Source organism: Aotus nancymaae, unplaced genomic scaffold (assembly GCF_030222135.1).
Source record: "Aotus nancymaae isolate 86718 unplaced genomic scaffold, 86718_ANA_hifiasm-v0.15.2.pri h1tg000053l, whole genome shotgun sequence".
Lineage (NCBI taxonomy): Eukaryota > Metazoa > Chordata > Mammalia > Primates > Aotidae > Aotus > Aotus nancymaae.
In genome coordinates, this window is record NW_026988467.1 from 29532555 (window position 1) to 29675278 (window position 142724).

The following is a 142724-nucleotide window of genomic DNA, read 5'->3' on the forward strand; positions in this document are numbered from 1 at the left end:
CGGTGGCTCAAGCCTGTAATCCCAGCACTTTGGGAGGCTGAGGCGGGTGGATCACGAGGTCAAGAGATCGAGACCATCCTGGTCAATATGGTGAAACCCCGTCTCTACTAATACAAAAAATTAGCTGGGCATGGTGGCGTGTGCCTGTAATCCCAGCTACTCAGGAGGCTGAGGCAGGAGAATTGCCTGAACCCAGGAGGCGGAGGTTGCGGTGAGCCGAGACCGTGCCATTGCACTCCAGCCTGGGTAACAAGAGCGAAACTCCATCTCAAAAAAAAAAAAAGAAAAAAAAAGAATTTGAGACTAGCCTGGGCAACATGGTGAAACCCCTTTCTACAAGAAACTAAAATTAGTCAGGCATGGTGATGTGGACCTGTATGTCAGCTACTCGGGAGGCTGCAGTGGGAGGATTGCTTGAGCCTGGGAGGTTGAGGCTGCAGTGAGCCATGATTGTGCCACTGCCCTCCATCCTGGGTGACAGAAAGAGACCTTGTCTTGAAAAGAAAAAAATAATTATACATTAGGCACAGTAAGAGATTAATAACAATAACTAATAATAAAATTTAAAAATTACAGGAATACACCATAATTATGTGAATGTAATCCCTTTCCCTCTCTCTCAAAATATCTTATTGTACTCTACTCACCCTTCTTGTGATCTGCTGATCTGATAACTAGGACAGCTACTAAGCTACTAACTGGTGGGTGGTGTATACAGCATGGATACACTAGACAAAGGGATGATTCACATCCTGGGTGAGATGGCTCCAGATGTCATCACGCTGCTCATAAATGGGTGCAATTTACAGCTTGTGAATTGTTTATTTCTGGAATTTCCCATGTAATATTTTCAGACCACATTTGTCCCTGAGTAGGTGAAACTGCAGAAAGAGAAACTATGGCTAAGAGGGAAGTCCTGTGGTTAGGAAAGAGGCTCAGCTACTATAACAGAGACTCCACAATAACAGTGGCTTAGACAAGATAGGCGTTTACTTCTGGTTTATGTCAAAACCCTGGCAGGCAAATGGGAGTGGATATGGTGACTCTACCGTCAGGGACCCTGGCTTTTTCTGTCTCCTTGCTTTGACATCAACATGCGGCTTCCTTCCTGTGGTCCAAAAGGGCAGCTCCAGCTCTACCATCACTTTCGCATTTCAGCCAGCAGGAAGGCATAATGGGGCCGTGGGGACACCCGCATTCCCTCTAAAGGCATAACCTGGAATTGCACCCATTACTTTCATTCTCATTGCACTGGCCAGAACTTAGTCACAACGCCAGGACTAGCAGTCAGGGTGCTGGGAAATGTCGCTTTTATTCTGGACAGACATGTGACTAACCAACAGGTAGAGGCTCTATTACTAAAGGAAGAATAGATGCTGGGGAACAATTAGCTGTGTGCCGAAGAGGGTTTACCTTTTGGAAAGATCTCTTGGGGGAAGGGTGGAGAAAGAGCTGGATGGTAAGAGTTCAGAGCCAAGGAAATAACCCAAATGAGAGACACCGACCGAGGTCTGAACCAAGGCAGAGACATCTGGGATGGAGAGAAGCGGCAGAGGCTTAGGAGACATAGAAGTTGAATAGAGGGTTAGGAGATATGGAAGTTGAATGCATAAGATATATGACTAAGAGGCTATACTTATAATTAACTGTACTTATCATAGTCTCTATTTTTGCCATTGGCTATTCAATATCTCCCTCACAGGCCAGGCGTGGTGGCTCATGCCTATAACCCAGAACTTTGGAAGCCTGAGGCAGGGAGATCACGAGGTCAGGAGATCGAGACCATCCTGGCCAAGATAGTGAAATCCCATTTCTACTAAAAATACAAAAATTAGCTGGATGTGGGAGGCATGCGCCTGTAATTCCAGCCACTCAGGAGGCTGAGGCGTGAGAATCTCTTGAACCCAGGAGGCAGAGGTTGCAGTGAGCTGAGATTGCACCACTGCACTCCTGCCTGGGTGACGGAGTGAGGCTCCGTCTCAAAAGAAAAAAAAAAGGCTGAGTGCAGGGGCCCATGCCTGTAATCCCAATTTTGGGGGGCTGAGGTGGGTGGATCACGAAGTCAGGAGTTTGAGACCAGCCTGGCTAACATAGTGAAACCTCGTCTCTACTAAAAAAAATACAAAAAAATTATCTGGGTGTGGTGGTGGGTGTCTCTAATCCCAGCTACTTGGGAGACTGAGGCAAGGAGAATCGCTTGAACCTGGGAGGTGGAGGTTGCAGTGAGCCAAGATCATGCCACTGCACTCCAGCTTGGGTGACAGTTCGAGACTCTGTCTCAAAAAAAAAAAAAAAATCTCCCTTTCCTAGAGGATTATAAGCTCCACTAGGACACAGACTGAGTCTGTTTTGCTTATCACAGAATCCCAGGGCCAGTGCCAAGCACAGTGCCTGGCATACAATAAGTGCTTACGGGTGAGCAAATGAATGAGGTAAAAGAGGAGCAGCCAAGGACAATAACAACAATGACTCTGGTGACAAGTTTGATTGAGAAAAATCAAAATCTTAAAGTAAACATCAAACAGTTTTTTTTTTGAGACAGGGTCTTACTCTATTGACCAGGCTAGAGTGCAGTGGCACCATGACTGCTCATTTCAGCCTTGACCTATCCAAGTAACTGGCACTACACTACAGGTGGGTGACACCCCCTCTTGCTGATTTTTGTATTTTTATTTTTCTTTCTTTCTGGTTTTTTTTTTTTTTTTGAGATGAAGTTTTGCTCTGTCACCAGGCTGGAGTGTAGTGGCAGGATCAGCTCACTGCAACCTCTGCCTCCCGGTTTCAAGCTGTTCTCCTGCCTCAACCACTTGAGTAGCTGGGATTACAGGTGCACACCACCATGCCTGATTAATTTTTGTATTTTTAGTAGAGATGGGGTTTCGCCATGTTGGCCAAGCTGGTCTTGAACTTCTGACCTCAGGTGACCCACCCACCTTGACCTCCTAAAGTATTGGGGTAACAGGCGTGAGCCACTGCACCTGGCCTCAATTTTTGTATTTTTCTTTACAGTCTGGGTTTGCCATGTTGTCCAGGCTGGCCTCAAATGATCCTCTTGCCTTGGCCTCCTAAAGTTCTGGGATTACAGCCACGAGCCACTGTGCCCCGCCCAGAGTTTTTTTTGTTTTGTTGTTTTGAGGAGTCTAGGCTCTGTCGCCAAGCTGGGTGCAGTGGCATGATCTCGGCTCACTGCAACCTCCACCTCCCGGTACAGGCAATTCTTATGCCTCAGCCTCCCAAGTAGCTGGCATTACAAGTGTGTGCCACCACACTCAGGTAATTTTTTTTTTTAAAGACGGAATCTTGCTCTGTCACCCAGGCTGGAGTGCAATGGTGTGATCTTGGCTCACTGCAACCTCTGCCTCCCGGGTTCAAGCTATTCTCTCACCTTAGCCTCCCGAGTAGCTGGGATTACAGGCTCCCGCTATCATGCCTGGCTAATTTTTGTATTTTTGAAGAGACGGGATTTCACCATGTTGGCCAGGCTGATCTTGAACTCCTGACCTCAGGTGATCTGCCCACTTCAGCCTCCCAAAATGCTGGGATTACAGGTGTGAGCCACCAAGCCAGGCTAATTTTTCTATTTTTAGTAGAGACGGGGTTTCATCATGTTGGTCAGCCTGGTTTTGAACTCTGGACCTCAAGTGATCTGCCTACCTCAGCCTCTCAAAGTACTGGGATTACAGGCATGAGCCATTCACTACTTCTGTCCCAAACAGTTATTTTTATTTATTTATTTATTTTTTTTTTGAGATAGAGTTTTGCTCTTGTTGTCCAGGCTGGAGTGTAATGGCGTGATCTCAGCTCACTGCAACCTCTGTTTCCCGAGTTCAAGCAATTCTCCTGCTTCAGCCTCCCAAGTAGCTGGGATTACAAGCGCCTGACACCATGCCTTACAAGCGCCCAGCACCATGCCTGACTAATTTTTTGTATTTTTTATTTTTGAGACGGAGTCTTGCACTGTTGTTCAGGCTGGAGTGAATGGTGCGTTCTGGGCTCACTGCAACCTCCATTTCCTGGGTTCACATGATTCTCCTGCCTCAGCCTCCTGAGTAGCTGGGATTACAGGTGCACACCACCATGCCAGACTAATTTTTTGTCTTTTTAGTAGAGATGGGGTTTCACCATGTTGGCCAGGCTGGTCTTGAACTCCTGACCTTGTGATACACCTGACTCGGCCTCCTAAAGTGCTGGGATTACAGGTGTGAGCCCCCACACCTAGCCTTTTTGTATTTTTAGTAGAGATGGGGTTTCACTGTGTTGGCCAGGCTGGTCTCAAACTCCTGACCTCAGGTGATCCACCCACCTCCGCCTTCCAAAGTGCTGGGATTAGAGGCATGAGCCACCATGCCTGGCCAAACAGTTATTTTTAAAAGTAATTTTTACCAACTGTAATCTGTCATCCCCTTTCCTGATGGGCATTTGGCCTCATTGATGACATCTCCAGCTGGTTCGAAAATTTTCAGTCGTTTTTAGTTATTAATGCAGTCTCTTGCTTCGGCCATTAACTGGTCTTTCCATTTTCAAAGGTCAGTCTCCTTTGGGACTCACAGTCCAGCAGGCAGGCCTTGTGTCTTGGAGAAGAGATGGGTCTGTTCTTTCTTCTCTGCCCTCTGGTGGAGAGAAACACGATGGAAAAAAAAAGGACTTACTTCCTTAGGTGTCCCTCTGCTGGCCCCTGGCTGACCTCTTCTTTGCTTTATGCGAGGTGTCTGTGTTCCTGTCCTCTCAGACATCACAGCTGCTCAGCTCCTTATCTGTAGACATGGGGTGACGGAGTAGCACTCTGTGAAAGGGCTTGGTGCCAAGTAGCTCTCCTCTGCTGGCGGCCTCTGGCTCACTCTTCACAGTGCACCTCTTTGCCCCCAGCAGGCCTGCTGCCCCATCACATGTACCCTTGCAGCCCCAACTCTGGGGCCTGTGGACACGGGTAGAGTCCATCTTTCTGCCACTCCTTGCCACCTGATCAAATCCTTGGCCTTCCCTCTCCAAGCCCTTTCCTCTATTTCCGTAGTACCAGGGCAGGTTGGCAAGTGTAGACGCTCAGCAGACATCATCAGGGGAGGGAAAGTCAGACGCCCCCTGGTGGCACCCCACACCTGATGAATGATTCTTTTGGCTCTATTCCAGTTAGCTACTGTCCTAGTTAGCTCTGTCCCAGTTAGCTTGTGTAACTGTAACGGATCAGCCACAGCTTCGAGGTATATAACACAATCACCATTTCATCATGGTCATGGAATCTATGGGTCAGGAGTTTCACAAGGAACAGTGTGACACAGAGACAAAGCTGGTCTCCACTTACAGTAGGTGGCCTCCAAGATGACTCCCAATGATCCCTGCCCGCTGGTATTCACCCCCTTGTGCAATCCTCTCCCACACCGTATCAGGTTTGGTCTGTGTGACCAATAGAATATGGCAGAAGTGATAGTATGTCACTTTTAAGGCTAGGTTGTGAAAGATATTGTGAGGCTGGGTGCACTGGCTTATGCTTGTAATCCCAGCACTTGGGGTGGCCAAGGTAGGAGGATCACTTGTAGCTAAGAGTTTGAGACCAGCCTGGGCAACATAGGGAGACCCTGTCTCTACAATTTTTTTTTTTCGAGACAGAGTCTCTGTCGCCCAGGCTGGAGTGCAGTGGCGTGATCTCTGCCCACTTTAACCTCTGCCTCCCGGGTTCAAGCAATTCTCTGCCTCAATCTCCTGAGTAACTGGGTTTACAGGTACCTGCCACCATGCCCAGCTAATTTTTTGTATTTTTAGTAGAGATGGGATTTCACCATCTTGGCCAGGCTGGTCTTCAACTCCTGACCTCATGATCCATCCGCCTCAGCCTCCCAAAGTGCTGTGATTACAGGCATGAGCCACCATGCCTGACCTACAGCACATTTTTAAAAACTTAGCCAGTGCAATGACTCACATCTGCAGTCCCAGCTACTTGGGAGGCCAAGGCGGGAGGATTGCTTGAGCACAGGAGGTAGACGCTATAGTGATCTGTGATGGTGCCACTCTGCACTCTAGCCTGGTGACCGAGCAAGACCCTGTCTCAGAAAAAAAAAAAAAAAGACATTGTGGCTTCTGCTTCTCTCTCTTGGATCACTCCCTGGGGGAAGCCAGCTGCCAGGTTGTGAGACCAGCTGCCTCTGTGGAGAGGCCACATGGAGAGGAACTGAGGCTTCTTGCTAATGGCCACATGAATGAGCTTGGAAATGGATCCTCTGGCCCCAGAGAAAGTAGATGACTGCAGCCCCAACAGCTTAACTGCAACTTCATGAGAGACCTTGAATCAGAATCACCCAGATGTGCTGCTCTTGGATTCCTGATGGTCAGAAACTATGTGAGATGATAAATATTTGTTGTTTTAAGTTGTTGCATTCTGGGGTAACTTGCCATGCAACAATACATAACTAATACACTGCTCCATGATGTCTGGGATTTTAGCTGGAAGACTCAAATGGCTGGGGGCTGGAATCACCTGGAGGTTGCTTCACTCACATGACCGGTGCCTGAGCTGAGACTGTCACCTGGAGAAAAACGGGGCCTCCCCATGTGGCTTGACTTCTCACAGCATATCACCTGGGTTCCAAGAAGGAGTGCCTATAGACTAAGCTTTCTAAGGGAATAAGGAAAAAGTTATAAAGTTTCTTTTAGTCTAGCCTGAGAAATGTGCATTGCAACTTCTGCTGCATTCTCTGGGTTAGCAGCAGTCACCAAGGCCGGCCCATATTCAAGGGGAGAAGAATTTGACTGGTCCTCTTGGTGAGGTGATATGGTCATATTGCAGAACCTGTCTTGGGGAAATTGCCTGCTCTGCTCTAAGGGACAAGTGGCTTCTTTTCACAAGCCCGGCATAGCTCCAGCACTGTAAGTAGTGCTAGTTCTGCTGAAATAGCACCTCCTACTGAGCCTCTGAGCATGGAAGGTGGAGCATTTCTCAGCTTTTGTTCTCAGTTATGGACTCTGGGGCTAATTCTTTTTTTTTTTTTTTTTTTTTTTTGAGACAGAGTCTTGCTTTGTCACCCAGGCTGGAGTGCAGTGGTGGTGTGATCTCAGCTCACTGCAGCCTCTACCTCCCATGTTCCAGCAATTCTCCTGCCTCAGCCTGCCAGGTAGCTGGGATTACAGCCATGTGCCACCAAGCCCAGCTAATTTTTGTATTTTTAGTAGAGACAGGGTTTCACCATGTTGGCCAGGATGGTCTTAAACACCTGACCTCAGGTGATCTGCCCGCCTTGGCCTCCCAAAGTGCTGAGATTACAGGCCTGAGCCACCACACCTGATCCTCTGGTGCTAATTCTACCTTTCTGGAAAAACAGGGAAGGTCTCACTGGCTCCTCTCACTACCAAGTCACCTCATCCTTTCTCTGGCAGCGCCTGCACTTAGCCCTCTACCTCTGTCAGGTACGTAACTCTTTACCTACCCTACTAGGTGGAATTATGACCGCATTTTACAGAGGAGGACGTAATCTGGCCAAGGCCACATAGCTAGAGGATGGTAGAGCAGGAACTCAGTGCCAGCTCTGACTCCTAGGGCTATGCTTTAGGGCTTCTGGGATTCCAGAAAGCTGGCAGGTGTTGGAGCCTCAACCCTCATCTCATGGCTCTGCTGAGGGTGGCACCATTGTGAGCAGCATGGGAGGGTGGGGCCGGAGGGGGCAGGGGTTTCAAAGGGTTGGGGCTAGCTGTCAGGTGCACTCTCTGGGTGAAAGGGGAGGAGAAGCAAGTGAGAGAAAATAGATTTTTACTTTCTTTACAGGCCTGTCCCCCATTGGTGAGTTTTCCAGTGGCTAGAAGGCTAAGCCCTAGAGTAATAGCTGTGGACTCACTGCCCACTCTGTGTTTATTGGGCTGGAACCCTCTCTCTGTCCTGGGATTTCTGGTTGGAGAGTGCTCTGAGCTCATGGGGCCTGTGGATGGTGGGTCTTGGAGTGATTTCCAGCCCCAGTGATCAGGTCTCCTGTCAGTGCCCCTTCACTCCCTACTGTCCCCTACTTTCCATCATGCCAACTCCCAAGTTTCAGGATGTGACAGTTCCCAGGTCTACTGCCTTCCAGGCACTGAGCTCATGTTGGGGACCCAGAAATAAATGAGATACATACAACCTCTGTCCTTGAGTGGGTCACAGACTAGAAGGTCACAGTCTAGTAGGTCACAGTCCAGTAGAAGTAAAAATGAAGAGTGACTGCCAGATGTCATGTTACAGGGCACATTTAATAAGGGTGAGAACCACACAAAGGTGGGAGTGCCTAACTCAACAATAAAAAGGAATGAACCATTGATACACAACCACATAGATGAATCTTAAGTCAGTATGCAGAACAAAAGAAGCCAACACAAAAGAGTATATACTGTATGATTCCAACGTAATCACATTCTAGAACAGGCAAAACCGTGGGTTACACAGAGATGGCAATAAGGTCAGTAGTTACTTGGGGTGAGGGGGGATTGACTGAGAAGGGGAAGAGAGAATGTTCTGATGTAACGAAAATGTTCCAAACCTTGGTAGGAGTGTGATTTATATTAGAATATTCTATTGTTAAGACCAATAAAACTGTACACCTAAGATCTGTGAATTTCACCAAGTGTGAATTATGTCCATGGCAGGTGGCATTCAAAAGAGCCTCCAGGCTGGGCATGGTGGTTCACACCCATAATCCCAGCACTTTGGGAGGCCAAGGTGGGCGGATCACTTGAGGTCGGGAGTTTGAAACCAGCTCGGCCAACATGGTGAAACCCCATCTCTACCTCTACTAAAAATACAAAAAAGTTGTTCGGGTGTGGTGGCTCATGCTTGTAATCCCAGCACTTTGGGAGGCTGAGGCGGGCGGATCACAAGGTCAGGCGATCGAGACCATTCTGGCCAACATCATCTCTACCAAAAATACAAAAATTAGGTGGGTGTGGTGGTGTGGGTCTCTAATCCTAGCTACTTGGGAGGCTGAGGCAGGAGAATCGCTTGAACCCAGGAGGCAGAGGTAGCAGTGAGCCAAGATTGTGCACTGCACTCTGGCCTGGTGACAGAGAAAGATTCAGTCTCAAAAAAAAAAAAAAAAGTTAGCTGGGCGTGATGGCATGTGCCTGTGGTCCCAGCTACTTCGGAGGCTGAGGCAGGAGAATTGTTTGAACCTAGGTTGCAGTGAGCTGAGATCACACCAGTGCACTCCAGCCTGGGTGAAAAAGCGAGACTCTGTCTCAAAACAAACAAACAGAAAAACCTCAAAAAGCCCCCAGAGAGTCCTGCCTACTGGTGTGCATGCCCTTGTGTTACCCTCTCCCACATTGTATCAGGTTGGTTTATTTGGCAGAAGTAATGGGGTGTCGCTTCTGAGATTAGTTATAAAAGACACTGCAGGCCAGGTGCAGTGGCTCATGCCTATAATCCCAGCACTTTGGGAGCCCAAGGTGGGTGGATCACCTGAGGTCAGGAGTTCAAGACCAGCCTTGCCAACCTGGCAAAACCCTGTCTCTACTAAAAATACAAAAAAATTAGCTTAGCGTGGTGGCAGGTGCCAGTAATCCCAGCTACTCACGAGGCTAAGGCAGGAAAATTGTTTGAACCTGGGAGGTGGAGTGTTGGAAATAGATATTTGGTGCCACAAAAGAAAAATTAGCACTGAGACAAAGGATTTTTTTTTAGCAACTCAACTTTTATTTCCTGGATTGCAGAAAGGGTACCCTTGCTAGCCATTGTGCCATGAGTGTACAATGAACAAAAGAAAACCGACAAATTTATCTCTTATGCATTTGGGGTCATCTTTACTGCTGTGTCTGATCTCCGTTGGCTGGAGCCAGACCTCACAATTTAAACTAAAACCCGATTGTCTAATAACATGAAACTTTTCTAAATAGGTAAAAGCAATGGAGAGCTGGGACATGCCTGTGAGCATGCCCAGAACAAATGTCTTAGTTAAAGTACAAGGACATAGAATATACTATGTGCCTGTAAGCATGGCATGTTTAATAACTACATAGAATAGGGCTTAACAAAGGTATTAACACACATCTTCTTTAACAAGAAAGGAAACTTTAAAAAGTTCCTTTTCTGCTTCCCACATGGAGGTTGCAGTGAGCTGAGATCACACCATTGCACTCTAGCCTAGGAGACAAAGCGAAACTCCATCACTCCCCCTCCCCCCAAAAAAAAGACACTGCAGTTTTGTCTTGGTCTCAATCTCTCTTTCTCTTAGGTCACTTATTCTGGAGGAACCCACGTGTTGAGCATCTCTATGAAAAATTCCAGCCGGGCGCAGTGGTTCACGCCTGTAATCCCAGCACTTTGGGAGGCCGAGGCGGGTGGATCATGAAGTCAACAGATCGAGACCATCCTGGTCAACATGGTGAAACCCCGTCTCTACTAAAAATACAAAAAATTAGCTGGGCATGGTGGCACATGCCTGTAATCCCAGCTACTCAGGAGGCTGAGGCAGGAGAATTGCCTGAACCTGGGAGGTGGAGGTTGTGGTGAGCCGAGATCGTGCCATTGCACTCCAGCCTGGGTAACAAGAACGAAACTCCATCTCAAAAAAAAAAAAAAAAAAAGAAAAGGAAAGAAAAGAAAAATTCCAGGGGGCAAGAAACTAAAGTCTCCTGCCAACAGCTATGTAAGTGAGCTTGCAAGTGGGTCCTTCAGCCCCAGTTCAAGCCTTCAGATGTTGGCAGCCCTAACTGACTGCTTGACCACAAACTCATGGGAGACCCTGAGCCAGGCTACCTGGCTAAGCTGCCTCCTGATTCCTGACCCTCAGAAACTGGATGAGGTAATCAATGTTTGTTGTTTTAAGCTACTAAGTTTTGGGGTTATGCAGCAATAAATGATGAATATAATATTTCTATGGAAGAAACATGTAGGAAAAAATATTCTAAGTGCTCTTGGCCCAGATGGCTTTCCTAGGGGCTTTCAAGTGCTTTCTATGACTCAGACTTCTGAGCTCAACTTCTGTGATGGGGAGATGATGGCCTTGGGGAACTCTGTCTAGACAATAGGAACTGGTGTCTCCTAAATAGCCACAGACTCCACCCACCAAACCAGCCCCGCAGTAGCTGCACACAGGGCTCAGACCCACACTTGCTATGCAGAGAGGACTCCAGAAATGCTCCCTGACCGTGTGTCCACAGCTGCAGCAGGAATCCACTCAGGGCTCAGATGCTGCCATGGTTTGAATGTTTGTCCTCTCCAAAACTCATGTTGAAGGTTAATCCCCAGTGTGGCAGTGTTGAGAGGTCAGACCTTTGAGAGGTGATTGGGTTATGAGGCCTCTGCCCTAATCAATGGATTAATAATGGATTGATGGAGTAATGGGTTACCAGGAAATGGAACTGGTGGCTTCATAAGAAGAGGAAGAGAGACTCGAGCTGGCTTGCTCAGCCCCCTCGCCATATGATACCTTGTACCACCTTGGGACTCTGCAGAGAGTCCCCAGCAGCAGAAAGGTCCTCACCAGATGCATCTCCTCCACCTTGGATTTAACAGCCTCTGTAACTATAAGAAATAAATTCCTTTTCTTTATAAATTACCTGTGTTCAGGGATTCTGTTACAAGCAACAGAAAATGGATTAAGACAGATGCTAATAACAGCTGCTGTTTTTGGAATCTTTCTGTGTCCCAGGTAATAGGCAAAGTACTTTGCATGCATCTTTTTATTTACTCCTCTCAACAACCATCTGAAGAAGATATTATTAAACCTATTTTACAGTGGAGAAAACTGAGATTCAGAAAGCTGAGGCAAATTGCCAGGGTCATAGAGCTACTAAGTGATATGGTAGCTTTAGATAGAAATTCAGATTTCCCTAGTTTTCAAACCCAGAGTCAGGGAAGCAGCAACCACAGACTTGAAAACATTTTTCTCATCTATTCCCTGTGATGCTTTCTGTGGGAGAATGAGCCACTCATTCTGCTATCAAAGAAAAGTACTCAAATCTCAACCCAGACTCCCTAGGTCAATATATAAAGAGACTGGCAGATGCTACCAGAGTTCCTGAGTCTCAGAGATCATGGGAGTCTCAGAGTGGGGAACTGAGACCCAGAGAAGGAAGTGACTCCCTTCTAAGGACTCCCTGCCAGTGTCTTTGCACCACTTTGGCCTGCCTCTTGCCATACAAGAGGGAAATAGTTGCCATGTGGGAGAAACATTAGGGCAAAGAGTAGTTTTGAAGTGGGGAAAGCAGTGAAAAAGGGATGTCAGGCTGGGTGTGGTGACTCACGCCTATAATACCAGCCCTTTGGGTGGCTGAGGCAGGCCGATCACAAGGTCAGAAGTTCAAAATCAGCCTGACCAACTTGGTGAAACCATGTCTCTACTAAAAAAATTCAAAAATTAGCCAGGCATGGTGGCGTGTATCTGTAATCTCAGCTACTTGGGAGGCTGAGGCAGGAGAATTGCTTGGACTCCGGAGGCAGAGGTTGCAGTGAGCTGAAATCATGCCACTACACTCCAGCCTGGGCAACAGAGCAAGACTCTGTCTCAAAAAAAAAGGAAAAAAAAGGGAAAGAAAAAGGGACGTCAGAGGTGGCAAAATTGAGAGCTCATAATTTTGTTTTGGGTCGACCCCACAATGGCTAGAGACTACATAAAGCAGTGTCATAGATGGGCCCATTGAGAGCCTAGGCAGCCCCAGAGAATATCACAGCAGAGCTCTGAGAGTAGTGGCTGACCCATGATAGGGTCTGATGGAAGCACTGTGCCACTCACTTGCTATGACCTTGGGTTACCCATTTATTCATTTAATAGGTATTTATGGACCATCTGCTGTGTGCCAAGCACTGCTTTAGGAGCTTGGGTTATGTCAGTAAACAAAAAGTTCAAAGATTCCTGTCCTTAGGGAGCTTAAAGCATATGCAGATTTAACCTATAAATTCTAAAGTATCCTAGAAAGTGAAAGGTGTTGTTGAAGAAGAAAAAGTAGAGAGCAGTAAAAGCATAGAGAGTGACAACCGTGCAGAGAAAGACAGGTTGAAATTTTAAAGGGGTGATTGGGTAGGCTTTCTTGAGAAGGTGACATTTGAACAAAGACTTGCAGGAAGTGAGGGTGTGCTGTGTGCAGTGAGCCACGGGAATATCTGGAGGAAACACGTTCTAGACAAAATATACATGGACGTATTTAGGTGTAAAGTGGCATATGTCTGCAACTTACTCTCCAACAGTTCAGAAAAAATAAATCATTTATATCTCTATCTATTGTCTGTCTATCCATCCATGTATTCACACACACAAATATATATATGTTTATGTACATATATGAATGAAAAAGCAAAATTGTTAAAATGTTAACATTTGAGGAATCTGGGTGAAAGATATGTACTATTTTTGGAAAATTTCTATATGAATTTCAAGATTAAACATTTTTTAAAAAAAAGGATTTATAGGCCAGGTGCAGTGGCTCATGCCTGTAATCCCAGCATTTTGGGAGACTGAGGTGGGCAGATCACTTGAAGTCAGGAGTTCAAGACCAACCTGGTCAACATGGTGAAAATGCTAGCCTAGCATGGTGGTGGTGCATACCTGTAATCCCAGCTACTCGGGAGGCTGAGGCATGAGAATCACTTCAACTGGAGACACGAAGATTGCAGTGAGCAGAGTTCTAGCCACTGCACTCCAGCCTGGGCGACAGAGCAAGATTCCGTCTCAAAAAAAAAAAAAAAAAAAAAAAAGAATGGGGCTGATCTTATCTTGGGCAAGGGGCTCAAGCCCCAGATCTGGCCAATCAGAGATGTGCACATCAAGGAACCAGGCCTAGGAGGCAGTGGCTGGGGTCCAGGGTGGAGTGGAGGATAGGAGTGTGTGGGGGGGGGCACGGCGCTAAGAGCCTGCCTGAGGTGAAGCCCACCCTAAGGAAGGCAGCACTGAGACCTGAAGCAAAACAGATCCCCAGTGACATTTTTGAGCTCTTGGATTTAGTCTTTGTCTCAACTTTCATCCCTCAGTGACTTTGTCACATGAGGCAATGAATGCCCTTTTTGCTTGAGACAATTATTTGGGTTTTGCCCTACTCAAAATAAAGAAATGCTTCAGTGCTCCAAAGCGTCAGGGACAGCCTCTCTGAAGAAAGGACACTTCAGCCAAGAGCTAAAGGATGAGCAGCAGTTGGTCAGGTGGAAAAAATGTTCCAGAGGAACAGCAAGTGCAGAGGTCCCAAGACAGGAAGGAGCACGGCAGGTTCAGTAAATTGAAAGTGCTGAGTGCGGTGGCTCACACCTGTAGTCCCAGCTACTTGGGATGCTGAATGGGGAGGATCGCTGGAGCCCAGGAGTTCGAGACCAGCCTGGGCAACATAGTTAGACCCTAATCACTAAAAAAAAAAAAACAATTAGCCAGGCATGTTGGCACATGCCTATAGTCCCAACTACTTGGAGGCTGAGGCGGGAGGATCCTTGAGCCCAGGAGTTTGAGGCTGCGATAGGTTGTGGTTGTTCCTCTGCCCTCCAGCTTAGGTGTAGGTGAGAGAGAGAGCCAATCTCAGAAGAAGAAGGAGGAGGAGCAGGAGGAGGAATAGGAGGAGGAGGGGGAGGAGGAGGAGGAGGAGGGGGAGGAGGAGGAGGAGGAGGGGGAGGAGGAGGAGGAGGAGGGGGAGGAGGAGGAGGAGGAGGGGGAGGAGGAGGAGGAGGAGGCAGTGGCGGCAGAGGAGGGCAGCGGCAGCAGCTGTGAGAAGCAGCAGCAGCAAGAACAAGAGGAAGAGGAAGAAGAGGAAGAATGAAGAAGAAGAAAAAGAAGAAGAAGAAGAAGCGGCGGTGGCGGCAGCAGTGGCAGCTGGAGGAAGGCTAGGAAAAGGGTGGCCAGAAGAGTGTCCAGGGGAGGTGGGGCTGGGGCGAGGTCCCTGACGAAGGGCCCTGTAGGCATTGTTAAAAATCTGAGACTTTGTCCTAAGAGCAAAGGGAGGTCATTGCAGGGTTTTTAATAGGCAAAACCTTTGCTGAATTTGCATTTTGATATCACCTTCATAAGAACACCCTGGCTGCAGTGTCGGGGCTAGATGGGTGGAAGGTTAAGAGAAGTACAGGGAAATTATTTAGAAAATGATTGCAGACCTCCAGGCTAGGGATGATGACTTTGACAGGGTAGGGACAGTGGACACATAGACATTGGATGGATTTTATGGCAGCTACTCTCCAAAAATAAACCACGCCTCCCAATATATGTGCCTTGTGTAGTACCATCTCACATTGAATCTGGGACAACTCTCTGACCCACTTTAACCAGTAGAATGCAGAGAAAGTGATGCTGTGCCAGTTCTGAACCTGAGTTTTTCAAGAGACTGACAAGTTCTGCCTTTGCGCTCTTAGGAGTTCTGTTCCACGAGGTAAGCGGTCCAGCTCCCCTGCTGTGAGACCAAGTGAAAACCCCACAGTGGGCCCTGACACACACAAAGAGGGAGAAAGGCCCAGCTATCCCAGTGTCCCAGTGGAACCTCTGGGTGACTCTAGTTCCAGCTGCCATCTGATTACAACCATATAAGAGTCCTGTCTTAGTCCATTTGTGCTGCTATAACAAAATGCCTGAGGCTGGGTCATTTACAGACAGCAGAAATGTATTACTCACAGCTCTGGAGGCTGGGCAGTCCAAGATCAACATGCCAGCAGATTTTTTTTTTTGAGGCAGGGTCTCATTCGGTTGCCCAGGCTGAAGTGCAGTAGCACGATCATGACTCACTGCAACCTTGGCTTCCTGGGCTCAGGTGATCCACCCACCTCAGCCTCCCAAGTAGCTGGGACTACAGGCACACGATACCACAGCCAGCTAATTTTTTTTTGTATTTTTTGTAGAGACAAGGTTTTGCAATGTTGCCCAGGATGGTCTTAAACTTCTGGGCTCAAGTGATCCACCCACCTCTGCCTCCCAAAGTTCTGGGATTACACATATGAACCACTGTGCCCAGCCTGTGCCAGCAGGTTTGATGTCTGGTGAATCTGCTTCAAAGATGACACCTTCTGCTGTATCCTCACATGGTGAAAGATTCAATGGCCTCCCTTAATGATTTAATCACCTCTCAAAGGCCCCACCTCTTAATACTATCAAATTGGGTATTAGATTCCAATGTATGAATTTTGGGAGGACACCAACATTCAGACTAGAGCACATGGTTACCTCTTTGCTTACCATAACAACCCTGTGAAGTAGGCAGTTTTATTATCTCCATTCTACAGATGAGGACAATGAGGCACAGAGAGGCTAGGTAACTTCCCCAGGGTCACACTATTGGGTAAATGGTGGAGCCCAGGTTCAAGGATAGGGAGCATGACCCCTTGTATCCTTGTGGTTGAGGACTCTGCTGTGCTGCCTCTGTGAGGAGGGCTTGCTGAAAGGACTCAGAGTCTCTCAGGGACACCAGGCATGGCTGGAATCCTTAGAGACAGAAGCAAACACTGGCTCTCTCTAGAGTGGATTCCACTGACCTTAGATCTCACTCTAGCACCCGGCTGCAGTCACTGTGTCTCTGATTGGTCAGCTAACTGGAGGCATAGGGATGTGGTGCCCAAGTGTGAGTCCATCAGTAGTGGGGGAGGAGAGCAGAGCATCCTGAGGTGTAGACATGGTTGCCTGGGTCTGCTCTTTCTTGGCGTGAATGAACAGCTTTTGGAGAAAATATGACTTCTGTAGCAATTTAGAAGGAGGCCCAGCTTGGGTCAGGCTTGCATGACTCAGTGCTCTGCACATCAACCTCTGCCCCTGTGAAAATCCAAGGGGAATGGAATGGAATTCCACCTCCCACCCTCATACTGTGCTGCCCCACTTCCTGAGTATCTGGGCCCTGCTGGGTGTTCCTCAGCTCACCTCCTAAACCTCCCTGTGGGACTGCTTCTCCCATCCTGCCCCAGCTGTATCCTCTGATACAGTTCTGAATTTTCTCCTCTGGTCCCATGCACTCTGGCTCAGGCTAATAATGAGAATAGCTACTGCTTTGAATGCGTTTGGTAGGAAGCCAAGGTGGGTGAATCACTTGAGGACAGGAGTTCAAGACCAGCCTGGCCAACATGGTGACACCCCATGTCTACTAAAAATACAAAATCAGCCAGGTGTGGTGGCGCGCCTGTAATGCCAGCTACTCAGGAGGCAGAGGTTGCAGTGAGCCGGCATGCCACTGCACTCCAGCCTGGGCAACTGAGTGAGACTCTGTCAAAAAAAAAAAAAGCATTGCTAATGTATATGCCAGGTACTAGGCAAGAGATTTTACATGTTCACAAATTTCTTACAGCAGCCCTGGGAAGCAGGCAGTCTTATTATGCCCATTTTACAGATGAATAAAGTGAAGCTCACAGAAGATAAGTAACTTTGCCAAAGTCACACAGTAAATGAGGGTTGCCCCAGGAGATGAAGTCAAGCTTATATACCCTTGAAGTGTGTACTCCTATTTAAAATTTTTTGTTGTTGTTTTAAGTTTTGTGGGTACATAGTAGGTGTGCATATTTATGGATGTGCTCCTATTGTCTAGGGATACCACAGCCTTCCAGCCCAGGTTGGTTATTGGCCCACCCTACCTCCTTGCCAGAGAGGGGCTGGGGCAAGGGCTTGATGCCTTCTTTCAAAGGCACATAGCTTTGATCTCTTTGCCTGCTGTGCTTCAGGTCTATTTAGGCTAGGGGCTCTCAAAGTGTGGTTCCTGGACTGGTAGTATCAGCATCACCTGGGAACTTGTCAGAAATACATATTCTTGGCCAGACATGGTGGCTCACACCTGTAATCCCAGCACTTTGGGAGGCTGAGGCAGGTGGATAACCTGAGGTCAGGAGTGCGAGACCAGCCTGGCCAAGATGGTGAAACCTTGTCTCTACCAAAAATACAAAAATTAGCCGGGTGTGTTGGTGGGTGCCTATAATCCCAGCTACTTGGGAGGCTGAGGCAGGAGAATCGCTTGAACCTGGGAGGCAGAGGTTGCAGTGAGCCGAGACCACACCATTGCACTCCAACCTGGGCAACAAGGTTGACATCTAAAAAACAAAATGTGTGTGTGTGTATATATATATATATATATATATATATTCTCAGGGCTACCCCAAACCTTTTGAACTGGAAACTCTGGAAAACGGCCGGCAGTGGGTGTTTTAACAAGCCTTCCAGGTGATTCTGATGCAGGCCCAAGTCTGAGAACCATCGGAGAATGCGGAACAGAGTTGCAGTCAGCAGCCTTGTTTATTCCTCTCCCAGGTGGCTCTGAAGACAGCAGCTGAAGAAAGTGAGAAATTTCAGCTGAGTATTCTTTTTGTAAGTAGTTTTTGTTTTCCCATCCCATTTGTTAGAAATGACTCAGGTCTGGCTTCAGAGAAAGTGTATGAATTCCTTAATTGTTACACTCTATTATTATTTTTTTCACATTTTTGTGTAGCCTAAAAGAGAATGAAAATAAACACAAAGAAATCCAAATTACCACATTCAGCCTCTTAGCATCTTGTCTGCCTAGGGAAGGGTTGTGAGTATAATCCCGGATTCAGTCAACACACTTGAGCTTTGTCTTCTCAGTGCTAGGTCCTAGGCTGAGTTCCAAGGTGCAGCAGGGCCTCTGCCTGCCTGCCCCTGTATCAAGAGAACACAGACAGCTCTAACTATTAGAATTTGGAGTTTGAAGAGCTAGGGCCCCAGGGTTTGCTCTAACATGATCCTGGGCCTCTCCATTTCAAATTTCTCACCAGTGCACAGCCCTGAGTTTGAGTCCAGGCTCTGCCATTTACCTGCTGCGTGACCTTAGGCAAATCACTTGGCCTCTCTGGGCCTCAGATTCCTCCACTGCAGACTTGTTGTGAAGATGGGGAAAGCATATATAGTGCAGTGAGGCCCCTTATTTTCGGTGTGACCTTGAGCAATTTAGTTAGCCTCTCTATGTGTGTTTCCTCCTTTGCAACATGGGGTTACTGAACAGCACATACCTCATAGGGTTATTGAGTTAAAAATTATATAAATCTTTTTTTTTTTTTGAGATGTATCACTCTGTCACCCAGGCTGGAGTGCAGTGGCACAATCTCAGCCCATCGCAACCTTCGCTTCCTGGGTTCAAACGATTCTTCTGCCTCAGTTTCCCGAGTAGCTGGGATTACAGCCATGTGCCACAACACCCTGCTAATTCTTTTTGTATTTTAGTAGAGGTGGGGTTTCACCATGCTGGCCAGGCTGGTCTCGATCTCCCGATCTCAAGTAGTCTGCTCACCTCAGCCTCCCAAAGTGCTGGGATTACAGGTGTGAGCCACTGCACCCAGACAAAGTTATATAAACATTTTTTTGTTTTTTGAGACAGAGTCTTGCTCTGTTGCCAGGCAAGTGGTGTGATCTCGGCTCACTGCAACCTTTGTCTCCCGGGTTCAAGCAATTCTCCTGCCTCAGCCTCCCAAGTAGCTGGGACTACAGGCGTGTGCCACCATGCCTGGCTAATTTTTTGTATTTTAGTAGAGATGGGGTTTCACCATGTTGGTCAGGATGGTCTCGATCTCCTGACCTCGTGATCTGCCCACCTTAGCCTCCCAAAGTGCTGGGATTACAGGCGTGAGTCACTGTCCCCGGCCCAAAGTTACATAAATCTTAATACAAGGCTGCAGGATAGTAAGCTTTCTTAGGGATCTTAGCTATTAGTGCCTAGAGCACAGTAGATGCACAATAGATGGTGGCCACTGTTATGATTGGTTTCCATCCTTAATTTGCAAATAGCTCTGTTTCTGCAAAGTCCTAAGGGTGCTTTTTTGTTTCTGGTTTCGAGTTACTTCAGGGTCTTCATTTCACTGATGCCTTCAAAGAGTTTGCAGTGCTGACTCTGGATTGGTGCCCTTTCTGTCAATTCATCTGATGTCTGAATCTGGGTTCCAGCTACTGCTCACATCTCCTGCTGTTTGCTCTTGGCCTGGTGTTGGCATTCTTTGTTCTGAGCTTCATGCCTTATTCTCAGATCCCATCTCACTGGAATAGTCAGACAGACCAGAGTGACGTTCCCACTCTGATATTCACTAGCTGGGAAACCTTAGACAAAGGATTCAATCCCAATTTTCTCACCTGTAAAATGAGGGTAATAATGCCTGTCTTACAGGGTTATCTGTAAGATTAAATACAATCATGTGTTTGTAAACATTCAGCATGATGCCTGTCACACAATAGGTGCTCAAATAATGTTTGTTTACTTCTCTGTCTACTTGTCCCTATGGAAAAAATTCCATAATCATTCTGAACTGGTGTCTTAGTCCATTTTGTGCTGCTGAACCAGAATACCTGAGACTATGTAATTTATAATGAACAGAATGGTTCATGGTTCTGGAGGCTGGGAAGTCCAAGACCGAGGTGCTGCATCTAGTGGAGGCCTTCTTGCTGCATAATTTCATGGTGGAAGGTGGCGGAGAGGGCAGGAGAGGGCAAGAGAGAACAAGAGGTTGAACTCACAGACTCAAGCCCTTTTATAATTGGCATTAATCCATTTATGATGGTGGAGCCCTCATGACCTAAACAACTCCCATTAGGCCCCACCTCCCAACACTGTTGCATTGGGTGTTAAATTACAACCCAAGCTTTTTGAGAGACACATTCAAACCATAGCAACTGGTATACTGATCTTTTTTTCTTTTTTTTAAGATGGATCTCACTCTGTTGCCCAGGCTGGAGTACAGTGACCTCTGCCTCCCGTGACCTCTGCCTCCCAGGTTCAAGTGATCCTCCTGCCTCAGCCTCCCGAGTAGCTGGGACTACAGGCACGTGGCACCATGCCCAGCTAATTTTTGAATTTTTAGTAGAGAAAGGGGTTTCACTATGTTGGCCAGGATGGTCTCTATCTTTTGAGCTTGTGATCCTCCTGCCTCAGCCTCCCAAAGTGCTGAGATTACAGGTGTGAGCCACTGTGCCTGGCTATTTATTTGTTTATTTTTTTAGAGGTGGAGTCTTACTCTGTTGCCCAGGCTGGAGTGCAATGGTGCAATCTCCTCACACTGCAACCTCCGCATTCTGGGTTCAAGTGATTCTCCCGCCTCAGCCTCCCCAGTACCTGGGATTACAGGCATCCAACACCATGCTTGACTAATTTTTTGTATTTTTAGTAGAGATGGGGTTTCACCATGTTGGCCAGGCTGGTCTCGAACTCCTGACCTCAAGTAATTCACCTGCCTGGGCCTCCCAAAGTGTTGGCAATTACAGGCATGAGCTGCCATACTGGCGGTATACTGATCTCTAAAAGGGAGAAATAATCTTCCCTACTAGTTACTACAAAATATGCACTCTCCCTGTCTTCTTTAGTATTTTGACTTTATTGGGGAGTAAGAGGAACAGCAACGTACCCAATTAAAGACTATGTCTTCCCACCTCCTTCACAACTAGGTGTCATCATGGATCTATATATTGGTCAATCATATAAAAAGAAGTGTTTGGTGGTGTTATGGGTTGAATTGTGTCCCTGTAAAAAGTCATTTTTGAGTCCTAACCCCAGTTCCACAGAATGTGACCTTATTTGGAAACGACTTTATAGAGGTTATCAAGTTAAAATGAGGTCATTAGGGTGGGCCCTAATCCAATATGATAAGCGTGCTTATTAAAAGGGGAAATTTGGACCCAGAGACAAATACATATAGAGGGAAGATCATATGAGGACACACAGGGAGAAGACAACCATGTGACTGGAGTGACGCATTATGAGCCAAGAATACCAAGGATTGCCAGCTGACACCACAGGCTAGAAGAAGCAAGGAGGGATTCTCTCCTAGAGCCATCAGAGAGAGCATGGCCCTGCCAACTTCTTGACTCCTGATTCCTAGCCTTCATAACTAGGAGACAATACATTTCTGTTATTTTAAGCCACTCGGTTTTGGAGGTTTGTTATGGCATCCCTAAGAAATTAATACTGGTGGAATTTTGGGAAGCCTGAATAAAATGATGAACAGGAAAGTATTTTTCAAACTCTCCAGTTCTATGTACTAATAAGGCATTTTTATTATCGCAATGTTTGTGACTATGATTCCTCTTGTTTTATAATAGATTGAATTGGCTGACATGATTCTGACTACAGATCAGAAGCTTTTTATCCTGCTTCAGGGCTCAGCACAGAAATCATAGATGCTAAGACAGCAGTAGCAAGAGAGACCAGCAGAAGAGAAGCCACCGGCCTTTGGGTTGGATGCTGGCAGGTTGTGTGTAACTTTTGTTGAGCTGGGGACAGAATTCTCAGCCACTGATTAGCAGTCAAGCATAAAGGTCAGGATTGGCTTGGATTTACACCTTTACTTGCTTTGTGATCCTGGCAAGTTAATGAACTTTTCTGAGCTTCATATTCCTCATTTGTAAAATGAGAACAATTGTAGCTCCTGTGACATAGGGTTGTCATGGAGTTTCAATGACATCACATAACAAGCATGGAAAAAGAAAAAGCCACGGACTATCTGTACCCAGTCCAGGATGCAGATTTTTCTGGTCTGATTACTTACTCTTGATAGATTCCAAATGCACAGACTGGATTCTGGTTCGTTTTTTCACACCTCTATTGATTCATTCAGTAAGCATAACGTGTCTACTAGGTGATGAAAAAAGCTGGCGGGGCAGACCCAGATCATGACATCCAAATGCAGCCAGCTCAAAGAATGATTAAAGTAAAAGTAGAGCCAAAGTTATTCGGGTGCTCTTCCCTCCTCTCAGTCTAATATTTTCAGGTTCCTGCCATGGCCATCCTGATCTACCCTTTCCTGATTGGTAGATACTTGTTCTCATACTATGTTGCAAATGACTACTAATCTCAAAGAATGGGCCTGCAAATGACAGACCTATAAAGCTGCCTCCTGAAATGCTACTCCTCTGCATGGAAAACAAGAAGATTCCAGGCAGAAGGGCCCAGAAAAATCAGTTTGAAACCTCTCGGTTCACAGGGGGAAATCAAGCAAGACAGAAGTGACCCAGATCCAGTTGGGGTGACGCAGTCAAGGACACCCAGCAATTATATGTCCCAGTAGGGTAGGGAGCAGAAAATGGTTCTCCTTGCCTCTGGTCCCTGCCCTGCACCATCTGTGTACTGAGCATGTTTTAACTAGGTTGTACAGAGTGTCCTAGGGAGATACTAAGGCAAGACAAGAAGTATCTCTGATTTAAAAAAAAGTCTACAGCCTGCTGGGTGTGGTGGCTCACGCCTGTAATCCCAGCACTTTGGGAGGCTGAGGCGGGCAAATCATTAGAGTTCAGGAGTTTGAGACCAGCCTGGGCAACAGAAACTCTGTCTCTACAAAAAATACAAAAATTAGCAAGGCATGGTGGCATGTACCTGTAGTCTCAGCTACTTGGGAGGCTGAAGTTGGAGGATCACTTGAGCCTGGGAGGCAGAAGTTACAGTCAAGGTCATGCCACTGCACTCCAGCCTGGGTGACAGAGCCAGACCCTGTCTCAAAAGAAAAAAAGAAAAGCCTGCAGCTTAGCAGGGGACATGAAGACATATGGTAGACCAAAAGCCCTCTGGCTTCATTGATTTGAAATGCTGCCTTCATTGTGTACCAGTCTCCAATGTGTATGGAACTGTTCTAGACTGTTCTGTTCTATCACTGTCTCTTCCTGCTCCAGCACCACAGTTTAAGACTATAGCTTTATTTAAAAATTTTGATATGATAGAGGAAGTCCTCTTTCTTTTTTTCCAGCAATTTCTTGACTGTTCTTTTCCAGATGAACTTTGAATCAGCTTTTGAGTAACATAGCTATTGAATAAAAAAAGACAGAGTCTCCCTCTGTTGCCCAGGCTGTAGTGCAGTGGTGTGATCTCGGCTCATTGCAACCTCCATCTCCCGGGTTAAAGTGATTCTCCTACCTCAGCCTCCCAAGTAGCTGGGATTACAGGTGTGTGCCACCACATCTGGCTAATTTTTGTATTTTTGTGGAGGTGGGGTTTTGCCATGTTGGCCAGGCTGGTCTCGAACTCCTGACCTCAGGTAATCTGCCCATCTCTGCCTCCCAAAGTGCTGGGATTACACTGAATTTTCTTGCACACTCTTGTCTGTGCCAGGCACCAGGCACTTGAACAGGGTATTCAGTCCCTACCCTTGGGAAATCACAAACTAGCTGCAAAGTGTAACCAAAGAAGAAGTGTAAAATAACAGGAATCTCACGCTATGGGTAACAAGAACCAAATAAGTGAGGAGTCCAGACAGACATAAGTGCTGTGTTCCTTGGGGCCAGGCAAGTCATTGAAGGTTCAACGGAGGAGGTGACATTATACTGGACTTTGATGGGTGAGCAGCAGCTTGTTGGTATGGAAGAAATGCTTTGAGTTGAGGAAGTCAGAGAAAGCTTCTTGGAGAAGGAGACACATTTCCCTGGGTTTGCTGGGTTCAGAGGATGGGATAAAGGGAGGGATTGCCCTGAACTGGGAAAGTCACAAAAACGCTGTCTGAAGACATTTTAGCTGCGTTTTGTGTTGGAGTCGGAGATGCCTGGAAGAGGCAATTAAATTAAAAGAATTTCATTACAAAAGTAATACAAGGACATAACATTTGAACTGGGTTTCGAGAGATGAGTGAGCAGTTCCTGCAGGAGAGAAGAGTGGTACCACGAAGTAAGTTGAGGCAGTGGCAGAAAAGGCTTCCCGTCCACTTTCTAAGACCTAAGACGCAGGGTCTAAGTGTCCCACCTGTGTGGTGGCGGCAGCCCTGTAATTCGATTTCTCAGCGTGGGGTAGCCACCGCTAGGCCTCCGGTGGGGGAAGACTGCAGCACGGCTGGGCAGAGCTGAGTGCTTTATGTCGGAATCGACCAATGGGATGGCGGCACCTGGTTGCCAGGGCTACGGCGGGGCCTGGACCACGTGGGCGGGGCCTGGGCGGGGCTATATAAGTGAGCGGCGGGTGGAAGGCGGGGCGTGGGGTCGGTGTCTGCTGGGCGGGCGGGGCGCAGGCCGCGGGGCCCGAGCCCGGGGGAGCGAGAGAGCGGAGGCGCGGAGGATCCGATTCACTCGCTGGGGAGACCTATGGGCCGAAGCCGTGTAAATGCGTTTTAAGGCGAGTGCGGGGAGTGGCCTGGGGAGCCTCGGGGAGCGGACGCCCTCCGCTCTGGTGCTAACCTGCCCCCTGGCCCCTTCTGCCTCCTCTCAGCAGGGGCCTCGGCTCCGCAACTGCCACTCCTCCTCGGAGTGTTGCACAAGTTTCGAGGTCACCGGCGACCCCCCCTAGCAGCGCGCCTGGCTCTGGCCCCCGCGAAGGAGGACGGAGCTTGGTAAGGGGCCCTGGGGGATGGGGTGGACCTCGTCCCTACACTTGGGAGGAGTCACTCGGACAGAAAGAACCTTGGCCCCCTGTTCTCTCCCGGGAGCTTGCGGCCCCCATCCACCACGTGGTGCCTCCAGGTACCCTTAGAATTCTGGCATGTCAGGATTAGTCCAGCCCCCATTTACAAGTGGGGAAACTGAGGCTCCGAGAAGGATCAGAGCGTACCCAAGGTCTAGCAGTAGAGAGTGGATTCGAACTTAAGCTCTTGTTCTCAGGTTGAGACTCCCTGGGATGGCCACCGGCTACCTTCTAGGTGGACGTGGTCAGGACTGGGGTGCCCTGGAAACTTTCCCACCCAAGCTTCTCAGATTTCCTGTTCCCCCTCTCACTCTTTCACTCTTTCCTGAAATCCAGAATTTCAGAACTGGAAAGGCTCTTCAAAACAATTCATCCATTTTACAGATGGGGCAACTGACTCAGAGAGGCAGTGACGTTTGGGCATACGGTGCCTTGTCTCGGTCTGAAATCCAGGATTCTTGACTTTCTCCACCCTTGCCTAGTGAACCCCAGGCTTGTGCTGGGTGCGGGTTGTGACGGGGTTGGGATCCCTGGCCTGGCGGGGGGGGGGCAGCGGAGCCGGCCCCCCCAGCGGTTCCCTCCATCTCCCCCCTCCCGCAGTGTGTTGCATACTTTTTAAGGCGGCGGCTGCAGCAGCGGCTCCATCCAACCCGTCAGCTCCTCCTGCCAAGGCATGGCTGGCTACCTGAGTGAATCGGACTTTGTGATGGTGGAGGAGGGCTTCAGTACCCAAGACCTGCTGGAGGAACTCACTCTGGGGGCCTCACAGGCCACCACGGTGAGGGACTGGGAACGGGGGTGGGTCCCCGGTTCCCTATACAGATCAGCTGCCTCCTTTGGAAGGGTCCCTAGGGCTCTTATCTTATCCTTTTACTTATTTGGTACCCAATCCTTGCTATTTGCAAGAGAACATCTCAATTTATCCCCAATTCCTGGTCCTTGCCCCCAAAACTGCCCCTCCTATGTTGCCTTTCTACCCAGCCTCCAAGGTCAGAAGCAGGGGATTCTTCTCCAGCTGCCCTCTCTCCCTCACTGCCCACATCTAGGCATTACCAAGCTCTGTGAATTCTGCCTCCTTAAATAACCCTCCAGTGTGGTTATGTGGAACCTCACTTACTAATTCAGTCTTCATCTCTCCAAAGGCCCCCCAATCTCCTCCCTGTCTCATGCCACCCCCTCCAAATGTATCATAGTTCTGTTCAAAATCAGAATTCTTTGGCAATTCCCCACTGCCTACAGGATCAAGTCAGAATTTCCCTGCCTCCATAGCCCCATTCCCAGCTTTCCCCAAAGTATATATTATGCTCCATCAGAGCAGAATGACTCTATTCACATTTCCCAATGATGCCATGCACCCTATTACCATGCCTTTGCCCAGGCTGTTTCTTCTACCTGCAGCATCCTTCTCCCAGCCTCTCCCGTCTTTACCCCTTTCTAGTTATTCCTTGCTTCTCATCAGTGCTTCCTTTTCCTGCTCACCCCAGGTAGATTTTGTATTTTCTTTCTCCATATCCCCGCACTGCACCTTGTAGAAACTTCCATCTAGCATCTACTGAACGGACTTGTAAGTACTTAAGGGCTTCCTTTTCTTCCAGACCCAAGCTCCTTCAGAGCAACAGTACTGTTTGGTCATCTCTGTCCCTTAGCACAATGTTTGGCACCAAGTGGACATCAGTAAAAAAGTGTTGCATGAAAGGGAAACTGAGTCCCAGGGAAGGGACTTTGGAAGGATCCCTTCCACATTTAAGTAATGTGGTCTCACCCACGGCCTCATATGTGTTCGGCCTTTAGCACTGCTGCAATGAACACTTGTCCATAGGCATAGGTTGCAGTGTCAGTGGGACTAGCTTAAGGCTTCATCGAGCACCTGTGTTTGGAAGGCAGTGAGCTGTAGGTCATAACTTCTGCCTTTAGGGAGTTTACCCTTTTCTAGAATGGACGGATGCATATACAGTTCTGATACCTTGGAAGCACATCCAAAATGCCGTGGAAGCATTTAAAAGCAGAGTTGCCTTGTTGGTTTGGAGAAGGTGGCATTTGAGCTGAAACTTTAAGGATTTTGCCAGACACAGGAGGGGGATGGGTATTCTGCAGAGGGCATGGTGGGGACAAAGGTTCAAAGGTGAAAAAATGATCCAGCCTAGAGCTGAAGTTTTAGCTGCATTGAGGGGAGGGGCTGGGGCTAGATCACAGAGCCTTGAATGCCAGGCTGAGGAGTTTGCCTTCTGTCCTGTAGGCTTGGGGAGGCCCAGAAAACTTTACAGCAGGGTAGCTCTGTGGCCAGTACTGAACCTGGGACAGGTACTTGGAAGGATCATGGATGGCATGCAGGGGTAGGAGCTGGATGGGGTCTCACATTCATCCACTTCTTGTTGTTCAGGACAAGGCCACTGCCTTCTTCGTGGCTGACCTGGGTGCCATCGTGAGGAAGCACTTCTGCTTTCTGAAGTGCCTGCCACGAGTCCGGCCTTTTTACGCTGTCAAGTGCAACAGCAGCCCAGGTGTGCTGAAGGTCCTGGCCCAGCTAGGGCTGGGTTTCAGCTGTGCCAACAAGGTGAGCCCCACTCCCACGGTGCACTGACCCTCCACGCCCACTGAACACACACATGACCAGGCTAGTGCAGGTGGGCTCCGGGGAGCAGGCAGTACCTGCAGTTGGCCCTTGCCCTCTGGGAAGACTACCCACTCAGGAGGGGTGTCAAGGAATAAGGGAGGGAGAAAGGAGCACGGAATTTGTCAGCCTTGAAGTTCCAAATTAGAATCTTCTGTGTCCTGGTAGAAGACTTATCTTTTTAATGGAGATTTGCAAATTTGTTTGGCACAAAGCTACACATGGTGTTCTTCTAATTAAAACAAAACAAAAACATCTCCATACTGTTGGTTTCTTTTCTTTTTCCTTTTGTAATAACAATGTGTGACGGTTTATTTTCTTAACCAGTCCTTGTAGTTTTGTTGTTGCCACCAATTCTGTCTTTGTAATTTGATTTCTGCTGTTGTCTTCATTCCCTCCTGCTCTCTTTAGATTTCTTTCTTTTGAGGCGGAGTCTTGCCTTGTTGCCCAGGCTGGAGTATAGTGGCGTGATCTTGGCTCACTGCAACCTCTGCCTCCTGGGTTCAAGCAATTGTCCTGCCCTCAGCTTCCCAAGCAGCTGGGATTACAGGTAATCCAGCTGAGGAGGATTTTGTGTGTGTTTTTAGTAGAGACGGGGTTTCACCATGTTGGCCAGGCTGGTCTCGAACTCCTGACCTCAAGTGATCTGCCCACCTCAGCTTCCCAAAGTGCTGGGATTATAGGCGTGAGGCACTGCTCATGGCCATTTTAGATGAACTTTGCTTATGTACTGTCATTCAGTATCCATTGAACTCCTACAATGTGGTAGTTAGTGACTGTGCTGGGCAGAACTGTCTTTGAGTTGAATGCTTAGTTTATCTATTTCCACTCTGTCCTTGCTAGATAAGTCTTTTTTTTTTTTTGAGACGGAGTTTCGCTCTTGTTACCCAGGCTGGAGTGTAATGGTGTGATCTCGGCTCACCGCAACCTCCGCCTCCTGGGTTCAAGCAATTCTCCTGCCTCAGCCTCCTGAGTAGCTGGGATTACAGGCACGCGCCACCATGCCTAGCTAATTTTTTTGTATTTTTAGTAGAGACGGGGTTTCACCATGTTGACCAGGATGGTCTCAATCTCTTGACCTCATGATCTACCCGCCTCGGCCTCCCAAAGTGCTGGGATTACAGGTGTGAGCCACCATGCATGGCCCGATAAAAGCCTTTAAGCTATAAAATTTCAACTAAGTAGAGCTTTGAAACTATCTCGTTTATTGATTCAGCAAATATTAATTGGGTATCTCCTCTGAGGCCAAGTGCTATTCTAGGTGGGTACTTGGCAGTGAACAAAATGAAACAACCAAAGCCCTTCCCTCATGGAGCTTGTTAACAAAAAAATAAACAGATGAAATAATGAAAATATTTAGTATTTTAGATGGAAAGTGCTGTGGAGAAAAAGCAGGAAAGGGAAATAAGGAATGCTGGAGAGAGGATTGCACTTTTAGATGGTTTGGCCAGGGAACACTTCACTGAGACTTGAATACAGACCCGAAAGAGCCAAGGGATCAAGCCAGGTGGATAACCAGGGGAAGGGCATTTCAGGCAGCAGGAACAGCAAGTGCAAAGGCCCTGAGGTGGGAGCAAGTCTGGTGGGCACTGGTTTGTGATGTTGTCGTTAGCACCATTTTCTTGGTGGTTAATAATGGTTGTGTCATATGCCTGGATGTTGTGAGGAGAGTTCTAGAAAGGACTCTTGGAGTCCTGGGCAGGATGACAGTGTAAGAGCAACTCCAGGTTGGGGAGAAGTGTGCACCCAGCTGGGATGGTCAGAATGAGCACGTTAACCTGTAGCAGGGACTGAATGTTAATGCCTTTCGTGGTAGACGAGGTGCTTCCCCTTGTCTTTGGGTTAGTTCGTGCTTTGCACACCTCGTTTCATGCACATGAAGCCCTGTGAGGTACACAGGGGAAGAGACGGCTGTTCTACAGTTGAGGACGCTGTGGGGTTGGCTGTCTGTGGGTAGCAGAAGCACTTCCCGCTTCTTCCTGCAGTGTCCCCGGCCTCCACGTGGGGTGAGAAGGAACAGGATCCTCTCAGTCCCCGAGTTCTAGGTGAAGAACAGGACCAAACCCCACTGCCTAAAGTTTTCTGCTTCAGAAACCCCTGGGGGAGGCACTTGGTTCTCTGGCAGAAAGGGCAGAGTTGTGGGGTGTTAAGGCTTAGAGAGACCTTGATGACAGCGGGAACTGGAGAAGCATCTGCCCTTTGCTGAGTGTGTCTGTTATGCCAGGCACTTTGCCAAGTGTTTTCTGTACATGATCTCATTTTATTCTCGCAACAGCCTCGTGAGGTAATTATTTTTTTTAATGGAGATTCTGACTATACCCTGCTGAGGACATATTTAACGTATAAGGAAAGGAGGGATGGAGCTTGAGTCCTGCTGAGTCGCCTCAGACTCTATCTTTTCCAAGGTCCTTGGGGAGAGGATAGCGGAGCTGGGATTCAGCCAGTGATGGATGCCCACAGCCAACTGCAGGGGCTAGGGGAGGCCTAAGCCCCCTCCCTGCGATGGGATCATGCAGACCCTTTGGTACGCTTCTGGAGGTAGCTCCTGGGACTTACAGCTTTTCTTGGAAGAGCAAGGCTGCCCTCTTCTGGTCGGCCATAGCGGGTGGCCTTGCTTAACAGCGTTGTGCCCTAGTGGACACTGACCGAGGGCTTGGGGTGAACTAAGGCTGGATGTGCAGACAAACATCCTTTGGACAGGTGCCAGGGCCATGGCTTGCTCAGGGACTCTGGTCCACACAGCAACCTGCCCAAGGACCATTGTGTCATCTCTCCTGCCCCTGTCCTTGCCCTCTCTTCCTGTCTCCCTCAGTATCCTCCCATCTTAAAAAGACTTTGCTGGACACCACATCCTCCTCCAGCCCAATCCCTTGCTCCCTTTTTGTGACCAAACTCAACAGTTGTCTGCACTCGTCTGTCCACCCCCATTTTTTCTTTTCCTCATCACTCCTTCCTTAAGCCATTGCTTCCCAGCCTCCACTGTCAGTACGCCAAAGGATTTTCTCTTCCTAACGTCTGCAGTGATCTGCAGGATCCAGTGAGCACTTTAAACATGAACTGTGAACTAATAATTCATATCAAATAACAGGTTGATTCATTGACCCAAAAAGAAAGTAGGCCATCAGCTTTATGTCTTCACAGATAATCACTAGGATGGTTTTGGTGGATATATAGTATTTTAAAAATATGTAAATGATCTACAAAATACATATCAAATATTTTGTGATTTTGTAACAATATATAAAAGGTGTTCTTGTGGCATGTGGTGTGTACTATTCTACAATCTCTTTAAACTCAGTGGGGTTTTTTTTTTTTTAAGATGGAGTCTCGCTCTGTTGCCCAGCCTGAAGTGCAGTGGCACAATCTCGGCTCACTGCAACCTCCACCTCCCGGGTTCAAGTGATTCTCCCACCTCAGCCGCCTAAGTAGCTGGGATTACAGGCACATACCACCATGCCCAGCCTATTTTTGTATTTTTAGTAGAAAGGGGTTTCATCATGTTGACCAGGCTGGTCTTGAACTCCTGACATTGTGATTCATCTGCCTCGGCCTCCCAAAGTGCTGTGATTACAGGCATGAGCCACTACCTCTGGCCCAGCCTCAGTGGCTTTTGAAGAGCTGTCCATGTTGATGCATTTAGACCTGGTCTTGGGGGACACTCCTTAGTCCTTTTGGACCTCTCAACAGCATTCAACACAGCAACGCATTCTTAAAAAAAAAAAAAAAAGACTCAACAGTAACATATGGTCCTACTTTCAAAGGCTTCAGAAATGTGTAAGATGAAAGCACACTGCTTGACCCCACCTCATCAGGAACTTCTGACAGACAGCTGAGACAGTTCCTTCTCATCCAGACACAAGCTATTAGACTAAGATTTGCATTTATAGGAATAACATTCTAATGTGTGTATTGTTCTCCATCCCCTGGAAACGTTCTCCATCCTTACCTCTGCAGGTCCTGGGAGCCATCTCTTCCAGTCTTCTGCCACTCTCTAAATGGTAGCATTCTTCTGAATTCTCAGGCCTCCCTGTCTTGTAAATCCTCCTCCTTCTCAGGGAATTTCATCTCTTCCCTGGATTTAAATACCATCAATATGCCACCTCTTCCCACATTTTAATCTCCAGCTCAGACCTATGTATCCAGTTGACTTGATACAAGGAGATGCCTGGAACCCAGCATGTTCAAAGGGACTCCTGATGTCCCCCTTCGCCCTTATGAAGGGCTCCCTCAGTCTGCTGGGTGTGGGAGTTCCCTCTGATGTCCTCCCACTCATCCCCACGTGCAATCTATCACCCAGCTTGCCAGCCCCGCCTCCAGAACACATCTCCCTGCTTTTCTGGAGCTGGCTCTGTCATCTCCCCCACTGACTATCACAGTCTATAGCCACTACAGCCACTGACTAGCACAATCTATTCCCCCAGAATCCCCTTGGGCCGTTCCTCAGGTAGCCAGAGTGATAGGCATGTAGACCTTATATTTAAAATGCAAATCTGACCATGTCTTTCCCTTCCTAACCCTTCAGGCTCTTTCCCATCACATGCAGGGTAAAACAGGTTTCCTTGGCAGCTCTGCCCACCTCCCTCTGACCTCATCGTCCCCACTGCACTAACTTACTTTGCTCCAGCCACTCCAGCATTCTCTGTTCCTTGATCAGGCTGAAGTGCTCAGTACTGCTTGCCTCAGAACCTCTGCACAGGCTACTTCCTCTACTGGGAACAGTCTTAGATTCTTTCCTTCGCTCTTGGCCTATCTGAGGCCTCCTGCAGGGCTCAGTTTAAATATCTGACCCTGAGGCTGTCCTTCGCCCTTCACACCCAGGTCTCTGGGAGCTGTACTTTTTCTTCCCAGCTCTTAACTGCTTGTAATTCCATCGTTATTCAGTGCTCATCTGGGACTGCCTGCCTGTCTTCCCCATCAACCTGAAAGCTCCATGGTCTCAGAGACCCGATGTGCTTTTTTTACCACTTGTTTTGTTAACACCTATCATGGAGCCTGACCATTCAGTAGACGCTCAAAAGATACCTGTCAGTGCGGCATTAAGGTTGCATTCTCTGTTACAGCAGTGAGGTTGAGTTGGCGTGCTAAGGTCTGATGGTTAGAATCCCATCTGTGCCACTTAGAAGCTGTGTGACTTTGGACAAATCACGTAGCCTCTCTGAACCTCTGTTCCCTACCTTATAAGATTCTTAGTAAGGTTAAATGAGAATATATATAAAATACTTCATGCAATGACTGGCATAGGATATGCCTTCAGTGAATGACAACACTTATTTAAATATGTATAATTAGGCTGAGTGCCATGGCTCACACCTGTAATCCCAGCATTTTGGGAGGCCAAGGCAGGAGGACTGCTTGAGCCCAGGAGTTCGAAACCAGCCTGGGCAACATAGTGAGACCCATCTCCATTTAGAAAAAATTGTGTATATATATATATTTAAAATAAAAAAAATTTATAATTGAAGCTCAATCATAGGTCCCCAAAATGCTAACACTGATTCCTCCTCTCACTTCATGTGCTGAGGCAGGGAACAAAAACACAGGTCTACATCCACTCTGATTCAGGATGGGCCACATCTGCCCCTGGGAAGCCAGCTGTGGTAGCAGCAAGCCCAGCTCTGGAGCTTCACCTTTGTGTCCCACTCTGCTGCTGGTTGGCTGTGTCACCACAGACAGGTGGACCTCGCTGAACTCAATTTTGTCCTTCATAAAATGTAGCCAGTCAATATTTCATAGCATAGTCATTGGGATGATATGAAATAATGCTTATAAATACCCACTGCTGAAAAGTTGCTAAATTAAAATTAGACTCATTACAAAGTCAGGATGGCTAAAAATGGCTCTTATATCTCTCACCACGTTTCAAAACTGGCTTCTCGTTTATTCGGGGAGAGTCAGACTTCAGTTCCAAAGTTTCTTCTGCCACCTACTTGCTGCGTAGCCCTTCTGAGCATCGGTTTCCTTTTATGTAGACTGGAGCTAATACCCATCTGAATGGGTTATTTGCAAGGACTGAATAAAAGGGTGAATCCAAAGTAGGGGTTGGCAAACTACGGATGGAGGGCCAAATCCAGCCCACCAGCTGATTTTATGAAGTTTTATTGGCTCACAGTCACATTCATTCAGTGTTGGCTGTGGCTGTTCTGGTGCTACAAAGGCAGTTGAGAAGTTGCGACAGAGTTGGGTGCGGTGGCTCACACCTATTACCCCAGCACTTTGGGAGGCTGAGGCACGTGGATCACCTGAGGTCAGGAGTTTGAGACCAGCCTGACCAATATGGTGAAACCCTGTCTCTACTAAAATTGCAAAAATTAGCTGGGCATGGTGGCACGTGCCTATAATCCCAGCTACTTGAGAGGCTGAGGCAGGAGAATTGCTTGAACCCAGGAGGCAGAGGTTGCAGTAAGCCAAGATTGTGCCATTGCACTCCAGCCTGGGCAACAAGAGCAAAACTCCATCTCAAAAAAAAAAAAAAAAAAGAGAGAGAGAGAGAGAGAGAAATTGCGACAGAGACTGTGTGGCTCACAAAGCCTAAAATATTTTCTCTGGTTCTTTATAGAAAAAGTTTGCTAACACCTGATGTAAAACATATAATTCAGGGCCTGCTTGTGTCAGGTGCTGAATGAACACAGTTGCTGTCATCATGATCATGATCATCATCATCATTTGTTCGTATTATTAATGCAGCAATCAGGTACCCCATGTTCTGTAAAGGGGATGAGGAGGAGGCCCCAAGAGGAGCAGGGCTGAGCCGGCACATCCTGCACACCCAGCATAGGGCCACACACAGGGTAGGCCTTTGGAGTTGGGTGATCGCTTTCTAATATACCAGCAATATTCTTATTATTTATTAAGTTGACAAATAAAAATTCCATATAGAGTCTGGGCGTGGTGGCTCATGCCTGTAATCCCAGCACTTAGGGAGGCCAAGGTGGGGGGATTAACTGAGGTCAGGAGTTCGAGATCAGCCTGGCCAATGTGGCGAAACCCCATCTCTACTAAAAATGCAAAAATTGGCTGGGCATGGTGGCGGGTACCTGTAATCCCAGCCACTTGGGAGGCCGAGGTAGGAGAATTGCTTGAACCCAGGAGACAGAGGTTGCATTGAGCCAAGATCATGCCACGGCACTCCAGCCTGGGTGACAGAGGGACTCTGTCTCAAAAAAAAAAGTTGTATATATTTATGGCGTACAACATGATGTTTTGATATATGTGTATGTTGTGGAATGGTTAACAAGCTAATTAGGCATTAACTCACATACTTACCTTTTTTTGTGTGTGTGATGAGAACACCTAAGGTCTATTCTCTTAGCAATTTCCGAATATACCATATATTGTTATTAACTATAGTTATCATGATGTACATTAGATTTCTTGATCTTAATTCTCCTGACTAAAACTTTGTATCCTTTGACCAACTTCTTCCCATTGCCCCCTCACCGACCCCAGTCCTTGGCAACCTCCATTCTATGCTGCTTCTCTGAGTTTGACTTTCTTTTTTTGTTTTTGAGACAGAGTCTCGCTCTGTCACCAGGCTGGCATGCAGTGGCGTGATCTTGGCTCACCGCAACCTCTGCCTCCCGGGTTCAAGTGATTCTCCTCAGCCTGCCGAGTAGCTGGAGCTACAGGCACATGCCACCACGCCCAGCTAATTTTTGTAGTTTTAGTAGAGGTGGGGTTTCACCATGTTGGCCAGGATGGTCTCGATCTCATGACCTCGTAATCCACCCACCTTGGCCCCCCAAAGTGCTGGGATTACAGGCGTGAGCCACCATGTCTGGCCCTGGGTTTGACCTTCTTCGATTCCACATTTGCTAAGTGAGACCACGCATGTTTGTCTTTTTGTGCCTGGCTTATTTCATTTAACATGACGTCCTTCAGGTTCATCCTTGTTGTTGTGAATGACAGGATTTCCTGCTTTTTTGAGGCTAAATAATATTCCGCTGTGTATGTGGCTCACACAGTATTCCATTGTGTATGTGGCCCATGTTATCTTTATCTGTTCATCTGCCGATGGACACTTAGGTTGCTTGCATACCTTGGTGATTGTGGATAATGCTGCAGTGAACATGTGAGTGCAGCTGTCTCCTCTACACAGGGATTTCCTTTCCTTTGGATGTATACCCAGTATTGGATTGCTGGATCATATGATAGTTTGTAGTTCTATTTTTTGAGATGGAGTCTGGCTCTGTCGCTCAGGCTGGAGTGCAGTGGCATGATCTCGGCTCACTCCAGCCTCCACCTCCTGGGTTCAAGCAATTCTCCTGCCTCAGCCTCCTGAGTAGCTGGAACTACAGGCACACAACACCGTGCCTGGCTAATTTTTGTATTTTTAGTAGAGACAGGGTTTTGGTATGTTGCCCTGGCTGGACTCAAACTCCTGGTCTCAAGTGATCTGCCTGCCTCGGCCTCCCAAAGTGTTGGGATTACAGGCATGAGCCACTGTGCCCTGTCCTATTTTTAGTTTTTTGAGGAACCTTCATACTGTTTTCCAAGTAATATTTAAACATTTAAATTTTCCAGGAAAATGTGTCAGAAGCCTGTGGTCAGGGGTACCATGAGTCCATATAATGCCTTTATGTAAATTAGAAAAACGTACCCTTTCCTTAAGACACTTAATTGTTATTATAAATATACTGATTTTCTTAGAATGAGGTGCTTTACTGCCAGAAAGTTGTAATAAATATACAAATCTACTCTGTATTCATTCTGAATGGGAACCCCCCACCTCCCAGGATTGTGCAGTGCACCACCTGCATGGCTGTACATGGCAGCCCTGTTTATCAAAGAATGGTGAAACCATGTAAGTCCTGATTTCTATGTATCTGTTGTGTTAGAGCAAGGCCCACCTGTTAGGGGCCTCCTTATGCATAGCCATGACTTTGCCCTTATCTGTGCTTCCTTGGGCTCCGTGGGCCAGCAGGCCCTGGGGCCTCCTTACCACTACCTTTGGGTCCCCACAGGCAGAGATGGAGTTGGTCCAGCATATTGGAATTCCTGCCAGTAAGATCATCTACGCCAACCCCTGTAAGCAAATTGCACAGATCAAGTATGCTGCCAAGCATGGGATCCAGCTGCTGAGCTTTGACAATGAGATGGAGCTGGCAAAGGTGGTAAAGAGCCACCCCAGTGCCAAGTAAGCTGAGAGCCACTCATGGGGAGGCTGGGCTGTGGAGCGAGGGCCAGGGTCGGGTGAGGGAGTGGAGCTGGGGCAGGTCACCTTGTCCTGGACCCAGCCACAGTCACACAGGAGGTTGGGCCAGGTACTCCTGGACTGGACCCAGGATGCTAGGATCTAGCTAGAACCAAAGCAGAAATAACTAGTTAAAGCCCCAGGCAGAGTGAGACCCATGGTATTATGGAGACCAAAGTCACAGGCTTGAGAGAGCTGAGGGGGTGGTCAGGAAAGCTTCATGAAGGAAGTGGCATTTGAAGCGGGCCTTGAGGAATGAAAAGAATTTGGAGAGGGCAAAAAGAGTGAACTGCATAAAGAAATGCATTCAGATTGCAAACAGCATGGGGTGTTCAAGGGTAAGCAGAAACTTGGTGTGGATGCAGCATGCTCTGTGTGGAGGGTGAAGGAGATACTGGTTGGGGGCAGGGACCCAATGCAAATGGACTTCGGAAGGGGTCATGGTGGATGCTTTGCTCTGGCTGTGCCTTTTACATGATTACTGGACAGACTTGGACTTCTCAGAAGGGACCTTGGGGTGAGGGGTGGGGCCAGGTGATGGGCCACTCTAGTCCATCCAAAGCAGCTTCCATCATGATATTAATGGGTTCTCCTTAAGGCTTTGTTTAAAAATGATTCCTCTCATACCTGACAAGTTTGAAAGCTCTGACTGATGTGGAGACTGATTTGGAGGAACTGGAGCTGCCCCAGGAAAGGTTGGTGAGGTCTGGACCAGGGCAGGGGCTGCAGGGATGAGTCCTGGGACATTTAGGGAATGGAATAGACAGGAGTTGCAGGTTGATTGGCTGTGTAGGGAGAGGGAGGGGTCAGGGAGCCTGTGGGGGTGGGTGGCTCTGAGTCATGTAGTTCACAGCCCTTGATTGAGAGATGTGGCTGGGGTGGGGCAACAGGGTTTGTCTAGCAGAGGGGCACTGCGTGTCTCATCAGGATGGTTCTGTGCATTGCTAATGATGACTCCCATTCCCTGAGCCGCCTGAGCCTGAAGTTTGGAGTGCCACTGAAATCCTGCAGACACCTGCTTGAAAGTGCTAAGAAGAGCCATGTGGAGGTGGTGGGTGTGAGGTGAGCACTGGGAAAACTCCTACTGTCCCCACTACTGTCCCCACCCACGCCAGGCTCCTGGCTCTTTCCCAGGAATTTAATTTTATATGAGACCTTCCCCAGGGCCTCCCAGCAGGGCCTGTCCCTGGGCCTGGAATTCTGCCATTTGAGAATTTCCTCTGTTTGAAAAGGAAGTTTGAAATGGCCCCTTCCCCAACCCCAGGGTCCCCAGAAGGTCTCGTCCCAGGAAGTTCCATCCAGGGACCTGGCTTTGAGGGTGGTTTTACCAGCCTGTAGGACAAAGGTCATGCAGCTACACTCTTGAGAGGCCTCTTTTCTTTTCTTTTTGAGACAGGGTCTCAGGCCAGGCACTGTGGCTCATGCCTGTAATCCCAGCACTTTGGGAAGCTGAAGCAGGTGGATCATGAGGTCAGGAGTTCAAGACCAGCCTGGCCAACATGGTGAAACCCCATCTTTACAAAAAATACAAAAAAAGTTAGCTGGGCATGGTGGCATGCCTGTAATCCCAGCTACTCAGGAGGCTGCAGCAGGAGAATTGCTTGAACAGGAACCCAGGAGGAGGAGGTTGCATTGAGCCGAGATCATGCCACTGCACTCCAGCCTGGGCTATAGAGGGAGACTCTAACTCAAAAAAAAAAAAAAAAAGAGAGAGCGATAGGGTCTTACTCTGTCACCTTGGCTGGAGTGCAGTGGCATGATCATGGTTTTCTGCAGCCTTGACCTCCCAGACTCAAGCAATTCTCTCTCCTGCCTCAACCTCCCAAAGTATCTGTGACCACAGTGTGTGTCACCACACCTGATTAATTTTTATTTATTGTAGAGATAGGGTCACGGTCGGGCATGGTGGCTTATGCCTGTAATTCCAGCACTTTGGGAGACTGAGGCAGGCAGATCACCTGAGGTCAGGAGTTTGAGACCAGCCTGGTCAACATGATGAAACCCCGTCTCTACAAAAATACAAAAAAAAAAAAAAAAAAAATTAGCTGGGCATGATGGTGGGTGCCTGTAATCCCAGCTACTCGGGAGGCTGAGGTGAGAGAATTGCTTGAATCTGGGAAGCAAAGGTTGCAGTGAGCTGAGATTGTGCCATGGGCGACAGAGTGAGACTCCATCTAAAAAAAAAAAAAGAGAGAGATGGGATCTCACTCTGTTCCCAGGCTGGTCTCAAACTCCTGGGCTCAAGCAATCCTCTTGCCTTAGCCTCCCAAAATGCTGGGATTACGTGTATGAGCCACTGCACCCAGCTGTGTGCCTCTTTTCTTACAGGGATATGGAAGGAGAAATAATGATCTACCGAATGAACAATGAACTACCCAATATAGGGCTTCGTTTATTCTGTTAGGATGTGCCAGGTGCTGTGCTAAGTGCTTCACGAGCGTTATCTCACAGCCTTGTGTGGTGTGGGTCTTGTGTCCGTATTATAGGTGGGGAAACTAAAACAAAGCTGCCAAGGCCACCCTGCTGACTGGGAGCACAGCCAGATCTGGTTGACTTAGGGGCCCTGGCTCTCATCCCAGAAGGAGGGATGGGAGGAGCACCAAGTGCCAGGAGACCTTAGATCGAGCCTCCTGTTCAGTCCTCCCTTGCCATATGCCCTTGGCAACCCCTTTAACATTTCAGGCCCTCAGTCACCACATCTGCAAAATGGGCACAGTGTCTCATGTGCCTGCCCAACGTCACTCTTGGCTGGGACTCAGGTGGTGGCACTCGGAGCCCTGCATGTCAGCTGAGGCTCTTCCTCCCTTCCCAGTTTTCATGTTGGCAGTGGCTGTCCTGATCCTCAGGCCTACGCTCAGTCCATCGCAGATGCCCGGCTCGTGTTTGAAATGGGCACCGAGCTGGGTCACAGGATGCACGTCCTGGACCTTGGTGGCGGCTTCCCTGGCACAGAAGGGGCCAAAGTGAGATTTGAAGAGGTAACCCTGGAGCTGGTAGTGTCGTGCTGGGTTCTATTTGGGGGGGATAGGGAGGGGAGAGATGATCAGAGGGAGACCACTGTGCGTGGGTCCTATGCACCACATGCAATGCTTGGTGCTTACCTAGGCGATCTCACTGCTTATTAACCCTGTGCTACAGCTGAGCAAGCCGAGGCTCATAGAGGTTATGTCACTTTCTGAGCCCAAAGCAAAAAGCCAGTTCTGCCTGCCATGCACTTCCCCAGCCAGTTTGAGGCATAACCAGGACACATTTACATAAGTCATAAGGCTCTTTAAGGGGCTGGATAGGCCTATTCACACTCAGATGGGCTGATGAGAAATCAGGTGAGAAGGCAGGAAAGGAAAACCAACATTTGGTCCACTCCCTGGCTCTTCTCCATTCCCTTTCACCATGAGGTGAAGTTAAGAAAAATGTGTCCTAGCAGTTCCCACTCCAACCACTAGAGGACGCCTCTTCCTGGAAGGCACCTCCTTCGGGTATACCGACATCTAGGAATTGACCCTGCAGAAATAATTTGCCTCAAAGATGGCTGTTTTAGCTTTGTTCATAACAGAAGTCCAGTGGACTTCCCTGGTCCATCTAATACTCAGGAGTGATTAAATTATGGTACATTCTTTTGATGAAAACATTTACTCAATGTGGGGAGGTCATTCACAGTCTATTAAGTAAAACAGGTTATAAAAACATACAGAGATCTATCATGCTTGTAATAAAAAATAGCATTTGTATAAAAATAGTTAAATACACTACTGCAAAAAGTTAACAATAATTAGATTCATCTAGGTGATAGAATTAGAAGTGACTTTTATCTTCTTTTTCCTTTTCTGTATTTTCTCAATTTTCTGTAATCAAGAGTATAACAATTGACCCTTGAACAACACAGGGCTTAGGGGCACCGATACCCTACACATTTAAAAATCTGCATGTAACTTTTGATTCCCCCAAAGCTTAGCTACTAATAGCCTACTGTTGACAGGAAGCCTTATTAATAACCAACAGTTGATTAACAGATATTTTGTGTGTGACATTTTTATATACTGTATTCTTTTCTTTCTTTTTCTGTTTTTTATTTTTATTTTATTTTATTTTTTTTTATTTAAGATGGAGTCTCGCTCTCTCACCCAGGCTGGAATGCAATGGCATGATCTCGGCTCACTGCAACCTCCGCCTCCTGAGTTCAAGTGATTCTCCTGCCTCAGCCTCCCGAGTAGCTGGGATTATAGGCGCCTGACACCACACCCAGTTAATTTTTGTATTTTTAGTAGAGACAGAGTTTCATCAGGTTGGCCAGGCTGGTCTCAAACTCCTGACCTCAGATGATCTACCTGCCTCAGCCTTCCAAAGTGTTGTGGTTATAGGTGTGAGCCACCGCACCTGGCCAACTGTATTCTTACAATAAAGTAAGCTAGAGGAAATACAATCTCTCTTTTTTTTTTTGAGACAGGTTCTCTGTCTCTATCACCCAGGCAGGAGTGCAGTGGCACGATCTTGGCTCACTGCAACCTCTGCCTTCTGGGTTCAAGTGATTCTCGTGTCTCAGCCTCCCAAGTAGCTGGGATACAGGCACATGCCACCATGCCCAGCTATTTTTTGTATTTTTAGTAGAGACAGGGTTTCACCATCTTGTCCAGGCTGGTCTCAAACTCCTGATCTCAAGTGATCTGCCCACCTCAGCCTCCCAAAGTTCTGGGATTATAGGCGTGAGCCACTATGCCCAGCCAGAAATAAAATGAGATTAAGAAAATCATAAGGAAGGGAAAATGTATTTACTATTCATTAAGTGGAAGTGGATCATCGTAAAGGTCTTTATCCTCATTGCCTTCAAGTTGAGTAAGCTGAGGAAGAGGAGAAGGAAGTGGAAGGCTTGGTCTTGCTATCTCAGGGGTGACAGAGGCAGAAGAAAATCCATGCATAAGTGGACCCACACAGTTCAAACCTGTGTTTGTCAGGGGTCAAATGTGTTTAACAAATGGGTTATTTATGAAAGAAAGATCCACATCAGGGCTTCTGGAATCTGAGTACCAAGTGTGATATGAAGAGTACCCCTTCCCATTGTGGGGCCATGGAGGGGGTGATTTACAGAAGCATGAGGCTCTCTACCCAGCTCTGTCCCCCTCCTACCTTCTTGGCCAGCTGTCCACAGTTACCAGCTGGGGCCTTAGCAGCTGCCAAATCCTTCTTCCGGAAATCAAAGCAGCTTTCAAGAAATAGACTTGGAGCTGTAACAAGTCTTCAGCATAAAGCCTACATTTCAAACACATAATTGTCTCCCTGTTCTCCTACCAGATTGCTTCTGTGATCAACTCTGCCTTGGACCTGTACTTCCCAGAGGGCTGTGGTGTGGACATCCTTGCTGAGCTGGGGCGCTACTATGTAACCTCGGCCTTCACTGTGGCAGTCAGCATCATTGCCAAGAAGGAGGTTCTTCTGGACCAGCCTGGCAGGGAGGGTAGGTGCCAGGAGGGCAGTGGGGCCCTGTTCTCCCCTGAAGGTGGGGACGGTGGTTGGCTGAGCAGGATCTGGTTTTAGATCCAGTGGCAGAGGACGGGGGATCTGGAGAATGGGTTCTTGCTTTAGGGAAACTTACAATCAGGTCACCCCACCTCAAGACATTTATTTAGCATCTTTTTTCCTAGGCATGTTCATATTTTGTGAAGATTGAGAGCAAAACAACCTTAGAGAGAATAGATACTCTATGGGCCCCATTTTACAGATGAGGAAACTGAGAGCCAGAGAGAATACAAGTGAATTGCTTAATAGCTAGTAAGAGCCTGCATTTGACCCCATGTCTGTCTCCTCTCCAAAGTACAGGCTCCTACTCACCTTACTGTTTCTCATAATGTAATGAAAATAATTAATGACAGCTTATATTTGTTTGAGTCCACTTTAGAGATGACAACATAGGCAGGGGGAGGCTGAGTCATTAGCCCAAGGTCACATGGCTGATAACGGGCAGTGCTGGGATTGAAGTTCAGGTTAGGCTGACTCAAAGCTTCTGGGGCCCCCGCATCACCAACATCAGTGCTCTTCCCTGCCCTTCCAGATAAGTCCAGGACAGCCGCCTGTGGGTAACAGCTGTCAGGGACTCTGATCTTGAGACTTTGCCCTCTGCTCTGGGACCCTCAGGCAGGAAATCCTCAGGACTGTGCACTCTTCCCCTGAGAGAATTCATGTGGAAGGGTGGTGGGCTCCAGGTAGAATGTCCTGTTTACATATGTGGCATTCTTCTGGCTTCCTTTATAGACCTGGGGGATTGTCCCATCTAATCCGACCAAGAGACCTGGCTTCCCATTCTGGCTCATCCACTGCCCTATCATGTGCCTCTGAACAAGTGTCTTAACCTTTTGGGGTCTTGAGTTTGGGTGGGCTGTTCTTCCTTTCCTGGAGCATCTAGGGGCTCAGAGGCAGACAGGGGAGTGCATCCTGGGCAGGGTTGCTTGGCTGCAAGGGTGAGTGTTACCAACATGGCAGTGAACCCATGTCATTGGGAGGATGGCCGCTGGTGGCTTTTGTGGCAGGCCCTACCTCATGGTTGAGAAATGGGCGGCCATTTTGCTTCCTTGCGGAACCCACTGCTGTGCCAGCCCCACTACCACCCCCCTCACATTGCTACTTGTGCTGCCCCGACCCCTCCCTTTCTGCAGAGGAAAACGGTTCTGCCCCCAAGACCATCGTGTACCACCTTGATGAGGGCGTGTATGGGATCTTCAACTCAGTCCTGTTTGACAACATCTGCCCTACCCCCATCTTGCAGAAGGTAAGCTTACCCCATGTGGGCGTGTTTTCAATTTTGTGTGTGTATTTCAATAACATTTGTTGTGTTTTTGTCTAATTTTTAAAAAGTCAAACATATTTATTGTCGATAAGAGACAATAAGGATGACAGTTATCACCCATAATCCTACCACACAGAGAACGACTCTTTGAACATTATATATTTAAAAAACTGGGGCCGGGCGCGGTGGCTCACGCCTGTGATCCCAGCACTTTGGGAGGCCGAGGTGGGTGGATCATCTGAGGTCAGGGGTTCGAGACCAGCCTGACCAACATGGTAAACCCCATCTCTGCTAAAAATAGAAAATTAGCCGAGCATGGTGGCACATGCCTGTAATCCCAGCTACTCAGGAGGCTGAGGCAGGAGAACCACTTGAACCTGGGAGGCGGAGGCTGCAGTGAGCTGAGATTGTGCTATTGTACTCTAGCCTGGGCAACAGAGCAAAACTCCCTCTCAAAAGAAAAAAAAAAGAAAAAAAGCCTTATGTTTTTTTCATGACATTGGAATCATATTGTTTTGTAACCTGCTTTTTCCATTTATATGGGGTGTAGTTCTTTCTGTGCCATTAACTGATCTTTGACAATGTGCTTTTTGATGACTGTATAGTATTTTAGCCAATCTAACTCTAGTGATTGGACACTTGGTTTCCTCTTTCTGAGCATTGTGAATATATGTTGAGGTTACAGCTCTGGTTACAGCTCTGGGGTAAATTCCTGGAAGTAGAAACAGTTCATCGACAGTGGGTTTTTCTATATTAACAGGGAAACAGGAATACATAAAACATTCCTCCTAGCCTGTGGAACCCAGCCCAGGGCCTCCAGCACCTTTAATGGGCATCTTTTTTTTTAAATTTTTTTATTTTTTTATTGCATTTTAGGTTTTGGGGTACATGTGGAAAACATGCAAGATTGTTGCATAGGTGCATACGTGGCAGTGTGATTTGCTGCCTTCCTCCCCTTCACCTATATGTGGCATTTCTCCCCATGCTATCTCTCCCCAAAACCCCCCACTGTCCCCCCCCACTCCCCCTCTAATGGGCATCTTTGAGAGGAGAAAGAAAGCCAGATATCATTGTATACTCTCTCCATTGTATCTTCTCATCTCTCTCTCTCTTTTTTTTTGAGACGGAACCTCTCTCTGACACCTGGGCTGGAGTGACACAATCTCAGTTCACTGCAACCTCCGCCTCCTGGGTTCAATTGATTCTCCTGCCTCAGCCTCCAAAGTAGGTGGGACTATAGGAGTCCGCCACCACGTACGGCTAATTTTTGTATTTTTAGTAGAGGTAGGGTTTCACCATGTTGTCCAGGCTGGTCTCGAACTCCTGACTTCAAATCATCCACCCACCTCAGCCTTCCAAAGTGCTGGGATTACAGGCACTAGGCACCGCACCTGGCCTCTTTCTATCTCTTGACTTTTGTGCAGCTCCTCTTCCTGGCAGGAAACTTTCCTTGTATGCCTTGAAGTGCCTAATTAGCACTCAATATGTTTTTCCTTCCCTTCCCATCCTATCCAGCTTTTCAAGAGTCAATTAGAGGGGTCTTCAAAATCAACTCCACTTTGTGGCTCTTCCTGCCCATTATCCCTCTGTCAGCCTAGGGAACACCTCTCTCCCTCCCTCCTTCCTCCAGGTGCCCAGGCACCATGGATGTGCTTGATGGAGCTTCACTCCATGGTTAAATGTGGTTACATCCGCTGGTTGGAGTAGGCCTCCCAAAGGGGCTAAGGAATGCTGAGTTCTCTACTCTGACACACTAGCATTGCTCGCATTCCTGTGGTAGCCCACATCCTACTGCACTGAGAAGAGACCAGGCCGGCCAGGTTACAGAGCGGGCAGCTGCTGCATCCCTGTTACTCTGCCCCTCCAGTCCCTGTCTTCCTGTTGCATGCTGGCTCTCACCTGCTGTCCACTCCCTTCATTGGCTCCTCAGAAGAGGAGATGATGGTTCCAGTCCTGCCATGCCCTCCACCAGGCTCTCTGCTTTGGCTGATCTCTAGTTGGCATTCCTGACTTGGGCACCAGGATGTTTGACTCTCTTGTGGTCTGTGCTGTTCCTTCTCTGAACGATGCTGCAGTTTCTTCCTTTAGGCTCTCAACTGCTTTCCAAGTCTGGCCATGTGAGCGCCTCCAGAGTGGGGCCTACAGCCTGGTGGGGGAATCAGACAGTGCATAGATGACAATACACATAATAAGTTAACTCCTGTGGTGCTGGGAGTGTGTGTCAGAGGGATTCAGCCTGGCTGGGGGTATCTGCACCGTTTTTCCCAAGGAAGGTCCCCTTACAAGTATAATAGTTACAACATCTTTCTTTGCATACCTGCTCTTTCTTCCCTGGAACTTTGTGTTTATACTTCGGTATAAAAAGTTGTATGAGGACGGGTATGGCGGCTCACGCCTGTAATCTCAGCAATTTGGGAGGCCGAGGTGGGTGGATCACCTGAGGTCAGGAGTCGAGACCAGCCTAGCCAACATGGTGAAACCCTGTCTCTATTAAAAATGCAAAAATTAGCTGGGCATGGTGGTGCATGCCTGTAATCCCAGCTACCCAGGAGGCTGAGGCAGGAGAGTCACCTGAGCCCAGGAGGTGGAGGTCGCAGTGAGCTGAAATTGTACCATGCACTCCAGCCTGGGCGACAGAGTATGAGTCTGTCTCAAAAAAACAAACAAACAAACAAAAAACCACAAACAAACCATTGTATGAAAATGTATAATCCTTGGCTCAAGGTATACTTCTTATCATTGCACCATGCTTGGCCCTTTATTTGTGTGTTTTATATTTTATATTTTATTTTATTTTTATTGTTTTTTAAGACAGAGTCTTGTGCTTTTGCCTGGGCTGGAGTACAATGGTGTGATCTTGGCTTATGGCAACCTCTGCTTCCCGGGTTCGAGCGATTCTCCTGCCTCAGCCTCCCGAATAGCTGGGATTACAGGCGCCTGCCACCATGCCCAGCTAATTAGTTGTATTTTTAGTAGAGATGGGGGTTTCACTATGTGAAACCTCGAACACCTGACCTTGTGATCTGCCCGCCTTGGCCTCCCAAAGTGTTGGGATTACAGGTGTGAGCCACTGCACCCATCCTGTTTTTTATTTTTATAAATTCAGCATATAATTCAGTACTCTCAAAGCAGTATGCTCAATATTCAAAGCACCGTGTTGAGACCTGCAGAGGAATTGTCTGTGCTTTGGAAATACAATCCTGTTGGATAGAAACACGTGTGTGTGTGTGTGTGTGTGTGTGTGTGATCAGTATACAAGCTACAACCATGTATGAGAAAAGTGCAGAACAAATATTACTGGAACTTAAAAAAAATTTTAGTACTATACATGTTTCTAAAAAATGAAGAACTTGAAAAATCACAATTCCATTATCAAATTAAAAAATGAATAATTTCATGGTATCCCCCATCATCAGTGTTGAGATATCAACTGTCTCATAATGGTTTTTATACTAATTTGCTGAAATCAAGAGGCAAAGAAGGTCTGCATGGTGCATTTGGTTGCCGTGTCTCTCTCTCTCTCTCTCTTTTTTTTTTTTGAGACAGAGTCTTGCTCTGTCACCTAGGCTAGAGTGCAGTGGCATGATCTCGGCTCACTGCAACCTCTGCCTCCCGCGTTCAAGCGATTCTCCTGCCTAACCCTCCCGAGGAGCTGGGATTACAGGTGCATGCCACCACGTCTGTTTAATTTTTGTATTTTTAGTAGAGACAGGGTTTCACCATGTTGGCCAGGCTGGTCTCGAACTCCTGACCTCAAGTGATCCACCTGCCTCAGTCTTCCAAAGTGCTGGTGTGAACCACTGCCCCGGTGCCATGTCTTTCTTAACCCATTGGTTTCCCCACACTCTTTTTTTTTTTTCTTTTTTCTTTTTTGTAGAGATGCGGTCTTGCTATGTTGTCTAGGCTGGCTGAGAACTCCTGGCCCCAAGTGATCGTCCAGCCTCAGCCTCCCAAATGCCAGGATTACAGGTGTGAACCACTGTGCCTGGCCCGCACCCTCTTTTTGAATCTATTTTATTTTTTTTTTTGGTAAATTTAAACTGAGTTACTTTTCCTGTAGAGTTTCCTGCGTCTTAGATTTTCCTGATTGGTGAATTTCCTGAACTTCCCTTTGGTTCTTTTGAACATGTTTCTCTGCCTGGTATATATATATATATATATATATTTGAAATTAGGTAGATTTAACAGTTTGAATAGCATCTCAATCAGCTCTGGAATAAAAATGCTCCATGGGAGATCTTGTCTTTGTTTTCTTTTTAGCGTAATAAGCATCCTTATCATTTAACCTATGTCACCTTCCATGCAAAGTCCTCACTATCTTGACTCATGCATTATCATTCTCTGGCTTCCTTTTTTTCAGTATAGGTTTATCACGTCTAAATCTATTCCTCGAGTGTATTTATAATTTATTGTGTTTGTTTTTTGCTTTATTAAAGGGTACTTTGATGCGTGTAGCCTTTCTGGGCTTTTTCTCCCTTCACAGCACAGTCTAAGAGCCACCCACCCTGCTGCATGTCTCTAGAGTCCATTCATTCCCTTGCTGTGTAGCACTCTTTTGGTGAGTCTGCTGCAGTTTATCTGTCCATTCTGTGAATTCTTGTTCCTCTCTCTCTGATGAGTGAGCAAGGAGTGCAATAGTTGGCCATAGGGCATGTGAATGTTTGGCTTCATGAGACAGTGCCAAACAGTTTTCTGAAGTGTTGTACTGACAATCCCACCAGCAGTGTGTAAGAGACTCGGTGGATCTGCGTTTTCCCCAGCACGGGGTACTGCCAGACTGAAAACATTTTCCCGGTGGAATGGATGTAAAATGGCATTTCATTACGTCTTGATTTGCATTTCCCTGATCACTAGCAAAGCTGGACATCTCTTTGTATACTTACTGGTCAAATGTGTTTCCAGGAACTTCTTCCAGGGACTTCATAAGTTGGCATTGCCCTTCATGTCTGAACTTCTCCACTGAGTGGTCTGTACCCACTGCCCCTGCTCACTCAGCTCCCTTAGCCCTTCCAGACTCTCCAGTTGGGTATCTCTTCCACGATGCCACAGAACATGCTCTTGAAAGTCACTGCCACGCTGCTACCTCTTCCTTGTGGCTCTTCTGTCCCAGCAGCTGGTCCTCCTGTTTTCACACTCTCCTCTCCTGGCTTCTGTGGCAACATCCTGGGCCTTGGCTACTCCTCTGCTGTTCCCACCTTGTCTCCTTGGCACTTCTCCTGCTCACCCTTTAAGTGTTGACTGTCTCGGCCTCAGTCTTTGATCTTCTCTGTGTGCGCTTCCTAGGTAAATGCTTCCAGACTGAGGCTCTTAGTATCTTTCATACTCTCATCACTCCCAAATTACTATCTCTATCCTGGATCGCACCCCTGAGCTCCAGACTTGCACATCCAATTACTCACTTGACATTCCTACTGGGCTTTCACAGACATCTCAAATTTAACTTGTTCAGAACCAAACTCTTGATTTCCAACCCCAAACTTCTCTCGGTAAATAGCACTGCCACTAGCCAACTGTTGAAGCTAAAAAAGTCGGCATTATTCTTGATTCTTGCTTTCCCTCTCCTTCCACATGCAATCCACCTAGAATTCTTGAGTGTAGTTCCAAAATACATTTTGAATTTAGTGAATTCCTTCTCTGTCACCACCCTAATGTAAGCCACCATTGCCTCTTGCTTGAGCTACTGTAATAACTATTAACTGGTTTTCTGCCCCCTACTCCTAACTGCTGCAGACAGCGATCTTTTAAAATCCCAAAGATGATGCCCCTCCTCTGCTTGACACCATCCGTGGCTTCCCATTGCTCTCAGAATAAACCTAGACTCTTTATCACAACCAGCAAGGCTCCCGGCATCTTCCCAGCCACCTCTGCCCTCACTCCTTCCCCTGTTTTCAGCTCTACTCACCTGCTCCAGTCTCACTGGCCTCCTTTCTGTTTCTGTAACGCCTAAGTTGTTTCTGCTCTCAGGGCCTTTGCATTCACTCTGCTCATAATGCTCTTCCACTCGCCCCTGAGACAGCTGCTATATTCTCTTTCTTTATGTCTCAGCTCAGATGTCACCTCCTCAGAGAGATCTTTCCTGACTGCCCTCTCTAAAGTGGGCTCACCTCCTCCAGTCAGATAATTTTGACACCCTGTTTGTTTTCTTCACAACCTATCATACTCTGTTAATTATCTTGTTGTTTTTATTTACTTGCCTATAGTCTGTCTTCTCCATTAGCAGGTAGGCTCTAAGAGGGCAGCCACTTTGTCCAATTAGTTTCCTCTGAGTTCCCAGCACCAGACACAGGGCCTGGCACATAGTAAGTGCTCACTAAATATCTGTTGAATTAATTGTGAATGAATGAATCATTCAATAAACTGTGAGACCCTTGAGGGTCTCACATCTGTTCATATCTGTTTCCCTAGTACAGAGCCTGGAACAGACTAGGTGCTCAGTATATGTTGGAATTGAATAGATTTTTTTTTTTTTTTTTGAGATGGAGTCTCACTCTATTGTCCAGGCTGGAGTGCAGTGGTGTGATCTTGGCTCACTGCAACCTCTGCCTCCTGGGTTCAAGCAATTCTCCTGCCTCAGCCTCCCAAGTAGCTGGGATTACAGGAGTGTGCCACCACACCCAGCTAATTTTTGTACTTTTAGTAGAGACCAGGTTTCACCATGTTGGCCAGGCTGGTCTTGAACTCCTGACCTCAAGTGATCCACCTGCCTCAGCCTCCCAAAGTGTTGGGATTACAGCCCCCACTCCCAGGCTGAATTGAATAGATTTTTAAAAATTCTATAAGCAACTTAAAATTTACAGGAACTTTTTAAAAAAGAAAAAAACCCTCTGCAATCCTCTACCCTAATGCAACTCTATTCATTTATCTCTAATGACACTTCCTCTTTTACCACATGCATTCAGTGTTGCATGGTTGCCAACCTCACATATAAACTAGTGGCAGCTAAAGTCATCGTGCACTTATGGTAACAGGTGCGGTACTAAGCATTTTACGTGGCACTAGCCTCTTCATTTTTACATTAATCTTGTAAGGTAGCTACAGTCATGTGTCACTTAATGACTGGCATGTGTTCTGAGAAATGCATCCTTAGGCAATTTTGTATAGCCTATAGCAGTAGGCTATACGGTTGGTATACCCTACTGATCCCAGGATACAAACCTGTATGCATGTTATTGTACTGAATACTGTAGGCAATTGTAACACAATGGTAAGTATTTGTGTACCTAAACATAGAAAAGGTTTGGTACGTTTCTGTGCAGTAGTTTTAAGGTCTCTTAAAAAAAAAAGAAGAAAAGTTTGGTATGGTATGAAAGATAAAAAATGGTACATCTGTATAGGACACTTACCATGAATGGAGCTTGCAGGACTGGAAGTTGCTCTGGATGAGTCAATGAGTGAGTGCCTCAGTTACTATAACCTACTTTAGTTACTATAACTTACTAACTTTATAAACTTAAAAACTTTTTGACTATCGTTATTTATTTATTTATTTTTTGCTGGAGTGCAGTGGTGCGATTTTGGCTCACTGTAACCTCTGCCTCCCAGGTTGAAGTGATTCTCCTGCCTCAGCCTCCTGAGTAGCTGGGATTACAGGTGTGTGCCACCACGCCCAGCTAATTTTTGTATTTTTAGTAGAGATGGGTTTCACCACATTGGCCAGGCTGGTCTGGAACTCCTGACCTCAGGTGATCCACCTGCCTTGGCCTCCCAAAGTGCTGGGATTACAGGCATGAGCCACTGCGCCCAACCAACTTTTTGTTTCATAATAATGCTTAGTTTAAAAAACAAATACATTGTGTAGCCATATCAAAACATTTTCATTCTTCATGTCCTTATTCTATAAACTTTTTTCCTTTCTTTTCTTTCCTTTGTTTTTTTTTGTTTTTTTTTGAGATTGGGTCTTGCTCTGTAACCCAGGCTGGAGCACAGTGCCACAATCCTGCAGCCTCAACCTCCTCCTGCCTCAGCCTCCCGAGTAGCTGGGATTACAAGTATGTGCTACCATACCCAGCTAATTTTTGTATTTTTTTTTTTTTTTAGTAGAGAGGGGGTTTGACCATGTTGGCCAGGCTGGTCTTGAACTCCTGACCTCAGCTGATCTGCCTGCCTCAGCCTCCCAAAGTGCTGGGATTACAGCAGGAGTGAGCCACTGCACTCAGCCTTTTTTTTTTTTTGGAGACAAAGTCTTGCTCTGTCGTCCAGGCTGGAGTACAATGGCACAATCTCAGCTCACTATAACTTCTGCCTCCTGGGTTCAAGCAGTTCTCTTGCCTCAGCCTCCCAAGTAGCTGAGATTACAGGTACCCACCACCATGCCTGGCTAATTTTTGTATTTTTAATAGAGATGGGGTTTTACCATGTTGGTCAGACTGGTCTTGAACTTCTGACTTCAGGTGATCCACCTGCCTCAGCCTCCCAAAGTGCTGGGATTACAGGTGTGAGCCAACGCACCCAGCTTCTGAGTACCTGGGATTACAGGCATACACCACCACATCCAGCTAATTTTTGTATTTTTAGTAGAGATGGGGTTTCATCATGTTGGCCAGGCTGGCCTCAAACTCCTGACTTCAAGTGAGCGGCCTACCTTGGACTCCCAAAGTGCTGGGATTACAGGCGTGAGCCACTGTGCCTGGCCTATATTCAATTTTAAAAACTCTTTTCTAGGGCTGGACATGTTGGAGTGGTGCTTCAGGCTGGAGTGGAGTGGTGTGATCATTGCTCACTGTAGTCTCAAACTCCTGGGTCAGGTGATCCTCCTACCACAGCCTCCCAAATAGCTGGGACTAATGGCACATGCCGTTATACCTGGCTAATTTTTTTTTTAAGAGATGGAGTTTCACTATATTACCCAGGCTGGTCTTAAACTCCTGGTCTCAAACGATCCTCCTGCTTTGGCCTCCCAAAGTGTTGGGAGTACAGGTGTGAGCCACTGTACCCATCCTAAAAACCATTTTCTTATGATGCGTCCCTGGAATAGAATTACTGAGTAAAAAGACATGAGCATTTTTAGCCCTCTTGATACATACTGCCAGATTTTATTTCCAAAAGCTTGGACTGATATATTACCAGTTGTGTCCATTTCACAAAAAGCTCACAGGCATTGCTTGCTATGATTTTTTTCTTGTTGGCTAATTCATCTGAAATGGCATACCTGTTTCATTTTTTTAAATTTTAGTTTGAGACAGAGTGTCACTCTATCTCCCAGGCTGGAGTACAGTGGTGTGATTTTAGCTCCCTACAACCTCTGCCTCCTGGGTTCAAGTGATTCTCCTGCCTCAGCCTCCCAAGTTGCTGGGATTACAGATGTGTGCCACCATGTCTGGATAATTTTTGTATGTTTAGTAGAGACCAGGTTTCACCATGTTGGCCAGGCTGGTCTTGAACTCCTGGCCTCAGGTGATCTGCCTGCCTCAGCCTCCCAAAGTTCTGGGATTCAGGCATGAGCCACTGCGCCCAGCCATTGTTTCTTTCATTTCTGTATCTTTGACAAGGACAAAGCATTGTGTTTTTGTTTGTTGTTTTATTTCTTTTGATGTCAGTGCCTCTTTATATCCACTGTTCAGTTAATTTGGGAGGTCTTGAAGTTTTTTCTTGCACATATAGATGAGCTTGCATATGCATGTAAGCATGTATTTAATATGATGTTTGATGCAAATATTTTTCAATCTGTTGGTTTATTATTTTAGTTTTGTAATTCTTTGTTATTTCATAGAAGTTTTCATACACTATTGTGTTTTAACTAAGTGGGCTGTAATTAATAGAAAATCTGTTTCTTTTGTGCTCTGCTGTTATAGAATCTTTATTTTATATATAGATTATCTTTATTTTATATATATATATATTTCTCTTACAGAAATAGAATGTTTGTTAGAAAGAAAATTGAACACAAACAGTAAAATAAAATGATTCACTAATCCTACCATTCAGAGATGACTCTTGTTAAAATGTTCTTTGAATTCTACTTTTTGGGGGTTTAATGAGAATTTTATTTTATTTTATTTTAGAGTCACACTCTGTCACCGTGGCCAGAGTGCAGTGGCACCATCATGTCTCACTGTAGCCTTGACCTCCAAGGATTAAGCCATCCTTCCCATTCCAGCTTCTGAGTAGCTGGGAATATAGTCACATGCCACTATGCCTGGCTAATTTATGTACTTTTTGTAGGGATGAGGTTTTGCCATGTTGCCCAGGCTGGTCTTGAACTCCTTGTTATGATCTTTTGTTTAAGCAATCCTCCCACCTTGAGATTACACGCATGAGCCACCACACCTGGCCTGATAATTTTTTTTAAAAGGTTGTCTAGTCTTGCTAAAAATAAACAAGACTTTTTGTTTAATAATGCTATGATTTAACCAATTTTAGCTGCTCTGAGATTAAAAGGTGTTTTTCTTAATATACTTCTAAAATATTAGAAATAATCAGAGCTGGGTGGGGGGAGAGAACTAGGCTCAAAAGCTCTAATTAACAATGCTGTAACATTTTTAAAGGCCAATCTTGTTTCTGATCTCTACTTTTTAAAAAAGTGTCAAGTGCAGTTTGTTTTTCACTTAAACATTTTATATATTATGGGCATATGTTTTTCTTTAAATAGTGGTGTGTTAGATGGACTTTTTAATATATAAACATTTTAAATGTTCATTGAGTGCTCTAAAATGACATATATTTAGTGTGTGTACTGGTTTGTTCTCATACTGCCATAAAGGAATACCTGAGTGTGGGTAATTTATAAAGGAAAGAGGTTTAATTGACAGTTTCGCATGGCTAGGGAGGCCTTAGGAAACTTACAATCATGGCAGAAGGGGAAGCAGGCACATCTTACACGGCCGCAGGAGAGAGAAGTGTGAAGGGGGAGCTTCCAAACACTTTCAAAACTATGAGCTCTCATGAGAACTCCCTCACTATCATGAGAACAGCATGGGGGAACCCCCTTCATGATCTAGTCACCTCCCACCAGGTCCCTCACTCAGTATCCGTGGATTACAATTCAGGATGAGATTTGGGTGGGGACACAAAGCCAAACCATATAGCGTGTAAAGATGTAATTCAACAAGTGTGTATCAGCACTTCACAGATGCCAGGTACAACTGGGTGCAGGGAGGGATCGAGAGGGGGCAAGTATCATGGGAGTTTTCTGACGATCTTGGGGGGCAAAATTCAGGACAGTTACCCTAGTCCATGCAGAACAATCTTCCTTTTATTGCCAAGATGGGGATTTCTTACTTGCCATTCCATTTTATTCTAGTTTTTTATGCTTTCAAAAGTGTGAACCTGTCTGGAATGTATTGCAATAGCACTTACCAAGTGTGTACCTAGACTAATAAAATTACAAATGAAAGAAAAGACATTATAAGATACCACAGAAATACAAAGGTAGGAGTTGGTGTATCTCTACTTTGGGAAACAAGTAGGCATTATTCAGGTAAATTTAAACATAGGTATGCCCTACATTACAGCAAGTTCCTAGGCCTATATTGTAAAGAAACTCTTGGCATGCATGTTCGAAGAGATGTATCAGGATGTATATATTTTTATAATATAAAACACTGGAAAAGACCTTAATGTTTGTTGGCAGGGTGGAAGATACATAAATTATGGTGTATTCTGTACAGTGAATTCTATGCAGCGTATTGTGAACTTGTAGAGATTATGTACTCTACTTAAACTCTCTGAGCCTTATTTCTCTAGTTTCTCCATTTGGAAAATGGCCGGGCTGAACTTTAGTGTATCTCAATGAAGTCAGAGTTGGATCCTTATTTAAAATAGTCTCTCTTTATTGTGGGGTTTTGTTTTGTCTATAGTTTTAATAAAGAATAGATGCTACAGGCTACTGAATGGTATCTTGACATGTATTGGGAAAATTAAACTTCACCTGTAGATCTATATTTTCCATGTTATGATGAAGCCAGTGATTGACTTCTCTCCTGTTGTCTGTACCTTTTATTTTAGAGATAAATTATTTAACTATTGAAGATGACTGAACTTGGTTAGCTAAGATTTCACGTCGGGTTTTTGCCTATATATTCATGAATGAGATTTTGGCCATAGGAATTTTTTTTCTTCTTTTTATGTGTTGCCCTTGTTTATCTCATTTTTGTCTTTTAAAATATTTTTGTACACTTGATGTAGTATAGGGATTATTAATTTACTTTTTTTTTATATATATAGAGTCCTGCTCTGTTGCCCAGGCTGGAGTGCAGTGGTGTGATCTCAGTTCACTGCAACTTCCGCTTTCCAGGTTCAAATGATTCACCTGTCTCAGCTGAGATTACAGGCACTTGGCACCATGCCTGGCTTTTTTTTTTTTTTTTTGTATTTTTAGTAGAGACAGGGTTTCACCATGTTGGCCAGGCTGGGCTTGAACTCCTGACTTCAGGTGATCCACCTGCCTTGTCCTCCCAAAGTGCTGGGATTACAGGTGTGAGCCACCATGCCTGGCCTATTGAGTTATTCTTTAAAAGTTGAAGAATTATTTTGGGATTCCATCAAGGCCATGTACTTTTAAATGTTTGACCTTGTTTCTTCTGTGGCTCTGTCAGACATATGTGCCTTTGAGGAAGGCAGCCAGGAGGCTACTTGTCTGGGACTGCCCAGAGTTCTGTTACTAACTCCCCCTAGAGCCTGGGGTGGGCTACCTTCCCTCTCTGAGCTTTCTCATCTGTAAAATGGAAATGCAATCATGCCACCTGCCTCCCAGATAAGGTATGAAGTGGTGGTGGTATGCTTTGTAAATGAGAAACCCCCTTCCCTCTCTCACAGAGGGGCCTAGTAGCTGGCAGACTGGGCATCTTAGATTTTTGCAGATGCTTGTCCGTTTCAGACTTGGAAAGAGAGCTAAGATTTGCAAGCTTGTTGTCACAGCTTTTGGAATATTTATTTCACAGATTCCTTAAAAAAAAAAAAGATATGCTGGGCGTGGTGACTCATGCCTGTAATCCCAGCACTTTGGGAGGCCAAGGCAGGTGGATCCCCTGAGGTCAGGAGTTTGAGACCAGCCTGGCCAACATGGGGAAACCCTGTCTCTACTAAAAATACAAAAATTATCCAGGCATGGTGGTAGGCACCTGTAGTCCTAACTACTCAGGAGGTTGAGACAGGAGAATCACTTGAACCCGGGAGGCAGAGGTTGCAGTGATGTGAGATGGTGCCACTGCACTCCAGCCTGGGTGACAGTGCGAGCCTCCATCTAAAAAAAGAATAATAACAATAAAACTATAATAATGGCTTTAAATAGTTAAAGTGGGTCAGGCACGGTGGCTCATGCCTGTAATCCCAGCACTTTGGGAGGCCAAGGCGGGCAGATCACTTGAGGCTGGGAGTTTGAGATCAGCCTGGCCAACATGGCAAAATGCTGTATCTACTAAAAATACAAAAATTAGCTGGGTGCGGTGGTGGGCACCTGTAATCTGAGCTACTCGGGAGGCTGAGGCAGGAGAATCACTTGAACCCAGGAGGCAGAGATTGCAGTGAGTAAAGATTGCACCACTGCATTCCAGCCTGGATGACAAAGTGAGACTCTGTCTCAAAAGAAAATTAAATAGATGAATAAATAGTAAAAGCGTAGTTTTGCATTATTTCATGTAAAGTTTAAAAATCTTTTTTTCACCTTTTAAAAAAAATTTATAACACTAGTAACAAGTGAGGGAATGCTAACTTCTTATAATCAAGGGTGCCTTTCCTCTGTGCTGTGGAAGAATCTTTAAAATTTATTTTCTCAAAGATCCTTGTAGATTCATTTATAGAGTATCCCCTCCCCTCATCGTTAAACATCAGCTTAATGTTTTTCAATGAATGGGGCTAATGGAAATCATTCAGAGCAATTGAGGTTAATTTTACTCACTAACAAAAGTTTACAAACAAGAATGTTCAGTTATATGAACAAGGACATACAGTATTCCTTTGTCTCCCCTTCTTAGAATGTGAACTTCATGACCACAGGCATTTTATTTTGTGTGTGTGTTTACTGCTGCATCTCCAGCTCCCAGATCACAGCCTGGCAATTAGTAGATGCTCAATAAGTACTTGTTGAATGAATGAATTCATGAAAATTGGATAACTATCATTCTTGACTTAAATAATGTACACATTTTTCTTTATTAAGGGGACCAATAGCTTACTAATTAGCTTTTTGTCAAATATATGAACATTATTTCTGCTTGTGGAAACTGTGACTTTTCTTTCTCAATTTTATTTATTCCTGCCTTGACTAAGGTATTGAAATGCCCTTCCTTTTTTCTCTGCTGGTCTTCTCTGTTGCTTCCGTCTGTGCCCTTTGGATGGCTTCTATCCATATCCTTTTTTTCCCCTTTCTCACTCTTTCTCTTTCTCATCACTCATGTATACCTCATTCTTTAACTCATATTTATTTAAAAAATATTATTTGAATAAGCACCTAATGGATGCCAGCCTTAGGCATGGAGGAGATGGGAATCTCAAGACCTGCACAATCCCTGGGTTCATGGAATTTACAGTCTGCAGGGAAGAAAGGTCTGAGCAGATATTGCACAAATATTTATGAGTTATGGTAGATGCTATGAAAGCAAAGGTTGGGGGAGCATGGAGCTTTAGGAAAGGCTTCCCTGAAGCCACTTTAGCTGGGATCTAAAGGAAAAATAGGAGTTTGCAGATGTGGGGCCTCAGGGAATAGCATGGGGGAAGGTAGGAGGTATGGGAAGGGAAGTAGGGTTTACTTAGGGAGACAGAGCAACTGGAGTCACTGGAGTATCTGCAAGGGCAGTGAGGGTAGAAGAGGCCCCTGAGAGGCACAGTCAGCATCATCCACCTTTCAGTGGTGACTCTAGGACCTGCCCGGCAGGATCCCTGCCTACAGTATGACAAATGGCATTGATACCTTAGTTGTCCACAAAAGATCTGTGTTGCAAATTTCTTTTCTGGATTTGGAAATCATTTAAAAGAAAAAATCTTAAATTGTATGTCATTGGTAGTTGTGTCTTTGGGCAAGTCATTTAAGCTCTCAGAGCCTCAGTTTTTCTGAAATGGGGGTCAGTGTGTGTATTCCGTGGGGTCCTCTGTGACCTCTGCCAGGTCCCCCTGTGATTGTTGTTGGAGATTCGTCTTTCTCATGAGACTGAGGGCCTGAGGGAGGGCGAGTCTAACCCACTTGTGCAGTGCTGGCTCCTGTTGCTGGGCCTGGCATGGAGTGAGGACATCTGGGAGGCCTTCATAGACGAGGGTGCCCCAGTGAGCTCAGAAGACAGGCTGGATTTGAGGGTCAGGGAAGGTCTGTGGAGGTGTGGACATGCTGAGGTCTGGAAAGAGGTCAGTGAAGACCAAAGCACAGAGGTAATAACAACAATAATCACAACAGTAACGGTTACAATTGTGCTGACTTTCCATGCACCTTCGCAGTGTGTCGGCCACTGTTCTGCAGGCTTTCCATACACTAAGTCATTTATCCTTGCAGTAACTTTAAGAGGTAGGTACTATTGTTATCCCCATTTTACAAATCAGCAAACTGAGTCATGGAGAAGGTCACACAGCTCACAACTGTTGAAACCTGGATTTAAGACCAGGCATTTGTGACTTGAGAGCGTAAGAGGCAATGAATACAGAGAAGTGAGAAGGGCCTTAAATACTAAGCTAAGAGGGCCATCTAGACTTTATCCTTGTGGCTATGGGAGCCATAGAAGGCTTTTGAGGGAGGGAGTGGCAAGGCTGTTGTATGCCCAGGAGAGCTGGCATGGTCATCCCTTCCTCCTACAGAAACCCTCCACGGAACAGCCCCTGTACAGCAGCAGCCTGTGGGGCCCGGCGGTTGATGGCTGTGACTGCGTGGCTGAGGGCCTGTGGCTGCCGCAACTACATGTAGGGGACTGGCTGGTCTTTGACAACATGGGCGCCTACACCATGGGCATGGGTTCCCCCTTTGGGGGGACCCAGACCTGCCACATCACCTATGCCATGTCCCGGGTGGCCTGGTAAGAGGGTCCTGCTGGAAAATGGGGGTATGGGGAAAAACTGGGCAGAAATGAGGGAAACCTGAGATTTGAGATTCCGCTTTTGTGTAATCCAATTTGACAAGTAGCTGTTGGCTGCTGACCCCTCATGAGGCCTATGCTTGGGCACCTGGCTGTGGCCATGAGTGAGGCTGGGCTTTGCCTAGAGAGCTCACAGCCCTGAGGGAGACACAGAGAAGCAGACAGGCCCTCGTAATAATACTGTGCCCAGTGGAAGCACAGAGCCCTCCCTGAGGAAGTGGGAGTCAACCACAAGAGGGTGTGGTAGGGCTTCCCAGAAGAAAGGAACAGAGAGCAAGTGTAGTGCATTTAAGGCTCTCATGGAGGGTGGCTGTGGCTGGAGAGGGAGGCAGGGCTAGATCTGGGAAGGGCTTGAAGGCTGAATGACGCACTTTGAGAGCAGTGGGAAGCATGAACAGTTTGAAGCAGGGGCATAACAGAGTCTGATTTGCACAATGGAAAGACCACCCTAGCTCCTGTGTAGATTGAGGACAAGGGCAGATGCAGACAGAGCTGACCAGTCGGGTGGCTGCTGTGTGACACAGGAAAGACTTGGTCTGCCTGCTTGCTGAGCCTCGGTCTTTCCACCTAGAAAATAGGCATAACAGTAGCCCTATCTGCCCCACCAGGCTAGTGCGGGGATCCAGTGAGGCAAGAGGCATGCAAGATGGGGGAGTCACAGCCAGTGAACCCTGACATCAGGCCTTACATTAGGGGTCGTATGACTATTTCCCCCCCACAAAACTCTGTGGGGGTCAGCGTTATCACAAACAGAGTCACTCTTCTGAGGTCACACAGCTAGTCAGTGGTGAAGGGCCTTCTTTGCGGGTAGGGAGAGGGCTACAGAAAGCAGGAGCAGTTTGCCCAGGTGCATTCAGTTCCTCTGCTGTGTCATCTCATGATTGTCACCAAAGCTGAGATCTGAAGGTTAAGAAGGAATTAGGTGAGGGTTGATGATGCAGGCAGAGAGACGAGCATGGGCCCAGGCTGGGGAGAGGACATATGTTAAGAGCCCAAACGATGGCCACTGTGGATGGCCCAGGTATGTAGGCAGGTGTGGCTGAGAGTATGGCGGAAGTATGGCAGGAGAGGCAGGTAGGGCTGGATTTTGCAGGGCCTGAGAGCAGAGAGAAGTTGCTGGCAGCTCAAGAGCAGGGAGTTGCTTTTTGGAAAGGTGAATGTGGGTCCTGGCTGAGAACTATTTGCAAAGGGCACGAGCAGATCAGGGAGACTGAAATGGTGTTACCCGTGGGGATGGAGACCACTGGGCACATGAGGGTGGCCAGAAGTTGGGCTCAGCAGGGCTCGACTGGGTGCGGGAACAAGATTGCCAACTGTTTCCAAATCTGATGGTGGAGCCATTTATCAACATGAGTATAAAGGAGGAGAAACAGTTTGTGGGATTGTTTGAGAGAATGGGTGATTTTGTTGGGGGTGTGATGAATGTGGGCTTTGGAGAGCTGGGTTCAGTCCTAGTTCTACCACCTACTGGGATGTGACTGTAGGCAGGTCACTTCTGTCTCTGGGGAACTGATTGATTACATCATCAATGCAAGGGGGATGGTAATGCCCCCTTCATGGGGTTTTTGGGAAGATACAAATAGATAAGTGCCTGGCATGATGGCTGGCACACAGTAAATGCTCAGTATGTGTGCCACATGGGAGTAGGGAGCAGTTGGGGAGGGGTCAGCAGCCTGCCCTTGTCCCTGCCCTCAGCTGAGCTCGGGCTCAGCTGAGAGCCCTATGCCCCAATGGGGCTGTGTCTCCAGGTACAGGGGCCTGCCAGCCCCATGCTGGCTACTTGCAGCACCCCTCTCTCACCCCTAGGGAAGCGTTGCGAAGGCAGCTGATGGCTACAGAACAGGACGATGACATGGAGGGTGTGTGCAAGCCTCTGTCCTGCGGCTGGGAGATCACAGACACCCTGTGTGTGGGCCCTGTCTTCACCCCTGCGAGCATCATGTGAGCGGGCCTTGTTCCCCCCGGAGAACCCCAGCGGGGCCTCAGAGATGCCTCTGGGAGAGGTGGGGAAGATGGCAGGCAAGGGTACCCTTGGCCAGGACTCTGGTGCCCACCCTGCCACCCCTGCGCTCCACCTGTAGTGTTTCTGCCCTGTAAATAGGACCAGTCTTACACTCGCTGTAGTTCAAGTATGCAACATAAATCCTGTCCCTTCTAGCCGTGTCTGCCTCCTCTGTAGCGAAAGGGGCCTGGTCAGCCAGGTGTGGGGGTGTCCTTGGGGTCTCCTTCCCACCTTTGTAAATATAATGCAAATAAATAAATACTTAGGTTTTTAAAAACTGCAGCGGAATCTGGCATTTTGATTCACAAAGCAGCCTGGGCTAGGCCGAGGGCAAGATTTCCCCACCCTGCACTGAGAAGCTTATGCCCTCTGCCTCCATCCTGATCCCTCCTGGCTGTAGTGCATGCTTCCCTCACCGACACTCACCCTATCTGACTCATCTCTCTCCTCCTCATGGGCCCTCAGGCCTGGTGCCATAAGGAAGGGGCTGCTGTCAGGGGCTGAGGTGGGCTGTTATGTAGCTCATAACTGGTGAATGGCCTCTGTGTGAGCCCAATGCCCAGCCTAAGGCCTGGCCCAGCGTAGGGGCAATGGAGTATTTAACATAGCCGTGAAAATTCATACAGAAGATACAGAGCCAAGAAATGGGTGTGCGGGAGGTTCTGAGTGGACTCTGCACCGTTGCTCTCCCTGCAGGTTGGCCAGGCCGTCAGAGAGCAAACACCTGGTGGTCGGCTTTGCTTCTTTGGACAGTGCCTGTTACAACAGGGCTGGGCACAGAGTATTGGTGTGTTCAATGCTGACGGCCCTGGCATCCCCTGAGACTGGCAGTGCTTATCAGGACAAAGGCTCCTTCAAATTATGCACCTGGGGTGTGTGAGCTGTTGAGCAAAGGAGGTCAGATTTTAGAGTCCCCCCTAGTGGCTGCAGGGAACCCTAAATATTTTTCTGCTGCAATTAAAAGATTTGAGATGTAATTCATATGCAGTAAAATTCACCCTTTTAAAGTGCAGAAGGCTGGGCATGGTGCCTCACTCCTGTAATCCCAGCACTTTGGGAGGCTGAGGTGGGTGGATCACCTGAGGTCAGGAGTTTGAGACCAGCCTGGCCAACATGGCAAAACCTCATCTCTACTAAAAATACAAAAATTAGCTGGGTGTGGTGACGGGCGCCTGTAATCCCAGCTACTGGGGAGGCCGAGGCAGGAGAATCGCTTCAACAGGGAGGCGTAGGTTGCAGTGAGCCGAGATCGCACCACTGCACTTCAGCCTGGGTGACTGAGTGAGATTCTGTCTCAATAATAATAATAATAACAAAGTGCAGAAGTCAGTGATTTTTAGTGCATTCAGAGTTGTGTAACTATCACCACTATTAATTCTAGGACATATTCATCACCCTAGAAAGAAATACCACATCCATTAGCAGTCATTCTCCATTTTCTCCATTCCCCAGTCCCTGACGACACGAATCTACCTTCCATCTCTGTGGATTCGCTTATTCTGGACACTGTATTGTGATGAATTTTCTATCTTCACTTGAGCTTCTCTCTGGGTAAGCCTGGCCATCCTCCTTCAATATCTCAGCCAGTCCTGGGAACTGCATGAGGTCATCTCATGAGGCAATGTGCCATGGGTTTGGAGTGAACTAGGTGCTTTCCCAAAGCAGCGGTGTCTCCTTTTCCAGGTTGAATCCAGTTTTTGGTACTCTGACAATAAATAGGCTGAAAGCTCAGGATATCAAGAGACTCAGGGCAATCAGAAAGGATTACTCCATTACCTTCTGTGATCCACCAAAGCCACGATTTACAGGTATTACCAAGCCTGTAATTGTCTATCGGACTCTAAGACTTCTTCCATCTCAGTTCTCCAAGCACTCACGCTTCTTTTGTGGGGAGGGACATAGGTTTTTCTGCTGGAACCAGGCATCTGCTGTGAAAAGTCCAGGAGCCCTGGGGAGATCTCATGGCTGGCTGCAGTGAGACCCAGGTGTACTTGGTTTCCTCTTCTCAGCAGGTCCACTGAGGTGGGCTTCTGTGGCTTTTGAAATGACAGTAGCTGTCATGGAGTTTGAACAGATTTCTCACTGGAGCCTTTCTAGTGTTTCAAGTTCCATTTGCAGCGAGGATGTGAAATTTACTTTTCCGAGAAAGATATACACAGAACTTGATGTGGCTTACTTGAGGATAATAGTTAAGTCATTTCCCCCCAGTTATTTGTTTTTGTTTATTTCAATCTTTTTCTAAAGAGAAGAAAAAAGCATGAAATGTGGAGAATGGTAGATTAGGGCTTGTGCAGGCGAATCTAACCAGGGGTCTCCCCGAGTCCTGGCTACGTGGGCATTGCCTCTCCAAGCTCCTTGCTAAGCAACCCACTGGCAGTGGCTCCTCATACCTCCTGGCTGCCTTGGAAACCAGACGTTCCTGTTGGCCTCTCACAGACCCATCCTTCCCTGGAGCCTCACCTGAGAAACGTCCTCTTTGCAATGCCTCCTTACAACCCACCTGTGCCTCCTGAAGCCCCTCCTGTACGCATGCTCCCTTTCTCTTTCTCTCCCTCAATGAGTTAACAGACCTGAGCTTCCATCTTCTCACACTCAGACCTGGCCCTTCCCCCTTTCCTTCCACAGTCCATCCTCTACCCAGCAGCCAGATGCTGTGCTTCCTGGGATTCCATTTCACCAAGAATGAAATTTAAAGTCCTGCTGAGTATGGTGGCTCATGCCTGTAATCCCAGCACTTTGGGAGGCTGAGGTCAGGAGTTCAAGACCATCCTGGCTAACATGGTGAAACCCTGTCTCTACTAAAAATTAGCCAGGTGTGGTGGTGGGCACCTGTAATCCCAACTACTCAGGAGGCTAAGGCAGGAGAATCACTTGAACCCAGGAGGCAGAGGTTGCAGTGAGCTGAGATTGCGCCACTGCACTCCAGCCTGGGTGACAGCAAGACTCCGTCTCAAAAAAAAAAAAAGAAATACAAAGTCCTTGGCTAACTGCCTCTCCGATTCTCACACTTGTCCCTCACACACTGGGTCCTGGCCACACTGTCCCCTCTCTCTAGAATGATCTTCCTGGGTTATCTGTGGGCCTCACTCACTTCATTCAGGTTCTGCTCAAATGTTTCCCTTAGGGGAAGCTTTCTAGATCACCCTTTAGAAAATAGCATGTCCCAGTCTCTCTCTTTTCCCTTAACTGGTTTTCTTTTTCTTTATAGAAAAGCTCCGTAACTCCATAACATAACTCTATAACGTAACTCCATAATGTATTCCATAACACAAGGGAAACTGTCAGCCTTTCTAGAATGTGAGCTCTGGGCTCTTGGAATAAACCTGATTTATTTTTTCACTGCTATGTCCTTATCACCTAGAATGGAGTAGGTGCTCAAAAAGTATATGCCAAATGGGCAAATGAATAAACATGCTCTGAACCTGTCTGAATCTGTTTACTCATTTGTATAACGTGGCTGCTAACTATATTTCCCTCAGAGTGTTATTGTGAAGATTAAATGAGAAAATGGGTATAAGGCCAGGCATGGTGGTTCAATCCTGAGGTCAGGAGTTTGAGACCAGCCTGGCCAACATGGTGAAACCCTGTCTTACTAAAGATACAAAAAATTAGCTGGGCGTGGTGGCACCTGCCTGTAATCCCAGCTACTTGGGAGACTGAGGCAGAAGAATCACTTGAATCTGGGAGGTGGGGGTTGCAGTGAGCTGAGATCGCACCATTGCACTCTAGCCTGGGCGACAGGGTGGGACTCCTCAAAAGAAAAAAGAAATGGGTGTAAAGTACTCAGTCCAGGACTTAGCATGTCATTAAGTGCTCAATAAGTGATGCTGAAAGGTAATTCCTTGAGCATGTAGTGAGCACTTACTGTGGCTATAGCCCGTGGTGGATGTTGGTGATGCAGAGTTAAGTCTCTCTGAGCTCTCAGGGAGCTCACAGTGCAGCATGGTCACAGAGGACCTTGAATCACAGAGCCAGGACTCCGAACTTAATTCTGTAAGCAGTAGGGAGCCCTCTATGCTTCTGGAGCAACAGTATGACAGGATCTTTGGGAAGATTAATTCAAAGTGTATTCAAAATAAAAAACAAAAGAAAAAAAGTATATTCAAAAGGGGTAGAGGGAGAAGACCCTTGGGGCTGGTAGTAGTGTGTGCTTCCTTCACCTCTGCCCACAGTCTGAAAGGTGGACCTGGCCAGGAAACTTTGGGGAGGGCAGACATACAAGTTGTCAACTCTGTTCACCCTCGATCAGAGGGAGATGGTGTCCCTCTGGGTGGGAATCATCTCTCACCTAGAAAACCCACCTGCCCAAGCCAGCTCATTCCAGCTGTTAAGGGGAACAAAGGGGAGGCAAAAGGATGGGGGTTCCACAATCCTTTTGCCCCATTTTAAACGCTCTTCCTGACACCTTTGGGGTAAACAGCTAAGCCTGTGTAAATTCAACCAGTAAAATGATCTGACATAGCCTTCTAGTGGTCAGAGGGATCTTTCTGAAACATGAATCCAAGCTTGTCAGTCCTCTGCTGAAAGCCCTTCAGTTGATTTCCACAGCTTGGGTGTCTCCTCTCTCTTACTTTCTATGCCTTGATTAGGTGTTCTATCTCTGGGCTTTCATGCACCTTGTATTTATCCCTATTAAAGAACTACTGATCACAAGGTACTGTAGTTTTTCTCTCTACATCTTTGTCTTCCTGCATATCTAATCCTGTTGATTCCACAAAGACAGGGAGTGTTTCTCCTACTTTCTAGCGTGATCTGGAACCTCAGACTGTGCTTAGCACAGAGTAGACAGTGCCTTTTGAATAAACTAGTCTGGGTGGTGGTGGTGTGATGCCCCTGAATGGGAGTGGAAGATGCGGCTCCTTGTCAGCTCCTGAATAGGTCTAGATCCTGCAGTGGGGAGATCATCGACTGAAATGAGATGGGGGCCGTTAAAATAACCTCAGGGTCACACTTGGGGAGAACCCAGCTCCATACACTAGTAAGCCCCAGGCAGGGAGGCATATAGGACCCTCCCCAACATAGCGCTTTCTGCTTTTCCACTCAGGTGACCTTAGGGTAGGGTCGCCAAATAAAATACAGGACATCCAGTTAAATTTGAATTCAGATAAAAGATGAGTACTTTTTTAGCATACGTGTCTCACTGCAATATTTGGGATAGTCTTATACTAAAGCATTACTCATCGTTTACCTGCAATTCAACTTCAACCGGCCATCCTGCATTTTATTTGCTAGATCTCGTAACTCTACTCTGGCAGGTCCCTGTACGTTGCAGGTCCCTCTCTGGGTTTCGCTTTCTCCATCTGTGGAATGGCCACAGTTCCGTGAGACTTGCCTCAGGGATTCCTCAGGCCGAGCAAATGTCGTCCCTCGGTCCTGGCGAGTCGTATGGGAAGAGCTTGTCTGAGGAGTTTCTCGCTGTATAAATACGAGAGGCTCCTTCCTCCAAAAGCCTGTTTTCCCATCTGAGCATATGAGACTGTCAGAGGTGGAAACTACCGCACGGAGGAACCACGACTGCTCAGCTTCCAGCTGCCGGAACCCCCTGCTCACGGTCCCCATCCCTCGAGGCCACGGACTTCCGGTAGCGTAAAGTCACTTCCGTATCCAAGAGCCTCCTAGGCTTCGAGCCACACGATGTAGCGCCTTCTGGCGGCTGGGAGGAGGGACCGACTTTACCAAACAGTGAGAAGGAACAAGGAAATCCATTGGTTGAAAGACGAGAGGCGCAGCTCCGTCTTCCAACCCTCCACCGGTGTTAAACCGAACCTTTGCCGAGGCGGGGCTTTCACGGGAAAGGGGTCAACCCCGGAAGGAGGCGGCGTGGGAAGAGGACGATCTTGTCTTTGCTCAGCTGGGAAAGACCTGGGATAACACCGGAAGTGGGTCCTTTGCACATCGGTTACTTCCGCTTGTACTTAGAAAGGATCTGGGTAAAAGAGCCGAAAGGATGTAAGAACCTAAGACTTGTCTCCAATGTCCCTTTCAACCATCCATTTCATATGCAAGGGAAAACACCTGCTGGGTTCACACAGAATATAAGGGGCTTTGAAATAATTCTCCATCTCCAGGCCAAGGAGTTTTACATTTTTAAAATAATCAAGCGTGCCTACTCATTGCCAGGCCCTTTACTCGCATTATTCACTTAATTGACACAGGCCTGTGCAATGCGCCTTATGACAAGGACTCCGACCCTCCACTGCCTATGTTGGAATCCTGGTTCTGCCAGTTATTAGCTGTATATACTGGCCCAAGTTACTCTCTGCCAGTTTCTGACTCTGTAAAATAGGATAATAGTACCTACCTTATACCACTGTTCTAAAGATAAATAAATTAACATATTTAGGCTGGGCGTGGTAGCTCACTCCTGTAATCCCAGCACTTTGGGAGGCCAAGGGTTTAAAAAAAAAATTAGCTGGGTTTGGTGGCCAGCACCTGTGGTCCCAGCTATTTTGGAGGCTAAGGTGCAAATTAGATTTGCTAAGACTCAAATAAGATTGCTTGAGTCTGGGAGGTCGAGGCTTCAGTGAGCCATAATTGGGGCACTGCACTTCAGCTTGGGCAACAGAGTGAGACCCCGTCTGCAAAAGAAAAAGAAAGTTAACATATTTAAAGCACTCAGAACAGCACGTGACACGTGGTAACCATAGTAACCAGGTAAGTTATTTCCATTTACAAATTAGGAAATTGAGGCTTACGTATGAAGTAATTTGTCTAGAACAGACAGCAACTAGTGGAGGCAGGTTGGAAAAAGTCTGCCTAATCTGAGGGGACTTCTCAATCGCTATACCTGCCCAACTCTCTTTCTGTGTCTACAGGAACGCTGTGATGATCCTAACTGCCTTTAAAGCATTACCTGTATTTATTTGGTAGCACCCTATTACCAAATGGCTGCTCTCTGGGCATTTTTGTAATTTTAAAGAAGTTGGTGAGATTCTATAGCTTGTCTCTAAGACCAGGGGCAAGGCTTCTGGGAGAAGTAAAAATGGATGGCTTCAAGATCCACCTCCTGCTAAATCTTACTTACAGAAAAATCAGTAGAAATTAACTTCTGAATACGTTAAATCTGAGCTCTTGTCAGATAGCCAAGTGGAGATAATTGTGATTTGGTATGGTAAGTGCTGTGTTAATGGAAAGCACAGGGCACCAAGGGAGGTCTGATTAGAGACAGATGAAACTGCCGGCCAGGATTAGGAAAGATGTGGCAGAAGCAGCACGTCTTGGTGAATGAGTAGGAGTTGGCCAGGTGGAAAAGTCTGGGGAGGTTGAGGGGAGCATTCCAGACCGGGGGACTGGCGTGTACAAGGGAATAGCAGTTTGATGATTCAGAGCCCTTTCTGGGAAGTGGAGTATAGGATGGGAGGTAAGAATGGAATGGAGATTGGGGGAATATTATGAAGAAGTGACCTGAGAAGCTCCCTTATCAACTAAGACAGACCCTAAGGTTAAGGAAACAAAAGTTAAAGTTACCTATGGGTTGGGGGTTCAGGGCTATCATATCCCTCCTAACTCTGATTTATAACCCAACTCTGATTGGACAGAGGACCGGCCTTACAAACATTCTCTTCCGATAAGCAACTGCAGACCTTAAACCAGTTTCACCAGCTGATACAGGCTGTACACAAACTGTTTTTGTGTCCTGTGTTCATCTTTTGACATAAAGAGCCAAATTCTACCTCATTTTAATGCTAAAACTCTGCCCCAAAGTGAGCATGGGATGAGTGTTACATATATGTTTACCCATTGTGCATGCACTCAGCTCCCCTCATAAATATGTATAGCTTTCCCCCAAAGCCTGCTGAATATGTATGACTCTGTTGTGTAATATGGACCCTGTGAGGCATAAAACCCAACTTGCTCCTTCCCTCCTCGAGGAAGGAACACCTTTAGTTCATACCAGAGATTCTCTCTTCCCGGTTGGCAAACTAATATCACCCATAAAGTTCTCCTTTCTACTGTTCACCCATTCTGAGGGTCTTTTGGGCAATAAAGGGTGATGTTCTGGAATTATCAGCAAGTCATCAGAATTTATGAGCAGGGGAGAGAGGAGGTCGGCTTTGCACTTTATTTATTTATTTATTTTGAGATGGAATTTTGCTCTTGTTGCGTAGGCTGGAATGCAGTGGGGCTATCTGGTCTCACTGCACCCTCTGCCTCCTGGGTTCAAGTGATTCTCCTGCCTCAGCCTCCCGAATAGTTGGGATTACAGGTGTGCATCACCATGCTCGGTTAATTTTGTATTTTTGGTAGAGATGGGGTTTCATCATGTTGGTCAGGCTGGTCTTGAACTCCTGACCTCAGGTGATCCACCTGCCTTGGCCTCCCAAAGTGCTGGGATTACAGGCCTGAACCACTACACCTGGCAGTAGCTTTGCACTTTAGATGGCGCGCTAGGAGGCAAGGAAGAGGATGTGGTAGGCAGTCTCTCAGTTGTCCTTAATGATTTCACATCCGGGTATTCACACCCTGGTGTAATTTCCTCCCCTTGAGTATGGATGGAATTTATTGATTCCATTCTAATGAATAGAATATGTTAGCAGTGATGGGTTGTCATTTCTGAGATTCAAATACAAAAGAACTCCCTGTGGCTTCTGTTTTGGGCATCTTCTCTTGCTCTCTTGCTTATTTGCTCTTAGGGAAGACAGCAGCCATCTTATGAACTGCCCTGTGGATAGGTCTGTGTGTCAAGGAGCGGATGGCTAATCAATGGCCAGCAAGGACTGGAGGCCTTCTAGCAGCTGCTAGTGAGCTTGAAAGTAGATCCTCCCCCAAGCAAGCCTTAGAATGACTGCAGCCCCAGCCAATACCTGATTGCAGCCATGTGAGAGGACTCAGTTAAGCCATACCCAGATTCCTGACCCACAGAAATGTAGATAATTAATATTTGTGGTTTTAAATTTTACCTAATTTTAAGTTAATGTGTTATGCAGCAATAGATAACTAATACAGAGGGATTAGAAGCAGAGAGAGAAGTAGGGAAATTAGGAAGGGGTGGTTGTTGTAGGCCATCTCTCTAATAACGAGAACCTGAATTGTGCAGTGGCTGTGCGGGTAGAGAGCAGAAGATGAATTTGAGATATGTCTGGAAAAAGAATAGAAGACATTTGGCAATGGAGTTGGATGTGGGAAGGAGGGAGAAGGCAGAGGAGAGAGCAATGCCAGTGATGGTAATGTGGGTGATGGTATTTACTAGAGCTGCCAGCGTGCAGGTCACTGGGGATGAGTTTTCAAAGTGGCTCCTTGAGATTTCTGGCAACAACAAGATAGATCAACAAAGCAGACTCAAGGTTGGACAAAGAAAAGTGTCAACCTTGTGGTTGACACCCGCCACTGTGGTCTGGGGAAAAAATAATGCAGAAAAATAGAATCAAGGAAGAGCTGGAGGGAATTCTTTCTTGAGTTTTATTTACTTGTCAAAGTGTATGGCATACCACTCTCCTCTTCATCCAGCCATTCTCTCCACAAATGTTTACTAAGTGCTTTCTCTGCGCTGGGCACTGGGGACACACAAGTGAACACAAAGGTCCCTACCTTTATGGTGTTCATAACTTGGTTGCAGAGAAACAATAAGATTTTTAGCTTGTGGATGTCAAGCTCTCCAACATTGCTTAACTGTCTTAATCTGTTAATCGTTAGGATTTCAATATATGCAGGGATGATCCTTCCAACACTGTCCTCTCAGTTTGTTGACTTAGACCTTGTCCTCTGTCCACTCAGCCACCACCTATGGTCATCCCTTAGCCGTTCTTTCTAAGCAAGACTTCCTGTATTTCCAGGTTTTCTGTCTCATATTCAGACTCCCTCGATCCTTCAGCACTAGGAACTGCAACCCAAGAATCCTCCATATTGCACGATCTCTCTCTCTGTTAATTTCTTTTCTTCCAGCTATACAAGTCAGAATGGGCTAAGTGGTGCTACAGCAACAATCAATCCCAGAACAGTGGCTTACATTTTAAGGTTTAACACAAGAAAGGTTTATTTCTTGTTCACACAAGAAAGTCAGAGAAGATTTTCTTGAGGGAGGAAAGCAACATTTACTTAACTGATCTCCTACTGTGAACCACTTTGTGTCCATAACTACCATGGACTGTGTCTCCAAGATCGAAAGGGATTTACTTTTTTTTGTTGCCAGAGAGAAAAAGGGAAGATATTTGGGTTGGAGTGGTGGGAAGAGATGTTCAAAGATGTGCAGGTGAAAAATAGCTTTAGTGTGTAGGGGCAACATTGATGATGAAGGGTGTTGCCTCGGCCTCCTAAGCATCTTTTAAATTCACTTGCTTTTGATAGCCCTGCTGCTACCACCAGGCGTCCAGGCTATCATTGTCTCTTATCTCTTATTTGGATTATTTCAAATGCCCCAACCTCTCTCCCGAACTACAGCCTCAACCACCATCCCATTCATTCTTTAAGTGGAAGTCAGAATGATCTTCCTAAAATGAATTTTTTTTTTTTTGAGACAGAGTCTCGCTTTGTCACTCAGGCTGGAGTACAGAGGTGCAATCTCAGCTCACTGCAATCTCCACCTCCTGGATTTAAGAGATACTCATGCCTCAGCCTCTCGAGTAGCTGGGATTACAGGTGCCCACCAACACGCCTGGCTAATTTCTGTATTTTTGGTAGAGATGGGGTTTCACCATGTTGACCAGGCTGGTCTTGAACTCCCGACCTTAAGTAATCTGCCTGCCTTGGTCCCGCAAAGTGCTGGGATTACAGGCATGAGCCACCATGCCCAGCCCCTAAAATGAAATTTTGATCATGTTACCTCCTGGCTCTTCAGGGGATTCCCACTGCTCTTAGAATGAGGCTAGGACTTTTTAACCACTCAGGCAGGGCTCTGAGGGTCTAAATCTGTGCTGTCTGTTATGTTAGCCACTGGCCACCTGTGACTATGGGATACTTGAAATGTGGCTAGTCCAAACTGAATGTGCTATAAGTGTCAAATACACCCTAGATTTCAAAGATGTAGTTCAAAAGAAAAGATTGTTAAAGATTTCAATAATTTTAAAATATTGATGAATATTACTTTTAGTATTATCACTGGATAACATTTTGTATATTTAAAATAAAATATATTATTCAATTATTTAATTTTATTCATTTAAAAAGAAATGAGTGAAATTTAAATAATATATTTTACTTATTTTGGCCATTAGAAAATTTAACAGCCAAAATATGGCTATTAGAAAATTTAAAATTATATATTAAATATATCGCTCATTGTATTTATGTCGGACCTCACTGACTAAACCTGTATTACCCACCAATGGGAAGTCTCTCAATGACTTTAATTTTAGTTAATGAAAGGTTTTTTTTTTTTCATTGAAAGTAACAGAAACTTTGAGGGGAAATGAAAATTAAAAGTTAGGGGAATTGATTGCAAGGGCCTTCTGAATCAAAGGCATGGCTGATTGAGCAGTCTGGGCAAGAGCAGGCTCCAGGAGCCTCCGCAGCAGAGCTTCACTGGTGTTAATGTGACTGGGCTCCATTTTTGAATTTGACACCCCGCATTTCCAATTTCTGAGAAGATAGACTGATCAGCTCAGTTTAAATCAGGTGTATCTGCTCTGGATCCAGCTGCTATGGCTGCAGGAAGAATGCACTGTGAGCTGCCTACTGCTTCCCCCAACTCCCTTACCCTCCAGCCACTATGTTCCCTAAAAGGCAGTATGAGCTCTCCAATCTCTAGGGTCAGCAAACCTTTTCTTTCAAAGGCCAGATAGTGAATACTTTTTGGTTTTGTTAATCATAGGGTTTTTTTTTTTTTTCAACTACTTCATTCTGCTCTGCAGAGCAAAAGCTGCCAGAGACAATACATAAGTGATTGGACATAGCCGTGTTCCAAAACCAAGAGGTGGGCCATAGTTTGTCAACCTCTAGACTGTCCCCTCTGCCTGGACTATCCTTTCACTCCTTCCTTCCAGCAAGCACCTAGTCATCCTTCAGTTCTCGGTTCAGATGCCACTTCCTGGAGGCGTTCCCGAATCTTCCTCTCCTGACTGGTTAGTTGCTCCTTCTCTATGCTCCCACAGACCCCTGTATCCCATCCATGCCCTTCTCACTCTGTTTTCATTGTTCTTACCACTAGCTTACTAGTTCTGGGTCTCATTTGTTATAAACTTACCGCCTGGCCCACCTGGGGCACGTGGCACACACTTGAGTGTCACTGGATGAGTGGAAGAAACCATGAACCTTGTGGTTGACACATAGTCAGGCTAGACGTCCTGAGATCTTGGGTAGTGGTGAGAATTCTGGACTTTTAAAATTAGCTGCATGAGAGGCACCTCCTGTAACTCCATTACTTCAGGAAAGCATGGGAGGATGTTTTAAGATAGGACAAGTTGAAAATTCTAAGGGCTGCAAGCCCTGGATAATGTGATAAGCCACACTTCAGCCGGGGTGAAACCAGGAGTGCATTCCTTGGAGGAGGCTTGTGCTTCTTGGTAAGGCTCCTGTGGAGGCCCCATCAGGCCCAGGGGGTCAGGAGAGAGACAGTGTGGGGCCAAGGGCAGTCTTGGCCCATAGTCACTTAGGGTCACAGTTATAGGACAGCAGAATGGACATTCCTTGACCCAAGGGCTTGGTGAATAACATCCAACAGATTCCGAACAAGGGCAAGAGAGGCTGTGAGTCCAAAGACAGTGCTCATGGCCTCTGTGAGGCTTTATCCAGCTGAGCACATTGTCCCTGTTGCCTCAAGAGAGGAAGGAGTTTCTCCTTTTAACGTCACACTTAAATGTCACACCTTTGGGTAATACAGACCTGATAGGGCCTTTCCTGAGTGTTTTACACAAGAAGTCCAAAGAGTAAAAGAGAAATGGATCTTCCATGCCATTGTGGACCTTGAATGGCTTACCTGGGCCCCTCATGGGGATGGTGGGCTGGGGCAGGTGACCCGGGACCACCGGCGGCACGTCTTCCATATGATACAGCTGATGACCAGCAGAGTGGATGAGGAGAGCAGGGCCGGGATAATGATCACTGCAGCTTGCAAGCCACCTGTGCCAGGACAAAGGGATGGAGCATCAGGGCACTGTAGCTTGTAAACCACCCACGTCTGGCCAAAGAGATGGGGACATCAGGGCAGGGGTAGTGGACTGCTTCCCCAGGGCAGTCTGTGCCCCTGCCCTCAGCAGCCTTGGCCCACACAACATGGGGCTCCCATGACATGGAAGAGGCATGGTGCAGAGCAAAAGCAGGCTGGGAGGCAAAGATTGAGTGACCTTGGGCAAGTGGCTAATTGTTCTTCCCCTAGTGTTTGACACTTAGAAGGTACGGGTATCTGTTATGGACTCAAAGGGAGAGATGTGATCCTAATACCACCAGATGCTTTACATGTCTTATCTTACTCAACCTGGCAAGCTACCACCACTTACCAGCTGGTGAAACTGTGATCAGAGGCTGGCTTCTCTGAGGTTAAAATGTTTATAAGGGGCAGAGGCAGGATTTGAACCCAGGTCCACATGCTGCCAGGCCTTCACGCTATTCATGTGCTTCCGCACAAGCATGTTCTGAACACTTACCCTGAGCCAGGCCTGTGGCCAGCCCAGTAAGATACTACCTGGCATGTGCCAGTCCCTCAATAAATTCTAGCTGTCATTAGGCATCACTATTATTTTGACTCATTTGATCCTCACAGCAACCCAGCAAAGGTATATATTTTTGTTCCTATTTTCCAGAGGGGAAATCCAAGGCTATCGTCGCGAAGTGTCTTGCCTAAGGTCACACAGCTAGTTAAGTGGCAAGACCAAGAGTTAAGTGCAGGTGGCCTTCCCTTTTCCCACGTCAGCTAAGCCACTTAGGTAGCAGAGGAATCCAATACTATTGCCTCTGTGTATTTAGTTGAAGAATGGGAGGAGTCCTTGGAAAAGGAGTAAGTAGAAGGCCTTTAAAGGACTATCCTATGGGAAGAGAGGGGGCAGAAGACAGAATAGGACCACCAGAGACACAAGGGAACCTACGGGAGGAAAGACCTCCTAATCTAGTAGTGGAATGGGCCGCTGCACAGGTAGTGAGCTCCCTGGCACTAGACATGTTCACCCAGGGATACTGTGGCATGGCAGATTGCAGGAATCAAATTCTAGGTTCACTTGGTGCTAGGAGCACATGCAGCGGCTCTGGGTTCTTGGCCCACAGCAGCTGCCAGCTTGCTGCACCTGCCCTCTCTGGGGCTCTGTGCAATAGGGGAGTGAGGATGAGTTGTCAGCTCTGAAACAGCCCCATGCCCCCAGGAGAAATCTCTGGCTCTTCACTTCTTCTGTCTTCTACTTCTCTTCCATCCCACCCCCAACCTCAGCCTCACCAGCCTTGCTGCTTTCTCTCTGGGATCCCTCCCTGCCTCCAGCTGTGTTCCACTCCACCCTCCTTCCCTGCTTAAAACCTTTCATGAGGCCAAGTGCCACGGCTCATGCCTGTAATTCCAGCACTTTGGGAGGCCGATGTGGGTGGATCACCTGAGGTCAGGAGTTCAAGACCAGCCTGGCTAACATGGTGAAACCCCATCTCTACTAAAAATACACACAAAAAACAATTAGCCAGGGGTGGTGGCTACATGCCTGTAATCCCAGCTACTTGGGAGGCTGAGGCAGGAGAATCGCTTGAACCTGGAAGCAAGGTTGGAGGCAACTGAGATGGTGCCACTGCACTCCCACCTGGGTGACAGAGTGAGACTCTGTCTCAAAAAAAGAAAAAAAAAGACCAAACCAAACCAAACCAAACAACCCTTCACGCTCTGTGTTGCCCACAGCATGGCAGGACTCGGTCCTGCTTTCCTCGCCATTGCTCTGCCCTTGGTCTCATGTTGGATCCTCAGCCACACAGCCTCATTGCAGCCTCCTGTCCCTCACACATGCTGTTCCTCCTTCCTGGATCACTTTGCCCAGTGCTTACTCAGCGTGCAGGTCTCAGCTTCAGCAGAACCTCCTCCAGGAGGAACCTCTTCTCTGAGCTCCTCAGAGCCCCTCCTGTTCTCCTGAGTCCTCAGCATTTGTGGTATGTTTGCCTGGCCAGCAGCAGCTCTTTGATACAGAGCTGGGATGCAGCTCCTGTTTCCTAGCTAGTGCCCATCAAGCCATAGGAATTGTTGAGTAATACATTAAGTGAGGGAGTAAGGGAGTGAAGAGCACAGTGAGGGGTCCACTGGCCCAGCCCCCCTCCCCCACTCTGCAGGTAATGTATTTCTTTCTTTGGGACTTGCCCAAAGCCAATACTTGTCTGGACTGAGCTGGGGAAGGTGGACTCGAGCTGGGCTGAACAAACACGGCCTTCTCCGCCTGACTGCCCCCGTCCCTCTTCAGTTCTGAGCATTTGACTCCAGCCCAGGGGCCAGCCCTTTCTTTCTTCCTCCCTCCCTTCTTCTCTCCCATCCTCCCTCCCTTCCTCCCTCCCATCCTCCCTCCCTCTCTTCCTCCCTCCCTTCCTTTTCTTCCCTTCTTCCCTCCCTCCCTCCCTTCCTTCCTGTCTCCCTCCCTTCCTCTCTCCCATCCTCCCATCCTCTTTCCCTCCCTTCCTCCCTCCCATCCTCCCATCCTCTTTCCCTCCCTTCTTCCCTCCCATCCTCCCTCTCTCCCTCCTTCCCATCCTCCTTCCTTCCTTCCCATCCTCCCTTCCTTCCTTCCCTCTCTCTCTCCCTCCCTTCCTCTCTTTCTCCCTTCCTTCCCTCCCTTCCTTCCTTCCTTCCTCCTTCCTTCCCTCTTTTTCTTTTCCTTTCTCTCTCTTTTCCTTTCTTTCTTTTCTTTCTTTTTTTTTTTGAGACAGTACTCTGTAACCCAGGCTGGAGTGCAGTGGCATGATCTTGGCTCACTGCAACCTCTGCCTCCCAGGCTCAAGCAATTCTCATGCCTCAGCCTACCAAGTAGCTGAGACTACAGGCACATGCCACCACACCCAGCTAATTTTTTGTATTTGTAGTAGAGATGGGGTTTGGCCATGTTGACCAGGCTGGTCTTGAACTCCTGGCCTCAAGTGATCTGCCTGCTTCGGCCTCCCAAAGTGCTGGGATTACAGGCCTGAGCCACTGTGCCTGGCCCCAGGGGCTGTTTCTGGTTCCCCAACATCTGTCTATGAAAATCAGCCAGTGCTGGGTGGGAGTAGGGGAGTGATGGTTGGCCGGGAGACACAGCCTGGATTCACCCAGCTGTGCCATGAACTTGCTATATGACCCTAAGGAAGAAATCGCCTTTCTCTCTGGCCTCAGTTTCCTCAACTGTAGCAAGGGAAAATGATCCCTACACCCATCACAGGATAGTATGGGAACTGGAGGATTATAAGGAGCACGGGTTTGGGAGTCACACAGCCCTGGGTTCAAATCTGGACTCTACCACATAAGCAGAAAGTTATCTTAACTCTCTGGACTTTGTGTTCTCATCAGTAAAAAGGGGATAAAATGGCATCTCCTCTTAGACTTGTTGTGAGGATTAAATGAGATGACAGCCCTAATAATTATTATGTGAATGATATTTCAAACCAGACCTGGTCTATAATTTGATTCAACTGATCATAAGGTGTACAGGGACTTTGAGAGAAAACAGAGCATTTGAAAACATGGATTCCAATTGGGTTTTAGAGTTTCAGAGCCGGGAAGGTGCCTTAGAAATCAAGTGGCTATATTTCCTCTTGTATAATTGTAAGAAGACTGATCCCCAGAGGGGAGATCTTGCCCAACATCATACTTAACCACACTATTTGGCTAGTAAATTCCTTGGGCAGAGTATAGGCTTGGACTGGGATGCTGGGTATTTGCTTTGGGAACAGAAAACTTTCAAGTGGCTCAGCAACCTCTTTGGCCCACCTCTGGCATCTACCTGCCCCGTGCCTTCCTCAGTCCCATCATTCTGAGGGAAAGCTGGCCACGGTACAAGGGCAAGTGGCACTGTCCCTTGCCTGGCTTGAATCCAGAGGCCCTCCCTTACCTCACAGTCAGGACCACCCAGGCCCCCACCTCCGTGCTCCCCACTCTGGGTCTTGGGTTGGCAGCAGAGCTGAGGAGCCCAGGGTCCAGGGAGGTGGCAGGGGAAAGGGGCGGGCTTCTACTTACTGCACTGGTGGGCAGCGCTGGAGAAGTTGCAGGGGGGCTGCATAACCATCAGTGGGGGGTGCTGGGATTTCAGCTCAGGGGAGGTGGAGGAGGCAGGTGCTCAAGGACTTCCCAGGGCATTTTATTCCTGAAAGGGAGCCAGCAGGCAGAGGTTACACCCTGCAGCAAGAGCATTCTGGTCATCTGCTGCAGCAGGTGCCCTATTCAGAATAGGGGTCAGGAAAAGTAGGCCTCTAAGGAGGCCCTGAGGTCACACAGCATACTAAACTGGTGCCATAGACCAACATGGAAGAACAATCTTTTATTAAGTAGAAAAAAACCAGATTATGGAACAATAGGTAAAGTGTTTTGATTTATGTAGAATATGCTCACATAGAAAAAAGACTGGGCTAGGTGCGGTGGCTCATGCCTGGAATCCCAACACTTTCAGAAGCCAAATGGAAGGTCGCTTGAGACCAGGAGTTCAAGATGAGCCTAGGCAACATAGCAAGACCCTGTCTCTGCAATTTTTTTTAAAATTAACATGCCCAGTAGTAGTTCTAGCTACTTGGGAGGCTGAGGCACTGTGATTGTGTCACTGCGCTCCAGTCTGGGAGACAGAGCGAGATCCTGTCTCTAGCAGCAGTCATCTCTGGACAGTGACTGATGGATGATTTTTTTTTACTTTGTGTCTTGACTGTGTTTTCCAAATTTTCTATAATGAGCATGTTACAAGAAAATAAAATGACTCAGGAAATCAACACATTTTATGAGAAAATCTTTTGACCAACAATTCCATTTGCAGGACTTTACACCACAGAACACATAGAAAGATGAACAGTATGTGAAGGATGATCATATTTTTGTAGAAGGATGACATTTTGTTTATGTGTAAGCAAAAATGCCTGCCGGACTCACACTGCCTGTTAATAGCTGCTGACTTCTGAGACTGGGGAAGGAGAATGAGGAGAATTTCTAACTTTCTACTCTATTTTAATTTTTTAAAATGAGCACAAGTTATGTTATAACATGTTAAAAAAGCAAACAAATAACTTTCCTAGTCTCTGACTCTTTTCCTGGCTCTCTCTGCACAAAATCTGAGTGTGTTTGGCAGGGTGGTCAGTGGGGCTTGCTCTGGGGGCTCAGCATCATCAGGGAGGGGCTGTCTCTGGTCTCTAAGATCCCTTCCATCTTGGAGATGGGTGGTTTCACAAGTACAGCTTGACATTAGCCAGTTTCAGCCAGAAAACATTTCTGACATTCTCTCTGCACCCAGCATGCAGAACCATAGGACAGATCCCCACCTTGAGATGCTCATGCCTAGTAGCAGTGGGAGACCCAGAGTCCTTCTTGGAAAGCCCAGGATCAATGAATCTCCTGGACATGGATGACTGACACAGCCCGCCTTGAGTGGGACATGAAGGATGAGTAAGGTTTCAATGGTAAGGAAAAGGAGAGCATTAGGTAGGGGGAAGATTATTCCCAAAGCAGATGTGTTAAGACCAAAAATATGCTTATCATTCTCCACTTGGCATCTTAAAGGTCCACATGGTCTGATTCTAACATTACATGCATAGGTTATTTTCCTCCTGCAGAGGAAGCCTCTGCAAACAGAAAGGCTGTGGTGTGTGGCCATTAGCCTGTATTGGACTGCTGGTGGGGAGGACTGAGTGCTGAGGACTGGGGCAAGAGTGGGACAGATCAGCTGGAAAGACAGGACCCACTAGCAGCTGCTGTAGTGGTGCCATATGGTGTCATAAGAAGTCACCTATCTCTTTCTACACTCCCCATAATCTTTCCCCCACTGCTTGTCAGGGTGTCTGAGATCCCACCATCACCTACTCTTCTGGGAGTGGTTCCTATTATAAATGTGCATAGGTTGTGAACAGGAGGACATCTTAAATCGTAAGCCAGTTACCCTGCAGAACACAAGAGGGTAAATTTAATGGAGGAATAAAAGAAGTGGGGAAGGACTTTCCAGGAGTGTGGCAGAGGGGGTTGCCTAAGAGGAAAGGCAAGTGACAGGGTGGGGGATACCATTGGACAGGAAGCTGCAAGAAGACAGGCAGGAAGCTGCCTCAGGGTAGAACCTTTGCCCATCCCTCTTGTTGAGCCGAAGAGAAACAGAAATGCTTAAGGTGGTGATGAAGGAGCTGTCCAGGGTCATCGATGAATCAGAGATGGGGCTGGGATTCACCCAGGTCTCGACCCACAGCCCTACCCTCGTGAGAGGCACACACCTCCAGCCTGTCTGCTTTTTTTGGTGACCTTTTGGGTCCCACATCTCCTCCCTTCTCCCAATGGCAAGAACAGAGCTGCTGGGCCCCAGGACCTTGCTTCTGGTTGGCAGATCTGGCAGCTTGGTGAGGGAAGGTCTTTGGCCTGGTGTATGTGGTGAGCAGAGGAAGTAGGCACAGGGGCTCAGCCTGCAGGGAGTGAGGGGGTAAGAGCCCCTTTTCTGGGGAAAAGGACTCCAAAACCTTCAAATCACCTGATATCCCAGGGTTTTCTCTGGTGCCGTGAAATCAGGGGACCCCCTTGGGCCATCAGTCCCAATGCCCTCACTTACCTGGGACTCCCTGCAACTCCAGGAGCTGCCTGGGCTGGGCTTTGTCCTTGCTCTGGCTGGTGCTAGCTCTGAACTCTGTTGCCAGCGAGGGAGGATCAGATGTGGGCAGGCATGAAGTGGCTCTGCCCTGGAGGTCCAGGCCAGCTCTCTCTTCTCCTTGGGGAGGATGACAGAGGAAGGCACCCAGCTCCTGGTGCCTGGGGTTGGCGGAGCCCTGCTTGCTTTCCCTCTCCTTCTGCTCAGGCTCCTGTTCCCAGGGGGTAGGAGGAGGTACCAGAATCCACAAGAGAGAGACTGAAGTTTGCATGAAAAGAGCCGATGGCTGGGAGTCAGGAGACCTGGATCTGGGCCTGACTGTGCCCTGCACGCTGCTGTCTTTGCATCTAGGTCTCAGTTTTCTTCAATGTAAATGGCAGGGTTGAGATCAGGGATCTCGCATCAACCATGCTGTGGCCCGTGATGCTGGCTGGTGTGCTCACCCCAGGAAGGACTTGCTGATTTGGTCACCCCTTTACCCCCTCCTTCTCCTCTCAGAGGAGCTGCAGTCCCCAATTCTGATAGGCACCCTTGTACCCCCACAGACCTTCTTAGATTCAGGACCCTGAGCACCTCCCTCCTAAGCCCTGGCCCTGCCCCTTCCAGCCTGCCCTGTGCTCCTTTTCTTTGCCTAGGCTGGGGCCCTCTCAGCTGGTCAATCTCCCTCCCCTGTGTGCTGACTGGGAACCAGGACACCTGAGTTCTACTCTCAGCTCTGCCGTATGCTGTGTGATGTGGAGCTAGAAACTAACCCTCTCTGGGTTTCAGATTGGACTAGAGGATCACTCAGACTCTTCCAGCATTCAGATTCGATCACATCTAGTCCCACAGTTTTGGGAAGCTCACCAGGACCTGAAGCTTTGTGCCTCTGATGCCAGCTTCCTGAAAGTCCCTCCCCAGCCCATGTCATGACATCAGGGTAGGAAGTCCCTGGGTCTCTGGTCCAAAGTGTCAACCCTTCCCCTACTTCATCTAGTTTCAAGGGATGGGGGAGCATTTTGTAATAGAATTATGATAGAACTGTCAAAATTTTGAAAATAGATAGAAAATTATTTGTTCTGATGCGTTGATCTGTGCAGCAAACCACCATGGCGCACATTTACCTATGTAACAAACCTGCACATGCTGCACATGTATCCGGGAATGTAAGATTAAAAAAAATTGTGCTATTTTGTTTCTAGGGTTAAAAATATATTCTTTTCATCAAGATAGAAAATAAAAACAAAGGAAAATGAACACATTTCAAAATAAAAGTACTTCCCCCCTCCCTCTCCTAATTTTTTTTTGAGGCTGTGCCTCCCTTTTGTGGTTCAGGATTACAGGGAGATTGTGTAGAATCATCAGTGTCCTAGAGTAAGGGGAAATAACCGTGTCCTGGTGGGCAGTGATAATTCAGCACCTTGGTTAGTACTCCACCTTCCTCTCCCACCTCCCACCTCCCTCCTAGCCCTCTATATTTAAGCCTGTGATGCGGGGCCTTTGCAACTGACCTCGTGGTGATCAAAGCTGGGACCCAGACAGGAGGAGAGGAGGCAGAGAGTGCTGCCCAGGTGTGAGCAGTCAGCCTCTTGAGATGGCCTCCCTGGGAGGTGGGAAGGCCCCATCCCCAGAGCCCCTAAGCTGAGTTCTGTGCTGCCAAGAGAACTTATCTCTGTTATTTTCTGTCCCTGCTGCCACCCCAGAGAGAAGGAGCCAGAGCTAATGACCTTATTAGGTGCTGAGCAGGGCAAGCCGTGGTACCTAATGTTAGATTTACAGAATCCTGGACCATCAGAGGTTAGGCCCTGGCAATCAATCAACTAGAATAGATACCTAATCCTTCCCCAATAGAGATGGGGAAACTGAGGACCAGGGAAGGAGAGAGACTTGCTCAGGGTCACATGGGGCCTTTATAACTCCTACCCCTGGCCCCGGGAGACACTTGAAGCTTGGCTCACAATTAAGACGACTTAGAATTGCACAATTCCACAGTGGCGTGGAGCTTGGTTTAACCTCCCACTTTGAATCCCAGGGGGATCACAGTCCTGGTGATTGCTGCCTGTCACAGAGCCATCCTCAAAGTTGAGAAGCATTTTCAGAGAGGTCCAGTAAAGGGACCTCTGGCTGTAGCTTTGGATGGACCTGGTCTGATTTCTAGCTCTGCCAAGTACTGGCTGTGGGTCCTCTGGGAAGTGATGTTTTCCTGCTCAGACACTGAGATAATGATACCAACCTCCCAGGGACGTATCTCAAAGGTTAGATAAGGTGTAAAAAGTACCAGTACTTTGCTTGCTGACTGCAAATGGAGGCTCCGGATGGGGTTACTGCCATTCTATCAGTTTTTATCTGCCGTGGGTAAGGCCTTTGTTGATCCCTCCTTCCTTCCCAAGCCTGGCCTTTGTCTCCTCTCTTAACTGTGTTAACACCTGGGATTCCTGATATCAGCCTGACAACCCTAGATCTTTCATTCAGGAATTCTCTGGACATGTATGCAGATATATCTCTTGGAGGCACCCCCATTTCCAAGAGTCCCCAGTAGATAATGCAAATTAGGACTCTATAGTTACTTCCAGACTCTTGAAAACTGTGAGTAAAGCCTGGGAAGTGGACAGCATTTCTTGGAGCTGCTGGTGAGGCTGAGTGGGGAGAAGGTGGAACGTGCCATGGAGTGGGTGCTATTAGCCCAGAGGGAGAAGGCTGAGCAAAGACAGATCCACTGAGCCAAAATGGGAGGGTGTGGTTTTAGGGCAGTCACAGGGATCTGAGAGAATGGGGAAGAGCTTGGGATAATCTAGTCTCAGAATCACCCCAGTCATTTCCCTGTGAGCAGGTGCTCTCCATTAGCCAATCAGAGACCCCTCCACCCACCCCTGCCAACAGCCCCTCCCCTATCCTGGTTCTCATCCCTCTTCCTAGAAACTCAGGCAAGTCAATGACTAGGGTGGATCCCTCTCCCCTCACCCCCAGCTCCAGGCTGTAGATGAAGATCCACCTGTGGCCTGCAGTCTACCCTCCCTCATTCTCCAGGTGAGGAGGCCAAGGATGACTTAGGGTGAAAATGACTAAACAGAAAGCCAACACCAGTCCAGGACTGTACTCACTGCATACTGCAGAGAGTGCTCCGTGGCCTGGGAGACAAAGGAGCAAATGGAAGAAGCTGCTTCTCTCATTTCTGTTTGCCAGCATAATTTCACAAGCCTCTGACTGTGGCCATGAGCAGCTCACTGGAGGGATGCTTTGGAGATAAGACAGGACAGTGGGCACGGCCCCCCGTGTCTCTTGCCTGAGTCACTATATTCCTTGAAAGATAAATGAACCGGGCCGGGCATGGTAGCTCACGCCTGTAATCCCAGCACTTTGGGAGGCCTAGATAGGCGAATCATGAGGTCAGGAGATCGAGACCATCCTGGTCATGGTGAAATCCCGTCTCAAAAAAAAAAAAAAAAAAAAAAAAAAAGAGTTCAAGACCAGCCTGGCCAACGTGGTGAAATCCTGTCTCTACAAAAATAAAAATAAAAAAATTAGCTGGGCATGGTGCCGGGTGCCTGTAATCCCAGCTACTCGGGAGGCTGAGGCAGGAGAATCGCTTGAACCCGGGAGGTAGAGGTTGCAGTAAGCTAAGATTGTGCCATTGCACTCCAGCCTGGGCAACAAGAGCAAAACTCCATCTCAAAAACAAAACAAAACAAACAAAAAAAAGAAATAAAAAAAGAGAAATGAACCTAGTCCTTGCCTTTTCCTGTACAGAAGATAGCGTCTGATGGCGTTCGTGATTATGCCTCTGTAATCTATAACCCCAACGCACTCTTACATGGAAACGTTGATATGATTCCACTTTAATGTTACTTCTGAGCAAGTCTGATGTGATTTTGCATGTACTAAACCCCCACCACCTGTATATAAGCAGTGGGCTAAAATACTGTCCTGGGGCCAACTGATAGAACCTCTCTAAAGGGACACTGCTGGGCTCTAGGCCTGTCTATAGTACTCAGTAAGACTTCTAAGTAAAATGAACTTTAATTATTTAAAAGCTTGGTATTTTTCCTTTAGTCGACAGTCTTTTCCACTTAAGTGTGCACAGCCCGTGTGTCCACATGCGGAGCCTGTCCTAACTCCCAGCCAGGATGCTTCCCTGTCATTCAGAGGTGGGATGGACCTCAGGACTGTCCTGGCCTAGGTGGTCCCATACCCGTCACAGGCTACAAGGAGGAAGACAGACTTCTTAGGTCAGAGCCAGCCCAGAGGTTCAGGAAACCCACACAGCTCCAGGCACTGACTCTGGAAGGTAGCTGGGGGGAAAGGTAGGGCCTCAAGCACACTGTACTTTACAGCTTACCAATAAATAATGTGAAATCGATGTTATTATCCTCATCTTCCATGTGGGAAAACTGAGACCCAGAGAGGGTGGTTATTTTTCTAAAGTCACACAGTGATGGAGCCTAGATTTGAGTCCAGGTCTGTGTGGTTCCTGAGACCGGGCTCTTGCCACTGCCCCATGGGCTTCTTCCTGCCTGCTCCCAGGACTGCCACCACCTCTCCTCCAGGTAAGGACTGACAGCCTTCCCTGGCTGGTAAGTTTTTCGGCAGGTTTGTGGTGTGGCACTTGTCAGTATGGGATATGGGACTCCAGGCAAATCACAGCGTCTCTCTGTATCTCATTTTTCCTCCTCTGTAAAATGAGCATGATACCATTTACCCAGCCGGGCTGCTTTGTGGAATAGCTATGCTCATGTGTGTGCACTGCCTGGGACGGAGCTGGGTGGGCCTGTGTGTTTGTCAAAATGAAAGGAACTGGCTACTGACATCTGTAACTTTAATTTAATACAAATTCATCATAACTCATAAAATGGGTAACATTTTAAATAAAAATACTGCTGGGGTGGCCCAGATTCTGGTAGTTGAAGGGGTGGGGTAGGGCGCTGACAATTCCTCTTGCCCAAGGGAGCCCCCAGGGGGGCAGCCATTGTAAGAGCCGCCTATGTTCAGCTCTTCTGGCTACCTTGGGATGGTGTGTTTAGAGACCCCCAAGTGCAGAATCTAGGCCCCAGGACTAGAAAGAAAAGTCAAGGCCAGGGAAACATTGTGGCTCAGTCTTGCAGTCCACTCCTCTGGTTCCTGCCTCTGAGCAGGGATGGAGCCAAGAGGAAGGACAAGCCTAGATGCAGACTCCACCCTCTCCTGAATTCTTCACGATTGGATGCTGTGGCAAAAAAAACGCAGGTGGGGCTTGCTCAACCCTCCCTAACTTCCTTCTAGTGTGTGTGCCTTTTTGTATGCCTGAAGTTGGAATGAGGAAAACGAATTTCCCAGACTCCCTTGCGCCAAGGTTCTGGACCTGACTTCAGTTCACCCAAACAGAATCTCTTGTAAAAATTTAGTTTTGGGAACTGAGTGAAGTGGGAGAGAGGCAGGCCTCAGGACATCCATTGGCTGGCACAGACCGCGGCAGAGAGACACTAGCTCTGCAGTCAGCAGCTTTCTGGTGCAGTGACTTCCTGCAGCTGGGGGCAGCTTTCCTGGTCACAGTAGACATGATGAATCTGGCACTGGGAGTTGTTCCTGGAAATTCAGCAGAGTCTACTTCTCCAGCTCTTCCAACAATTTTTGCAAGCTACCAGGGGCCAGGTCATAAATCCTCGTCTAATTAAGCCAGCTACAGTGGCTCTTGTTTTCTGCAGCAGGACCCTAACTGAGATAGATGCCAAGTCTGACAAGGGGTCCCAGCCAACAGCCCCTCCCAGTGTTTGGGTCCTAATTACAACAACTGCTCCCGGAAGCCTCTTGCACCCTAGCAAGTCACAGAAGCCTGGCTGAAGAGGGTTGGCTGGACTGTCGTTCAGAGCTGCTGGGGACCTCGATCATCCAGTGAGGCTTGAACTACAGTTGCTTTTAGGCTAATGGGCTCTGCATCAGCTTTGGGTATAGCCTCACCCTGTCCTTAGACCTGTGGGCAGGAAGGTCTCGGCACGTGACTGTCATGTGTGGTCTCAACTACCAGGTGCCTTCCACAGGCCACGGCATCATCACTGGCCAGCAGATCAGTGGGAAAAGTAGGAACCATATATTTCCTGGTGTGGGGGTGGCAGGAGAGGTTGGTTCTCAGCTAACCCTAGGACCAGGTACCACCTGTGTCCACTGTGGACTGGCGTCAAGGGTAAATGACCCATTACTGGCTTGGTCAGGGGCAAGTCTTAGGCCATGGGGCATAAGAGGGTGCTGTGTGTCTTTAGGGCTGCCAACAGAGTACGGGCCGTACTCTGACACTTCCTGAGGCCAGGGCTGGGCAGGAGGGACACACTGGAAGGTAGTCCCCTGCCCCTGAGAGGGTGGGGATGAGGGTTGGGCAGGGGTTGCCCTGAGGAGAAGCCGTGTCACATCCTTGGATCAAAGCTGTATCCCCATCAAGGTCAGAGCTACAGAACACCAATGCTGGAAAAGGGTTTAGGAAGTAGGGAACGCAACCTCCATTTTACAGACAGAGAAATGGAGGCTGAAGGGTAAACAACTGGCCTGAGGTCTCCAGTGGCCATGATGGGCCGGAGTCCAGGTCTTCTGTCTCCTAGGCAGGGCTCTTGCAGGTGGCAGTGGCCCCAGGAGGCTGTGGTCTCCTTCCGCCCGGACTAGATGCGGACGGTGTTGATCCGCAGCGGCTGAACGTTCTTGCCATTGGCGTGGCTCTGGCCAGGGCTGAAGTAGGAGCAGAGCTTGCCAGGAAACTTCTCACGGAAGGTGTAGAGCCAGGACATGTCATCGGCATTGTAGAAGATGAGCAAGCCTTGGTCGTAGTCCAGGAAGACGCCTACCTTGTCAAGCTTGTCCCGGACGTTGAGCCGCGTCCAGGGCTCTGTGCAGGCGCTGTACTGGTTGCCGTCGTGCATCACGATGCAATAGAAGCCGCGGCTGGGCTGGATCTGGATGCTGCCCTTGCGGCTCGCGGCTTCGTGCGCCAGCCCGATCACCCACTGGGTCTTCTCCGCCACCACCACCTCCCAGTAGTGGACGCCACTACTGAAGGCTTCAGAACCCAGCACCGACACCTCCACATCGAAGCGCTTTGGGGAGTCCTGCAGCGGCTGTGGGTGCAGGTTGCCGTAAGCCACAATGGTGCAGTCATCCGACAGGATCAGGCGCTGGTGGGCCGTGCCTGGGTCCAGGGTCAGGGCGGCTGGCACTGTGTGGGGTAGAGGAGGGAGAGAAGATGAGTGGGGAGAAGGCTGTGGACCCGCCATGCAGCTCCTTCCTGAGGGCAGAGTTCTGGTTGGTACCCAGTCTCGGCTCACTGCAACCTCCACCTCCCAGGTTCAAGCGATTCTCATGCCTCAGCCTCTGGAGTAGCTGGGATTACAGGTGCCTGCTACCATGCCCAGCTAATTTTTTGTACTTATAGTAGAGACAGGGTTTCACCATGTTGGCCAGGCTGGTCTTGAACTCTTGACCTCAGGTGTTCCACCTACCCCGGCCTCCCAAAGTGCTGGGATTACAGGTGTGAGCCACTGTACCTTCTTCTTCTTCTTCTTTTTTTAAATAGAGACAGGGTCTCACTCTGTCACCCAGGCTGGAGTGCAGAAGTGTCATCATTGCTCATTGCAGCCTCCAATTCCTAGGCTCAAGTGATCCTGCTGCCTCAGCCTCTTGAGTAGCTGAGACTACAGGCATGCATCACTATGTGCAGCTAATTTTTAAAGTTTTTGTAGAGATGAGGTTTCACTATGTTGGCCAGTCTGGTCTTGAACTCCTGGCCTCAAGTGAGCCTGCTGCCTCAGCCTCTCACAGTGCTAGGATTATAGGTGTGAGCCACTGCACCTGGCCTGAAATTCCTTAGCTTTATTTGTGCCCTGCTACTGGCGTGGGGTATTATCTTCTGTGATCACATTTTGCCCTATTTCCCCATTTGTACCAAGAGGGCAAGGACTGTGTACTGTCTAACTGGGCTCTCCCTTGTGTGTCCGGAGCCCAGCCTAGAGCCTGGCATGTGACACGTTTCCGGAAAGACTCACCAAATTAAATTGACCCTGTTTGTGTTGGGCAGGTGGCATGGGCTGCATTGCCTGGCTCTGGGCTGGCCACACCGGCTTAGCAGGTCTGACTCTAAAAATCTCATGAACTCTTGTTAAGGCCTGTTTACTCTCTCCTCCCTGAGGAAGCTGATAACCAGCCAGAGGAGGAGGAACCTGGAATTGGCTTTCCTTAGCCTGAATGACACTTCCAGGCAGGCCAGAGCAAGACAGAGGTGAGGAAACGTGGGAAGAAGGAATTTTGCCTCCGTTCCTTGGGGTGAAGGACTTGGACATCCAGCTCTCTAGTTCTTTATCTGGAGAAGTGGGGACATGGTTATGCTTGGCTGGAGCATTCCACTTACTTCGGTTGCCTCTGTTGGCTGTGTTTATGCACAGAAATAAGATGCCTCAACGATGGGGACTGTCCCCAAAAGGGAGCCCCAGCCAGTCCCTGAACTGTGCCTCTGTTCATATACCCTGGACCGCTGAACTGTGTCAAGCTCCTTCCATGATCTTTGTCAGGAGTCAGTTTAGTTTTGCATGTTACCCTCTTCATTTCTGTCCTTTGGACTCAGAGGGCTGTATGGAAGTAATTAGCCCTGTGAATAGAGGGGTCAATGGAAACACAATCCTCTGTCCAGGGACATAGAAGAGAAGGAGCCAAGAGAGGACTGACACTGAGTTGGTGGCTGGACGTTTTACCCTGTGGTCTGACTGGGCACAGGCAGCTTGTCAGAACCAGGGGGCCCCTGCTCGGTGGAATGTGGGGAATTCCCACAGTGGGGTTGGGAGGTTGGGGGGGAGGGAGATGTAGGAGGAGCATGTGGTAGGGGGAAGAGCTAGGGTGCGAAAAGGAACCTAATCAGATATAGGTGGCCCACCCCTATGACAGTGGGATGTGGATCACACTCAGGTGTGACAGCGGAGGGGCAAAAGACCGATGGGGCACAGTGCCCAGGTGTGAACAGCAGCAGTTCAGAGTGCTGGGGGAACCTAGGCACTCTGGTTCCCTGGGTACCTGGGTGATTTGAGACCAGCAACAGGCAGCAACCAAGGCTCAGGGCAGAAGGACGGGTACGGGGTGGGGGTACCCTCGAGCAGGCATGAGGTCTCAGCCTCAGACTTGTAGCTTATGTAGGGCAATGTGGGCCACCTGCAGTGCCACTGATGAGTGGGAGGGCACCATAGGAGGGAGACAAGGGGGGTCTCAGTGGGTCTGAGACCAGTAGACAAAGATGAGCCTGCAGATTGGAGGAAATCCTGACCCCCCGAGTGCCAGCTCCAGTGAGTGGACTTCTGTGGCTTGAAGTCCAGGGGACAGGATGAGTACTGGGCCTGCCACTCACTGGGCCAGCCTAGGGCCAGGGCCTGCCGTTCTCAGAGGGTGTGGCCTGACTCTTAGGAGGCTTTTATACCCTAAGGGGTAAGACTAGGGCAGGGCCTGGCACCCTGGCTGAGGCCACCTCCAAGGCCTTGCACATATCATTGACACAGGGTCTTGGCTCCTGGGCCTCCCTCCTTGAGGCTAGGGCTAACAGGAGTAACAACCTTCAGACCAGAGAGGGTCCTGGAAGGGGCATGGCAATGCCCCTTCCCCCTCTAAGAAGTCAGTCCCTCCATCTGTCCCTTATCTCCGGGAGGTGACAGGCCTAGTGAAACAAGCACAGTCCCTGGGGGCTTACTATTCTACAGGTCAGAGGTCATTTCTAAGTCCTGGGACCCCAAGATTTATAAAAACAAAAAACCAGACACTGAGGCAGCCCGTCTGGTCTCCAGGTGTGTTCTCCATTCATTTACGCTTCTCTGAGACCTTGAGGTCAAAGGCATTCAGGAAGGATCATGGACTGTGGAGGTCCCAGGAGATGTTTCCCGGCCACCACCGAGCAATCATTCTGCCCAGGCAGTGGAGAAAGCCCTCCCGGGGCACAGCCCAGCACAGCTGCTTGGCAGCGAGTGGCTTGTGTTTCTTTGTTCTCAAGAACAGAGGCTTGGAGCATGCAGAGGCCTGACAGAACATGAAAGGCTGTCAGCATTTTCCTCTGGCAGGGCCTTTAAAAAACCAGGTTCCTCAGTCCCTCAGATGTACAGGGCAGGCATTTGCAAAAACATTCTCACACTCACAAGCTCATGGGAACACCATGGACAGTCCCAGGCGCACAAATATGCCGCTGGGACTCGCGTGGTGTTCTAGCCATTTTTCAGAAGAGGAGACTGAGGCTCCCAGGGGACGACTCAGGTAAGTGGCTTGCTCAAGCTGCCACCTGGGGAGGAAGCAGAGTTGGAACTTGGCTGAGGTCTTTTCACACCATGCTCTTTCCAGTATGTGGTCCTAGAAAGCCGGTTCAGCAAGACTGGGGAACCATGTGGATTCATGATAATAATAACAATAAACAGGAATCAAGTACTTACTAAGTGTTATAGGGTTATTCTTACAAACAGATAATTTAATCTGCATATCTGCCCTGGGAGACAGATGCAACTATCCTTGTTTTTCAGATGTGGAAACTGGGGCTCAAAGAGGAGTGCACTGCCCTGGGTCACACAGCTAGGCAGGGAATGTGCTAGGACTCAAAATGGCTAGATTCAGATAAGCATGGGGAGGGCAGAGAGCAGCCCAGGATGGGGAGGAGGCAGGAGCAAGGCGGGCAGTGTCTGGTGTCCTTGGGACAATGGGCTTGGCTGGCCTGGCTGGGGAGGCAGTGTGTGCCTGGGTGCTGGGAGATTTAGACCAGGTGGGTAGGAAGGTCACAGTTGGAGGAGGGCTTCCTAATTTAGGCTGGGGGTGGGACAGAGGGGTGGGAGGTGGGGAGAGTGGAAGTACCAGAGCAGGGGAGTGACAGGTGCTGGATGGGGTTCTCAGGTGACCCAATAGGAAGCCTGAGCCGGAGGGGAGGGGCAGGCAGGAAACTGCTAGAATCCGTGGGCTAGGTCCCTGGGGGCACCCCTCCCATCTGGACATAAAGGGCTTTGGTGCTGGCAGAGGAGCCAGAGTGACTTCACAGGCCCCGCAGACAAAGAAAGGGGCCCAGCCAACCAGGCTGCTGCTCTCTAAACTCCCCAGGGGCCTCTGCTCTGGGCAGGATGTTGGAGCACAGGCTGCTCTTCCCTCAGCCCCTCTCCAGCAGGCAGCTTTCTCTGGGCCAGTGGTTCTCAGCTGGGCCAGTTTTGCTTCCCAGAGACACTTGGCAAAGTCCAGAGACATTTTTGGTTGTTACAACTGAGTGAGGTGGCTACTGGCATCTAGTGGATAGAGGCCAGGGATGCTGCTAAACATCCTGCAGAGCACAGGGCGGGGCCCTGCAACAAGGAATGGTCCAGCCTCCAGTGTCAGTGGGGCTGAGGCTGAGAAACCCTGCACTGGGGTGATGGCCAGTTCCACATCCCTTTGCTCACTTGTGAGGGAGTTGAGAAGGGAATGCAAGCATCCCTATTTCACAGAGGAGGAAACCAAAGCTCAGAGGAGGCAGTGACTTGTCCAAGGCTGTGTGGCAAGTTTCTTCAGTCAACAAATATTTACTAAGCACCTACTTTATGCGAGGCACTATTCTAGAAACAGAACTGGGACTAGGACCCATTCATTGGCATTTGCTGTGCTGGCTGCTGGGAGTGAATCAGACCTGGTCCCTGACCCTCAGAGTTCACAGTCTACTTAGAGTGAGACAGCCACACAGACAATGACAAAACATTGAGACCAGGTAAGCCCAGGCTGCCTTGAGAAATCCAGGAAGGCTTCTCGGAGGAAGTGCTTATAAATTAAGATGCCAAGGAGAGCAAGAGTTGGCCATCGAAGACTAAGGATTGTGTAGAGGGCTCCAGCCAAAGGGAACAGCATGTGCAAACATGTAGACAAGGGAGAATATGGCTCATTTAAGATCTAAAGATGGGCTGGATGTGGTGGCTCACGCCTGTAATCCCAGCACTTTGGGAGACTGGGATTAAGTTCCAGGAGGCAAAAGTGCATTCAAGGCTTTGATTCCCTCCCCAGTCACTGACCCAGGAGAGCACTGGAGCAGGGAGCCTGGGGAGCCTTCTAGCCTCAGCTGCCACCTGCTCCACGTCTGTCACAGCTTGGAGAGGCAGTCCAGGCACTTCAGCCTGGCATTCAAGGCCCTATAGGATCTGCGCCCTGCCAACTTCTCATTCTCTCTTCCATATCTTGCTCATCTACATGGTACCATCTTTAGATCTTTTTAAAATATGTATTTTTTTTTTTTTTTGAGATGGGGTCTCGCTCTCTTGCCTAGGCTGGAGAGCAGTGGTGTGATTTTGGCTCACTGCAATCTCCACCTCCTGGGTTCAAGCAATTCTCCCACCTCAGTCTCCTGAGTAACTGGGATTATAGGTGCACGCCACCATGCCCAGCTAATTTTTGTATTTTTAGTAGAAACACGATTTCACCATGTTGGCCAGGCTGGTCTCAAACTCCTGACCTCAAGTGATCCGCCTGCCTCAGCCTCCCAAAGTGCTGGGATTACAGGCGTGAGCCACCACGCCTGACCTCCCCTGACTCTTGAATGTGCCTTGAGGGACTTCTGATGTTTGTGGAACAGAAGAATGAATCCAGCCAGATGGAAGGAACTCTGACCCCTGTGTGACTGAGGGAGTCAGTGAGCCTCCCTGAGCCACGGTCTCCCCAGCCTCCTTCCTGGTATGTGTGAAGGTGGAGAATGTCCAGTGAGCTTAGTAGGTAAGGAAGGGCACAGGCTCTGGGGCCCGACATTGGGATTTAAGTCCTGGCTGTACCATTTCTAGGTCGTGACCATGGACAAATTCCTAACAGCTCAGTGCCTCTGTTTCTTCATCTGAAAAAATGAGGATAATAACAGTGCCCACTTCTTTTTTCATTGTTGTCTGTTTGAGACAGAGTCTCGCTCTGTCACCCAGGCTGTAGTGCAGTGGCTCGATCTTGGCTCACTGCAACCTCTGCCTCCCGGGTTCAAGCGATTCTCCTGCCTCAACCTCCCGAGAAGCTGGGACTACAGGCGCACGCCACCACGCCTGGCTAATTTATTGTATTTTTAATAGAGACAGGGTTTCACCCTGTTCGCCAGGATGGTCTTGATCTCCTGATCTCATCTTCCGCCTGCCTCGGCCTCCCAAAGTGCTGGAATTATAGGTGTAAGCCACTGTGCCCCGTCTAGTGCCCACTTCTTAGGGAAAATTCCCTTCTCTATCCAGGTCTCTTCTCTAAAGGACATTGTGCCTGACTCAGGAACACACACACGGTTCTCTGCTGCCAGTTGGTTTGAATCTGCCCTTGGGGGATCTGTGATTTTGGGAAGGCACTGATTTCCCAGTCTCAATACCTGATAAGTCTACTAGAAACCTGTTTCAGACCTTCTCTCTCTGCAAACCTCTCATCCCCTGCTCTCATTTCAGCTGATGATCTGGCTTCCTGCTTCACTGAGAAAGATGAAGCCAGAAGAGAATCCCTCAAGCGCCCATCAGTGCCCCACTGGCTTTGGTGCCCACTTACTCTACTTTCTCTGGGTTCCTGGAGATGAACTGTCTGGGCTCCCAGCGTGCAGCAGATCGCAGTCAAGGCTCGGCGGCAGTAAGGCTGTCACTCCTACAACTCCCTCTCCTGCATCCGTAATTCTGTCCCCTCTACTGGATCTTTCCAATCATTTCACAGATATGCTGTATTTCTTCTATCACCGAAAACAGCACTGCCACACTCTCTCTCCCTTGCTTGAGTAAAATTCCTTTAAAGCATTGTCTCCACCTCTCTCGGACCAGCTCCAACTAGGCTTTGGCCTCTATTGCTCCACCTAAACAGCTCTCATCAAGGCCAGCAGTGACTTCCCTGTTGCTAAACCTGGAGAATAGTCCGTTCTGGGTTCTCCCACACTTGGCTCAGCAGCCTTTGTCACTGTTAGCCACTCTCTCCTGGAAACACTTCCTCCAGGCTTCCAGGACATACTCGGGTTGTCCTCCTATCCCGCCAACTGCTCCTTCTTGGTATCCTTGGCTGGGTCCCCCTCCTGTCCCTGACTTCTAGGAGTGTCCAGGGGCTCCTGATGTTCCAGCGACCCTCTGCTTTTCTGTCTACCCCCACTTCCCAGGTGATCTTGTCCAGGCTCATTAAATGCTGTCCATATGCTAATGATGCTGGTGCTGACCTTCCCCTTGTATTGCAGGCTTGTCATCCCTACTTCCTTTTCAACATCAGTGCTGAGAGATCTAGTTGGCATCACAAACCTTACAGGCTTACAACTTCATCCTTTTAGTCACTTGGGCTGAAATAATTGCTATCTCCCTTGTCTTCTTTCTTTCATGCCTGGATTTGCTAATCCGCTAGCAAATCCTGTTGGCTGTCCCTAAAAAATATGTCCTAAATCTGACCCCTTCCCACCCCATTCACTACCACCATCCTGCTCCACGCCCTCATCGCCTCTCGCCTGGGTTATGCAGTGATTTTCTAACGTGTTTCCCATTCCCCATCCTTCACCCTCTTCAGTCTGTTCTCAACCCACTAGCCAGAGGGATCCTTAAAAAACCTAAACCAGGCCGGGCGCAGTGGCTCTTGCCTGTAAACCCAGCACTTTGGGAGGCTGAGGCAGACAAATCACCTGAGGTCAGGAGTTTGAGACCAACCTGGCCAACATGGAGAAACCCCATCTCTACTAGAAATACCAAAATTAGCTGGGCATGGTGGCGGGTGCCTGTAATCCCAGCTACTCAGGAGGCTGAGGCAGGAGAATTGCTTGAACCAGGAGGTGGAGGTTGCAGTGAGCCAAGATCGTGCCATTGCACTCCAGCCTGGGCGAGAAGAGCAAGACTCTGTCTCAAAAAAACCAAAAAACAAAAAACCTTAAACCAGCTCACGTCACTTTACTGCTCCAAGCCCTCCATTGGCTCTCATCTCACTCAGCATAAAATCCAAAGTTCTCACAATGGCCTGCAGACCCTCGTGGTCTGGCCACTGCTACCTTCTCTACCTCTTTACCTTCACTCTCCTTCTCACTCATCTTCCTCCAGCCACGTTAGCCTCCTTGCTCTTCCTGCCTCGGAAACAGCAAGGAGACTGGTGAGAGTGAGATGTGCTCCTGCCTCAGGGCCTTTGCACTTGCTGTTCCCATGCCAAGAACACTCTTCCTCCAGATCCTTCGTGGCTCACTCTCCTTCAGCCCTTGACTCTAATGCCTCCTTCTCAGTGCAGACTGCTTCCTGGACACCCTGTCTAAAATCCCCATCCTGTTTCACCTTCCCCAAACCCCTATCCTTATTATTGTCAGTACTTAATATGCTCCGTATTTTTCTGATTTACTTTTGTCTACTTTCTCTCTCACACCCTAGGATGTAAGATGCATGAGGGCAGGGATTTTTGCCTGTTTTGCTCACTGTGGTCCCTCCAGCACCTAGAACAGTTCCTAGTGTGAACTGTTATATACCCATTGTATAGAAGGAGTCTATGAAGTGTCCAGGCCTCAGTCATTTCATCTGGAGAATGGGTTTGCTAATGGAACCTATCTCATGGATTTTTTCTTTTTTTTTTTTTTTCCAAAATGGAGTCTTGCTCTGTTACCCAGGCTGGAGTGCAGTGGCTCGATCTTGGCTCATTGCAACCTCCGCCTCCTGGGTTCAAGCAATTCTCCTGCCCCAGCCTCCCAAGTAGCTGGGATTTCAAGTGGCACCAGAATGCCCGGCTGATTTTTGTATTTTTAGTAGAGACGGGGTTTCACCATGTTGGCCAGGCTGGTCTTAAACTCCTAACCTTGTGATCCACCCACCTCGGCCTCCCAAAGTGCTGGGATTACAGGTGTGAGACACTGTGCCCGGCCATCTTATGGGGTTTTGTGAGGGTTCACTGAGCTGAGTGATTGTGCAGGTGCCCAGGACGGGCCCTGGAACACATGAGGTGCTCAGCAAGGCCCTCTGCTCCTTCCTCCCCACTGCCCCACGCTGTGTTTAGGACACTGGGCTGGGCTGGGCTGGGCCATGCCCCACTTAGCTCTGGCCCATGATAACCCATGCCTTACCTGGGTGGATGTCCTGGAACAGGGACTTCCAGATGGTGTACTGCAGGGGGCCTGTGTACTTGGAAGTCGGGAAATCTTCATATGTGAGGTTGGTCTCGTGGATTTTTCCCTTGAGCCTGGAAGGACAGCAGGAGAGGGGGCTGCACCAGGGACTGGATTCCTGCCCCAATGCCAGGGGCCCTGCAGCCACCTTCACGGCAGCTCACATAGGACGTGGTCATGAACGAGAAGTCTGTGGGACTCAGATTCAAGTGCCTGCTTGTGCTGCTTCTGGCCTCTCTAACCATTCCCTTGGTCTTCTCATCTTTAAAATGGGTGCTACGCTAGCATCAGCCTTTTAGGCTTTTTGTAAGAATGACATGGCATAACACATACAGATGCTCAGCACAGTGCTTGGCTCCTGATCAACGCCAAAGTCATGATGTTAGGGATCAGCCTTGATCACCAGCAAACCAAAGACTAAGTGTTGTTACTACTAAGGGAGGCTTTGGGGTCACAGAGATCTAGGCTTGAATCCTGGCTCCACCACTTACCACATGGGGGGGCCTTGGCCAATGGATGTAGCTTTTCTGAGCCTCAGTTTCTACATGCATGCAATGACAGTGGTAACTACTTTCAAAGGGACTGAGAGAGTTACAGTAATATAAAGGTTTTATATAATAACGTGTAATGCCAACAGTATCATAAATAAAATAATATATATTTAGAATATATGATTTTAAACACTATAGAATGTTACCTACTATCCATAATGTACACAGAATGTATTGCATATATAGTGATATAAATACGCAAAGTCTTTATTCCGAGCTCCTTTCTCTCCTGCACCCCTATAGCCAATGGAGCAAGGTCAAAGAGGCTGCCCTCTAGATGTTTTTCAAACATGCTGCTGCTCCTCTAGTTCAAGCCTCATTGGCTTCATGTTCCCACCCATAGCAGATGCCCCGTAAATGTTTGATGAAGATTTGAGTGAAAGAATTCTCTGCTAAGGATGCCATCTGCCTCCACTCCCACTGCCCAGCATGGGTCGGGGAAGGGATGTCCAGCCGGGGAGGGCCCCTGGCAGGTGGCACTTACCGCTCGGACAGTGAGGCCACCCCAGCCAGGAAGGTGTGCCGGTCGGTTTCGGCCAGCCGCTCCTGCAGGATCTGGGCTCCCTCCTGCACCTTGCGCAGCTGCTGGCTGTAGCGCTGGACTTTCTGCTCGATGTCAGTCAGTGTGCGGGCCGTGTCCGCCTCCAGCTCCTCCAGCATGGCCTTCTGCCGCTCTCGAAGCAGGCGGTGCAGCCGCTCAAAGGCCTCGCCAATAGTGGTCCGCAGGCTCTTGGTGGAAGACTGTGGGGGACAGTTGTCAGGAATTATGCCGGGGGAGCAGATCGGGTGAGCTCTGGGTGGGAGGAGGAAACCGAGAGACTTGACATGTAGAGAGGCAAGGGTGGGAAAGGCACGCGTGGTGGGGGGAATGGCACACACAGAGGCATGGTGGTCGGCAAGGACAGGCATGTGCTATGTGGCCCATTAAATAGCTAATGAAATGGGCCACATAGAATACGGTGAGACAATGAGGCTTGGACTAGAGGAGCAGCAATAATGGTGAGGAATACGGTTTGAAAAACATCTAGAGGGCAGCCTCTTTGACCCTGCTGTATTGGCTAGAGGGGTGCAGGAGAGAAAGGAGCTGGGGATCACGCCCAGGTTTCTGGCTTGGGGGTAGGAGGGATGAGGGAGCTGGAGTGAGGGCTGGGGGCAGGGTGAAGATGTTGAGTTCTCTCAGGGACATAGTGAAGTCTTTAATTGTTTCTCTTTTATTATTATTATTATTTTTTGAGATGGAGTTTTGCTCTTTTCACCCAGGCTGGAGTGCAATGGCATGATCTCAGCTTACTGTAACCTCTGCCTCCTGGGTTCAAGTGATTCTCCTGACTCAGCCTCCCTAGTAGCTGGGATTACAGGAGCCTGCCACCATGCCTGGGGATAATTTTTGTATTTGCAGTAGAGATGGTGTTTCACCATGTTGGCCAGGCTGGTCTCGAACTCCTGACCTAAGGTGATCTGCCTGCCTCGGCCTCCCAAAGTGCTGGGATTACAGACATGAGCCCTTTAAAGAAATCATTCATGGAGCTCATTCATGGGGCTCAAGGAAAGATGAAAAGGAGATCACAGACATCAAAGAGCCTTGTAAATTGCAACATGCTGGGAAAACCTTGGTGGTCACTCACTCTGTCCTGTTACCTCTAGGACCCTCTGGCTAAGGAATAGGAACTGGTGTTTATGGACAGAATCAGGGAGGTAAGCATGAACTTCCCTGGTTCTCTCTGCTTCCACGGGCACCGTGAGGCTCAGGAATGGTGGAGTATGAAGGGCACAGGTTTGGTGCCCAACAGCCTGCGTAAGGATTCTAGCTTTTGGTCTCTAGCTGTGGCAACGTCAGTTGCCTAGATCTATGAACTTAGTTTTCATTATCTGTGAAAGAGGTAACAAAAACTGCATTGTGGTGAAGATGAAATGAGGGGCTATTGTTGTGACACAGCCCAACTCGCAGAGAAAGAGCCTGGTTGCACTCTTATTGAAGAGTGCATTTCTAATAAGCGTGTCCTGGAAGTCTTCAGTGAGAGTCGGCTTCTGAGCCAGGGATTGAGGGATGGGCAGGATGTCAGCTGGGGGTGGAGGGAGCAGGCAGAGGGAGCCGCGTGAGTAAAGGCTTAGCATCAGGATGACACGGGCTATAGGAGTGCGGCCAGGCTGCAGCAGCATGTGGGGCCTGCCTCTGCAATTTTACTTTATGGGATTCTGGCTGGGAGTTCATGGAGTCAGGAAACCCCACTGCGTTCAGTGCCCAGGGCTCTGTGGGAGGCTCCACAAAAGCTCAATTAGGGCCTGTTCCCTCCCCAAGGTGGCTGCTGGCCTGCAGGAAGAACTGCTGACGGCCGGCCAGGCTCGCTGCGCATGCCCACCCAGAACGCCAGGCAGACAAAGAGGGGGCGGAGGAGAGGCTGGGGGCGCACGGCCAGGCTGCTGTGGCCTTCCTGAGCCCCCTCATCTGGGGAGGGCTGAGGTTTCTGCAGTGGCATGTTGCTGATGGGGAAGTTGGGGTCCATTATCCCTGCACCACCTGGAGCTGCCCTCCACAGGCACCCAGATTCCACAGCTGCTCCTCTGGCTCCTCCTAGACTACTCTGCAGCAGCACTTAGCCCACTGGCCACTCTCTCCTAATTGAAAGTTCTGCTTTGCCTCCCATCTCTGTGGCTGCCGCCTCTCTGCCTCCCATGTTCCTTGGGACTCATCCAGGTCAGCGCCTTCCATCCTCACCCTCCACACCCGCCCTCGTCTTCAACTCGAACTGCCTTAAGGATGGTTCCCAAGTCCATGTGGATGGCCTCGCCTGTCTCCTAAGTGCCACACCCATTTTTCCAACGGTCTCCCCAACACATCCCCCTGGGGTCCCTCAGGTCTTTCCAACTCACTTGGTCTACACGTCAACTCTTGTCTTTGCTGGCAAACTCACTGTCAGAGTGATCCTTCTGAAGTGCCAACTGGATCACGGATGATCCTGAGTTTAGGAACCTTCCTTAGCTTCTTGATGCGTAGTAAAATGCTGAACTCTTTAGTCTGGGATTCAAGGCCCTTCTCAATTCAAGGCCCTTCTCAAATAAGCTAGGGTTACCTAGCTTATTTCCCTAGTGCCACTGCATTGCAACAACACCTGCCTAGAATGACCCTACCCAAACCCTGTATTCAACTGGCAAACTCCTACTCATCCTGCAAGACCTAGCTTAAAAGTTACCTCCTTGGAGATAACTTTTCTCTCTTCCAGGCAGTTGGATGTTCCCAGAGCCTTTTGTCAACAGTTTTAATACATTGTCCCACATTTTCTGTCTCCCTGGCTAGTGAGTGAGCCCCTCCTGGGTAGGAATGACATCTTCCTCAGCTCTGCACCCCTGTGCCCATCCCCGGGCCTGGCACAAGGCTGGCAATCAGGAGTTGGTTCAGGGGTGAAGGAGGGAATGAGGGGAGAGTCTTGTCTGAGATTGCTCCACAGATTTGGCTTCAGGCTCTGTCTTCTTTCTAGGCTGGGGTTTCAATGTTCCCAGGACGAGGGAGGATGGGAGGGAAAGGGGGAAAGGCAGGGACAGGGCAGCCAGCAGTGGAATATCAGAATGACAGCCACCCCTGGAGCTCCAAGGACATTCCCTATGAGTCCTGCTGACGTACCCGGCTTGCTGACCACAAAGCTGTAGCTCTTTGAGAACCTCAGGAGATATCCCAGCTGGAATATGCACTGGGCTCTGACAGGACTGGATGGTAAGCTCCCAAGTTGCCATTTACTAGCATGGGACTTCAGGCTGGTCCCTCAACCTCTCTGTGCCTCAGTTTCCTCACTGATAAAATTGAGATAACAATAGTTCCTACCGGGGATGATGATTTCCCTCTCCTTCCTTCTTTCCTTCCTTCTTTTTTTTTTTTTTTTTTTTGGAGTTTTGCTCTTGTTGCCCAGGCTGGCGTGCAGTGATGTGATCTTGGCTCACTGCAACCTCTGCCTCCTGGGCAAGCGATTCTCCTTTCTCAGCCTCCCCCAGTAGCTGGGATTACAGGTGCCTGCCACCATGCCCATCTAATTTTTGTATTTTTAGTAGAGATAGGGTTTCGCCATGTTGGCCAGGCTGGTCTCGAACTCTTGACCTCAGGTGATCCGCCCACTTTGGCCTTCCAAAGTGCTGGAATTACAGGCATGAGCCAATGTGCCTGGCCGATTTTCTTTCTTTTCACTCATGTATTTTAAATAACTACTTGTTGTGTGCCAGCCGCTATGTCAGGTTTCAGGGAGTCCAGCTCTTGTGGAGGTGACATTCTGTAGGGTTGGCAGGACAATAAAGGTGAACATGATTCTCAGCACAAAGAAAAGTTCTGCTCAACTGGTGTGCCCCATTTATTCTAGTTCTTTCTAGGGCAGAGTCACCCTTTCCCCAACCCCCTCTCTTCAGCGCCGTGGCTGGGGAAACAGCCCCCACCCCAACCCACCACATCCCTTGGAACACCCTGGGGCCTGGAGGCGCTGGGGCCCTTTCGGAAAAACACCCTGCCAAGAATGCATCACCCCACCAGGGTACCGACCAAGGAAAACACAGGGCCTGAGGAGGGAGAGCAGACAGGCCCTCAGGCTGGGCCATTGGAGGGGCAGGCGCAGCAGGAAAGCAGAGTAAGGCACCAGGTGAAATATGACCTCCAAAGCATCCATAGGCATTTCTTATATAAACACCCCAGTCCAGACAGGAAGTGGGGCTGGGGGAACTGGAGGGGGACGTGGTCCCATAGGACCCCCCAGAGGCAGACAGATGGACAGGAAAGCGGGGGAGGAAGAGGTCAGTGGAGAAAAACAAAGGGCGGGGGCATGGAGAGAAGAGAAGAGAGTGCTGCTGGAGGGAAGGAACAGCCCATAATACTCCCCTCTCATCCAGAGAGAGGCTTCCATTTGCTTCTCATCATCCAAGAGGTACAGAATCACCAGACAGATGGGGAAACTGAGGCTTCGAAAAGCAATGAGGCCAGGATCCTGTGACTGTTTACCATCTGTTGCCCACTAAGAGGCCTGCCCAGAGGCACTCTGGAATGTTCTATGAAGAATTATTTGTCATGACCTTCCTGAGACCCCACAGTGGGTTGGTGGCCAAGCTAGGGCACAGATCTGGGTTTCCAGTGGGGTCTCCAGGCCCAGGATGACCTCCAGAGGCCCGGCACATTCCTAAGGCTCCGCTGCAGCTCCTGCTGACAAAGTGGGGCCAGCCTGAAATTACCTCACTACACAGAGTCACTCTGTACAGTGGGGACTCCACTGGGCACCTTCTAGTCCCAGAGTGCTGGACTGAGCCTGGCAGTCCCTACTGGACAGATGGGAAGACTAGGGGCCCAGAAAAGCATGCAATGTACCCAAAGTCACCCAGTGAGTTAGTGGTGGGATCAGAACCCATGTCCTTCTTAAGTCAGTGGGAAGGTTTATTTGTTTATGTATTTCCCAAACCACTGTAGCCAGAGACTGCAGAGTTTGACCCTACCTTTCAGAGTCCCTATCCCATGGCCTGAGCTTAAGGGGAGACGATACCAGGGCTGGGCCACATCTGGAGGGCTTTGAGGGGACATGTTCAGGATTGAATCCCAGGTAATGGGCTCATTCATTCATATATTCATTTTAGAGACAGGGTATCACTCTGTCACCCAGGCTGGAGTGCATTGGCATGATCATGGCTTACTGCAGCCTTACACTCCTGGGCTCAGGCAATCCTCCCGTCCATCTCATTCTCCAGAGTGGCTGGGACTACAGGCATGTGCCCCACGCCTGGCTATATTAATATTTATTTATTTATTTATTTTTGCAGAGAAGGCGTCTGGCTGTATTGCCCAGGCTGGTCTCGAACTGGGCTCAAGCCATCATCTCACCTCGGCCTCCGAAGAAACTGGGACTACAAGTGTGTGTTACCACATCGGGCTTGGGAGTTTTTAACAAAGGGAGAAGAAAAAGAGACTGGGCACATTCCCCAGCCCTTCAGGATGCCAGGGGTTTCCGGAGGGTCCCTGGAACTGCCTCAACTTCCACTCAAAGTCGGAAGGGAGAAATGGCCTTATCCTTAACCCAGGGACCAGCTCAGATCCTTGCCCTCAGTCATGAGGGGGTGGGTTCCGCCCCATTTAACTTCACAGAAGCCCCACCCTCTTCCCCACCCTGCCCTTGTCACTCCAGGTTTGGCTCCGCGAAGCCTGGTTTCCACTGCACACCCGAGGCCCCGCCCGTCTTCCCCAGCTGGCCCCGCCCCTCGAAGCCCCCCTTTCATCTCTGCCGGCCCCGCCTCCCGCGCCCAGGTGACACTTACTTTGGTCTCCGCCAGCTGTCGCTTGAGCAGCTGTAGCGCCTCGGTGTGCTCCCGCTCGCTGTCCTGAAGGGCCTGAAGTTGCTCCTTCAGCTCCCTCTGAAACACACAAAGGGCTGGGATGGGGGCAGAGGCCATGCCTGGCCCAGGCATTCAGCTCTGACCACTGCCGGGCCTGGGGGTTAGCCTGGCCTCTGTCCCCAACCTCCAACACTTGTCTCCCGTCACAGTTCAGCCACCAGCAAGTCCTGTAGAGTCTGTCTCCTAAATACTTCCAGAATCCGTTCCTATCTTTCACCTGCATCTTTGCGACAGCCTCCTCCTCTTTGGCCATCCTAGAGGCTTCTGTGACAATCAACCTCCATATACACTCTTCCGCTCCTCACACTTGGCCCTGGATCCCCACTTAGAATTAAGGCAGGGGTCCCCAACCCCCAGGCCACAGATGGGTACGGGTCTGTGGCCTGTTAGGAGCCCGGCCACACAGCAGGAGATGAGCAGTGGCTGGGAGGAGCAAAACTTCATCTGTATTTACAGCCGCCCCAGTCGCTGGCCTTACCACCTGACTCTGCCTCCTGTCTGATCAGTGGTGACATTAGATTCTCATAGGAGCGTGAACTACACATGTGAGGGATCTAGGTTGCCGGCTCCTTATGAGAATCCAATGCCTGATGATCTATCACGTCTCCTGTCACCCCCAGATGGGACTGTTCAGCTGCAGAAAAACAAGCTCAGGGCTCCCACTGATTCTATATTATGGTGAGTTGTGAAATTATTTCATTATATATTACAATGAAATAGTAATAGAAATAAAGTACACAATAAATGTAATGTGCTTGAATCATACTGAAACCATCATCCCGCCCCACCCACTGTGGTCTGTGGAAAAATGGTCTTCCACAAAGCTGGTCCCTGGTGCTAAAAAGGTTGGGGACCGCTGCTCTAAGGAATCAAAACTGTACCAGCCCATTGCTACAGACTAGCTGCCAACATTCTCTGAGGGCTACAGTGCGCTGGGCACTGTTCTTAGCGCTTTGCTTCTATTAATTCACTTGAGCCTCTCAGTAACCCTAAGTGGGGCATGATTATTATCTCCATCTTCTGATGGAGGAAAAGGAATATAGATGTCAAGAAGCTGGCCCCAAAGCATACAGATAAGCATAAGGGTAAGGAAGGAATTGGGACACCGGGCAGCCTGGTTGTGGAGACCATGATCTTGATGCCAGGTGACACGTTTTCTACCATGATGACTCCCGTGTTGAATAACAACAAATCCACAACAGACAAGATATCAACATTTTAAATAAAAACATGATCAGCATCACTGATTTTTTTCTTTGTCTCAGGTACCACTGTGGCTCAGCAGAGCAGTTAGTGATCCTAGCCTTATTTGAAATGTTGATATTTTGTTCATTATGGGTTTTTTTTGCATTAATTTTGATTTAAGAAATATTGCATTAAATGCTGTTCATCTCGATTGCTGAGTTTGGGGCACCTGGGATCCCGCCTCTGTCTCCATCACCCTCCCCCATCACTCCCATCCAGCCAGTGGTCTTCTTCCTGTGCCTCCACCATCCTGAGCTCCTTCCAACCTTCAGACTGTGCTCTGGCTATTTCCTCTGGCTGGTGGCCTCCACCTCAGAGTTTCCCATGGTGACTCCTTTGTATCATTAACTTAACTCAGATGCCGCCGCCTTGAAGAGTCTTGCCTGACCACCCCACGCACAGTGGCGCCTCCTCATACCCTGTCATGTGTCTGGATTCACGGTCTTCTTGCACCTTCTGCTGTCTGAACGTATTTGACTGTGTTTATTGCTTGTCTCCTCACTAGAATGTGAGTTTCATGAGAGAAGGAATCTTGCCTATCTTGTTCCCTGCCACATGCCCAGGGCCTCAGTGATTATTTGTCAAGTGATAAATGGGGTGTGGAGGTGAGTGCTCCCCAGCACAGAGTCCAGCTGTCTGCATGCATTGGGAATCTAGCCCATTGTATTATCATCGGTTGTTCTCCCGTCTGTCTCTTCTTCATCCCCATATTAGCCCACGAGTCCTCCAGGGCAGCTCCTACTGCCCCCTTTCCACACCCATCAACAACCTGGCACTGAGATAGGACTGATGAAGCTTGCTGTGTGAATGAAATTCCTGGAAGTGGCCCCTGAGTTCCCCAGTCAGCCTGGGCTGTGAGCGGTGCCAGGAAGGCTGACTTACCTGTTCACATCCACCTCCCTCCCACTCATCCAGCTTGTCAGACCAGGGAGGGCCTCGGTCAATGTCTAGTTCAATTAATTTTACAGACTAGGGAGCAACACGGGAAAATGGTCATGATGACAGGCCGATGGAAGAATGCAGGAGACAAAATTATCTTTGATTACTACCAGTTATTCATTTAACAAAATTTCTTGGGCAACTATTATGTACCAGGCACTGTTGAGACACTGGGATACGGCAGAGGCAAGACAGACACAGTCCCTGACCATAGCGACTAATCTAGTGGGGAAGACAGACAACAAACAAAAATAATAAAGAAGCGAGGTTACCAATATGGTGTGTCCTCCAGAGAAAATAAAGCAGCGTGGGATGGAGGGGATTTTAGGTAGGGTGGCCGGGAAGGCTTCTCTGAGAAGGTAACACCAGAAGGATGAGGAGGAGCTAGCCACGAAAACAGGGGTAAGATAGAAAAACACAAGCAGCTTGTTTTAGAGAGCCTATGCAGGTGCAATGGTTGGAACTCTGGCAGCCATCTCAGGCCATGAGGCAACTGTAAAGACTCAAGTCACAAGCTGAAACCAGAAGAGCATAAGGAAGAAGGAACCTGAGTCCCTGATAACCGTGGGGCTGCCACACCAGCGCTTTACTCAGTGTCATGCTGGAAAGCTGGCTGGCTGAGTAAAACTTTTTTTTTTAAAGCCCCAACAGTGTTTACCAATTTCCATGGTGTAAATGCTCCCACTCAAGTGGATTTCAAGCTATCAGTGTGAAGTAGTTGAATACGGTATTGGGATGAGATGCACACAGTCAGCTCTTGGGAGCCAGTGCAACCTGCTACAGCACACGCCACCTGGAGCCTTTCCTAGAGACTTGTCTTACATGAGAGAGAAATGCACTCCATTTGACTGCAGCTACTTCAGCCACGGCTCTGTTACTAACAGCTGAAAGCCATTCCTAACATTCATGTGCAGCTTGAGCAGAAGCAGTCCTTGGAGCAGAGAATCTTATTTGCCTAAGAGAATAGAAAGACTGCTCCTCAGGTTCCCCCGACAGCCTTGGGCTGTCCAGGCTGGGACACTGTGGCTGAGACGCAGATGTTGAGGAGCTGGGCTGAGTGCTACAATTCTCCCCGATGGTGGTCCCCAGGGGTCCACAGAAGACCCACCACCCAGGCAGCTCTTCAGTGTTTCTGAGAAAGTGCCTTGGAGGTTGTGTTCCTCACATCACTCAGGGCACTCGAGGGACCTGGATGAATTCCTCCTCTGATTTTGGAGTCAGGGAAAGAGGACAGTAGGCTTGCTCCTTCCTTCTAGATCCTGAGAGAATCAGAATACTCATTTGCCCATTCCACAAACATGTGCCGAGACCTTGGGCCCCACATGGTGCTGTGTCAGGGATGCGGAGAGGGGTGAGGGATGAGTCTCAAACATGATGCCATGAGGTGTACATGTGTTGGGGTGACAGTCAGGGACACAGACACTTACATCACAGAGAATGCTGCGATCGTGTTAGGAGATCCCAGACTTGCTCCTCTCCCCATATTCCCCATCTCAGTGAAGGGCACCCCTCCCCCAACTCCATCCCAGCCAGAAACCTCGGAGTGGGAGTCATCCTTGATTCCTACTGCCTCCAAACCAATCCAGTCAGTCACCAGCTTTGCTCTGGAATTTGTTCTCTCCTCTCTATGCCTACTGCCTCTGGTTTGGTTTTCATCACTTCTTTTCTAGACTGTGGCCCCAGGCTCCTCCCTGCCTCTAGCTCTCCCGCTGCTCCAAGTGCCCTGCACAGCAGTTGTGGTGATTGTTCTAAAGGGCAGATCTATAAATGCTTTCCCCTGTCACTTTCCCCATTGTGTTTGTCCGCAGGATTTCCACGTTGTCTGGGAAGAAAGGCAGAAAGCCTTAGGGTGACATTCAAGGCTCTTCACTGCTGGCCCCGACCTTTTCCTCTCCAGTCCTAGCTCTTGGTCCAGACTTGTGCTGTCCAATATGACACACGTGGCTATTTAAGTAACAATTAATTAAAATGAAATAAAATGGAAAATTCAGTTTCTCAGTTGCACTGGCCACATTTCAAGTGCTTGCTAGCCACATGGGCTGCTGTGTCACACAGTGCAGACACAGAACTGTCCATTCTCCCAGAGAGCTGTAGTGGACAGTACTGCTCCAGACACACTGAGTGACCTGCAGGGTTCTCTAGGCCTTTGCACATCTCTCAAAACTCAGATCAAATGTCACCTCTCCTGGTAGTCCATGTCTCAAACTCTGTGATGTCCTCAGAGTTTTAAAGAAACGGAGTCTCGCTCTGTCACCCAGGCTGGAGTGCAGTGGCACGGTGGCAGGGGGAGAATTGTAGCACTCAGCCCAGCTCCTCAACATCTACCTCTCAGCCACTGTGCACTCTGTGTGCACAGTGTCCCACACTTGTACCCTGATGGCACACACTGCGTTTTAATTGCAAGGTTACCTGTCAATCTCCCCTACTAGGGCAGGTGCGGTAGCTAACTCACGCCTGTAATCCCAGCACTTTGGGAGGCTAAGGCTAATGGATCACCTGAGGTCAGAAGTTCCAGACTAGCCTGGCCAACATGGCAAAACCTCATCTCTACTAAAAATACAAAAATTAGCCAGGCATGGTGGCAGGTGCCTGTAATCCCAGCTAAGATCATCCCAAGGCGGGGGTTGCAGTGAGCCAAGACCGTGCCACTGCACTCCAGCCTGGGTGACAGAGTGAGACTCCATCTCTTAAAAAAAAAACAAAAAACTCCTCTACTAGGTCGTGGGTTCTTGAGGGCAGGGACTATGGAGAGGGGAGATTATCACACTCTCAGTACCTAGGACAGGGCCACGTACCGCTGGCCTCGCTGAGTCTGCAGGATGTCCCTGCCCAGGCATGAGGCTAGGCTGGGTCAGAGCTTACCTCTGAAAAGGTGGGAGGGGAGAGAGGGCCCTGAGCAGGCAAGGTTCCCTGGGTGGGCTAGGTGTAGAGCCCAAGGGAACAGCTAATGTAGGAAAACTAAACCCTAGAGTCCAGAAGGCAGGACTTAGAAGGCTGCCTGAGCTCTGTCACCCCTGCCCCTCCAACGTGTCTCCTTCTTCTGTTAGAAGACTGGCTCTACCACCCACTAGGCTGTGTGATCCTAGGATGTCACCTAACCTCTCTGTGCCCCAGTGCCTTGTCTGAAAAATGGGGATAATCATATCTCCTAGGGTTGGGAGGGTAAAAGAAGACAACAGTAAGAAGTATTTAGCCTCACAGGGCATAGAGCCTGGCACACCCTGTGTGCTCGGGAGACAGAGCAATCACTGTGTCCCGTGTGCAGCTTCCCAGTCGCTTCTTTGTATCTTCATCCCTCACTGTGTCCAGGTGGCCCCTCCCTCCCTCCCTTCTCAGATGGCCAGAGCAGGAAGAGGCTGCAGGGACCATCTGGTCCAACCCCTTGGATTGCCAGAACAGGAAACACAGGCCCAAGGGAAGGGACTGACCTGGCCCATGGCCACACAGCTTGACAGAGGAGAACAAACTGGAAATTTTACTCTAGCAGAGAGGTCACACAGGAAACTGGAGCCTGATAAACTCCCAACTGATACAGCTTAACCCCGAGGAAGGATACCAGTAACAGCAGAGACTCAAGACCAGAGGGGCTGGAGGCAGGTGTGGTTTGGGTTGAAATTTCACAGGCATCTTGTCAACTATTTATCACAACAATCCACAAGGTTAGTAGTGTCTTTATTGCGTCCATCTCACAGAGGGGGAAACTGAGGCTTTGAGAGTTAGCTTGCCTAAATTCACACAGCTAGTAAGAGGCAGAGGGAAAGCTCTCAGTGGCTCCAAAATTGGTGTTCAAAATCTCTTGGCCTCCCTGCCTCCCATGCAATTCAATGCAGCAAAAATTTCTGAGTACCCAGTGAGTGTCAGGCTTTGTGCCGGCCACTCCAGGGGTGGGTCTATACATGGTCCTTGAAGAATTTGCAGTTCGTTGAGGAGGAAGAAACTCGAATAGGTAAAATACAAGGAAGAACAGGATAAACACGGAGGGCCTGCTAGGATCCAGGACAGCTGTCAACACCTGGCTGTGCTCATGGTGCCCTCCCTCCACCTCAGTTTCCAAATCTGTAAAGTAAGGACTTTTTTTTTTGAGACAGAGTCTTGCTCTGTCACCCAGCAGGCTGGAGTGTAGCAGTGTGATCTTGGCTCACTGCAACCTCCGCCTTCCAGGTTCAAGTGATTCTCCTGCCTCAGCCTCCTGAGTAGCTGGGATTGCAGACACCCCACCCCCCAACCATGCCCAGCTAATTTTTGTATTTTTAGTAGAGACAGGGTTTCACCATGTTGGCCAGGTTGGTCTTGAACTCCTGACCTCAAGTGATCCACCCACCTCGGCCTCCCAAAGTGCTGGGATTACAGGTGTGAGCCACCGGCCCAAAATCTGTTAAGTAAGACCTAACAGCACCTGCTCCATAGGGTTGCTCTGGGAATGAAATGACTTAATTCATGACCTACATGACATACAGGGTGAGCTCAATGAATCTTAGTTGTCATTATCATCATAGTAATTATATGTAAAGTTGGGAGTCAGAATTGGGGGAGCTTCAAGGAAGGACCTATTTCTGATGGCAGGACAAAGGAAGACGGATGGGCAGGGTTCCTTCCAGTCTCTAGGATGGGCCAGGGCATTGCAGATGGGGAGAACTAGCTGGGTAGGAGCCCGCCCTCATGTGTGCAGGAAGTGGGGGTGGTTAGGGATGGCTGCAGCCAGGCATGTGACAGGTGGGTGGAGTCACAAGCTGGAAAGGCCAGTTGGGGCTAGCTGGGGCAGGGGTGGGCACTGGAGGAGGCCTTGAATGTCAGCCTGGGAGAGTTGAATCCCACAGGGTCCCCACGAGAGCAGGGGCAGGCAGGGAGGGATGAGGTGACTGGGGAGGACACACCTCAGAGGGTGGGGCTGTGGAGTTGCTACAGCCCTGAGCACACAGTTAAGCAAATATGCCAGCTTTGTGGCTCTGGGGCTCTTGATTGTTATGAAGAAGCCAGGATTGGGGCAACAGAGGAGTTGGGGGGCACAGAGAGGTGGGGCTCAAATGTTCCCAAGGCCAGATCTCTCCTGCTGTGAGGCCATCCCTCCCTCTGACCCAGGGGACAAAGCAGCTGTGGAAAGCCATCTCAGCTCTGGCTTCAGGGACTCTTCATCAGAAAAGCCTGGGTTCACATCCTGACTGCGTGACCTTGGGCGGTTCGCTTCTTTCCCTCAGGGCTCACCTCCACAAGCTTTCACAGTGTTGTGATAAAGGCTAAGTGAGATGGCACCTATGACAGGGCCCAGCATGGTGCTGCACACAGTAGGTGCTCAAGCTTCTCCTTTCCTCCATGCCCAGGTACTGCTCTCTCTTTCCCTCTCTGATCAAGGGATGCCAGAAACCTAACCATGACAAACTGAACTTGCCTCTCCCTCTTTCTCCCCCAGCCCCAATCCTAGAACTGGATGCTCCTGGTCCTCCCAACAGACCTGAATTCTTCTGTGTGTTCGAGCCTCAACTCTCCCTGTGCACTTCCCAGCCACACAGTTTCTGGCAACATCTGGCCACTCCCTGCTTCTAGGGTCTCCCACCTTGCACACTACTGCAGAGTGCTTGGTCCATGACGCAGGCCTGGCCGGGCTGCACTTGCCTGCTCACATCTGTTTCTGGCTTCTCAGCATCTTCAGGATCAAGCTCGGCGGGTACATGCATGTGCGTGTGTGTGTATGCATGTGTATATGTGTACGTGTGTGTGTGCATGCTTGTGCACATTCAAGCATTCAAAGCCCTTCCTGAGCTGGTCAAGCCTCGATTTTCCATTCTTACCTCCTCCCGCCACACCCTCCCCTCCAGCCAGAACGAACCACATGAATATGTGCTCACCTCCATGCCTGTCCCTGGTCACACTCAGATAACCTGAGTTCAAGTTCCAGCTCCAGGGACAATTAGGAGTTTTCTGACCTTACGCACAGTTTCTTTTTTTGTTTCCTAATTAAAAAAATTTTTTTTTTTACAGACAAGGGCTCACTCTGTCACTTAGGGTGGAGTGTAATCATAGCTCACTACAGCCTCAAACTCCTGGGGCTCAAGTAATCCTCCTGCCTCAGCCTCCAAAGTACCTAGCACTACAGGCATGCACCATGCCTGGATAGTTTTAAAAAATTTATTGTAGAGGCCGGGCACGATGGCTCACGCCTGTAACACCAGTATTTTGGGAGGCTGAGGCAGGTGGATCATGAGGTCAAGAGATCGATACCATCCTGGCCAACATGGTGAAACCCCATCTCTACTAAAAATACAAAAATTAGCTGGGCATGGTGGCACACACCTGTGATCCCAGCTACTTGAGAGGCTGAGGACAAAGAATCGCTTGAACCCAGGAGGCAGAGGTTGCAGTGAGCTGAGATCGCGCCACTGGACTCCAGCCTGGCAACAGAGTGAGACTCAAAAAAAAAAAAAATTATTATAAAGATGGAGTCTCTCTGTGTTGCCCAGGATAGTCTCGAACTTCTGGCCTCAAACGATCCTCCCACCTTGGCCTCCCAAGAGCTTGGATTAGAAGCATAAGCCACTGGGCTCAGCCTCTTTTTAAAAAAAATTTTACTGAGGTAAAATATACATATATAATTTATCATGTTTACCATTTTTAAGTGTACAATTCAGAGGTAGTTAATACATTTATATTCCTTTTCTCCCTTTCTTCCTCCCCCTTCCTTTCCCTTCTCCCCTTCCAGGTCCTTAGGCACGGCTTTCTGTTTTTTTGAGACAGGGTCTCACTCTGTTGCCCAGGCTGGCTGGAGTGCAGTGGCACGATCACAGCTCACTGCAGCTTCAACCTCCCGTGCTCAAGCAATCCTCCTACCTCAGCCTCTCGCATAACTGGGACTACACGTGCGTGCCACCATGCCCAGCTAATTTTTTGTAGAGACAGGGTTTTGCCATGTTGCCCAGACTGGTCTCGAACTTCTGGGCTCAAGCAATCCTCCTGCCTTGACCTACCAAAGTACTGGAATTACAGGTGTAAGCTACTGTGCTCAGTCAGGCACAGTTTCTGAGCCTCAGTTTCTCCATTTATAAAACAGAGATCCATCTCATAGGGTTACTGTTAGAATTAAATGAGAGGTAGGCTGGGGGAGAGAGAGAGGAGAGCGTGCCTGCCTGTCAAAGCCTTGAACCCTGTCCCTGGCACAGTCTGTACCAGGCCACATGGTGGCTGCGCATGTTTTTATTCCCTCTGTCCGAAACATCTTTCTTTCTGCTCCCTGGCCTAAAGCACTCAGCACATCTTTTAGGATTCAGCTCAGTAGAGCAAGCCTCAGTTACAGTAACCTACCAGTTTATGGGTCTATCTCCCGGGACCACACAGGGCCAGGTCTTGTGTAGCTCTCTCCTGGACCCAACACAGGGCTGGCCCTCTGTAGCCGTGGCACAGATACTGGCTAAAGAAAGTATATATGTATTTTTTTTTTTTTTTGAGATGGAGTCTCTCTCTGCCACCCAGGCTGGAGTGCAGTGGCACGATCTTGGCTCACTGCAACCTCTGCCTCCTGGGTTCAAGTGATTCTTGTGCCTCAGCCTCCCAAGTAGCTGGGATTACAGGCATGAACCACTGTGCCTGGCTAATTTTTTTTTTTTTTTTTTTTTTTTAGTAGAGATGGGGTTTCACCATGCTGGCTAGGCTGATCTTGAACTCCTGACCTCAGGTTATCCACCGGCCTTGGCCTTCGAAAGTGCTGGGATTACAGGTATGAGCCACTGTGCCCAGCTCAGAAATTATTAAATGAATCCCTGAATCCAAGACAGAAGTCACCTCCAAATCCTCCTCATCCATTCTGAGTGTTCAAGCAGAGATGGAGGTGAGGAAGGCAAATGGTACTGAGAAAAGACCACTGGACTGAGAGTGAGGAGAGCTGAGCTCTGGTCTAACCGTGGGTAAGTCAGTTTCCCCATCTGCAAAATGGGGAGAGTTATCAACCAGATGGTTTCTCAGGTTCCTCCCTATTTGGGTGCTCCCTGGGGCAGTTGGTGTGGTGGGGAGGAGGGTGAATTCTGAGTCAGTAAGACCAGTTTGAATCTCAGCTCTTCCTCCTACTTGCAGTGTGATCTTGGGAAAGTTACTGAATCTCTCAGCCTCAGTTTCTGTCTTTTTTTTTTTTTTTTTTGAGATGGAGTCTTGCTCTGTAGCCCAGGCTGGAGTGCAGTGGCTCAATCTCAGCTCATTGCAACGTCCACTTCTCAGGTCCTGGTTCAAGCAATTCTCCTGCCTCAGCCTCCTAAGTAGCTGGGATTACAAGCACACACCACTATGCCCAGCTAATTTTTGTATTTTTAGTAGAGATGGGGTTTCACCATGTTGGCCAGGCTGGTCTTGAACTCCTGACCTTGTGATCTGCCCACCTCAGCCTCCCAAAATGCTCGGATTACAGGCGTGAGCTACTGCACCTGGCCATATTTCTTCATCTGTGAGATGGTACTGATCTCAGTCCCACTCAGGGAGTAGAGAACGAAAAAATCTTTGTAAGGATCAAACGCCCATAACAGAACACCTGGCACACGGTAAGTGCCTCGTAACTTACTTTGTGCCCCCAAAACTTGGGCTATTATTTTTTAGAGTCATTATTGTGTCATTGTTGGTCCCTACTAGATCTTTTTTTCTTTCTATAAAATAAATATCTTGGAGTCCCCAATGTCAGCCCTAAGTTTCTACACTGTGGCTGGTGTTCAGCCAAGGTGTCCTGGCTGCCCAGACACCTGTGAAGAAGGATGCAGAGATGCCAGTGGCCAGCTCTGAGTTTGACCCACAGCCAGCTTTGCCCCCACAGAGGCTGCCATTGGCACAGAAATCCTGTCCTCTCCTTGGAAAAGTAACAGCAGAGCCACTTCCCCAGAACACAGACAACCCAGCTGCCTTCCTGTCCATGCTACAAAATAAAGTGCCTTTGAATCTGTCATTTCTGTGGATGTTTAGCAACTCTTTCTCCCTGTTTACACATAAAGCAGGAGGGCTAGTTCTTACTTCCATTTCCCAGATTGGGTAAGAGGGTACCGCCCCCTCTCCTGGAAGAAAGCAGAGTTGATATTTGAACCCAGCCCCCAGCCCTGCTCCCTCCTCAGGTGGCTGCCTTGGAGTCACTGAATCACCATACCCTGCCTGCCAGGGTTTGTGTCCAAGGCTGATCCACTGCTGTCTTGGCTGGCATGAAGGAGGCCTTGGGAAGGGCTCCAACGGTCACATGAAGCCTGGAGGGGGTGGCTAAGACTGAACTGGATCCCCTCTCTGGGGGTTAGGAACCCGAGATGGCCAGAGAGCCGGATGCCACGCCTGGCCTGACCAAAATGACGTCCCAACCACCTGCCCTCGGGGCATCAGCTGGCACAGATAGCCTAGCCCTGTCAATACAGGACAGGACAGGTGGCTGGGAGACAATTACCCAGCCCTCAGAGGCAGCTCAGGGACTATATGTGGCCTAGTCAGACTGGCTTCAAATCTTGGCCCTGCCATTTACCAGATGGGTGACCAAATGAGTCACCTAATTCCTCTGAGTCTGTTTCTTCATCAGTAAAAGAAATAGATAACCCATCCCACAGGGTGCTATGAAGATTAAATGAGGTAATGCAAGAGTCTAGTCACTTTAGAAATGGGCTCCCTTCCTCCGCTTTGCTCAGTGGTCCAGGTACTCAGCAGTGGAGGTGAGGAGGAAGACACCAACACACACACACACGCACACGCATGCACACATGCACATGCACACATACACAGGTAACGTAAAAATCCTTAGAACTATATAATAACTCCTGCCATGTTTCATGGGGTATGATTATGGGAGACTTTAACTTTCACATTATATAGCTCTTCTTCTTATGTTAATTTTATAGTAAGAATAAAGATATTTAAAAATAATTCTGGGGTGCTCACCGTGCCAGACATGGTACTAGGCACTTCTGATAAAGGATCCCCAGCCCTTACAACATCCTTCTCAGGAACGTCATACCCTCATGTTATAGATGACCCTTAGAGAAGGAGCCTTAGAGAAGCAAAGTGATGTGGCCAAGGACACGAAGCATGTCAGCATCTGACCCCTGTAATGGCATCTGGAGTACAAAGTGATTGTGCTTGGTAGGTCAGGGGAGGCTTCACAGAGGAGGTGATATTTGAGCTGAAGTTTTAAAGTTGAGTAGGACTTCTCCAGGTCAGGTTTCTTAACCAGAGGTGATTTTGACTCCAGGAGACATTTGCCAATGCTTGGAGACAGTTTTGGTTGTCACAACTTGGGGGGTGGGTGGAGTTTGCTACTGGCATCTAGTGGGTAGAGGCCAGGGATGCTGCTAGACTTCCTGCAACACACAAGACGGCCCTGCACAACAAACAGTTATCTAGCCCTGAATGTCAGTGGTGCTGAGTACAATGTGACCTACTATAGCTGTCATTTATTGAGTGCTGCTAGGTGACAAGTACAGTACCAAGTTTTTATAAACATCATCTTATTTAATCCTAATATAATTACTTCCATGCTGTCCATGAAGAATCCAAAGCCCAGAGATGGTAAATAATCTTCCTAAAGTCACATAGTAAATGGTAGAGCCAGGACTGAGATGACCTGAGTACAAAGCAGAGCTCTTAATTTCTCTGCTCTGATACCTCGGATATAATAATTGAAAAAGCTTCAGGCCAACCGCTAGGTAGGGTGTTGGGAGACTCCAGCTGAGTATATAGGCCCAGCCTCCTCTGGCTTACAGGCCTTGGGCAAGTCCCATTCTTCCCTCTCCCTCTACTGTTTCCCCACTATCAAGCGGACATGGCACAGATGATCTCCATGGCCCTGCCGGCTCTGAGTCTGTAATTCTGCAGGAGAAGGGTCCCAGCTCCATCAATTGCTGGGAGAGAAGGGGGTGTGAGGATGGGTTCAGCCTTATTTCTGCTGCATAAATAGCTAATAAACCTTGCTTCCCCATATGGAGGGGGACGCTGGTGGGGGTGGAGGGTGGCTTGAACCTCACCCAGGAGCACATTCTCTCCAGAGGGGAGGCAGATTTCTCTGCCACCAAACTGCCAAGCCCAGAGGACACACCATAGGAAGGCCTCCTTCTCGGGCCAGAGGAGAGAGTCTGGGCATTTACTCAGCTGGGGACATGAGCTCTGATAGGCAGAAAGAGAAAGGGTGGGCTGCATGTTGTTCCAGGCCCTACTATGTGCTTTTGAACCTCAAATAGCAGGTTCATCCCAGGTCAGCCTCATGAAAGTCCTGGTAGGAAGGAAGCATCCTGACTCCATTGTACAGACAGAGCATCAACGTTTACATGAAGTGACTTACCAGTGTGCACACAGTGCCTGCAGCAGGTTTGGAACTCAAGTGTGCCCAACCCCAGGACAGTGTGCTAGAGACTAAGCAAGTGGCAGTCCTTTTTTCTTATGACCCAATAATGAAAGCATTTCAACAATATTCGTAGGTAATACATGTTCAGTTTCTCCTGTGTCCCCCAGGTCATGGGATATAGTACAAAAGGTCAACATACAGTAATTTGGATTTCCTGGTTTGCAGACAGGAGAACTAAGGTTCTGAAGCAGAAGCTAGAGAGTCAGACAGGGAGATCAGAGAAGAGGGATCTGGGTCAGGCTGTGCCCTCTAGCCTTGGCTCTCCCACTGTCTGGAAGTGTGGCCTTGGGCAAGTCACATCACCTCTCCAGGCCTCACTTTCCACTCCTACATGATGAAGAGGTTGGACAGATGGTTTCAGACAGAGTCCCTTCAAACTCTTCCTGCTTATGTGACTCCACAGACAGGGAGATGGACAGCAGCAGTGCCTACCACGAGGGCTCTGGGGGTGGAGGGCCAAGACTTGTGTAGGGTCCCAGAGGCCCAGGCCCTTGCTCACTCTCTGATGGGGCCTTCATTCTCAGACAGCTAGACTGGAAGGGAGTCAGTTGTAGTTTCAAGATAAAAGGGACAGGGAGGGGGCAATGGTGAACATGGGCCATTTCTCCTGAGGCCCATGGGCATCTGCTGGGTGCAGGCTTACTCACAGACTCATGTGTGGAGGGGTTGGGAGCCCCTATAATACGGGGGAAAGTAGTTATTTAGTTCCTGTTTGGGTATCTTGCTGCCAGAGAGCTCATTACCTCCCAAGTTAGCCTACTCCATTTTCTCAAAATGTTTGAACCAAAAACCTTCTGCTTCCAAATGCTCCACAGTCTGGTTCAGCTTAGGCCAGGGTTGGTCATTCTTTCATTCATTAATTCAGCCTTTATTGGTCTGTACTGTAGGCCAGGCCTTGCACCAGGCTTTGGGGCCATAGATAGGAGAAATAAGATACTGTCTCTGGCATTGGAGAATTATGTGCTTGACTAATATCCCAAAGCCAGTAACATGGGACTGCTGGATTTAAGTGATTTAGCTTGAAAAAAGGATTCCAGGCCCAAATAAACTTGGGAACCATTTTATTAAACACAATAAAATAGATTTATTTGCAACAAGATTTCTCTAAGCTATTAATATGCAAATATACACTGAAAATTCTCCAAGGGGGTGGGTATAAAAAATATACTATGTTTCCCATATGTATTAATAGAGGGCATTTGGGGAAATACAGTTCTAATGCCTTTTTTAAAGTTATTTATTTATTTATTTAGTCAGTGGAGCTTGGAGAAGGCTTCACAGAGAGGACATCTGAGCAGGGCCTTAAGCGTTGAGTAGGAGTTTGTCAGTGAAGACGGGAAGTCTTAAGGGAGACCAATTAAAGTTCTAGGTCAACTATGCTTAGGTCACTCTGCATGTACCGTTTCACTTAGTCTTCAAAGGTCCTGATGTGGAGGACAGAGCCAAAGAGGTCATCAAAAACCCCTGGAGACTCCTAGAGGTCTAGCCCCTCCCTTCTTGAATCACCTTACATCTGGACCTTATTCTTCAAATCTTTACTTTTCAAGTCCTGGCCCCACTCAACCTGGTCTCTACTCTGGCTTAAATCTAAACTTGTTGTAGAGTATCTGGACCAGATCTCAGTCAACCCCTCATACAGCTTGGCCTAACCCTCGGCACTCAAACCTGCCTTCTCAGCAGTTTGGCGCTCTAACTTACACACCTCTATTAGGTTTCACCCTCACCTGTCCAGCACATTCTAGCCCCCGTACTCCCCTTAGTCCTGATGCACATCTGATCCAGTCTCTGCCCCACAGAATCCCCAGCCTGCCAGCGCTCAGCTACCCGGGTTAGTACCGTCCTATCCTCGTGGCCTCGCCCTCAGTCTGACAGTGGCCCTGTCTTTGCCCAGCTCTGATTCGGCTCCGTCCACAACCCTGCTCCAGCCCAGTACCTGGTCCAGCTCTGATCTCACTTGTTCCCGCTGTCCCATCCCTGTCCTGGATCTCTCCCTAACCACGGACAAGCCCCTACTCCAGGTCAGTCTCAGATCCCGCAGATACAGACTGCCCAAGGCCTCGCCCCCTGCCCCGCCCCGCCGCGGCCCCGCCCCTCCCTGCCCCATGTTACTTCTGATAGGGCCCTGACCCTGCCGTTGGCCCCGCCCCGGGACCATTCTGACTGGGTCCGCCCCGCAGTCCAGCCCTGACCCCACCCCCGTCCCAGCCCCACCTCCAGCCCGGCCCCGCCCCCGCCCCAGGCCGGCCGGGCAGCGCACCTGCAGCTCCTCGAAGGCGTCGTCGATGCCGGTGACCTGGTGCTGCTCGTGCAGCGCGGGTTCGTCGCAGAAGAAGCAGAGCAGCGCGCGGTCCGTGAGGCAGAAGAGCTTGACCTTGTCGTGAGCCTGGCAGGGTCGCGCTGCGCGGCGCGCGTTGAGGATGGCGTCCAGCGGGAAGGCGCTGTAGCGCTCCACGATGTTAGCCAGCTTGAGGCTGGGCGCCAGCGCGGGCTCGGCGAACGTGCGCCGGCACTCAGGGCAGTCGCGGGCGCCCTGCGCCTCCTGCCGCACCCAGTGCTCGGTGATGCAGCGGCGGCAGAAGTAGTGCTCGCAGCCCAGGCTCACTGGGTCCTGGTAGATGCTCAGGCAGATAGAGCACAGCAGCTCGTCCTTGAGGCTGCACGCCATGGCGCCGGGGGCGGCAGAGAGGGTGGCCCGAGGGGCGGCGGGGCGGCTGAGAGAGCGCGGCGCTGTCGGGTGCAGCACCGAGGGCTGGGAGCCGGGACGAGGCCCGCACAGGCAGGGGTAGTAGCTACCCGAGAAGGGAGGGGGTGCTGTCCGGGAGGAGGGTAACGCAAGGAAGGGGTGCGCAGCTGAGACTTCCCGGGACGCCAGCCCGGGAGGGCGGTCTCGAGGTAGTGGGCAGCCCAAAGCGATGGGCGCCGGAGGGAGGAGGCCGTGGGCGGCTAAGGGACGGGGATCCTGGCGCGGAGGTTCCAGGGGGCGGGGCAGTCCGAAGGGATAGGAGCTGGGAGAAGGGGATCCCGGAGGGTGTTGGAGCCCTCGAGGGGGTCGAAATCCCGGGATGGGGGCGGTGGGGGGAGGGCGAGAAGCTGGGGATGGGGAGTCCTGGGGGAGGGGGCAGCCAGGCCAAGCCGCACATTGACTGTGACCTGCAGAGAAGAGGAGGGGTGCCGGCCCACTCAGCTGCCGGATCCCGGCCCCAAACCCTGGCCCGGGGCAGCCCCTTACCCCCGCGGGCTTAGCAGCCACCGCTTCGGTCCAGCGCAGCCTCTCAACCCGGAACCAGCCGAACCCGAGCTGCCGGCCGCGGCTGCCTCCCCGCCCCCGTGGGCGGGACCCAAGCAACTCCGCCCCCGCAGCGGGCGGGGGAGGGGCGGGGCCGCCAGCCGGTTGACCCCTCCCGCCCCGCCCCCATCATCCTCCAGCTCCCGGCGAAGCGAAGCCCAGCTGTTCCTTCGGGGTGTGTACTTGGAACTGCATCCAGCTCTGGCTTAGGGTCCCCGCGGCGAGGCGGAGCGGGGAGAGCAGCTAATTTGAGAGCACAACAAGTAAACAAGGAGCATCTTTCTGGATCATCGATTTGAAGATTTAGAAGAAATAATATTTTGTATTATAACGAACATGTTTGGAATACAACTTCTGCATAAAATATAAAGCTAAAACTCTTGAAATGCCCTGCTTGCTTAGAGCAAGTTCAAGGCTCTCACACTCCTAAGCTCTGGGGTCCCATTTCCTCTTCACTTTCTTAAGGAGTGCTTGGGGAGAAGCTTGGAAAGCCCCGGCTAACGTCTGGCCTCGGGGGCTGCCTCCATTGGCAAACAATTCTGGAGTGCTGTATTTGTGTGTGTGTGTGTGTGTGTGTGTGTGTGTGTGTGTGTGTGTGTAAGGCATGGGGGGTGAAGCGGGAGAGAGGGAGGAAAAGTAATAGGAGACTTTGTGTTGTGTGCCAGATGGAGAGGGGATAAGGGATTTCTAGGCAGAGGAGACAGCCTGTGCGAAAGCATAGCGGCGTGAAAGGGGAGGGTGCAGTGAAGGAAGTGCAAGTAATTCTGTACTGTTGGGGGTGGGGTGGAGAAGGGGCCTGGGTGGGCTGGAGGGCATTGTGGGTCATGGTAAAGAATTTCTTGAAGGCATCAGGCTTTCAGGCAAGGAAATGACCTGGTCCGATTGGGTTTCAGGAAGTCTTGGAGATAATCATTATGCCATCTGCAAGGTGAGGAAAACAGGGAGTTTTTCCAATGTGTCTGCGTATGCACAGCACTCAGCACACAGTAAGGGTGTGTAGCTGAATAACCGCAGCAACGCCATGGGTTGCAAGAGGAAGGAAAGACTGAGCATCCCTGAGGTGCTGTTGTCCTCGTGCCTAGAGGAGGCCAGACCCGAACTGGGGCCCGGACAGTGGGTAAGGAGAGAAGGCTAGGGTATTTCAAGTACAGACCCGGTGAAATTTGGTGATGGTTGAATACGGAGGTGAGGGAAATGAGGCATCGAGGGTGGCTACCAGTTTCTGCCTTCTCCAGAAATATCTTCACTGGTGTTAAACTTTATTGAGGTACAGTTTATGAAAAAGCTCTCGGTTTAGTTCTCTGTTGTTAACACGTTCTCCATCACACTCTCATCTGGCCCAGAATCTCCATCATTGCCAGAAAAATGCTTGGTTGCTCATGTAACAGCCGTTGCTCAACTTTTTCTTATGGGCAGAGCCCTGATTTTGTTCAGGTGGCCCCCTTCCCTATGTGACCAAAGGAAGGCTGAGCCCAGCCCATTTCTGGGAGTCAGTCTTGTTTGGTCCAAGTCCATTATGGTGGTCTCATTCCTCTTGCCAGTGATGGTTTGGGAAGGTCTTAGTCTGAAAAACTAAAGGGGAAGACTATGGCAGAGAGGGGAGTTCAGGAAAGGGTCTCTTTACTTTGCAAAACAGTCTGCCCTCTTTGCTGGGATATGTTTGGGGGCAATGCTTGGAATTGCAGCAGCCATCTTGCTCCCAGTCTGAGGATGCAGCAGATACAGAAGGGAGGAAGAGGGCCAAGAGAGTGCTAGGGAAGAGAAGCTTTTACTCTGATGCAGAGTTTGGACTTTAGGATATGTGAGATGGTTCATCTTATTGCATAAGCCAGTTAGTACATTGTTACTTTGCAACCCAGAGAATCCCAACTGATACACTGATGTGCACCCCTAGTGAGGGGGTGGGGAAGGTAAACAGGACAGTCTAAATTATTGAAGCATTTTGAATGAAATGAGAAAAAAAGACTTGATGATAGATGAAACAGTGACTTCGTTATTCAATGTATATTTACTGATGCTGACTCTGAGCAGGTCTCTGTGAGGGGATGGAATAAATTATGCTCCTTGCTCCCAAGGAGCTGGCAGTCTAGAGGGAAAAAACAATGAGAAATTCTTATCAGGCACAGTAGGGCTTGCTAAGCATTCTCACATATGTTACTGGATTTGAGTCTCAAAGCAGCCCTAACTAATTTATATTACTATCCTCATTTTATAGAGGAAGATACCAAGTATCAGATAAAGGAGATGTGGTGGAAATTGCTAGTTGTCCACTAAAATCCATCCTCCTGTTCTGTAGTAGTAGAGTAGCAGTCAGAGCAGTGGCTGGTCCACTAGAGACCATACATCCCAGCTGTTCTTGCAGCCGAGTGAGACTTGGTGACTAAGCTCTTTCTAACAGAACGTAAATAGAAATAGACCTTAAGGCATGAGGTTTTCGCTCTTCCATGCTCCATTTCCTCTTCCCTTGAGTTGGAACACAGATGTGTCAGGGATCCAGCTTCAATAATGCTTCAAAAGGGCTGATGGAGCAAAGATATGGGAGGAACCTGGGTTCCTGAATGACTGCATGAAGTACAGACACCCACTGACATGGACTAGAGAGTGAGAAGTAAACATTTTCTAAGAGGAATTGTATTTTGGGTTTTTGTTGTAGCAGCCCAGCTTTCACCATACTATTTTTGTAGCTTTATTTATTTATTTATTTGAGATGGAGTCTCACTCTGTCGCCCTGGCTGGAGTACAGTGGTGCAATCTCTGCTCACTGCAACCTCCACCTCCCAGGTCCAAGTGATTCTCCTGTTTCAGCCTCCCTGGTAGCTGGGACTACCAGTGCATGCTACCAGGCTTGGTTCATTTTTGTATTTTTAGTAGAGACAAGGTTTCACCTTCTTGGTCAGGCTGGTCTCAAACTTCTGACCTCATCATCCACGTGCATTGGCCTCCAAAGTGCTGGGATTACAGGTGTAAGCCACTGTGCCCAGCCAATTTTGCAGCTGTTTTTAGAAGAGGCTCTGGTACTATTTTACACTACCGTCTAAATCATTTCAATAGATAGCCTTCTTAATATGTAGCTCTAATCTCCTTCAAAGGATATAGAATATAGTTTTCTCTGGCTGAAAGTCACAGTCTCTCTCTCTGTCTCCCTCTTTTTTTTTTCTTTTGAGATGGAGTCTTGCTCTGTTGCCCAGGATGGAGTGAAGTGGCACAATCTTGGCTCCCTGCAAGCTCCGCCTCCTGGGCTCAAGCGATTCTCCTGCTTCAGCCTCCCGAGTAGCTGGGATTACAGGTGCCCACCACCATGCTGGGCTAATTTTTGTATTTTTAGTAGAGATGGAGTTTCACCATGTTGGCCAGGCTGGTCTCAAACTTCTGACCTCAAGTGATCTGCCTGCCTTGGCCTCCCAAAGTGCTGGGATTACAGGCGTGAGCCACCGCACCCGGCCCATAGTCTCTGTTACTTTACTTTCACTTCACTTTCCAGTGTTCAGTCCTTTTATCCTCTGAGCAGTTCTTCTCTTGACCTTATTCCATCTCCATTAAGATGCAGAACACTAAAACTGTTGATTATCTTTACGTTTGGCAAGTGATTGCTATCTCCACATCTGATGTGGTTGAGTGGTCTGAACTAAGACTTAGCGATCCTGACTGCAGTGTATGCCATCTGCTTCCATTCATACTCCAAAAATTAATGTCAGGATTTTTTTTTTCTGGAAAGCTATCCAAGAGCTATTGTTGAGTGAAAAAAAAGAAAAGAAAGACCCAAACACACATAGACACATAGACACCCACACACTTAAACACAATCACAGGCATTATTTGCATAACAAAAATTCTATAGAACTTATATTCTAATTGTGTTCATCTGTGGGCTGAGATTATGGGGGGATTTTCACATTCGATAGCTCTGTTAATTATACACATTTTACAATCAGAGAAAAAGATACAGTTGGTCCTCATTATTTGTGGATTTCATATTTGCAAAATCATCTACTTCTAAAATTTATTTGTAACCCTCAAATCAATACTTGAGGCACATTTGCATTTATCTGTGGACATACTTATGTGCAAAGGTGAAAATCTTGACTTATCCACACATATGTTCACAGCTGAGGTTGAACAAAGGGACATCCTGCCTTCTTGCTTCAGCTCTCATAGTGTAAACAAGTATTCTTTTTGTGACTTATTTGGTGCTAATTTTTCTGATTTTTTAGGCTTTTTGTGGGTGGTTTTGCTGTTTAAAATGGCCCAAGCATTGTGTTGAAGTGCTGTCTGGTGTTCTCAAGCGCAAGAAGGCTGTGATGTGCCTTAAGGAGAAAATACGTATGCTTGATAAGCTTCTTTCAGACATGAATTACAGTACTGTCGGCTGTGAGTTCAATGCTAATGAATCAATAATATCGATATTAAATAAGGTGTCTTTAAGCAGAAACACACATTAAACAAAGTTGTGGCTGGGTGTGGTGGCTCACACCTGTAATCCCAGCACTTTGGGAGGCCAAGGCAGGCAGATCACTTGAGGTCAGAAGTTCGAGACCAGCCTGGCCAACATAGTGGAAACCCATCTCTACTAATTAGCTGGGTGTGGTGGCAGGTGCCTGTAATTCCAGCTACTCAGGAGGCTGAGGCAGGAGAATCACCTGAACTCGGGAGGCAGTGGTTTCAGTAAGCCAAGATCGTACCACTGTACTGCAGCCTGGGGGACAGAGCAAAACTGTGTCTCAAAAAGAAAGGAGAGAGAGAAGGAGAGAGAGAGAGAGAGGGAGGGAGGGAGGGAGGGAGAGAGAGAGAGAGAGAGAGAGAGAGAGAGAGAGAAAGAAAGAAAGAAAGAAAGAAAGAAAGAAAGAAAGAAAGAAAGAAAGAAAGAAAGAAAACAAAGTTGTGTGTTGACTGGTTGCTGAAAATGTGGCCAGAGACTCACAGGAGCCTGATGTTGTATTTCCTTTTAGGGCCACAGAGAGTAGTGAGAGTCGGCTGTATTTAAAACTGTTGTGTGTAACAGCATCCACCAATACGAGGTACAACACCCACATCCCTTCCTATCTGGGTTACATTTGCTCAAGCCCACTTGAAGGTGGAGGAGCAGGAGAAAGAACATTGAGCAACTTCTGAGTGCCAGGCACTGTGCTGGGTGCCTCATGTGTGTTATTTGATTTGATCCTCACAATAGGATTCCAGACATGACTTGTTTCTCCCCACTGGCAGATGAGGAAACTATGGCTCTGAGCGGGGAAGGGACTGACCTAAAGCCAGAGCAAGTAAGTGGCACAGGCTTCTCCTGTGATTCCTCCCCTGGGGCCCAAGCAGCTGGAGACGATTCCACATCATGCAGCCTGGCTGGGCCACAGCTGGGTGGTCAGCTCCACCCAGCAGACTTTACAAATGGGTCAGCTGGGCTCCGTGTCTCAGTGCCTTTCCCCTATTCCAAACCTTTGCCTGGCTCCTCTAACCTCACAGAAACAGCCCTGCTTCCTCTCAGTGGGGGACCTATAACCTCTTGCATCATGGAGGAAGTGGAGCCCCTCCATGGGAATGTCTTAACTTCCAGTCCCTCCAAACTATCAATTTATCTATAGAAACAGCTCAAGTCCTCAGTGAAATAAGGCAGCGAGTAGAACAAAAAAAAATGGCTGAAATAAATGCATTTCTAGCATTATTCATTGTCACCCCCTTCCCTGGTCCTGTAGGATGAAGCTCACCTTCTGTTGAAAACTGATTCTTCCCCTAGGGCCCCTCAGATCCCCTCAGGCCTCTTCTGCCACCTGACTCCTTCAATGAGCCCCCTTTTGACTGTATTTTTGTCTCCTTCCTTGTCATTGGCTGCTTTTCCTCAGCCTAGAAACAGGCTTAAGTTCCTCTTAAAATGATACTCTACAGTTGCCCCACTTTTAGCTACCATCTCATTTCTTGCCTGCCTCTAGCCCAGCACCTTGAGACACTTGTCTGCACATTCTCCTGCCCCACCACCAGCCCACTGCAGCCTGTGCATTCTCCTGCCCCACCACCAGCCCACTGCAGCCTGCTCATCCTCCTGGGCCACCACCAGCCCACTGCAGCCTGCCCATCCTCCTGGGCCACCACCAGCCCACTGCAGCCTGCGCATCCTCCTGCCCCACCACCAGCCCACTGCAGCCTGCTCATCCTCCTGCCCCACCACCAGCCCACTGCAGCCTGCCCATCCTCCTGGGCCACCACCAGCCCACTGCAGCCTGCGCATCCTCCTGCCCCACCACCAGCCCACTGCAGCCTGCGCATCCTCCTGCCCCACCACCAGCCCACTGCAGCCTGCCCATCCTCCTGCCCCACCACCAGCCCACTGCAGCCTGCCCATCCTCCTGCCCCACCACCAGCCCACTGCAGCCTGCCCATCCTCCTGGGCCACCACCGGCCCACTGCAGCCTGTGCATCCTCCTGCCCCACCACCAGCCCACTGCAGCCTGCCCATCCTCCTGCCCCACCACCAGCCCACTGCAGCCTGCGCATCCTCCTGCCCCACCACCAGCCCACTGCAGCCTGGCCCTGCTCCCCACCACTCCACTCATCATTTCCTAATTGCCAATTAAAAATACTTTCCGTGACACAGTTGCTGCTGTAGAAAAACAGCAGCAAAAAAAGAGAGGAAAACTAAGAAGAAATTTGAAGTATTCATAATTCCACCATTCAGAAAGAACTGTTGTTAATACTTGGATCGTATCCTTACAGATCTTTTTCACATATTCTATATGTGTGTGCACACACACACTTGGGTTTTGGGGAAAGGAGAAGGGGAGTCAGGAGAGAGAAAGAGAAAGATTTAAAAAAATATAGAAATGAGCTCACTCTCTAAATTAGTGCTTCTCAATGCATAGTCCTTGAACCACATATGTCTTAGCATTGGTTCTTCCAAGAGCTGACCTTAAGATAGGGACTAATGTGAATATAGTTTATTTGGGAAGCACAAGTAACACTAATAGGGAAGTGGAAAGGTGATACAGGGAAGGGAAGGCAGTCCCATAAAGGTGCACTGTTATCACAGAGGGCAACTGAAGATTTATCCTGCAGGGAACCTCTGGGAAATGGTACAAAATCTCAGAATGGTAGATGCCTCGGAAGTATCCCATCCAAAAGGTGAGGGAGCTGGGGTACTTATACACCATCTTTGAGTGTTGAGGCTGCTCCCCAGTGGTGTTTAATTCCTTGGCATTTGTGAACTGTGATGTGTACAGTTAGCTCTCTGTAGTTCTGGGAAAATGATTTCCTAGCTACCATACGGATGCTGGCAGTCAGAAGTCTTTGGAAAACATTGACAGGTTTGAGGGACAATGGCAGGGCATTGACAGTATCTGTCACAATTCACCCTTGTACCTGCTCAGATAAACTTGCATTCACATTAAGTTTAATGTTCTGTCACTCCTTCTTTGGGTGGTAGAAAGTCACAATTTGTTACAAGAAGAGGGGAGAAGAAGGAGGAGGAAGAGGTGGAAAAGTTAACAGGTAAGAGGAGGGACAAGCTCCAGAACCCACTGCTGTAGTTGGTCCTGAAGTGTAACTGATGTTCAGTTACTACCCCTTCTAGATGTCCCCCACCTGGTCCAGCAGGGGTCACTTACCCCTGCCAGTTCAGGAACTCCTTTCTTAGCTTGCTGGTCTGCTGTCATGAGGATCCCAAAATTGCCAGGGGCAGATATAATTTTAGGTTTAGTAAAACCATAATTATGTCCTCTGGTAGAAATGATCTCTCCCTTCCCTCTGGGAACTAGGATCTCTAGTTCAATAGAGCCTAAAACTTTGGCAATAGAAAGCATAAATCTGCCAATTGGGTCATTGGGAAGGAAGGTGAGAGGGGCCACTCACTTCTTGGCTTCCAGACCTATGTATTCTGCCTGTCAGGGATGTAGCACCCTTACAATAGCTATTGGCTCAATTATAGAAATACGTGTAAGGACAGCTCCTCAACCCTATCTTCAAGCCGATGCCTTAGCTATGCCTTCAAGTGGTTATTCCAACATTTTCTCAGGATGCAGCTCCGGTTGATATGGTAAATAGTAGGACCAGTGAATAACATGGTCATGTGCTCACTTCCTCCATGGTCACGTTAAGGGGGAATCCATGATGATAAATTGCACACCCTGGGAACTCTGAGAGAGTGTTGCTGGCCAAGACATTGTGGACAGAGAAGGAAAATAAGTATCGGTTCTGTGAAGTCATAGAAGAGTCACAGCCCCTCTAGGGTGGTTGGGTCCAGTGTAATCAACTGGCACCATGTGGCTGGGTTCCTTCCTTGAGGGGCGGTACCATGTTGAGAGCTCAGCCCTGCCTCTGCTTTGACAGATTGGACACTTAGTAGTAGTAATACCTAGGTCAGCCTTGGCCAGAGGAGGCCTGTACTGTTGGGCCGTGTGTGGCTTCCATCCCTGCTACCATGGCTTCTCGGTTCACGGGTCTGTTGTGCATGCTCTGGGACAGCTGAGGAGAGAGGTAAGCTCATTTCTACTGGATGAATCATCCTATCTATCTGATTGTTCAGCACCTTCTCTGCAATGGGTACCCTCTGGTAGACAATGCAATGGGACAGAGACCCACATATTTTTGTGTCTTTTCTTGAAGATCAATCCACATGCTGCTTCTTCAGACCTCCTTAACTGCAGTTTTTAAGTCTTGCTCTTCACAAGTCCCTGGACAATCAGCTGAACTGTTCACTACTGCCTGGGAGTCCTGACCTCAGGCCACCACTCTTTCTGCACCAAGTTGATGACTCAATGCACCACCTGAAGTTCTGCTTCTGGGAAAAATTCCTCTTATGACTGTTCTTCAGGAGCTCTTGAGTGGGGCTGGAGTGCAGCAAGAGTGCATTTATGTTTCCCACTCACCTATTGTGCCATCCTGTTCATAAACCAGACCCAAGCTTTTTCCTTCTCTGTCACCTGGTCATCAGGAATGTCTCATGAGTTCATAGATGTGAGCTGAGGGGAGAGGTTCCAATGCAGAGGTCACAACAGGGGATTCTGGGCCTGCAGCTGTAATTTATCTGTGACCTCTGGTCCTGCTCGGGTCTAGTCCTGAATGTTCTGTGTCCAACCTTCAACGGATTACTGTTGCACATACCCAACCATGTAGTTTGGTGGATCTGACAGACTTACAATGGGAAACTCTGGCTGTATAATCAGTTGATCTCCCATGTATATATATATAGTGTGTGTATGTGTGTGTGTGTGTGTGTGTGTGTGTTTGTGTGTGTGTGTGTATACATATAGTTGTTACCTCTGCATTGGGTGACCCTCACCAGTTTCTTTATAGATTAAGAAACTGCTGTGAGATTTCTACCACCTGATGAGTTTACTAATCCCAATTAAGTATTCAGAGATGGGAAAAATGATCACAGGAGGGTGTGAAGACCCATTGGACTCACTGTAAAGTGGGCTTTGGGAAAGACTCCATTTATCATCTTGCTTCCATATCCCCTTACTTTAATAGGAGGGCTATGGTGGCAATTTGGATCCCCTGGAATCAGTGTCAGTCTGGACCCTGCATCCCCAAACTATAGAAGTATATGGGTTTTTTTGTTCTCCTATGTGCAGTGACTGTGGTACTGGGTCTGAGGACTAGCTTAAGCATGAAAAATGGGTGAAGGATAGTGATTTTTCCATTGTGATGGTTCACATCAGTCTTTAGATCATATGCTCTTGATCTGTTTTTATTATATTGGGGCAGCAATACCCTTGTCAGTCACCCATTGATCTCGCTCTTAGGAACTCCAGGGTCTATTAGCAATCCTACAGATCTCTGTGGGTAAGGGCCCCTTGGTTGACTTTCTGACTCTGCTGCCCATTATGGTAATTCCATACACCAGGCATCTGATGGTTAATTGCTGCTACCTGGCCTCTGCTGTTCTGGAATCCTATTGTCACCATTAACGAACAGTAGGAACTCCAGTTCCCTAGCAGCTACAACATAACATAGAAGGGACAGCCACCACTGAGTTGCTCGATGATGCCAGTGCCCCTTCATGAGCTCATTCTTTATTGCTCCAGGGAAGGCATACCAGAAACATCTCAGCTCCTGGTCTTTTGGTTTTAGGCAATACATTTCTCCTCTGAATTTTGGCTGCTTTTTCCAGTTCCGTCAGTTCACGCATTTCTACATCGTTTATTGTAACCCTTCTTTCTGTCAGTTGTTAAGCTGTTGCCTCTTAGCGCCACGCCCACCCTTCTATATCAGCTTGCGTGGTGCTGGGGCTGGGGTTCAGAAATTCACGTTCCAGCATTGCCAGTTGCTCCCTGTTATGCCTGCCAATGAAGAGGGCAGGAGGGAATTGATGTCGTGGCAGCAGGATGGAGGGACTTGCTTCTTCCTATTGACTTCCTGTCAGCTTCCTGTTCCTGTGAGCGTCACCCTAGCAACACTTCTTCACCCTGGCATCAGCAGCATCTTCCCTTAGCAGCAGCTGAATCCAGTTTGCAGTTTACCAACACTTCCTAGCACCAGTTTCCAACACTTGAGTGTCCCTCCTCAGAGATCTGAGTTTTGGCTTCTTGGAACTTCTCTTCTAAGCTTCTAAATTTTGATAATTCCACTTTTTTTTTTTTTGAGACGGAGTTTCGCTCTTGTTACCCAGGCTGGAGTCCAATGGTGCGATCTCGGCTCACCGCAACCTCTGCCTCCTGGCTTCAGGCAATTCTCCTGCCTCAGCCGCCTCCTGAGTAGCTGGAATTACAGGCACGCGCCACCATGCCCAGCTAATTTTTTGTATTAGTAGAGACGGAGTTTCACCATGTTGACCGGGATGGTCTCGATCTCTTGACCTCGTGATCCACCCGCCTCGGCCTCCCAAAGTGCTGGGATTACAGGCTTGAGCCACTGCGCCCGGCCTGATAATTCCACTTCTTATTTTGTTTCACCAGCCCTGGGCATGGTATCTGCTCCTGTTATTGCTACCTTTGTGATAACTTAGCATTCTCTTTTTACCTTTGCAGTAACCTACTTACTATCTTTACACCTACTTAGCAATACACTACATTTGAATCATTTGAATTCTGTTTAAATTAATGGTGTAGTTTCTACTTTCCTGATTGGACCCTGATCCTTTTGTCCTCCGAACCATCCCAGCTCCAAGTGTTCTTCCCAGGATGGTAAATGCAGAGGCTCAGGAGACTGCCTCCATATCAACAATGCTTCTTTTCTCCATCCCTATGTTCCATTCCCCTTCTCGACTAAGCAGCCTCAAAATCCATTCCCAGGCACATCCTCCAGCTTTATATTGGTACCTATGAGGCAGGTCTGCAGTTCTTTTAATAAAAATACTTTCTTTCTTTCTCTCTCTCTCTTTCTTTCTTCTTTCTTTCTTTTTTCTTGAAATGGAGTCTCGCTCTGTCACCCAGGCTGGAGTGCAATGGCTCACTGCAACTGCTGCCTCCCAGGTTCAAATGATTCTCCTGCCTCAGCCTCCTGAGTAGCTGGGATTATGAGTGCACACACCACCACATCCAGCTAATTTTTGTGTTTTTAGTAGAGATGGGGTTTTGCTGTATTGGCCAGGCTTGTCCCAAACTCCTGACCTCAGGTGATTCATCTGCCTCGACCTCCCAAAGTGTTGGGATTACAGGTGTGATCCACCATTGCCTGGCCAAAATCCTGTTTCTTTAAGCAGAGATAGTACTTCCTCAGTGGTCGAGTGATGAGATTTGACCCTAGTGATTGACCTAGAAGACGCAAGAGAAGGTAGAAGCAGATCTTGAAGAGGGCAAGTATCATCTGGCAAAGCATCGGCCTTAGGGGAGGCCTCTGCATAGTTTCCAGGTAAGAAGCCTACTATCTAGCGAAGGGGAGTGGGACACTTCTACTGCTCTCATCATTAGGTTCTGGACATAGTTTTCAGACCTATCTGCCCTCCAGCTGCAGGAAATTGGGAGATTTTGAAGTGCTATCATAGTGGCTTTCTAGCTTTCATAGCATCCCCTAGGCTGGTAGTTGACTAATTTGACCCTATCATTTTCTTCCTTTAGCACTTCAATGGTACTTAAACAACCAACAAACTCCACCAGTTCTTTAACTACCATTGCCTCCGTATCTCTCAGATGCTAGAGAAATTTCATAAATGGTTGTATCCCCTTGTATCTGTATCCTATCCCCCAATTCATCATAGGCCTTTACAACATGTTAAAGACCACCAACAATGGATGGGATCTTGTTGTCATTGGCTGCCTAGAATCCATCCTTGGGATCTCCTTTCTAAGACCACTTCTGATATAAACTTAGAAGACCAGATTCAGACCATCACACAAAGATTTCAGTTTAATTCGCTTATTTGGAAAGCGACGATTTGGGTAGAGAAGTGGGAAGTGATAAAGAAAAGGAAGGCAGCCAATAAGAGTGTGCTACCACAACAGGTTATTAAAGGTTAATTTAGCATGGAGACTCTGGGAAATGGTGCAAAAGATGCCTCAGAAATAACTCATTTGAAGGGTAAGGGAACTAGGGTATTTATACACCAATGCTGAGAGTCATTGGTTAAGAGTGGGTGCTAACAGTTGGTAGGAAAGATCCAAGGGAAATGGATGGGGAACTGACAGCATCTGCAACAACCTGCACCTGAATCCGAGTCCCCTGATGACCTTGTATTCCCTGAATGCAGGGAACGGAGTGAAGTATACTGGGGAGTCTTCTGCAACTTCCTATGAATCTGTAACTATTTCAAAATAAAAAGTTAAAAAATAGATAGCATGACCAAGAATATAAATTACATAGAAATGCAGTTAAATATATATGTAAATATATGCATATATATGTGTGTACATATATACGTGTGTGTATACGTATATATATACATGGAGTATACATATATATAAGGAGTATATATATATAACCTGCATATATATATATATATATATATGCAGGTTCCAGGGTTTACTTTCATTGACTATGGGGTACTGTAGAAAGAAGTCTCTTTTATCTCTTACTCTAAATAAATATAAATACTAGATAAAATATAACAAATACATTAAAAATATATATATAGCTGAGCCCAAAAACTCAGGTAGAGCAAGAAAAGGTAGAAAAAGAGATAGGAAAGAATCACCTGGAAGCAATTGTAATGACAACCTGCATTAGTGTGGGCGTGAGGATTAAGTTCACAAGCTTGCATTAACTGTGTGATGGTGGCAGTGGTGGTTGGGGGAACCCTACCAAGAAATCGACACAAAGTTTGTCTCGGAACTAGTTAAACTCATGGAACGTCTTGGGAAACCACATATGGTTCTCCACAATGCAGGACACACAGGACTGCTATAGAAAACAACTCCCATTGAAGACAGTCTCATGGTAAAAACCTTTACAAAGTACGAGAGGAAAAGGATTGCTAGAAGATGAAACAAGCTGGATAATTCACATGCTGTTTTAGTCGGGTCCTCCAGAAAGTAAATGCAGACACGGAATTAGGAGTGCAAAGGGCTTATTGAAGGGTAATGCCTGTTAAAGACAAAATGGGGAGAATCAAGATTGGGCAGAGAGAGCCTTAGATGGGACGCAGATGTGATAAAGTCTTGGCTAACCCAAAAGGGGACTATAGAACAAATACTGCCTCTGAGAGGAAGTCCCTTGGTTGGGCAGGAATAGCAAGACTGTAGTACCACTGCCATGTTCATAAAGTGATCACTCAGGGACTGCCAAAGAAGAGCATAACTTTAACTAAAAAATGGAGGCAGATCTTGAAGGCACTAATAGTACTAACAGCTTGAGGTAGTCAGCCACCTGTATTTGTGGCTGAAGAGCAAGTTTTCTTGAAGGGAGATTTGAGTGGTGTATATGCCAAAAATTAGGATTATAGAACAACCTGAGAGACTTTAAAAATGGCAAAAACTCTATCTCTACTAAAAATACAAAAAAATTAGCCAGGCATGGTGGCACATACCTGTAGTCCCAGCTACTTGGGAGGCTGAGGTGGGAGGATCACCTGAGCTTGGGAAGTTGAGGCTGCAGTGAGAAGAGATTGCACCACTCCATTACAGCCTGGGTAATGAGTGTGTGACCCTGTCTCAGGAAAAAAAAATAGTAATAATATTAGTGGAGTACATGGGCTCTGAAGCCACACACCTGGTATTAAATCTCAACTCTGATACTTACTATTAATAGCAACAAAGATTCAGGTATGTTTTTAAACCTCGTTGTGTGTCAATTTTCTCATCTATAAAATGGAGATATACTATAATATTACAGTACCTACCTCATGGTGTTACTATGAGGTCTCAATGAGTTTATAGCTCCTGGCACATAGTGAGTGCTCAGTATTATGAGTAATGGAAAATATGAAAGAAAAAACCATAGAGGAGAAAATGAGAAGTTCCAAAATTTATATTAGATTAGTAGTTCTACAAGGAGAAAATCAGGGAGAAGCAGCACCATTCAGGGAAATAATGATGAAGAATTTTCTGCAAGTGAAGAAAAATGAGCCTCTACAATGAAAAGGCACACTGAGTTCTGAGTAGAATAAAAAAATTCCATTTCTAGACATATTGAAGGGACTGAAAAACAGTAAAAATTAAAAAACTGAAAAGCCATCAAAAATGAAACATCTACAAATGAATGATGTTCTGCCTGAAGCTAATTTCTCATCAGCAATAATAGATGCCAATGAACTAATACCTTCAAAGTGATCAGAAAAACAATTAAATTCTACATTCAATTAACCAACATTTAAGGGTAAATGTAAACTAAAGACATTTTCAAATATATACAGACTGAGTTTCACTAATCTCAGACTTTTGCTCAAAGAATTTATGAAGGATGGACTTTAGCAAGAAAAAACTTAAGCTCAGAAGGAAAGAATCTTCCAATCAAAATGGAAGAACAAGAACCAGATGTACCCTTTTACCTGGAGGAACAAATAAAACTGGACAAAATAGTTATTGTTGATAATTATTTAATGATGAAGATATATTCTGAGAAATGCACCTTTAGGTGTTTTTTGTCCTTACGCAAACATCATAGAGGATACTTACACGAACCTAGATGGTAGGGCCTGCTACACACCTGGGCTACATGGTAGAGCCTGTTGCTCCTAGCCACACACCTATACAGCATGTTACTGTATTGAATACTCTTGGCAGTGGTAACATAATTGTGTTAAGTATTTGTGTTTAAACATATTGGCTGGGCACGGCAGCTCACATCTATAATCCCAGCACTTTGGGAGGCTGAGGTGGGCGGATCACAAGGTCAGGAGTTCAAGACCAGCCTGGCCAATATGGTGAAACCCTGACTACTAAAAATACAAAAATTAGCCAGGCTTGGTGGCAGGTGCCTGTAGTCCCAGCTACTCAGGAGGCTGAGGCAGGAGAATCACTTGAATCCGGGGAGGCAGAGGTTACAGTGAGCCAAGATCGTGCCGCTGCACTCCAGCCTGGGCAACAGAGTGAGCCTCTGTCTCAAAAACAACAACAACAACAACAAATATCTAAACATAGAAAAGTCACACTAGAAATATGGCATAAAGATTAAAAAATGATATACCTCTATAGGGCACTTACCATGAATGAAGCTTGCAGGACTGGAAGTTGCTCTGGGTGAGTCAGTGAGGGGGTGGTGAGAGAATGTGAAGTTGTGGGACAACATGTGTGCTTCTGTAGACTTCATAAACACTGTACACTAAGACTACACTAAATTTATTTTAAAAAGTTCTTTCTTCAATAGTAAATCAACCTTAGCTTACTGTAACTTTTTTACTTTATAAACTTTTAAATTTTTAAAAACTTTTGGGCTCTTCTGTAATAACACTTAGCTTAAAACATGTACACGTTGTACAGCTGTGCTAAAATATTTTCTTCCTTTATATCCTTATTCTATAAGCCTTTTTATATTTTTAAAATTATTATTCTTGTTTTTTACTTTTTAAACTTTTTTGTTAAAAACAAAGACACAAGCTGGGTGCGGTGGCTCATGCCTGTAATCCCAGAACCTTGAGAGGCTGAGGCTGGCGTATCACCTGAGGTCAGGAGTTCGAGACCAGCCTGGCCAACATGGTGAGACCCTGTCTCTAATAAAAATTAGCCGGGTGTGGTGATGGGCACCTATAATCCCGGCTACTCGGGAGGCTGAGGCAGGAGAATCACTTGAATCCAGGAGGCGGAGGTTGCAGTGAGCTGAGACAGCACCACGGCACTCCAGCCTGGGTGACAGAGTGAGACTGTGTCTCAGAAACAAACAGGCCGGGCGTGGTGGCTTACGCCTGTAATCCCAGCACTTTGGGAGGCCCAGGTGGGTGGATTGCTTGAGGTCAAGGGTTCAAGACCAGCCTGACCAACATAATGAAACCTCATCTCTTCTAAAAATACAAAAATTGGATCCAGGCGTGGTAGCAGGTGCCTATAATCCCAGCTACTTGGGAGGCTGAGATAAGAGAATTGCTTAAAGCTGGTAGGCAGAGGTTGCAGTGAGCCAAGATTGCGCCATTGCACTCCAGCCTGGGTGACAGAGTGAGACTCTGTCTGAAAAACAAACAAACAAAAAGGCACAAACATATACATCAGCCTAGGCCCACACAGGGTCAAGATCGTTGATATCACTGTTTTCCACCTCCCCATCTTGCCCCACTGGAAGGTTATCAGGGGCAATAATACGCATAGAGCTGTCATGTCCTATGATAACAATGTCTTCTTCTGGAATACCTCCTGAAGGACCTGCCTGAAGCTGTTAAGTTAACTTTTTAAAAAATTAAAATAGGTAGAAGGAGTACACTTTAAAATAATGATGAAAAAGTATAGCATAGTATACATAAACCAGTAACAGCTGTTTATTATAGTTATCAAGTATTATGTACTGTTCATAATTGTATGTTAGACTTTTACATGACTGGCAGTGCAGTAGGTTGTTTACACCAGCATCACTACAAACACGTGAGTAATGTATTGCACTATGACATTTTGATGGCTGATATCAGGTGTCAACTTGATTGGATTGAAGGATGCCTAGATGGCTGGCAAAGTACTGTTTCCGGGTGTTCCTGTGAGGGTGTTGCCAGAAGAGACTGACATTTGAATCAGTGGACTGGGAGAGGAAGACCCGCCCTCAATGTGAGTGGGCGCCATCCAATGGTCTGCCAGCATGGCTAGAACAAAGCAGGTGAAAGAAGGTGGAATTACCTTGCTTGCTGAATCTTCTGGCTTCCTTCTTTTTTTCCGTGCTTGATGCTTTCTTCCGCTCCTCCTGCCCTTGGACATCAGAGTACGCGTTCTTCAGCCTTTGGACTCTGGGTCTTGCACCAGTGGCTTGCTGGGGGATCTTGGGCCTTTAGCCATTGACTGAAGGCTGCACTGCTGGCTTCCCTGGTTTTGAGGCTGTCAGGCCCGGACTGAGCCACTACTGGCTTTGCCCTTCCCCAGCTTGCAGACAGCCTATTGTGGGACTTTGCCTTGTAATTGTGTGAGCCAGTCCTCCCTAGTAAACTCCCTTTGCTATATACATATACCCTATTAGTTCTGTCTCTCTGGAGAACCCTGACTAATACAGATGTCTATGGCATCACTAGGGGATAGGAATTTTTCAGCTCCATTGTAATCTTTTGGGAGCACTGTCACATATGCAGTCCATCATTGGCTAAAAGTCATTATACAGTGCATAACTGTATATGAAACAATGGTTCTCAAGGCACTGGACATCAGGGAAAAAGGGGAGCAATCTCTGGGAAACAAGCAAGGTGAGTTACACAGTTTCCTGGCTAACTGCCTAGAAAGAGTTTCCAGGCCACAGCACAGGGAGGGGGAACCCAGGCTAACCCTAGAGGTCTTTCTGAGAGGAGGAGACAGAGCTGAGAGGCCAAGGAAGCCAAGGAAGCTAGAGTTTGCAGGGCAGAGTCCTGGAGAGGAGAGCGCTTCATAGTACTGAGTACTGATCGTGTGCATGTGAGGAAATGACCCTGGAGTAGAGAAAAACATTCTCAGAGTTCACATGTAGTCAGGAATGGTGACTTCCCACCAGCCACAGTAGAAAAATTCCATAACTCTTGTGGCATTGGGTAGAGCACTCAGAAGGGTTTTACCTCAGTAATAAGGAAATTTAACTCTTGACTAAATGCTACTCTGGTTCTGCCAAAAATGCTAAAAGCAACACCTGAAAGGATGAAATTATGTCAGAGTAACTTAACCACATTAAGAACAAAGCTAAATAATTCTTATAGGAATATAAAAATTATCCAGGGTCCCCCCAAAAAGTAAAATTTACAATGTCTAGCATCCAATATAAAATTACCAGGCAAGTAAAAGAGCAGAAAAATACTATGTATAAAGAAGAGAAAAGTTGGCCAAGCATGGTGGCTCATGCCTATAAATCCTAGCACTTGGGGTTGGGTGCGGTGGCTCATGCCTGTAATCCCAGCATTTTGGGAGGCCAAAGAGGGTGGATCACCTGAGGTCGGGAGTTCGAGACCAGCCTGACCAACATGGAGAAACCCTGTCTCTACTAAAATTACAAAATTAGCCAGGCATGGTGGTGCATGCCTGTAATCCAAGCTACTCGGGAGGCTGAGGCAGGAGAATCTCTTGAACCTGGTAGGCAGAGGTTGTAGCACTATTACACTCCAGCCTGGGCAACAAGAGTGAAACTCTGTCTCAACAACAACAACAAAGAATGTTCATTGCAGCACAGTTTACAATAGTAAAGACCTGCAACCAACCCAAATGCCCATCGATGATAGACTGGACAGGAAAAATGTGGCACATATACACCATGGAATATTATGCAGCCATCAAAAATGATGAGTTCGCGTCCTTTGTAGGGACGTGGATAAACCTGGAAACCATCATTCTCAGCAAACTGACACAAGAACACAAAATCAAACATCGCATGTTCTCACTCATAGATGGGTGCTGAGCAATGAGAACACATGGACACAGGGAGGGGAGCACTATACACTGGGGTCTGTTGAGGGGGAGTGGGGGGAACAGCAGGGGGTGGGGAGTTGGGGAGAGATAGCATGGGGAGAAATGCCACATATAGGTGAAGGAGAGGAAGGCAGCAAATCACACTGCCACGTATGCACCTATGCAACAATCTTTCACGTTTTTCACATGTACCCCAAAACCTAAAATGCAACTAAAAAAAAAAAAACGAAAACAAAACCAAAAAAATCCTAGAACTTTGGGAGACCAAGGTGTTTGAGCCCAGTAGTTCAAATTCAGCCTGGGCAACATAGCAAGACATTATCACTATTCAATTTAAAAAATAAAAATAGAAGAGAAGAGTCAAGGTGGCTCATGCCTATAATCCCAGCAGTTTGCAAGGCCAAGGTGGGCAGATTGTTTGAGCCCAGGAGTTTGAAACCAGCCGGGATAACATGGCAAAACCTCATCTCTATAAAAATACAAAAATTAGCTGGGTATGGTGGTGGATGCCTATAGACTCAGCTACTTAGGAGGCTGAGGTGGGAGGATAACTTGAGCCTGAGAGGTTGAGGCTGAAGTGAGCTATGATCATGTCACTACACTCCAGCCTGGGCAACAAAGTGAGATCCTGGCTCAAAACTTAAAAAAGAGAAAATTGAATCAATCAATAAACTAAAACCGACCCAGAAATGACATATGATAGAATTAGGAGGCAAGGACTTTAAAACGCCAATTGTAACTGAATTCCGTATGTTCAAAAGGCCAAGAGAAAGAGTAAACATATTAAAAAGAATAATAAAAGATATTTTTTAAATACTCAAATCAAACATCTAGACATGAAAATCACAATGTTTGAAGTGAAAAATATACTGAATGAGATTAATGGCAGTTTTGACACTGCAGAGGAGCAGATTTGTAAGCTTGAAGAATATAAAGTATATTTTCTGACAACAATGAAATGGAGTTAAAAGTCAACAATGGAAAGAGCTCTGAAAAATATGCAAATATTTAGAAACTAAATAACATACTTCTAAACAATCCATGGGCTAAAGAAGAAATCGAAAGACAAATTAAAATATTCAGAATGGAGTTGAAATGGTAAGATACATATTAAAATACGTAGGATGCTGTTACACAGTACATAGAAGGAAAGTTAAATGCTCTATATTAATCAAGGGCCTTAGCTTTCACCTTAAGAAACAACAAAAAGAGTAAATTAAATGTAAAGTAAGCAGAAGAAATAAATAATAAAGATGAAAGCAAAATTCAGTGAAATAGAAAACAAAAGTAAGACAGAAAATCAATGACAACAAACACTTGTTCATAGAGAAGACCAATAAAACTGACAAATCTCTATCCAGACTGATTTGGGAAAAAAAGAGAACGAAAATATAAAGTATTTCAGTATCAAGAATGAAAGAGTGATGTCACTACAGATTCTAAATATATCAAAAGGATAATAAGGGAGTACTATGAGCAACTTCGTGCCAATAAGTTGGATAACTTAGATGTAATGGGCAAATTCCTCAAAAATACAAACTACCAAAGTTTACTCGAGAAGAAATAAATAACCTGAATAGCCTTCAAATATTACATACATTGAATTTGTATTTAAAAGCCTTTGCACAAGTAAAACTCCAGGTCCAGACAGCTTCACTGAGGAATTCTTCCGAACATATAAAAAGGAAATAATACAAATTCTAAATAAAATCTTCCATAAAATTGAAGAGGAGGGAATATTTTCCAATTCATTCTATAAGACCAGCAGATTGAATTTAACAATATATAAAGAAGGCACTACATCGTGGTCAAAAGGATACTATACTTCAGGAATGTAAGGTTGGTTTAAGCATCCCAAATCAAGCACTATAATTTATCATGTTAACAGGCTGAGAAGGGAGAGCTAAATAATCATCTTCATTGATGCAGAAAAAAACATTTTATAAAAGCCAACACTCAATCTGGATTAAAACACTCAATGTACTAGGAACAATAGTGGAGCTCCTCAGCCCAATGAAGGTCGCTTTTTTATTTAAATTTTTTTTATTGTATATATTTAAGGTATACAATATAATGTTTGGTATACATACATTCAGTTAAATTGTTACTGGAGTCAAGCAAATTAACACATTCATCATCTCAAATAGCTACTCCTCCCTAAAATCCACTCTTTTAACAAAAATCTCAAATACAGTACAATATTATTAGTGATAGTTCTCATATTTTATATTAGATTTCCAGATTTGTTCATCCTACATAGCTACAATACTGTATCCTTTGCTCTACATCTCCCTATTTACTCTTTCCAAATTACCATTTTCTTCTCCATCTTTCTGACTTTTCTTTTTTTATTATGATTCCACATATAAGTGAGATCATGCAGTATTTTTCTCTCAGAATCTGGCTTATTTCACTTAGCATAATGTCTTCCAGTTTCATCCACGTTGTGGTAAATGCCAGGATCTCCTTTTTAAAGGCTGAATAATACTCAGTTATATATATGCACCATGGTTTCTTTACCCATTTATCCATAGATGGATACTTTAGTTTGTTTTCATATCATGGCTATTGTGTATAATGCTGCAATGAACATTTCTATGAGATGATGATTTTATTTCATTTGGATATATACCCACAAGAAGGATCGCTGGGTCATATAGCACTTCCATTTTTAATTTCTTTAGAAAGCTCCATGATCTTTGCCACAACGGCTGTACTGATCTACATTCTCACCAACAGTGTACAATGTTTCCCTTTTCTCCACACTCGCAACATGTGTTATCTCTTGTCTTTTTGATAAT

General features: G+C 47.9%; 2 protein-coding genes and 1 long non-coding RNA gene across 12 annotated transcripts; 1 reads left to right on the forward strand and 2 right to left on the reverse strand.

Moving 5' to 3' along the window:
- The first annotated feature begins 24829 nt into the window (after window positions 1–24829).
- On the forward strand, window positions 24830–104275 carry AZIN2 (antizyme inhibitor 2). 10 transcript variants are annotated; one of them, XM_012440437.2, is made up of 12 exons: window positions 24830–24906; window positions 25000–25120; window positions 25792–25969; window positions 27572–27745; window positions 36763–36935; window positions 37628–37687; window positions 37920–38054; window positions 39805–39970; window positions 42279–42441; window positions 43637–43749; window positions 59485–59699; window positions 61566–62066. In XM_012440437.2, exons 3-12 carry the CDS (start codon window positions 25865–25867, stop codon window positions 61702–61704), a joined length of 1443 nt encoding a protein of 480 aa, XP_012295860.2. In that variant the 5' UTR covers window positions 24830–24906; window positions 25000–25120; window positions 25792–25864; the 3' UTR covers window positions 61705–62066. The 10 variants fall into 10 exon arrangements, with proteins under 10 accessions (XP_012295860.2, XP_064219726.1, XP_064219725.1 ...); XM_064363656.1 differs by lacking the exons at window positions 59485–59699; window positions 61566–62066 and adding an exon at window positions 103704–104275 and having other exon boundaries at window positions 37962–38054; XM_064363655.1 differs by lacking the exons at window positions 59485–59699; window positions 61566–62066 and adding an exon at window positions 103704–104274.
- Window positions 63080–74731, reverse strand: LOC135269484 (uncharacterized). Its single transcript, XR_010337767.1, has 3 exons — window positions 74612–74731; window positions 67094–67687; window positions 63080–63999 (listed from the first exon to the last, which is right to left on the reverse strand). It is a non-coding gene; the product is annotated as an uncharacterized LOC135269484 (long non-coding RNA).
- On the reverse strand, window positions 86153–120457 carry TRIM62 (tripartite motif containing 62). The gene is made up of 5 exons (XM_012440419.2): window positions 120050–120457; window positions 104196–104291; window positions 98410–98666; window positions 97333–97448; window positions 86153–88524 (listed from the first exon to the last, which is right to left on the reverse strand). The coding sequence occupies exons 1-5, from the start codon at window positions 120455–120457 to the stop codon at window positions 87974–87976; spliced, it is 1428 nt and encodes a 475-aa protein (XP_012295842.1). The 3' UTR covers window positions 86153–87973.
- Between the last annotated feature and the right edge of the window lie 22267 nt (window positions 120458–142724).

Coding starts and splice junctions, on each gene's coding strand:
- AZIN2 (XM_064363655.1), top strand. CDS start 25,865: ATGGCTGGCTACCTGAGTGAATCGGACTTTGTGATGGTGGAGGAGGGC. Junction 39,971..42,278: donor CCAAAGTGAGATTTGAAGAG/GTAACCCTGGAG, acceptor TTCTCCTACCAG/ATTGCTTCTGTGATCAACTC. Junction 42,442..43,636: donor GGACCAGCCTGGCAGGGAGG/GTAGGTGCCAGG, acceptor CCCTTTCTGCAG/AGGAAAACGGTTCTGCCCCC.
- TRIM62 (XM_012440419.2), bottom strand. CDS start 120,457: ATGGCGTGCAGCCTCAAGGACGAGCTGCTGTGCTCTATCTGCCTGAGC. Junction 104,292..120,049: donor ACGCCTTCGAGGAGCTGCAG/GTGCGCTGCCCG, acceptor TGTGTGTTTCAG/AGGGAGCTGAAGGAGCAACT. Junction 88,525..97,332: donor GTTCCAGGACATCCACCCAG/GTAAGGCATGGG, acceptor TACCCCACACAG/TGCCAGCCGCCCTGACCCTG.